The sequence below is a fragment of the Cibotium barometz genome, chromosome 3, assembly GCF_041138505.1.
Source record: "Cibotium barometz isolate CiBa-2024 chromosome 3, ASM4113850v1, whole genome shotgun sequence".
NCBI classification, from domain to species: domain Eukaryota; kingdom Viridiplantae; phylum Streptophyta; class Polypodiopsida; order Cyatheales; family Cibotiaceae; genus Cibotium; species Cibotium barometz.
Window position 1 is genome coordinate 42,856,649 of NC_141048.1, and position 144,179 is coordinate 43,000,827.

Below are 144,179 nucleotides of genomic sequence, written 5' to 3' on the forward strand. Positions count from 1 at the left end.
GAGAGTGAAATAGTGGGATGTTTCTTGCTCCTCCAAGAAATGCATCCCAAACAACGAGGAGAAAAATAATACCCTATTAACTGACCACTAGGTGTTCAAATCACCCACACACCAATCTGAGTCAACAAAGCCACCTAAGGTTCTTACATGCAAATAAGAATAGGTGATGTCATACTCTTGAGTACCTTGGATGTATCACAACACTTGCATACCTAATTTCTCATGATTCTATCGAGGTTTCTTGTGCGAACCTTATCAAAACACCAACAAACACCATATTAGATAATTTGGGAAAAATCCCATTCCCATTTGAAAAATGGGAGCATGGTGAAATTGTCCAAAAGTTTGTCAAAACCCCCTCATGTGACATATCATCGGAAAGATCTTGAAGAGTAGCATCTAAATCTATGATCTCCGACAAATTTGGAGTTAGTATGTTTAATATATGTCCAAAACTATATGGAGTATTTGATTCCCAAAATGTGAAATTTTTCCCAAATTACCTAATATTGACTTAACAGTAAAATTGATGTCTAGTCTAGTATTACATAAGAGGATAAGGCTATAACCAGTTTCTTGTATAAGTTCTCATGCACAACGTCTTAGGCGTCTTCAATGTATAGCTTTAGATTAGCCTCCATTAGGGTACCAGTTTCCTTGCATTTTGTCATGCCAAATGTCTCATGCACAAGTTCTTAGGTATCTTTGATGGATAGCTTCATATTAGCCTCCATTAGGGTAACAACTGCCTTGCATTTGGTCATGCCAAATGTCTTGAGTATCTCACCTGCATATTTCTACTGAGAGATGAAAAAGTTATGTGGCTTTTGACAGACCTCAATCCCCAAATAATAATGTATGAGCCCAAGATCTTTCATCTCAAACTCTCCAAACCGTTGTGTTTGTGAGATCTTTTTCTGGTGATTCCTTGGTCAAGAGATGAGGTTATCTACATAGAGAAAAATGACCATATACTTCCCTTGCTCATAAAAGACATATAAATTTACATTTAAATGGCTACATCAAAGACCAATATTCATGAAGTAAGCATCAATCATTTGGTATCGACTACATCATAGACCAATACTCTCATGAAGTAAGCATCAATCACACAGCTATGTTAACTGCCTCAGCACAAAAGGATTTAAGTAGATTCCTTCCATTAAGCATACTCCTCTTTCCATCTCAACAATAGCATGATTCTTGTGCTCTACAATACCATTTTACCATAGAGTGTGAGGGGTAATGAGTTGTCACTTTTATGCCTCAAACCTAAGAATTCTTAGACATGAATTCTCCTCATTAGTTTATTCTAAACTACTTTAATTTTGCTCTCGTCTCAGTTCTCCCAATGGGAGCCAAGTTCTTCCTCTTCTTACATTTAGGAAAACTCTTTTATCATGCACAAACTCATCATGTGGATATAATGTTTATGTGGCTTTACTAGCTCTTTACTCTCTGCTCAAATTTCTCATGAGCATCTTGGACTAAGGCTTTTGCTTCTTCATTTTTTCAATCTCCTTCTAAGCATTAGGTTATTCACCCACCCCTCTTGGCATTGCCGAATTTACATGGGTCTTTTGTGTCTTGCTAAAGAGTTGTCCTCACACAGGATCGAGTTGGGTCTATATCTGTGGTTCTATCATTTGTGATCCATCTTGGATAAGAACTACTGAGTCACCCTTACTCACTTTTCGCTTTCTTAACCTGCCTTCTTCAGCTATCTTATCTTGTTGCACTTGTTGGCTTTAGGCTCGAGCTAATACACTTAGTGTGGGGCAGCAACAATGTATCCCGATCATACAAACAAGTAAAGGCATGTCGCTAGGTTGGTAGAAGTTGTTGCTTTTCCCCTTCATTAAAATAATCCACTCCACATTTAGTACATGTGAGTGCTAGAGCTATTTTTTGCTCATTGTTGAGCCTATTTTGTTGTGTTGCTAGCACTTATGCTAGTGGTTGTGGACCATATCTACACATAGGAGTGTCATTGATTATTCCCTAAGCATTTACAATTTGTGTAACACAATATTAACCAGGATCTTAGATGAGGGCATTATATGTGCTCATATTATTTTGTATGCATATTGAACACCAAATAAGATCTCTTCTTGGATATAACATTGCTCGGATATCTAGCTGCACTAAGTGAAAATCCCACGATAAATGTGTGTCTCAAGACCTTAGCTAGCCTTTTCAAGTGAGTTTAATGCCCTATACTACTAGCCTACTTTACCATTTTAAGACCTTATAGCCTTTTCATGTGGCGAGTTTAATGCCCTACACCACTAGCTTGCTTTACCTTGTAGGTAAAGTCCAAAACGATCGGATTTTGGTGGGATCATCAAACCTTTCCATGGCTTTAAAAATTTGATCAAAATTCTCTAGATATTAAATGTGATATCTAGTTCCATCAACTTTGGTCATTACCTTGAGATGTGGATTGGCTCCATTTTCCCCAATACTGAGCCTCTAGGTGCTATGTTTATGGAAACCCCCCTTCCCATTTTAAATGCCATTGTAAGCATGTGTTTTGCATATTCAAGTGGTTGTGGAACATAAGGGAGTGGTTGTGCTTGGTGTTTCTTCCCCCATAGGGTTAGGGTGTGTAGTTTCTAATAAGGGCACTTATGGCTACACATCATGTGATTGCTCTTATGGAACTTGTGAGTTTAAGGTAGTCCCTATCATTAGATTTTTACCCTTCCCTGGCTCCCTATTCCTCATTCAAAATGAAGAGAAATTAATACTTAGTTCCGTGGTAAAGAAGCTTCTATAATGGCTCTTGTGGGAAAAAGGGACTCCTACTTACACTGTGTGCACTTACTGTTGGATGTTTTGTGGAATACTCATCCCTAATAGTACATCAAAAGAAACATGTCTCGATTATCATAACTATCGTGGTCATTGGGATACTTGGACATGGTCGGCTTGTTGGGACAAACCCAGCTCAAGATCGATAAAACATTGTGGTGTCTGAGAGACTGACATGGTTTGCCACTTCCTAAGGGAGCAAACCTTGAGGTTCATGTTCTTTCTCCTGCTCTTGCTTATACTCTTTCAGTGGAGATTTGCCCAAAGGGTGGTTTAATGCCCTTTTCAAAAAGTTTATAATGCTATTTAAACAGTTGATGGGTGAATCTAGGGCTTGGAGGATTGTGGGGGACTCCTATTTCTAGGGGGTTTTTTTATTCCTCCACTTACATCTACACTTAAACGGCTCATCTCATCTCAAATCTCTTCGTTTTAGATCCAAAGGAGTCTTACCTTCTTAAACAGGGAAGCACTTTGTTGAGTACTGGTCATTTATAGGGATTGAAGGCTAGGTGAGTTTGATGCATTATAATCGATTGTATTATTATCATTTCTAACAATTATTCTAGTTCACGTTTGCATCAAAGGGTTTTACTTTGATGAAAACGAGTCTTTGAATGTATTTGGCTATGTGTGTTTTATCCAAGTTGTAGAAAATATGTTTACTTATTAGTTTAATTTTTTTGGTTTTTAAACTATTTAATTTTATGGGTTGACTCACGTCATGCCTAGTTAACTCCTCACATCTCTCATGCCTCACAGCTCCGTGTGAATTTAGAGCAACTTAGCTCATGCAAAGTTATGACTCACTTCTCATGGTTGGCTAGCTCACATCACAAATTTTGTATAAAATGACTCACATCTTACATCTCACATATGTTGATCTATGCTTACCACTATCCTATCTCACATGATTAGTGAGCTATGCTCATGACTCACGTCTCATGTCTCACATTTCACAACTAGCTAAGCTCCTGACTCACATCTCATGGATTTTAATGAAATGGCTCATGATGCTGGTTTGGCGAGCTAGACTTATGGCCCATGCCTCACATCTCATGATTGGTGGACTTAGGTCTCATGTCTCACACTTTTAGTGGACTTATGTCTCATATCTTGCATTTTCTGTGGACTCGTGTCTCACCTCTCATGTTTCACATCTCATGTTTGTTGGACTCATAGATTGTTTTATGAAATAGGTCCACCAAATGGTTTTCTTTTATAAATTAAGCATTGCTTGGGCACATATTCCAACTAGTGTGTGGAGCCCCTCTACTATGATTAGGGTTAGTGAGTAATTATTAAGAGCAACAAGTGTTAATGCTCCAATAATTATAAAGGACAAGAATTTTTCAATTGATGTTGGTACAAACTATATGGCAAGAAAATTTATACCTACTAGTACAGATTTTATAGCAATAAAATCTTGTTAAAAAATGGATAAGTATGTCCTTATACGAGTTTTTAAGGAAACTTAATTGGCTGGTATAATATTAGGTTCACCTTCACTCCCTTTGACTCATGCTCACGTCCTAGTTGACTCACCTCTGCTATAGCTCACACCCACATTTGTTCTCCCGCTCACATTCATGTTTCCTCTCCAAGAGGTGGATTTACTTGGTTTTTAGAGCTTAACTTGATGGAGAGTGAATACGATTCCTAATTCTAGGCTAAGACGTTGATATAAGTGATGAATGTGTATTATTTAATGTAAAAAATAATTTAAGATTCCTAATTCTAGGCTAAGACGTTTATATAAGTGATGAATGTGTATTATTACATTTTTATTCTATTATTTAATTCTAGGCTAAGACCTCACATTAAGTATTATATTGCAAATAGAAATGAATGTGTATTACTTAATGTAAAAAATAACTTATATACAAAAGAATAGCTTTCACATAGGTCAAACAAAACTTGAAAATGGCAACAACTAGTTCTTATTTTTTTTAAAAGCATGTACACAAATTTAGTGACTTCCCTATTTGCCATTAAGCTCATGTGGTAAGACTGCTTTATAAAGTCCAGCACCACCTTACAAAAAAAGATGCTTATTCAAGCAGGTAAGATGGTAAAGTGCCACCTTATAGTAGGCCTTATAATAGGTCAGGCGAGTAAAAATATATTAACTTGTAAAGTGGTTAACATTAGCCAAGTTATAATTGATTCTTCTTGGAAACAAATGTGAAGAGGGGGGGGGGGGGGCAAGAAGGAATACATTTGCAGCCAAAGTAATCCCAAACCTTAGCATTCCCTAGTTTTAATAACTCCTTGTCTATGTAAACCTTTAAATTTTGCCATTGATCATATATTTTTGATATTTTTTATCTCTACAAAAGTCCCTTAAAAACCATCTAGCAAGAGGGTTGTAGAATGCACTCTTGTAAACCTCTAGATTAGAGGAGAAATTAAAAAAATATCAACATCCTTTGGTTTAACCATTCCTTATTGTATCATGCATAATGTGAATAAGGTCTTCCGAAGAATCCATAATTCTTTTCTTCAAATGGAGGATGAAAGATGAAATGGAAGTGTTTTCCAAACATGAAGAGAGGAGGACTCAAAATCATTAAAAAAGGCACATCATTAGGAAAAAAAATGCAAGAAGCTTCTCTAACTTCAATGCCACGTAAAGTATGAAAAGATAAAGAGGTCTACAACCAAAGTTCCAAAACACTTCATGTTTGGAAAACACTTCATGTTTGGAAGTGTTTTCCAAACATGAAGAGAGGAGGACTCAAAATCATTAAAAAAGGCTCATCATTAGGAAAAAAAATGCAAGAAGCTTCTCTAACTTCAATGCCACGTAAAGTATAAAAAGATAAAGAGGTCTACAATCAAAGTTCCAAAACTCCTAGTATATAACTTATTTAAAAAAGAAAAGGTTTTCAAGCAAAGCTCCAAAACTTCTAACCTATAAAAAAGGCTCGTCTCAATAGGAAAAAATGCAAGAAGCTTCTCTAATTTCCATGCCACATAAAGTATGAAAAGAAGAAGAGGTCTATGACCAAAGTTCCAAAACTCCTAATATATAACACTTATTTAGAAAACTCTTACTACATAAAGTATGAAAAGAAGAAGAGGTCTACAACCAAAGTTCACCTTTCACACAATTGCATTCTTATCTTTCCACAACTTACAAGATAATATCTTGTAGCTCACGCACTCAACTAAATAACCCGAGCTTATATATTTCAACACAATAGTGTGCGGTCTTACCCAAGTGCTTGCTAGACTGGGTGTCCTAAATTATTCCATTCTCATGGAAAACCTAACGTCACTCACACCCGCCTTACTAACCAACCTTGTTACACATCAATAACCAATTCCCTATCTCAAAACATGTGGAAGATTCAAAGAAAGCAGAATGAAAAGTGTCAAATAAAGCAAAGTATTAGAGTTTTCACCAAAAGAAGCTTCTACACAGCCCCACTTTTTACCCAATGCCCATGCACATGGTGGTCATGTGCTCACAAAATGAGGATCACTTCTACCAACCACCTCATGATGAAGAGTCCATGCCACTTCCACAACTAACATAGACCTTACATGATGAACCTCTACATCTCCCACTTTCCATGCCACCTCAACAAAGTGCTTGCCACATCAAGGCTACCCAAATCTTCCCACCACTTTGCCCTGCATTTGGTTAGGTCCTAAACTATAAAACTTAACCTCGGTCATCTCGCCAGCTTCATGGCATATCGTCTTGGACCATCCATACCTTCACCATTATAAAGAGGTGTATGCTAACTTTGTTGTTGGTTAATATGGTTTTACCTACCCAACCTATTGCTGCTGTAAGGCATTTTGCCATCTTACACACACGAACAAGTGCTTAACTTTTGTAAGACAGTATTAGAATATATAAAGCAGCCTTACCATGAGCTTAATGTCAAATAGAAAAAATCTACAGACTTAGTGTACATAGTTGCTTAAGACTAATAATAGATGCCGGACCATTTTTTAAGTTTGGCAGGCTTAGTGTGAAAACTAGTCATTTGTATAAGTCATTTTTTACAAGAAGCACGACACAATCATTTTTAAGTTTGGTAGGCTTAGTGTGAAAACTAGTCATTTGTATATGTTATTTTTTACAAGAAGCACGACACAATCATACCCTTGTAATAGTTTTCTTGTGAGCTCTCCTTCTTCCCTCTTCTTGGTTGCTTGCATGTTATTAGATTCTTACATCTAATATTTACTCCCTATCATCAAAGATGGGTGGAGTCTTGTAACACTCTCTACACCAAGATCTAAAGTTTAAGACTATAGGATGCATTATATAAGTAAACATGGCTGTATAATTAATAAGATATAAGTCATCATGAAAGATGGCTATTCTAATAGTTGGGTCAGCATCCCTATCTATGTTTAAATGTATTAGTGCTGCTAGATCTCCCCTTGTTATATCCACACTAGCATCAACACCATATTATATCAAAGAGAGATCCAAAAGTTTAAGGAAGGACCTAGGAGTTACCAGCACAGAAGCCAATTACGAAGAGTTACTTCATTTTGTCATCACATTTTTCGACTTGTGGCTTCACTCTTTGTGCAAGTTGCATCTCCAACTCCTAAATCCAAGAATCTCTTTTACATATAGTATAATAGTGATTGCTCTTCTTGAGTGTCCTTTATGGTTTATAGCTTTGCATATTTTCCATTTGAATTATTTGCTTCTTGGGTAGCCTATTCTAATATCACAACTGTTTGTACAAGCTCTACTTTAACTAAAAGTGGCTTCCTCCTTGGACTACCTTCATGTCTTAGGTTAGATGAGAGACCACTTGTTGGCATGTTTAAAGTGTTAGCTCCAACTCCTCTTTGTTCACTTGGATTTCATTGTGGACTGCACAAATGGCTTGGGCATGCACCTTGTTTACTACTTCCATGTCAGCTTTTAAACTTTTTCCTTAAGAATAGATTCTTGGAGTCAAAATTCCTAGATCTATTTTGCCTTAATCTCTTTGAACGATTGCAAATCCTCTTTGTCTTTCATAAGGTCCATCTATCCTTGTTCAAGATATAGTTGTTACTTGTACTGTGTCTAAGATTTTTTTTAATCTATAGGTTTTGCTTACATATCTTTGTTTGCAAAACAACTGTCTAACCTCATCCTTATATGTTTCTATATCCTCCTCTCGGGAAGCAAAGTTTGAGCTTATTAGTTCCAAGTCATTTTCCAACTCTTTGATTTTGATTTCTTTCTCTTTCATTAAATCTTTGTGGCTATGTATTATTATGTCTTGTACCTCATGTGCTTCCAACACTTATTGAAACACTTTTTGAAGCTCTAGGACCAAGGCTTTTTGGCGAACCTGATGAAGGTATTAATTGCCATCTAATATGTAGTTGGTAAACATATGGCAATGGGTAATATCCTATTTTGTTTCTTTATCCTCCACCTCTAGATTCTTGGCATAATCTTATGTGTTAATGTAGGAGTTGGAGAAATAGTGCTCTATGACTTTTTGGTAATGCTTCATCACAATCTTATGTGTTAATGTAGCACTTGGAGCGATAGTTCTCTATGACTTTTTGGTAATGCTTCATCATGACATCAATTTTGAACATTTTTATTACGGGTAAGTCTTTGAGGTAGATTGAGCATGGTATGCGAAAGAGGTATTGCCACTTATGGAGGCTAAACTTTGTAGTTTTACTATTCTTTTTACATCCTCTTCATCTCCGTCCCTATCATGTTTTTTGGAAGAGCTAAATTTGGCTCCTAAGGTAGATGGCATTATGGGGGTAGGCACTTGAAATGGCTCTGCCTCCTAACCTACTCTATAGTGCCTTCTACTACTCTAACTTTTTCCACTCTTCCTTCTTGTTCTTCTAAAGCTAGTTTTGTTATTGTGTGCATTACTTTTCTTATGCCTTGGCTTCCTCTTGCATGGCTTCAGCTTTTCAAAATTTTGGCTCCTCATTATGTGGTTATTCTTATGTTGTTACCTCCCCCTTTGCCTCTTTATCTTTAGCTATTGAGCTTCTAGCTCTCTGTCACATGAAAAGGTCATTAAGGCTCAATTTCATTGATGAACCCTATTGCAAGGATCGGTAAGGGGTAGTGGTCCCCTTGCACATGGTTGCATTGACATTCTTTAATTAAGTCTACACACACCCTTAGCTTCCCATTCTTCTTAGGTACAATAATGATGGGTGATACCCAGTTAGTATGCTCAATTTCATAGATAAACACCCTGTCATAATGAGTTTGTCAATTTCCTCCTTCATAATTGTTAAATATTTAGGGTTAATTTGGTAAGATCTTTGCCTTGTTTGGTCTTGAACCTTCTATGTATGAATAGTACGTTGCACTACTACTGATGGTACTCCCTTCACATCGGTGTATTTCCATGTGAAACAATCCTTAAACTCTTTAAGGAGTTCCACCACCAATACTCTTTAAGAGTCAAGACACTAGCAACATGAACATTGGTTTGGGATCCTCCCCAAGTTCAACTAGGTCTACTTATTTCACTTCTGCAGGCCATCATAAGATGTGCCTTCATTTCCTTCCTTAGACTACTGGGCTTTAAGGCAAAGGATGATTGTGTTACCAATGCTATAGGATTTAAAATGCTTAGGGACTAGTCACAGGAGGTCTGACCTATCATCACCATCTTTTTCTTCTTGGACCACGACCCTCTTTTCTTCTCTTTCTACTTCAGCCAAGGCTCAATTTCTTCTATGCCTCTCAGTCTTGAAGAGATGTGCTTCAAATGTTTCTTTTAGTGAGGCTACTTCTTAGGTCTTTCCCTTGGTAATGAATTTGTTAAGCTCTTCTCCCAAGTTATCAATAAATTCCTTATGAACCTTAGTGGCTTAGACACATTGAGCAGCGTGAAGTTTCCTACATAACACTTTATTACGCTTAGCATGATAATAGTTATACCTCAATATTGGGATTTCAATGTTTGTTGGTGTGTGAACACCCACTAAAGGTGTGAACAACTCTTATTAAGGTCTACGTCAAAAGATGAGGCTTGATGCCTATAAAAGCTTTAATGGTGGAAGTATAATTTGTTTATCATTGTGTTATGCAATCACTCTCTCTCCATTGTGCTCCCATCATCTCTCTCTCTCTCTCTCTCTCTCTCTCTCTCTCTCATATCAGAGCAAGGTGCAATCATCATGGCTGCATTCTTTGATGCTATTGCTGCTATCATCATCATTACAATCATCATGGTTGTGTCTTTGATGATGATCGCCATCATCACCAACATCATAGCTACATTTTTTATGAGCCTCAACCTCAATCTTTGTCAGCTTAGTGGATGCCCAATGCTACTAACATATTACCTATACTATCCCACATAAATAGCTGCCTCTTCTACCCATCATGTAGCACCAAATATCCTACACCACTAAGCATCTAATGCCTCCATGTGTAGCCACCAAAAGATCATACATAAACTGCATTTTTCTTTACTACATGAGTTATGTTTTGCCTACCTCAACTCTACACATGAAGCTACATCAATCCTCTCAATAATGGAGACACATAGGAGCAACATGGCCACCAATAAGTTTAAAGGGGAAAACTTTCCTAAATGGCATATTATGATTGGACTCCTTTTGATATGCGAGAAGACGTGTGGAACATCGTTTAAAGGAACACAGAAAAAGCTTGTAATAGATATCAAGAAAACCCTAAATATTAGAGGCCAATAATGTTAAAGCAATGGCAGTGATTAGCTTAGAGGGCTTGCCAATAACCTCATCCACCATGTGGATTTCAACAAAACATCCCAAGAGAGGTATGGGAGAAGCTAGAAATCTTGCTTAATAAAAAAATCAACAACTCAAATGTATTCCTTAAGCAAAAGTTTTTTAATTCAAGGATGAACAAGAATCCAACTTTTGGTGAAAAACATTTGAGCAACTTAGGCTCCATCGTTCAAAAACTTGCCAACAAAGCACAAGTTGATGAAGATGATATGAAAGCAGCCCTATATTGACCAACATAGAAGGGATTTTAAAGTACAATGAGATCCTTTCAGTACTTAGGACATCTCGTGAGATGGAATATGATAAGTTGGGAGCAATTCTTATTAATGAAGAACATCATCTTAAAGAGATAGTTGAAGTATCAATTAAGTCATAGAAAGTCATCCTCTCCAAGAGGATGAAAGGCATAGAAGAAAGAAGGATTATCAATTGCACCTATTACAAAAGGCTTGGAGATATAGAAGACATGTTTTTAAGAAGATAGCCAAAGAGAAATCAAAGAACCATGCTAATCTAGTGCAGGAATTAGCAGATGACAAAGATGAAGCTGAAGCATCTATATCAACTAAATAAAAAGCCCTCACTATCATAGCTAATCTTTCTCTTAATGAGGAAGATTTTGATTTGGTTTTCTAGTCTTCTTTTATTTGTGTCAAGGAGGGTTCTTTGCCTAGGAAGTCTCCCAAAATTTGAATATTTTGTAGTCATGGGTTCTCTACCTAAGAATTCTAGTCCTTTTTTTTTTTTGTCAATTGTTCTCTATCCAAGAAGTCTCACAAAATTTGAATATTTTGTAGTCATGGGTTCTCCAAGAAGTCCCCCAAAATTTGAATATTTTGTTTCCTTTTATTTGTCACGCTTCTTCTTTCCCTTGTTACCCTGCTTAGAGCAAGGGGTGTTGTCTTGATATGCTGATGTAGGTTGCCTTTATCTCCTGAGGTAGGAATTAGCCTTTGAGTCTTTTGCAAAGACCATGCTTGTTAAGCCTCCAGGCCATGCTTGTTGAGCCTTTTTGAGCCATGCTTACGTGCCTCTGATCCATGCTTACTAGCCTCTAAGTTTGAAGCGAGGAGAACATGTCTTGTTTCTTTACTAGTAATGGATTATTGAGACTATTAAAGGCATGCCATGCATCATCTCCATCACTCCAAAGGGAGATATTGGGATTTCAGAATTAGTTGGTGTGAACAACCCTTATTAAGGTCTAGGTCAAAAGATGAGGCTTAATGCCTATAAAAGCATAATATATGGTGGAAGTATTATCATAATTCATTCATCATTGTGTTGTGCAATCTCTCTCTCTCTCTCTCTCTCTCTCTCTCTCTCTCTCTCTCTCTAAAGCACCATGTAGTGCATGCATCCAATTTTCACTAAAATCTATGGGAGGTAGGGGTGCATAGGAGGCATACATCTTGCCCCTTAACCTCTTATGTGTTTGAGGTTTTTGGTATCTCACACACTTGTATTGAAGGAGTTTTCTCCATCACGATAGATTCATTCTTGAAGAGATCGTGGATAGGTTTTCCATGTTTTCCATGTTTGTAGGTCAACCTTAAGAACTTGAGCTTTTTTCATAGAAAGATTTAGTCCAAAGTCCAATCGTATACCAACTTAGGCTCCCTCTAGTGGATCATTCGGATATGATTGTATTCTCGTTGGAGGATGATCTGACCATCTTGACTTTCTTGATGCAGTTACTAAGATCCTGTTTGGCATGGTTTTATGGTGAAGATCTTTCACCATGTGCTTCATCGACTTATTCTTTTAGTGGTATGCCTTTCTTAGCATGTGTCTCACTGCTGGAGGATCGACATTGTTAAATGTACCAGTTGTTGGAGGTTCTTCATCAACATATCTTTATGGCCTATGATAGGAGATAGGCTATTTCTAGCCTATGATGCAAATGCTGGTGCTTCATGTAGATTTTTATGGTCCACTCCATGCTCTTGGAGTGTGGATATCATCATTGATTCATGGTTCCATATATTCATATTGTATAATATAGCATGGTATTACATATACCTCATAGTATTTCATTTCTGGTATACATCTATCATTTATGTGGGTTTGATCTTCAAATTGGGAATCCGACCCACAAGGTGTGCCAAGTGTTGATGGTGTGTACACACTCTTATTTCTTTAGGGCTTATTCACATATACGATGATATGAAGAGGGACTATGAGGAGTTATATACATATTGATGTATGAGAGGAAGATTGTGGATTATTCAATTATGCAGACCTCTTTTGCTCATGTATTGTGAGTTTTGTATAAAGCATTTTCCTACCATATACAACGTGGCCAATTTTTCTCATAAAGATTATAATGTTTATAGTGCCTTTTCATGATATGTATTGCTAACTCTCTTAGTGGTGGAGAGAGTTTTGTATAAAGCATTTTCCTACCATATACAACGTGGCTAATTTTTCTCATAAAGATTATAATGTTTATAGTGCCTTTTCATGATATGTATTGCTAACTCTCTTAGTGGTGGAGAGAGTTTTGTTAATCCCAAAATGGGGTTAAAGTCCTCCCAAGTGATGGTTGCTAGCACGATAGTCCTTGATAGAGCTCAGTGTGGCTGATTCTTGGGGTTGGGGAGACCAAGCTTGGTCTCAACATTTATGCCCGCAATGAGGCACTTCCTTTTGGATTCAGGTGAGGTAAGCGAGCACTTGGTGTATGGGGGATGCCTTTAACACATGTGTGAGGACTTGGAGGACCTTAATGTGGAGGTACTGAAATCCCACAATTTCATGCCCAAGAGGAGTTCCACCTAGGGCCAGGATGCTCAGCACCTTTTGGAGTTTTCCACACCCTCACCTTATGCTGCTCTAATTGATGAGATGTTAGCCCCATCCTTTATTTCTTAGACTACTTCAATGTTGAGCTACGATAGGGGTGACATGGTTGGCATTCTTGCTAGTACTACCTTCTCTAACCATGCACCTGTGGTGCTTCACCTTTTAGACCCCTGGTGGTAAGACCACCATCAAACTAGGAGGACACCTGACCGCCTCCTATAGGACCCCGACATTTCCCATAGTATTGAGAAGATTTAGACTTCTTTCTCTTTTCCTCTCTAGGAAACTGTCGATGCCTTGGACAGGAACCTCCTCAAGATTAGCCACTTTCTTCAATCCAGAGCTGAGGGGTGACACCAGGCCTTTTAAGAGCAGAAGCATAACATTTGTGATAGCTTGGCCTTGCTTCAATGGGTGACTACAAGATAAAACTCTTGCCATCCCTTGGATAGGAGCATAGATGGAGGCCTACTTGGACTACCCTCAAGGCATTGGTGTGGGAGCAGAGGGTGGAGTATAGGTATCATGCTACAGCTTCCTTATGGTCCCAGATGGGAGACATAGTTTTTAGTGAGTTTTTGTTGCTTCGAAGCCCCATTTCTAGTGTGAGGAGATTTAAACAGGTTAAGGCATCAGAGACTCCCTAGGTTCATGCTGTGGCTTCGAAGTATTACACACTCCCTAGAAGATGGCCTACTGGTTTCGTTCTTCTTGCAATAATGGGAGCTCATGAAGTCTAGATTTTGGGTCATTTTCAATGAGGTTATGAGGAAGAGGGCTCTATCCCCAAGAATTGGTGAAGGATCTTATTTTCCTCATCTTAAAAGACGGCAATGAGACATGCCAAAGATTCAACAATGGTGGTAGCCCATCACCCTTTTTGGGATAGCTTATAAGATTCTTGTTAAAGGCGAGACATGCCAAAGATTCAACAATGGTGGTAGCCCATCACCCTTTTTGGGATAGCTTATAAGATTCTTGTTAAAGGCGATTAGCCTTCACTGGTAGCCATACCTCCTGGAACTATATAGGTTTCTTGTTATTAGCCTTTACTTGCAATCATAGCTCCCAAACTAGATCCATATAACCCAAATAGGTTTCATCTGGTATAGGAGGATCCTCGATAACATCTTCACTTTTTCTAGGAGGATCCTCGATAACATCTAGGATAGGAGGATCCTTGATAACATCTTCACTTTTTCTAGGAGGATCCTTGATAACATCTTCACTTTTTCTAGGAGGATCCTCGATAACATCTAAGATAGGAGGATCCTTGATAACATCTGGGAGGTGACAATGACAACCACAATTTGAGGTGAGTTGTTCTTCTTTTTTAGACTTTAAGAGAATACCTATGACTGTGGGTTAGGCCTTCTTGGGTGGGACCATGTTACACCTTAGCTTCTCTGCCACCTGGGTGTGTGGGGTCTCTACCCCCTACACTTGTGCTCAAAGTCAAGTGTGTGGGATCTCTACCCCCTACACTTGTGCTCAAGTGTTTCTTGAGGGGGCATGAGTTGACCATTTTGCTATCTCCCACTCTATTCAGTAAGGGTACTCCCCGGGGGGTCCACTAGGGTTTACCGTATGGTACCACGTGAGTGTAAGGTGTTGAAATATACAAGTGAATAGGGTGTGTGCGGGAACAAGCCCTTGGTTAGAGGTTGTAAAAGAGGATGTGTAAATGTGAGAGAACCTGTGAAAAGGTGAGAAGAATCTACTGGGAGAGAATAAAGGGTAGCATGAGAAGATTTAGGAAGTGTGGAGATATTCTGGGAGATATTCTGGGAAAAGTGAAGAGGTGGAGAGAATCAAGCAAAAGAGGTGGAGTGAATCAAGGAGAAATCAGTGGGATTTGATGCTTGGATGTAAACTCTATAAATTGAGGCATTGGCCTAATGAGAATTTGCTGGTTATGGATTATCCATGCCTACATTAAGCTATTTGTTAATTGCTCACTAATCACATCTTAATTATTTGCTAATCACTTTGTTAATAATGTTGATTCTAAATCACTTTGTTAATAATGTTGATTCTAGTATTTGATCCACTATAGCTTATCACATTGCTGTAATTTCAACATGGTATTAGAGCCATGCCTAGAATCCATCAGGTTTATGAGCCCATTATCTAATTACTTAGGATTGGTAGATAATTCGAAATTAATCAATTTTTTAGTTATTTTTCAACTCACCTCTGCACCCCTAGCCAGTGGTGGAGGAGCTCCCTCTCCTTGCACACATCAAATTAGCCCAAACCCTTCTAGCACCACATAGCTATCTCATTGCTCTTCAAGCTCATCAAATCAGCGCAGCAAACCACCGACGGGTTCAGGAGAAATCACGAATTTACCAGGTGCCTGTTTCTGGGAGAAAAATTGAGATCTTCACTTCCACAAATCAAATGGGTCTAATTCCTCTTAGCCCCAGGTGTTTTCAAGCATGCTCTACAAGCTGGTGAAGTCAGAATTCAATTTCATCAAGTCTACAGTGAGATCCAAGCTCTTCATCAAATCTACAGGTGACTTTGGTAAAACAGAGATTAAGCATTCAATATTTGGTCAAATCTTGTGTTTATTGGCTTAATCCTCTACTAGACTCATTGCTATTGATGGCCTTGAAAGCATTTGAGCTCATTTGAAGTCTAAGGCGCCAAATCTGGATTCCCCGCATACTCTATTTTTTGCACAAAAAATAGAGGATTAATTTGCTAATCAGTGATTAATCAATGCTAATCACTATATTTTGGTACAATTGAGGGTTCAAATTAACCATTAGGTATCTGATACAGATCTTTATAACTTCATATTGCAATTCGGAGTTGGTTTGATACTCCAACCATTCCGTACAAATTGGTTCCTTGATTTAATGTAATTTGTGATAATCATCATTTTGCATTTAACCCTTGGTTAATGCTTGTAAATCTCACTCAAATTCAAGATTATTCATAGCCAGAGTTGCATTTGGGAATGTGCATAAGAATGAATGCTATACGCATTATGTATTGGGCACATTGCATCAGTGTAAAAATGGGATCAGACACTGCCCTTGTCCAGGAAAAGGCAAGAGTTAAGACCTCCCGCATAGATTTGGGTTTACATTGCATAATGATACAAGATAAACATCAAAAGTCCAAAGGAACTGTCAGCAAAACATTTAAACATGTTGCTCACATGAAGCAAGAAGACCTGAGGGACAAGCTCATGGCCCCAGCAATGAAAGAAGAAGAACATCTCTTTCCACCAAGAGGAAGATCCACACCAAGAAGATCTAGAGGAAACATTGAAGGAAGACATGGACACGAGAAGAGAAGCTGCCACAAGAAGACTGAAAGAAGAGGAAGACATGGACGCATGAAGAGAAGCCGACGACAAGAAGACTGAAAACAAGAGAAGATGTGAGGCTCCAAAGAGTGAGGAACCATGTGAAAATCTCAGAGAGAGAGAGAGAGAGAGAGAGAGAGAGAGAGAGAGAGAGACCCCACAACCCAATGTAACCTGCCCCAACAAAGTAAAACCACCTCTGAGCCACCGATGATATAGGCCACGTGGTAGATGTATGTGTGACCACTTTAGTCAAGGTCGCGGGCATTTGTAGTATGCCTTGGACACATAGAGAGAGAGAGAGAGTCAAGGACTATGAGTTTAGGGACTTGAGGCACTAGTCGCGGGCTATCAAGTAAGAGAGAAACTTGGTATAGGGTCCAGGTGTGCTAAGTTAACTTGAGGGGAGGTGTGCTAGACACTAGTCTCACGGACTATCAAGTAAGAGGGAAACTTGGTATAGGGTCCAGGTGTGCTAGAGAGTATTCACTTGAGGGGAGGTGTTGAAATATACAAGTGAGTAGGGTGTGTGCGGGAACAAGCCCTTGGTTAGAGGCTGTAAAAGAGGATGTGTAAATATGAGAGAACCTATGAAAAGGTGAGAAGAATCTACTGGGAGAGAATAAAGGGTAGCATGAGAAGATTTAGGAAGTGTGGAGATATTCTGGGAAAAGTGAAGAGGTGGAGAGAATCAAGCAAAAGAGGTGGAGTGAATCAAGGAGAAGTCAGTGGGATTTGATGCTTGGATGTAAACTCTATAAATTGAGGCATTGGCCTAATGAGAATTTGCTGGTTATTGATTATCCATGCCTACATTAAGCTATTTGTTAATTGCTCACTAATTACTTATCCATGTCTACATCTTAATTATTTGCTAATCACTTTGTTAATAATGTTGATTCTAGTATTTGATCCACCATAGCTCATCACATTGCTGTAATTTCAACATAAGGGAGGGGGCTTATATAAGGGAAGGAAGGTACATTTTATAAGGTAAGGTCCCGTAAATAGGGGGTAGATAAGGGGTATTTTTATATATTTCTTGCACGCAGGTGACGTCTCCTTATTACTACTAGTGAATCCCCTGTGGGGTACTCATTGGTGTCGTTCCTATTCCTCTTCATAGTAGCAAAGCTATTTCCTATGGTCCATTGTGCACCTGTGCAAGTTGTCGATGACACGACAACTTACTTGGCAGACACTAAGGGCAACCTCTAGTGTTTGTGGCTACGATTGAGGACTTTTTCTTGGATTTTGAGGCTCGGATCAACTGGCACGCCAACTTAGCTTGGGAGACTGGGTGGCCCTAACTATCGCTGCTACCATGTGACACACATCTTCTCTCACTAGGCTTTCTGTTGTTCTTCTTATATTAACCATGTAGAGTGGCTTATACTAAACTTTATTTTCTTTGCTGCGGAGGAGATGGTAGACGCGCACAAGCCAAGGTTGCATGGTGGGTATTTGTTTAGTCTCTTCATTAGGGGGGGTATTTGTTTAGTCTCTTCATTAGGGGGGTGTGGGGGATTGTTAATAGGTTACGTGGCTACCCATAAAGATAAATAGAGGAAGAACTGCTAATGATGCAAAAAATTATTGTTGGACGAGAGTGGTAGTGATTTTTATTCCATCATTATGAAAAAATGATAACCTACTTGGGCGGTTTTCTAAAATTTTAAACCAAAGGTGCCACACAATCAACACCACAAAAAAGAAAAAGCTTTGCACACATTCTTTAATATCTTGGATAAAATAGGTATTTATAATACTTATTCTTTTAGCCATACATAAGTCTAATGTTATGAATGCCTATAAATCTAAAAGTCTAATGTTATGAATGCCTGTAAATCTAAAAGGGATATATTTTTATATGTCAAAAAACAAGGTCTGGCAATTTGATATTATATTACAGTAGTGACTCTAGGCAACCAAGGATTATTTGGGAGGAATTTTTTGGGATATTATTATAACTACTTTAGGTTTCATGCCTTTTTATAGACAAATTTTATAGATTCTACCCAATAAAATCATTGGAGAGTGGTTCTAATCTCTCTCTCTCTCTCTCTCTCTCTCTACTTTTCTTTGTAATCTCCAGTGTTACCTAATGATAATTGATAAGATGCAAGGGAGAAGAGAGCTTGAGATCTTGCAAGCACACACACACACACTCACACAAACCCTAGAAGAGAACACACAAGGTGAGAGGCTGAAAATTATTCTTCTTCTTCACACAACAAAAGAGGTCTACAAAGGAGATAAAGTGAATGACACACATAATATAGTATATACAAGCAGTCTATAATGTGAACACGCTAATTGGAGTGGGTAGGTATGGACTAGTCGGTGTAGTCTAGCTGTAGAATCTCTGGCAAAGATATGTCGATGCCAGCTACCAAACCCGCCAATGATATAAATGTGAAACGGTCATTCAGGTGCCTCGTGAGTGTCAGCTTGACATCTCAACACTACCCCTCAAGCTCAACTCGAGCTCATGTTAAGCTTGACATCTCAACACTACCCCTCAAGCTCAACTCCAGCTCATGAACTCCAAGCATATCTCGAAATCTGTGGAGCTTCTTAGCTCCCAAGGTCTTCGTGAAGATGTCAGCAACCTGATCTTATGTGCTGCCGTAGGCCAAATCGATGTCACCTACCAAGACTCTCTCCCTGATGAAGTGGTAAACTGGGTTCCTGGCCAACTATATACTGCTAAGATTGTCACAATATATGACAATCTTTCTCTCCACATGTAACCCCAAATCAGCAAGTAGCTTGCGTAACCAAGCTACCTCACACACTGACACCGTAGCTCCTCTGTTCTCTGCCTTTATACTCGACAAGGCAACTGTGGGCTGCTTCTTGTTGCTCCATGTCACAGCAGCACTCCCCAATGAAAACATAAATCCACTGGTAGATCTCTTGTCTGAGATGCTACCTGCCCAATCTGTATCTTTGTACCCATATAGCTCCAATAGTACATATGCTGCATAAAACAATGCATAGTCAACAGTGACCCTCAAATACCAAAGTGTGCATCACACACTATCAAGATGTGGTTTACGCGGAACCTGCATAAACTTGCTCTATCTCTAAGCCAACAGTGTAACTCAAATCTAGCCTGCTGATTGTGACATAGATCAAACTCCCCACAATCTTCTTGTACATAGTGGGATCCTCCAACACATGACCTACATCCGCACTAAGCTTGCCATTTTGATCTAATGGCACAATCAGCCATCTCATACTTGGACAACATGTCCAATACATACTGTCTCTGTGAGACAACCAAATACCATCAAGTGTGCAAATGACCTCAATTCCCACCAAAAAGTAGCATAGATCTCCTAAATCCTTCATCTCAAACTTCCTTTTGAGAAGACTTTTCACATGCTCAATCTCATCCAAGTTGTCACCTCCAACAATAAGATCATCTACATAGATGGTGATGATAATAATACCCTTATCACTCTTGTGCACATACAAAGAGTGATCTGCATCTGCCATACGAAAACCAATAGCGACAAGATACTCAGCAATCTTGTCATGCCATGCTCATGGAGCTTGCTTCAGCCCATACAGATCCTTACAAAGCTTACATACATACTCCAAGTGACCTGTATCCTCAAAACCAGGTGCCTAATCCATATACACTTCTTCTTGCAAGCCACCATGTAAGAACACATTTTTTACATCCATCTGATGTAAAAACCAGCCTTTTGCTACAGCCACCACCAATCACACCTCTCACAGTTGGCATCTTTGTAACCGTGAGACAAATGTCTCCTCATAATCAATCCCATGTGTTTGCGCATATCCTTTAGCTACCAATCTAGCCTTGTACCTACTTATGCTACCATCACTGTTATGTTTCACCTTATACACCCACTTACAACCAATAGCTTTCTTGCTTCAAGCAATGACACCAGATCCCAAGTCTCATTTTCATACAATGCATCCATCTCCTCATCCATAGCTTTTTCCCAACACACATTTCCAATAGCCTCATCAAAACATGTGGCTTCTATAACCTGTACAACTTTTGCCATATAAGCATAATGATGTGCCACATAACCATCATAAGTCAACCTTGGCACCACAGGGTTTTTGACTCTTCTAGATCTTCGTAACTTTGCATTCATGGCTTCCATAGCCCTCTTCACACCAGGTGTTCTCATTGCTAGAATCCCAAGATCCTCATCAAGGCTCATCTCGGAGCCACTAGACTCTCCATCAACAAGAGAATGCCCTGCAAAAATACTAGGCATACCAAGGGGCTCAACCACTTTCTCTTTGCCTTTATGTGATGTGCCAACTACATTTCCGGGACTGGTATTATGATGCAACCTGCCACTCCATGGTCTATCAAGCATTGGAATCACCTTCCGGAGCTAGAAATCTTTTGAAAGATGATGGTGCTGGCTTCAGCGGGACCTTGACATCAAAGGCCTTGGCAAAATCCTTTGCCATCTTCACTGCTTCAGCCATGGAAACTGGCTTGGCATTCTTCACTAGGATATTCAAAGGTTCGTTCAGTCCCCGAATGAACCTGGCCATCAGCTGTTCTTCATCCAGCAATGGCGAGTACTTGAGGAGAAGAGCGAATGCTTGGTGATACACTTCAATAGTTCTACTCCCCTGGGTTAACTCTAAGAATTCATTCATCTTGGTTTCCATAAAGCCGGGAGGATAGAATCTCTTCCTTATGTAAATTTTGAGATCATTCCATATCTGGGTGTTTCGATCCAGACGGTTTGTCTCGCAGTAATCTCTCCATGCCACTCTAGCTGTTTCTACTATCTTCAGCCTTGTAAGAGCCATTTTACTTTTCTCGTTGTACCTGGTGACATCGAAGTATTCTTCCATGGCTTCGATCCACTTCTCCACAGCCTCGCCCAAGTTTTTCCCTTCACCCTTGAAAGGTCCAGGCTGCGATCTATGAAGAGTTTTACGAACATCCAAGTCGAGCTCTTCCTCATCGAGTTAGGGGTTAACATTCCTACCACGACGACCTCGATCCATGATCCTATCAATACGAAAATTCTTGTTAAGTCCCTTTATCTATAATTTAAATCCGACTTTAGATCCAACTGATTCTGGGGTTCTTTAGATCCAACTGATTCTGGGGCTCTTTAGATTGGTCAGCCCCCCACAAAATCATGGGATAAAGATCCTACAGAACTCATTATTAGAGAATAATTCATTCATATTCTTAACACAGTAATGGTCCATCGAACCGAAAATTCCATGTGATCATTTCTCCACGGGAATTTCAGTTATGCAAGTTTGCAATTTGTCATCCCTTAATTAGATCCACTGGGTCAAGGGTTAACAGCAGCAATCTGTTAGCACATTCCACTATTCTCATAGTGATTTGCTGAAGTCATAATCGTCATTCTAGTTACCAATATCATCTCACTGGGATTTGTCCCATTCATCCTCATTGTGGCTTTGTTCAACTTATCTTCTTTCAACCAGAATTCAAGAATCATTATCTTTCAATCAGAATCCAGATCAACTAATAAATTCTCAACCAGAATTCTAAAATCATATCAACCAGCATTCGAATCCATCATCTAGATAGCATTTTTGCTTATAATTTCAAGGTCTTAGATTTACTCGTATATATTGTCAGTATAAAGAGCTGCAGATATACCCACAGTATATACGGGTTGAGGAGCATTTGGTACAGGTGGTAGGGCTAGGGACTACTTTGGCACCTAGAGCATAGGTTGTGATGTGGGAATCCCTAGTACCAATAATAAGTTGTTTCCTACGGTGCTGCTGGTAGTGAGAAAAATAATGTTGTTGTCTAGATTTCAACATTGGAAACTCCGTGCTTGTCTGGTTTTGATGGTGGTAGATTGCACACCAAACCATATCTCTTTGTGGGAATAGGTGTGGGTGTCCAACTTGTTGTGTTGGCTTGCCTTCAGGTTTTGCTTGGGGTTGTCCATGCAACTATTGGGCCTAGACGGTTAGCAAATTCTTTGCAAACTTGTCCATGCCCATGTCCTTAACTAGGACTCTATCCGATACCCTGGGCCGATGATGAGGCTTTTTATGATGCACCCCCTATCTATTAGTTTAAATGGGTGAATTCTGCATCCTTGTCTTGTAGATTATTGTCTCACGTGCACATCGAAAAGATGTATGCCTAGACTTGTAGATGGCCATGAAGCCCCTTGCTCTTATCGACCGATCAATCGTCGATAAGCGATAGATCATCCAGTCTTTCACAGGAAGTGCACCTCATATGGAGATACTTAGATCTAGCAATGTAATTCCACCCGTATCGTTTCTCCCTCCTCTTGTTTGAGGTTGTATATATGTATGATAGGGCTCCATCTCGCTAAATTGGGCAAGAACCCCATGATAAAAGTGTCTCAAGACCTTGTAAGCTGGCCTTTTCAAGTGGGTTTAGTGACCTAAACCATTGGCCTACTTTGCCTTCAAGGTAAAGTCCGAATGAGCAGATCTTGGTGGGATCTCAATCCATCCCATGGCCTCATAAATTTGATCGAACTTCTCTAGGTACTGATGGATCTCTAGGTACTGATGGATCTCTAGTTTCATCAAATTTGGTCATCATCCTTGAGATGTGGATTGTGTTAGTTCTTCCCAACTCTAAGCCTCTAGGTGCTATGTTGGTCACTCCCTTCCCTTTTCCCATTTCAAACACCATTCTCGACGTACCTTCTATATATTCATGTGGTGAGGGAACATAAGGAGATGGTTGCATGAAACCCTCTATTTCAAGGTTTGGGTTTTCTTGCCACATGGGGTTGGGCTGTGCGGTTTCTAATGGCACTTGTCCTCTACTAGCCTAGCCTTGAGGATGCTGGCTCATGGTAGGGGCTGAGGACATGTTTCATTCCCTTTGAAATGAGGTAGTCTCTCACACTAGTTCCTTATCCCTTTGCGACAAGATAGATCTCACACTAGTTTATCCCAAGCTAGGTTTATCCTCATCCAAATGGAGAAGAATCAGAACTTCGTTTTGTTGTAAAGGCACTTCTATAATGCGCAGGGAGCGAGATTCCTACTTGCATTGTGTGCATTTGATGTTGGGTGTACTAAGGAACACTTGTCCCTCATGGTATAGCAAAAGAGACATGTTCTTTGCAGTTGTTGGCCTACTTGTTAATCATGGTCTACTTGGGATAAACCTAGCTCAAAATCGACACAAAATATTTGGAACATTTTGGTGTTGGACATGGTTTGAGTGCTTCTTATGGGAGTGAACCTTGAGGTTCCTGGTCCTATTCTCTCTCCTTCACTCGAGCCATGCCTAAAAATAGGGTGGTTGAATACTTTCTTCATTAAATTTAAGGCATTATTAACAAATCGAGTTGGTGGATGATGCACAGCTCGGAGGGTCGTGTGTAGTAGATTCTGTTTCTAGGTGTTACGTTGTTCCTCCACTCACGTTTGGGTTTTGTTGACTCACCCAAAGCTTCTCGCTTGAGGTGGATCCAAAGGAGCCTATCCTTCTTAATCAGGAAACACTTTGTTCTCACTGGTAGTTTTTTGCTCTAGGATCGAAGGCTTGGTGGGTTTGAGGAAGTGTGGTTCGATGCATTACAACAACTGACTATATTATTGTTTCCAATAATTAGCTCATGTCGGGTTTACATCAAAGGTCCCTGGCGTCTCTAGTGCAGACCTGAAAATGATTTCAAACAAGTTTTTTTAAGTTATTTTTATAGGCTCATGTGTCCAGGTTTACACCTCTAGACTCACATGTACAGGTTCACGTGTGCAGGAGGTCACGTCTACAGACACATCTCTACGCTCACATGTATAGGTTCCACGTATGCACGTTCATGCCTCTAGACTCACTTCTATTGGCTCACGCCTCTAGACTGATGTCTACAAGCTCACACCTTTTTTTATATAAACTCAGCTCATGTACTTTCCTTGTATGAAATGAGCCTACTTTAGGACTACACAAAAATCTAGGAATTGGATCTATGTGACAAGATTGGTGTGCAAATATTAAGTAATAAGTGTACTTAATTTTTAAATAATTATAAAGAAAAGGAATTTTCCTTGGAATTCATAGTGATTATAGATTCTATGATAAGAAAATATTACAAGGACATGGGTAGGTGTGTCTGTATGAGTCTTTATAGCCATCATAATTGGTCCCTACTATATTAGGTATATGTACCTCTAGACTCATGTATGTAGGCTCACGTCTGTAAGTTCACGTATGTAGACTCATGTCTAGACTCACGGTTCACATGTCCAGACCATAACAACCAAACTCACGGCTCACATGTCCGGACTCATGTCTCTAGACTCACGTGTCTAGCATAGAATTATGGGTTCACATCCCCTACTCAAGAGTAGGTTCGACTTGGATTTTAGTAATTTTATGATTTTTTAGACTTGATGGGATGTGATTTATGGTCTTAATTCTAATTAATGGTTGTAATACAACTAATTAAGTGTTTTTTTATTATTTTTTGATGGTTTAGCATGCTTATAAGCTACTAATTCCAATAATGCATGAACAAATTGTGAAAAAATATATGAAATGCGTGAACAAAAATTGACAATCCCACTATAGTTCAACCTAATGGAACTTAATACTTATTTTTTCGAAGTAGATTTCACTCCTAATCACAATTTTTAAGCTAATCCTAGCTCAAATAAGCCTCTTGGACTTCAATTTCATGCAAATCACTAAAGAACAAGGGTTTTACCCTACCAATAGATGGAAATAAATTTTTCCAATGTAAAATAAACTTCAAATCAAATTAAAAAATAAACAAACACATCTAATGGCTCCAAACTGTATGCTTTTCAAAGTGTGACCTCCTAATCAAGACCAAAAAATATTGGGTGATCCCAATGGCTTGAAATGGATATGGAAAAACAAAGCTAAGCCCTACGATAGTCCTCGACAACGACACCAAATATATTCAAGTAAAATGAGACCAAATTATATTTTAGAATAAGAAACTTGAGAAGAGTAGTCTAGATTAGAAATCATGAAAAAGGATAAAAAATTATCTTCATAATCAAGGAGTCAAGACATCTTAATGAGCCTCAGGGAGAGCCGTTCGATGTGACCTACTTGTGAGAATTATGAAGGAAAATACATGGTGGAATCATTCACCTGACCAAGGAGAGCGGATGGAATAGCGAAGCATTGCTATATTGTGATATGAGACCTCAAATGAGTCACTCTACCCCCTTAGTGTGATTTTCGGTGCCAAATTGATATATAAATAGAGAGTTAGGGATCTCACAATTGATATTAGAGCTGAATGAGGTTGATATTCGAGCGTACAATCTTAGGATATGATTTTATCGCATAATTCGTAGCCTGAAATTGAAACTCACAAAATTCATTGAGGTTTCTCTTTTTCAGATGAAGCAAGTAGATGATGAGGCCTTACTTATCAAGAGTCCTTAGTCTTTCAATTGAGAACAACATGATAGCATGCAACTAACCAACACTTCCTCATGCAACTAGACCTTAGACCAAGTTGACTCCCTCTCATGCATGGTTTGAGCTTACAATTAGTTCCAAAACTTTTCCCGTACTTGGGCTTTGCACCCTTACCCACTCAACCTTACACTAATTAATCTCCTCTCCCATTCACAAGTGTCAAGGCTAAATGCTCACACTTCAACACATGCTTAATTTTAATTTGTAAGGGGATTGTTTTTATTTATATTATGTTTCTTGAATTTACTTATTTATTTATTTCACAATATTTGCAAATGAATTTTTCCTCTTCCACAACCAAATATGTGTTGGAGAGTACACACGTGCACATGGGATGACCCCATTAAAATTGTGCACTCACTGGCTTGGCACAACTTGCATAAAATTAACCTAAATTATGTATCTGGTTTTATTTTCTCAAGCTCTCGAGTTTTTCTCATTAAATGCACCTCTCTTTGAATTTGTATTTTCTCACTAGAATGTGCACTATAGAAAACTTATTGCATAGAAAGAGGGATCTTACAAAGCCTACCTTTCAACAAGCATAGTTGGACTCCACGCATCTTCCTCTCTATATATGTGTGTGTACACGCGCGCGCGCGCACACACACAGAGCTTTGGGACAAGTGTGGAACTTGTTTGAAATATAGATGGTGTACGGCATTGCATTCCGAGATTTGGTGTTTATACATGATACGTGGATGAAGAATGGGAGCTTTGAAGAGATTAGCACACAGAAAGAAGAATTTTATTACTCCAAGCTTTTCAAGATTCTTGACCGTTCACAATTTCAATGCTTGTCTAGCAATTGAGATTAAACATGTTCAACACTAACTCTTGTGAAATGACTAGGTAAAATTACAGACGGTCAACTCACCTGTTTGTCAATGAGATATTGCTGGACATGGAAAACTCGTGTGGTATCGTGTTTCATATTCTTTCGATCTTATCAGTGTCACCATGGCACAACACCCCTGCTGCATCATCTCAATGGAACCACTTTTGGTTTTTAAATTTGTACTTACCAAATTAAGCTGTGAAATTACCAACACATGCAAGCTCTACAACTTGCCTGCTGCCAGCCAATCTTTGGCTGTGCTACGCAGTTGTGCTTCAACGTCCAAGCTTTAGTTCAATCGCAAGGTTTGATGAGTAGACTGACAAACCACCTTCCACTCATGGAGAGCACTCAAAAACCCTGAAACAAGAGCCACTCTATTCATGGAAAACTCACGACCCAGGCTTTGATTCTTCGTCCGAAGGAGAAATGCCTACCCCCAAGATTGGAACTTTGTGCAGAGGGAGGAGCAAAAGTTCTCCCAAAAGAGGCAACAAGACCTTTAAAAAGGACAAAGGTGCTATTTTCACATCTGACAGAACGGCAACATACAGATTCACTATCATATAAGAGGAAGAGGACTTTGCAATCCCACATTGCAACACCTCAGTATATCCTATGGTGGAGTAACTCCCATTGAAATACCTCCAATTAGTGACAATAACCTGTCTAGCAAGGTGAGAAGCTCAAGTCCAAGGACCTAAACCCCTGGTGGCACAAAGGCTCATCATACGTCCAAAAGCTGTCCTTGGACACTACTCAACATCAAGATCTCAAGCTAGAAAAGATGGAGCAGGATGACCCTATTTAACCTTATCCACCTTCTCTCTCAATAAAAACACCCCCTCTTTGGTACATGGAATACTGTATATCAAGAGCCACTAAGTGTATGGATAGCCAGCCTGAAACTAGAGATCTGGGCACTACAAATAATTAATATTGCAACCACATTTTCTCCGCAGAGGAGCATCTTTATCTTGATATCCAACGGACGATAAAGGCTCCTCTGGACTCTAAACAAGATGATTCAGAAGCATCTGAGTGGACGTTATTGAATTGCTGCCCAAGCCAAGGTATAATTCCCTGTGGAAGAACCCTGTTTGGAAAGAGAGGATATTTTCCTTGAAGGATGTCATTTTCCTTGAAGGATGTCACTCCTTACAGCGTTATTTCTGGCCATTTTTAATATGGTTCTCTGCCCCTCAGTCAAGAATTTCGTTAGAAAGCACACCACTTCCCACAAGAAGGTAGCCATCCTGAAGGACCCCATTTGGAAAGAGCGGTCATTTTCCTTGAAAGATGTCACCCCTTGCAACATTATTTTTGGCCATTTTTAATATGGTTCTCTGCCCCATTCAAGAATTTGGGTAGAAAGCACACCACTCCCCACAACAACGTAGCCATCTTCATCAACCTGCTTCATCCACAGGACTTTGGGAATCCTTTAAGCACACCACTCCCCACAACAACGTAGCCATCTTTATCAACCTGCTTCATCCACAGGACCTTGGGAATCCTTTAAGCTTGCTCCTGATTACATGCCTTTGACAGCAGAAGAATCAGCTTTGACCTTGTGGGGTGCTCATTTGAACAGATTTTGCATCTCCAATCACGTGCCTCATTAGCCCTCTACTAACCTCCACTATCAAGCCGATCATAGACTTCTTGAAGGTCAACTCCAAGCTCCTCAAAACAGATGGTTTTGTTCAGCAATCCCCTTAAGCTTGCAACACTTACACCATATCCTCAACCAAGCTCTGATGGTGAAATGACTTCATAAAAGGTGCTGCCTATTAAGACCCTAGAGAAGGAAATCCAAGCACCATGATTAAAAAACTAGAGATCAGTTTGACGCACATATCAAGATGACTAAAGAACAAATGGAGGATAACCCCTTTGATCTTGATTACCCTCCCCTTCATTTTCATCATTAGCAACGGTAGGAGGACAGGATGCTTGCTGTGGATGAATGGTGTTGATGTGAGCAATTGTAACCAAGAAACCTGACGACAAACACACATGTTCTTTGAACTGTCACGAAGGAAAACCCAGAATTAAAAATGAAAAAAAAAAAAGTTTAAAACAAGCTGCCTTAAACATATATTGCATAATATTATACAAAATTATGATCATGTTACAGCAGAACCACGCACGTAAGAAACTCTTCTACGTGCTATTTAAGATTTACAAAAAAGACTCCCTTGCAATAATAAAAGGATGAGACAGACAGTGTGGCCTGCGGGTGACAAAAACCTTGCATTGGAGACCCTCACAGGGCAACCATTAATACAGAAGAGCTGCTCATACACGTAAACTTGAAAAAATATCAAGTCTGCTTTGCCTGCTCAAAACCCTTCACCTTGTAAAGCCTGCTCTAGGGAAGCTCTCACCTTAAAAGTATCACCTGGCTCGGATACATATCAAACTGCCTGTATTTTTGTGAAGTTGCAAGACAGCTAGCGGAAAAGAGGAAAGATACCGATTTGATGCAGAATTCCCTGTCCAGTGCTAACCTCCAGCAACAGCAACGCAAGAACAGCCAACATTGCTGCTCTCCCATTCCATGTCTCTGCACTCTTTGTCCAACCCCACTCCCAAACAGAAACAAGAGGTGGGAGCTCTCTTCGCTGGGCATCATATGTGGCAAGCAATTCCTCCACACTACCTAGTGGTATCAATGACTGCAAGAATAGAAGCAAGAATTTACAACACATTAAAACCTAGTATTAACAATAGGCAAAGAAAACACTTTTAAAGAGAAAAGGAAGGAGGAGGAGGGAAGAGGGGGGGACGGGACGTATGGGGTGCATAGGAGAAGGCATGGCTCTGGCTGCAAGTTGTCTAGTGTGGTCGTACCATGTGCATATGCATGAATATGTGTGTATACTAACATAGGCTAGTGTATTCCACGGGAAATGATCTAAAGCTAGGCACCAAATTCTATAGAGATAGTTTACTGACTGACTGGGAGACTGCACTGGCCTGAAGGGCTGAAGCTCCAACCTCAATGACAAGGATATTTGTGTTGAACTGAGTGCTCTCTCTTCATAAGCCTAGACTACATTACAAATTACAACCTCTCAATCTGTAGTGCTAATACATATTAAGATAGCTGAAAGCTTTCCTTCCTCTTAATGATGCATCTCATCTGATGTCTCCCAGAAGTTGGGAGGTGTCCAGCTAATAGCGGTCATTGCGTAAAACAATGTGGAGCGCTTTTCAAAAGTCCACAGAGCAGTAGACTTGCTCAGAATCCGCACGTGCATAATCAAGTACTGTCCTCATGGTGCAAAAGTTAAACGTAATTACAAGTGAAACCATTTTCGGCTTACAACTCTCTGCCAGCTCACCATGGGAGAGAGAGAGAAAGAGAAAGAGAGGAATACATCTTGGCCACTGTACAGAGAAAGAAAGAAAGATTGTATTAATGTCTTCAAAAGGCCCAATGGGTCTATGAGACCAAAAACTGTTACATCTGTTCCATGTGTAAACTGAAAACCACAAGCATGGAAACCAAAAAGTGCCATAACGAAAAGGCCTGCTAAAGGCCGGAGCCCTACATGTACAATGAAAGGTGTGGCAAGTGAAAACACTAGGACTGATCATGTGTCCCACCGAGCCACGAGCTGAGCTAGGTTGACGTACCGACCAATCTCCTCCTCATGACATCCCATACCGCCACGAAGCTACCCTCACGGGCCTCGAGATTGCTGCCGGCCTCGGCTGCGTAAAGCAAGTGCACGTCTGCACTAGATCCAGGCTCCAAGACCATAGAGCTCTCACAAACTTGCGAGACTCTCTATATCTCAATAACTAACCTTGGCCACCCTTTTATAAGCTCTTGGCCGGTCATCGGGCATCCGCACTTGGACACCCGCCCGTCCATACTTGCGTGCCCGTCTGTTAGTTTATCCCTAACTCAGCTCGTCAATCAGCCTGCCTAGCTCCAAGCTTCCCCAAACCTCGAAGCTAGTCTTGTGTGCGTGTAGCACACGGTAGATACACACTGTGCACATGACATACTCCCCTTCCTCTAAGAGCTCACTCCTAAGCTCACTATAAAGCTAGGGTAATCTCTCTGAAGAGTAGTCAATGTCTCTTATGTAGCGTCCTCCTACTTGATCTTGTATTCCGTGATAAGCGTATTACGCAATCTTCTTTCACGAAATCCAAGAATCCTTTCAGGTTCGTGCGGAACAAATGTCATATCCTCGACATCTATAATTTCTTGAGTAACTAACTGATCTGTTCCACCCAGCACCTCCTTAAGTCTACTGACATGAAATACAGAATGAACTTTCACATGAGAAGGCAAATCCAATTCATATGCAACAGAACCACTTCGTTGTGTAATACGAAATGCTCCACAGTATCTAGGGGATAATTTCGGAGATCGACTTGTCCGTAAAGTCTCAGAATCTTTCGGAACTCGCAAATACACCATCGTTCCTTCAGAGAACTCTCTGGGTAAACGATGTCTATTAGAATAAAATCTGTCTCGGTCTTGAGCACTTCTAATAGATTCCTCCGCAACTTGTAACATTTCTTGCATATCTTGCAAAAAATTACGTGCTGCATCATGCTGAAGTCCTGAGAATCCTACTGTAACAGGTAATCTAGGTTGAAAACCATACATAAGCATGAAAGGACTAAACCATGTACTCGTATGCTTAGTACTGTTATATGCAAATTCTAACATAGAAAGATAATCCTCCCATGAACTCTATTCTTTTGGATTCATATGCTCGAAGCATATCCTCCAAAATCTGATTCACTCTTTCAGTCTGGCCATTAGATTGAGGATAATCAGAGCAATCAAATTCAAAGTTGTTTCCAACTTCTCAAAAACAAGTTTCCAAAAATCACTCCTAAACTTAGAGTCCCTATCACTGAATATGTCCTGCGGTAACTCGTACAGTCTAAACAATTGCTCGATAAACTGTCGTGCTAATTGCGTAGCTGTAATAGTCTTCCGGATTGGTAAAACTCTAGCCATTTTTGTTAAGCGATCTACCACAACCCAAATAGAATCGTGGCCTTGATGTGTTCTTGGCAATCCGGTAATAAAATCCATTGAAATACTTTCCCATTTATTACTTGGGATTTACAAAGGATGCAACAACCCAGCCTGTCTAAAGCGTTCAGCTTTATTTGCCTGGCAAATTTGACACTTGAGAACATAATCTTCTACATACTCTTTCATCTTTGGTCAATAAAAAGTGTATTTCACTAACGATAGTGTCCTGTGTACCCCAGGGTGTCCAGCAGAAGGGGCGTCATGACACTCCTTAAGAATCTTGGACCTAAAGTCCGGGATCTGTGATACAGAAATTTTGTCATTACGGAATAGTAAACCATTCCGAATCATCCACTGGCCTCCTGCAGCCTGAATGGTAGACTGCTCAGTCATTGAGTCTTGGTCAATCAATGAGCTCCCGTCCTGGGTCTTCTGCCAAAATGGACCAAAATAACTATCAGTCTTACAAAGCCCTCTCAATGACTGCAATTAGTCCGTAGAAATCTCGGTAAACGACAAAGAATTCACCTCTCTAATTCGACTAAGCGCATCTGCCACACTATTCATGGACCCTTTCCGATAACGGATCTCAAAATCAAAATCTTGCATTAACTCAATCCAACGAGCTTTCCTTTCTCTCAAATCATCCACATCACACACATACTTGATTGACTGATGATCAATCAATACCACAAACTTGGAGCCATATAAATAATGTCTCCAAACCTTGAGAGCATGAATCACAGCATAAAGCTCCTTCTCAAGGGTTGGCCAACGAGATTGAGTGTCGTCTAGCTTTTTACTTTCAAAAACAACCGGTCTACCGTCTTGAAATAGAGCAACCCCGATAGCATAGTCATTGGCATCAGTTTCAAGAACATAAGGTCGACTACGATCAGGTAATGCTAAAATAGGTGCTTCCTTGACTTTATCTTTCAAAAGTCTGAAGGCCATATCCAAATCGTTATTCCAAGTGATAGGCTGATTTGACTTACGTCCACGACCTTTCAATAAGTCGGTAGTGTGAGCTGAGAGTACTCCCGCACAGATTTCCGAAGAAAAACAACAAAACCGAGAAAAGAACGAAGTTGTTTCGCTGTTTGCGGTATAGCCCAATCCAGAACCTTCTGAACTCGTTCACAGTCAATGCTCAATCCATCTCGAGTGATCTTGTGTCCCAAGTAAATGATGTCGGTCATAAAGAACTCACATTTACTTAACTTAGCATATAGTCGATTCTGTCTTAAAATAGATAAGACAATCGTGAGGTGTCTGACATGATCCTCCTCCGATTCTTGGGTCGACATCGTGAAGAGGGAAAGTGGAGAGAAAATTAGATCTTTGCATAATAAAAGAGCGAGGGAACTTGAGAGCTTGAGAGCTTGAAAACTTGAGAGATGTGTGGCAAGAAGCCCACTTAAGGGGTTTATATAGTCTGCCCCAGAAGCTACTTGAGCTTTTACTTTTGTGTTTTATATATATATATATATATATAGAAGTTCCGTTTTCTTTTTAAAAAAATAAAACACCTTTAAACCTTGGAGGGGCTTTTAAACTTTTTTTTTAAGTTTAAATTTAAAAAAATCAAAAGCACCTAAGGCTTTTGTGTTTTTTTTCCTCCTTCCCTCTCGGATTAGCGCCATCGATTGGTGCTGTCGTCGCCATCTTCTCTGCCGGTGCTTGCTTTCCAGCGTCTACGCCAGCCTCGCGTAGGCCTGGCCACAAGGCGGCGTGAGCCTAGGCGCCTACCTCGCTGCGCGTGCCTCGCCTGGGTGCCTACGCTAGGCTGCGTAGGCCTAGCTACGTAGGCCTAGACGCCCGCAAGCCTGCTGGCTGCCAAGTTAGGCCTGGCCACTTGGTTGCGTAGCCTGTCTACGTAGGCCTATGCGCCCGCCAGCAGGGCCACCTACAAAGGCCTGGCCGCCTGCATAAGCCTGGCCGCCCAACGTCTGCCCACCCGCATCGCCCAGTACGACCAGCACTACAACTCTGGTCCCATGGTTCTTCATCTATCTCATCGTCGAAGCTCGCCATAGCAGGAAAATGCAATTCCTTTCCGGAACGCAATCTGACCATCCACTATCTATGTGGGAGACGTCCGGAGGCTTCCGGAGGCTAAAAACCAACCGTCCTTCGAGGGACAGGAGTCACTCCGAAAGGGGTAGTCCACCGGTGTCTAAAAACCAACCACACGAGCGAGGAAAAATTCTGGTTTCTTTGCTGAATCTTTGTACTTGAAGTAGGCTCTGATACCACTGTAATATGCGGAAGCTTCGGAGAAGAATTGGTAACTTCAATACTCAGAATTCAGCACTCTTTTCGCGACGGAAATTAACGCACAAACTCAAAGGAGAAGTGCAGAAAATAGAGAGAGAGAGAGAGAGAGAGAGAGGCAGAGAGAGAGAGAGAGAGAGAGAGAGAGAGAGGGGGGGGGAGAGGGGGAGAGGACACAGTATTGGGTCCCAATTACCCTCTGTAGGGCCCCCACCACGGATGGTGTATTTGCTTTATTAGAATGATGAGAAATCTGAAAGAAAATACAGCAATCTTGGACCTTTTCTTGGCTAGGAATACCCTGCCCTTGACCTGAATCCTTCACCCCTTTGCTTAGCACCCTCTTGGCTTTGTCTAGCCACTTATGCTTGAGCTCTTGGTGGAGAATGAGATGAATGAATGGGATTATGTACACTTCTATTTATACTACCCACACAGGAGCAATTGGCTAGCATAGAATCAGGCGGCCAGCATTTAATGTCCCACGACTGTGAATATTCAGCAATAAATGCTGAATAAAATCCCATAAAATGCTGCGTTTTTCCCTACAGGCTGAGAAGGTGAAGCGCCTGAATTCCAATGGCTGGGCAAGACCTTTGTCCACAATCCAAGGGCTAGGCAGCCTGTATGGGCTGCCCCAACAACCATGTAAAGGCTGTAATCTCCTGGAATCTGCCTTATTCTTGCCCTAGGGCTGTCCTACAGCCCCTCCATGGCTGGTGGTTTTAGCCTGGGCCTTCCTAGCCCTCATGGGGGTGGTTCTACACCATTCCCAGGCCCACACTGATCCGGGGTAGCCCTATGGGCTGGCCCCTTGTCCTAACCACTATCTACTCAGTGATCTGGCATGCGGTACCATACCAGATACACAGAACCACTGACATTGTTCTAGAGGGAGACTCACGGCACGGATTGGCACTGTTTCTTCTGCAGGACAGTGCACACCTGACCTTGGACTCATGTGCAAGACAATGCACACCGGGACGACTGAGATGGATCCCTAGCTGACTCGTCCCGAACTAGGCTCACATGGGACCAGTTCACCATCCCAAGTCCTGCACCTTCTGTACAGAAATATCTACGTGGCATCCAAGTGCAGGATGCACGTGACAATGCAAGTGTCTTTTCAGATGAGGACTATGCCGTCTACATATAAAAGAATAGGTACCATACTCTAGGCCAATCGTTAGCCTGCCCCTCCCAAACTATCAATATACAACCTAAATAAAGTTAAGGAGAGCGGGCATCCCCTGTTTGACTCCAATGGTGCTATTGATGTCATCTGAAAGGTTTCCATATATCCGAACCTAGCCCATTACTCAGCATTTGTCCTAGCCATACAATGAACAAAATACATAGTGAGACCTATTTATAAGTAGTGGCCTTATAAGTAACCCTATTTAAACCCTAAGAATTTATTGGCAACCATTGATGGTCCAATAGTTACTAGGGTCCACAAGATCTCTTACCTTAATGATGTTAGTGGTCCAAGAAGGGGGCAAGCCTTCACACAAAGCCCTTGAGAGGAGGGGCCACAATGCCGTGTCCATGTGCGAAATGCTCCACGTGGATGTCCTCTACTCTTCCATCATGCAACTTCAAGAGCGCTTTGGTGGCATTGGCTATGGTGAAAAAGCTTGCAGACGCAGGTCGTGGAGAGTGGGATGCGTCAGGTGGAGGTTGTTGGAATTTATGCATCTTAGTGTTTTGGGGTTGTACTTATTTTTCTCCTATTTATTTGTCTTGTGAGCAGTCGGCCAGCCCTAGAGGCAGTTGGCCAGCTCACTCATGTGCTATATAAGGAGTTCCCCCATTATTCACTATTTCATCCACTTCCCTTGCACAAGTTCAACATCTCTTGCTGGCCTATTGCCATTGTAAAGCTTCAAGCTAATATAAAAGGTGATCCTGTCCACAAGCTCTCTCTACTCTCTCTCTCATCTTGTTTATGCTTCCGCATGTGCATTCTCCAACATGGTATCACTCGCTTAGGTTCAGGCTGCTCCATCTTCTGCAAATCTGCCCGCCTTCTCATATGTACCTTGTGTTTTCTGCCCTAGCTCCTCTTGGCTGCAGATCAGTCCCAAACAGTGGCTGCGTTTTCTTGCCTTGCTGCGTTTTCTGGTCCAGCCAGCCCTTCCCTTGCTGCCGGCCAGTTTGGTGGCTGCGTTTTCTCCTACAGAGGCAAGCCGGACAGGTTCTTGGCTGCATTTTCTTCTACAGAGGCAAGCGTTGGAGTTTTGGCTGCAAATTCTGCTCCAGCATCAGTTGTTGGTAAGTTTCTTGCATGTGGTGTTGCCAGACAAGTGGTGGTACATCTCCTTCTTCCTCCACGAGTCCCTACCCTTCCAGTAGGAGATTCCCGGTGGTTTCTTGGACTGTTTTGCTGCTGTCCAGCCTCCTCCTCCTCTCTCAGGTTTGAGAGGGGGCTGATTGGTTCTAGAGCCTCGCTTCGTTGGAAAGCACTTGAGAGAAGTGTTTGAGAGCTGAGATCTGTGTTTCTTGTTGCTGTGGATATGGCTCCTCCCTTACGAACAAGGATGACAAGTTGAAAGGACCCAACTATGCCCATTGGAAGCTTCAAATGCGGATATGGTTCATCCACAAGGGTTTGTGGGATATTGTTTAGGGCACTGAGAGGAAGCAAAAGCGTCCTCTGAACTCTAGGAGGTGGACTCAGGATCAAGAGGATGAATTTGTTGCAGAATTACAAGACTGGGAGAATCGGGACTCAAAGGCGCATTCTATGCTTGTGCGGACCATCACAAAGGAGGTCTCCGCGGCAGTGCAAAATCTCACTAGTGCTTATCAGGTATGGTCTAAATTGGAGGATCTGTTTGCTCGAGATTCATCGATAAGGGCAATTACCTTGCAAGGGCAGCTCTACGGTTTGTTATTTCCTGAAAGCAGTTCCATGCAGTCATTCCTCATGAAGGCCAAGGTTATACATGACCACTTACTGGCTATGGGTGCTGCTTTGTCCTCTTCTCAGCTGGCTGCACTTATCCTCACCAAGCTTCCTCCGAACTATGATGTGATTTCTCGATCTTTGCGGTGCCAGGTCACATCCATTCAATCGGATTTTGATGATCTTATCTCCCTACTTTTGGAGGGGTCCGTTCTCGTTTCACAAGGTAAGTTGAAGATGTCAGTCAACAATTCTAACCAAGCACTTTCCTCAGTTCAAAAGAAAGGTCAGAGTCGCTGCTTCTCTTACAGAAAAAGAGGACATCTGTCCAAGGATTGTTTGTCCAAGAAGAAGAAAAAGACCAAGGGCAAGGCTTCATCTCAGAGAAAAGGCAAAGACACGACACAGGATAGTAATACAGATTCTAGTACCACTTCTACGGCTCCCAAGGCGCTTCCGGCTCAGGAGTGTAGGGTTGAGGTGTTAGGGTTAGGGTTTTGGAAGGCACACTAACAAGAAACGTGAGAGTGAGAGTGAGAGAGAGGAGCATGTTTTCTCATGTATTGATAATGATAAAATGAAGTATAATAGCCTAAAAGATGTGACCTAATAGTGTGTTCACATGTTCCGGTCATAAATAGTGCCAGGTGGACCAAATCACTTATAAACCTTTATAAGTGAAACTAAGCTAAACTGGGGAAAAAACCTCCACTAACTGAAGTAAAAAGTGCCCCAGTAACCTACTGATGATCACTAGCACTCCCCTCGGTGCATACACAGCATAAAACCCAACAAACCCCCTGGAGTGATATGTGATCACTGTATATCATCACCAAAAGGAAACAAATTCAAAGCAGTGCGAAATGCTTCGAATTTCGGACGTGGTAATGCCTTGGTGAAGATGTCTGCCACATTCTGATCTGTAGGGCAATAAATCAGACTGATATCACCTACCTGGAGTCTCTCCCGAACAAAGTGATAGTGAATCTCAATGTGTTTCATGCGAGCATGAAACACATGATTCCTGGCCACGGCAATGGCACTCTGACTATCAGTATAGATAGGTGTAGGCTCCTCCAATGAAATATCCATATCAGTCATAAGACGACGCAGCCAGACACACTCAACGGTAGTAGTGTAGACTACTCTGTACTCTGCCTCACAAGACGAAGTGGCCACTGTGGTCTGTTTCTTGCTTAGCCAAGAAATACATGAAGAGCCAAGGAAGAAACAATTTCCACTAGTGGAATGTCTGGTATCAAAATCACCAGCCCAATCTGAATCGCTGTAAGCATATAGCTGCATGTCACCCCCCTCAGGATAAAGCAATCCAAGAGACAAGGTACCCTGCAAATATCGAAATACACGCTTCACAGCTTGCCAATGTGACAATCGTGGACTGTGCATGAATCTGCTCAACTGACATACGGCATACTGAATATCTGGCCGTGTAGTACACAAGTAAATAAGGCACCCAACAGCCTGAGCATATGTAGTGGCATCAAATAAAGTACTGTCATCTTGTAGTGACAGTCTCATCCCAGGCTCCATAAGAGTGCTGATAGGCTTGCAATCCTGAAATTTGAACTTCTCCAGAAGTTTAGCAACATACCGAGATTGCAACAACCCAATGCCTCTGTTATCCTGCACAAACTGTATGCCCAAATAGTAGTGTACGAGCCCCAAATCAGACATGGCAAATGTCTGTTGTAGTATCTCTTTAAAAGCTGCAATTTTGTCATCATTTGATCCCATGAGCAAAAGATCATCTACATAAAGACTGATGACCAGCAAATCTTTCTCTTCTTTCTTTACATACAAAGTGGCTTCGGATGGACTGTTCACAAAGCCTTGAGTGAGCAGGAAAGCATCTATCTTTGCATACCAAGCTCGTGGAGCTTGTTTCAAATCATACAAGGCCTTTTTCAACCTGCATACTTTCCCTTCATGACCATGTTCTGCAAAACCTAAGGGCTGACGTACATAATCCTCCTCGAGGTCCCCATGTAGGAAAGCAGTCTGGATGTCCAACTGATGAACAACCCAACCACGATGTGCAACCAATGCAATGACACTCCTAAGTGTCGACATACGGGATGTAGGAGCAAATGTCTCCTCATAATCAATGCCCTTCTTCTGTGCATAGCCCTTTGCAACTAGACGGGCTTTGTACCTATCAACGGATCCATCTGCATGTATTTTCAACTTATAGACCCACTTAGTACCAATGGCTTTCTTGCCTTTGGGCAGATCAACCAAATCCCATGTTTGATTCTTTTTAATAGAATCAAGTTCATCCTGCATGGCTTTGTTCCAATGTACATTGTCTCGTGCATCCACAAATGAATCAGGCTCATCAACATCCTGTAAACTAGCTGCCATAACCATATTTAAATCCATGATGTATGCATGCTCATTGGTCCGTGTCTCCCTACGAGTACGGCCAGCAAGAGGAGTCTCTAGATGGCTGTCCTGTAATGTCCTCAAATACCATCTAGGTATATGTCTGACCTGTGGAGCCTGTTGCCCCATATTTGGCTCAACTTCTGCCTCAATCTCCTGTTGAATTTATGCACCACCTTCATGATTAGCTGGCTGCCCTGCACCCTCATGGGTTGGTTCACCAACTGTGGAATGAAACTCCATAGGTAGCAGGCCTTCAAACACATCATTTTCAGCCTGATTTGCATCATAACTAGCCATGGATAATTCTGATTTTTCATTAAAAATCACATTCCGACTAGTGAATATCTTTCATATAACCGGTAGCCCTTGCTCTCATGGCTATACCCAACAAAAATACATTTTGTGGCTTTATCATCCAACTTCATCCTCAACTCTTTGGGTATGTGTGCATATGCAAGACACCCAAAAGTATGAAAGTGTGATACCGAAGGCTTGCGGCCATGCCAAGCCTCAAAAGGAGTAATGGAAACCAATGCCTTTGTGGGACATCGATTCAAAATATGACAAGCACACAACACCTTCCACCCAAAAGACATGTGGTAGCTTCTTTGCCTTTAACATACATCTGGCCATCTCAATGAGTGACCGATTCTTCCTTTCTGCAACCCCATTTTGTTGTGGAGTATAAGGAGTAGTATACTGATGCTTGATACCTCTACTCTCAAGAAAGGAATTCAAAATGTGTGACACATATTCCCCCCGGTCAGAATGGAGAGTCTTAACCTTGCATCCTGACTCTGTTTCAGCAAGTGCTACAAAGGCCAAAAATGCATCATATACCTGTGATTTCCGTGTCAACGGATAGACCCAGCATATACGAGAGAAGTCATCAATAAATGTAGCAAAATAGAAGCAACCTCCTAATGACTTCGTCTACATGGGACCACAAAGATCACTGTGTATAAGCTGCAACTTTGCAGTTGCTCGTAGAGCTTGATCACGTGGAAAGGAAAACCGATGCATTTTTCCCAAAATACATCCTTCACATATGTGATCTGGAGGCTTCTCCATAAGAGGAAGGTCTGTCAACATGTTATGTCGCTGCATAAGCATAAGACTACCAAAATTTACATGCCCCATGCGAGCATGCCATAACTCCGCATCAACCATAGCTGGAGTAAGAGTGAATGCATGATAAGCAGACTAATCCACTGGCTGAAATGCATCCAACTGATAGAGTCCATGACATAATGTACCAGTAAGCATCAAGGTCAAAGCATTAGCTTTGTCTCTGACCATGCATTTGTCATCATCAAAGTTGACCTGCATACCACACTGTGCTCTTCCTGATTTGCTCTTCCTGTAACAAGAGAGCAACAAGTTCATGATACTTTAGGGGCTCAATAGCATTCCTCATGCTAAGGTTCAAAGAGGTATGAAAAGCCAAGTAGGATCTTGGCAAAGAGTTTAAGATGGTGGATACAAGCTGTGTCTCAGGAATAATCTCATCCACATTGATGAGTTGCTCTCTCAAATCCTGCAGCTTGTTCAAGTGGCTAGACATATCATCTCCTTCATGCATCTTCTAATTTTACAGCTCTCTTTTCAAAAATGAGATCCGTGCCTCATTACGAGCAGCATACATTTGCTCCAAAGTCACCCATGCATTCCGTGAAGAGCCAGCTGAACGAATATGAGGTATAATAGACCTCTGTACTGACAATGCAATAAGTGATAAGGCTTGTGCATCTTTGGCATCCCATGTCTTCTGAGCATTTGTTCTTTGAACAAGCAGTGGCTGACCTGGTGCCTGTGCCTGTGTCCTCTTCCACGAGCACCCCCTTGAGGAGGAGTCTCTGGAGCCAATGGACCTGGACGTGGTTCATCACCACTAACAAAATCCCAAAGACCTTTTGCCACGAGCACATTTCTCAGCATAAAACTCCACAAGGAGTAATTCATGCCATCCAGCTTGTCTTCCTTAGACAAGTACGTGAACACATCACTCTGCTGTTGATTTGCCATTATGCCAGTGCACAATGTTGTACCTGTGTATCAAAAAACCCAAAATCAACAACCCTGAAAGCAACTGTACTCCACTGAGTCCAACTGTCCCAAATATGCTTGCACTCTCAATCCTCTGAATGTGCAAAACAATGCACCACTCACTGAGTAGAGCAACAAAAGTGGCTCACACTGTGCCAAAATGCCCAAAAAATTGCTCTGATACCAAAATGTAGGGTTGAGGTGTTAGGGTTAGGGTTTTGGAAGGCACGCTAACAGGAAACGTGAGAGTGAGAGAGAGGAACACGTTTTCTCATGTATTGATAATGATAAAATGAAGTACAATAGCCACATAAAAGATGTGACCTAATAGTGTGTTCACATGGTCTGGTCATAAATAGTGCCAGGTGGACCAAATCAAAACCTTTATAAGTGAAACTAAGCTAAACTGGGGAAAAAACCTCCACTAACTGAAGTAAAAAGTGCCCCAGTAACCTACTGATGATCACTAGCACTCCCCTGGGTGCATACACAGCATAAAACCCAACAAGGAGAACCTAGATGGTGTACTTCTCTAGTACACATGTAGTTCCTCCCCATGTGCTTCCAGCCAGAGGAGGCTTGTGGACGGGAGAGGAGACTAATTACAGCTCCACTTATTGATGCATGGAGACCATGATTCGGAGTTCCAAGTATTAGACATTTGGTAGGACATGGTTATCTTTTGTATAACAAAAATTATGAACTGGATCTGTTCCAAGTTCATTGTTCAAGGCTTTTGGGACGTGATGTGTTCACCCTCCACTGTTGGTGATTATGGACAAGGGGTGTCTAGCAGCTCATCATCTATTCTTGGAGTTCACTACACACTTACGTAGGAATTTGTGGCCAACCAAAGTTCCTTGCTGTTCGTGGTGGCATTTTGTTTCGAGGAAACAGGTTGGTGGATGCTCTCTCCGATCTTCATTGGCTTATCTTCTTCCGACTCTTGCACACTATGAGTTGCAGAGGGGGTGTTAGAATTTATGTATCTCAGTGTTTTGGGGCTGTACCTATTATTGGGTATTTTATGCATTTTCGCCTATTTATTAGTCATGTGAGCAGTCGGGTAGCCCTAGAGGCAATCGGCCAGCCCTAGAGGCAATTGGCCAGCTCACTCATGCACTATATAAGGAGTTTCCCCATTCTTCACTATTTCATCCACTTCCCTTGCACAAGCTCAACATCTCTTGCTGGCCTATTTGCCATTGTAAAGCTTCAAGCTAATATAAAAGGTGATCTTGTCCACAAGCTCTCTCTACTCTCTCTCGTCTTGTTTATGCTTCCGTATGTGCATTCTCCAATAGAGGATAATATGGGACATAGTATAGGACTCAAAAATAGACGGCATAACTCATCTTTGCATCTAGACAAAAAAGGTTGCTTCTTTTCGTGATTGAGGCACAGAAGGATCTCTAGGTTTCACATGCACATATGCATCTATACTCCCTTTCCCGGAGTAGATGAAGCCACATGGCTCGGCACACATCATCACACCATCCATTTTGATGGCTACGAACCCACATAGGTTTGGCGATGGAACAGCCAGTGTTAGAGAAGCTAGCTTGGGCAAACTCATGAGAATGATATAGGTAAGCTATGAAGTGATTGCCATGAGAGGTAACGAGAGGTCTAAGCTGGTTGTGTGGTGATAGAGATGACCAGCATCAACCGAGTCCAGATCGTGGTGAAAGTGGAAGCAGATGAAGGGAACAGGAGATGATGACAGTAAGATACGTGTGGTCTCCACTGATGGATAGGGGTAAGACAGTAAACTCCCAAGTGTAAGAGCAAGAAACCTTAATCGTACTCGAGCCACCACCATGTGGGAAGCAAGTCAGGCTGATTGCCAACACGAGATCCCATTGTATATCAACAGCTCATGCACGGCACCCATCTCTGCCATAGCTAGTGATATGCCCTCTGTCTGCTGAGGTCCGTGACTGTCAGATCCATCTCCAAGAGTATCATTGGGCCTGCATGAAAGCCATACATATTTACCTGCACCCCGCATGTCCGTGCACTGAAATTACCCAATAGGAGGATATCTCCTTGTTGGACCAACTCTACAATATCTGCGAAAAAAGGAGCATATGGTGATTGTCCATCTTGCAGTAACTCTTATGCAAAAGTTGATGTCTCCGGAGGAAAATACACACCACAATGTGTGAAATCTGAAAGCCCAGCCATGCTAGGCATATCCACATGAATCGAGCCTCTTCATCCCGTCTAACCACTGCAAGCATCTTTTGCAAACAAGACCTAAACAAAATTGACGCCCCTCTTAATCCCCTTACTTGCCAGAAGTCCAGGTTTGCCCCTATATGCAGACTCCCATATGTACCCCAACACCTCCAATAGACCTCTTTCACGGCTTTGATGTGTCTCGATATAAACACCGCATCTCTTCATCTGTACAATACCTCCTTGTGTTTTTGGTCCCATAGACCCTGCATCCCAAATTACGACGGTGATCTGTGATGATGACTGTCATTGTGATAGACAGCCCGTTTCCCTTCTTTGTGGGCCTCATGTACCTTCACCATGGCAAGCTTCCTTTACTCTACTTGCAAAGTGTAAGATCATCTCCAACATAAATCTTCCTGCCTCATAAGGCCACTCTTTTACCCCTGAAAGCCTGGCATGAGTGAGCATGTTTGAGCTTGAGATAAAGAAAGAAAGATATCATAACCTCTTCAAAAGACCCAAAGGGTCTATAAGACCAAACAGAAATACAATAACTCCATGAGAGCACCGATCCATTGGAAAACTAAAAACCGAGAAAGAAAACTACCTACCTACACTATGAACACGTGTCGAAGAGAGAAAAAGAGAGAGACAGGGAGAGAGAGATCCATCTTATGACACTTTCTAATTAGTTAATGGTTAAAGTTTGATCCATGACTTCAAAGTTGCAATGAGACAATAACAAGCTTGATGTCAACCTGAAAAAATTTCTCAAAATCTTTAGTTCAACTTGAATGTTCCACTGAGCATACCTGGCGTGCTTCGATATTGGATATAGCCATTGCTCCCACATATGGTAGAGCCTCAATTACTGCATCTGCAAGGTCCCTTATGAAAGTCTGTTCACAACCTAAAGCAGGCACGCGACCCCAATTTTTTATTCCAGACTCGAATGCAAGCTCACGATACTCAACATCAATTTCCTCTAGTGTCTCTATGTGCTCACTGACAAAGCTGCAAACATAACCAAAGGACAAAGTCTTTTACTCGATTCTCTCGGCCCCTCCACAAGTATGTAAGCATGTGCCCACACACATAGGAAATAGTGACATTTAAAGAAGAGATCACACACACATACAAGAAAATAGTGACTAGAAATATGACCTGATAGGAACAGCTAGAAGACTTTTTACACCTCTTCTACCCAACTCTTTGATCGTGTCATCAGTGTAGGGTTTCAACCACTCGACAGGTCCAACTCTACTCTGTCAAAAAGAAAAAACAGAACTTTTCAATAAGACTGTGTTGAACAGCTCTTCATGGGCGTGGGTGTATGCATGTGAGGTGTATGTGCATTTATGTGCGCGTGGGTGGGTGGGTAGTTGTGACTGAGGCCTACACCTCATTGTTAAACAGCTCTTCAAAGTTCATGGGTGTACGTGTATGCATGTGAGGTGTATGTGCATTTATGTGTGCGTGGGTGGGTGGGTAGACTAAGCAAGCTGTGACCAAGGCTTACACCTCGTTCACTTTCTACTATATTCATACCTAATAGGCAAGAGTGTTATCTGTACGGATGGGTGGGGTGTGTGTGTGCGTGTGTGGACACGGGTAGACTTAGCAAGCTGTGAACGAGGCCTAGACCTCATTCACTTTCTACTATATTCGTACCTGATAGGCAAGAGTGTGATCATTTGGTATGCCTCTCAGCCTTAGCTCAGTCATTATGAGCCGTACACAATGTTCCATTTCATCTTTGTAAGGGTCACCAGCCTCTTCAACATACGTACGAGGTACTCCATGTGCAGAGAAAAAAATCATAACCTGACAGATGGAAGTCAAAGAATTGACTAGATATTAGAAATTAATTGCATTTCCGGACTATCCGTAAGCAAAGTATCGCGTAAATATAGCCAGACACTAGAGTTCATTGTAGTCGACAAACAGGGCTAAACATTATGAACTTCCCCCCTCCCCCAACCCCCCATATTGTCTCTTGCCCCTACTCCTGAGGTCATGTGCTTGTTGCCTCATGAAGGTACATTCCTTCTTTGGTGTGCAACCCATATGAAAGTACCAACTTACTGTTCATTCCATAGCCATCTTTCCTCCCCAATTAAATTATATAAACTCAGCCTATATAGCCCTAGCCCATAGTCATGTCCACATGCATTCAAAGCAGTCATGCATATGACAGATTCAAACTTCAAACTAATGAAAAGGGTGTAAAATATAATGTAACGTGCGGTTAAGAGCCGAAGCAAGTAATACAGCATGTTCTAACATTTCCCATGTGATTGTTATTTTTGGGAAGAAAATTTACTGATAAAATCCTTGCCTTTTGGAGTTTCTTTCAAAAAGAACAGCTTCCCATTATTGAAGGCAAAAGAAGAACATGATAATATTAACAAAAAACAACAACTCACAAGGCTTTGACCACCCCCCCCCCAATACACACACACATCCACGAGATTAGCTAAATGTATACCTTCTTGTAAAATTTTGCAGCTAGCATATTGCATGCCTGGGAAAGACCTTGTCACAGCAGCTAGCATATTGCATGCCTGGGAAAGACCTTGTCACATGCATCCCACACTAGATGCCACGTTGCCATAACTGTACAGGAGCAGTTGCAAGTCTTATGGTAACTCACCCTTTGTGAGCCCTTGTCTTGGGACAAGTCAGCAAGGGCTCCACTTTAGAGCATCATGGTCACTTGTGCATGTCCCACACATGAGGTCAATGCTTGTCTCACACATATGTAACCCTCTAGAATGATGTAGAGGTTTACCGGGCATTTATTAGGCTTCTAACCGGACGTACGAGCACCAGTCTCAGTTAGGAAATGGGCTCTGCAGGAATCTGTCTCATGGACAGCCATGGAAGGCTTGTCCAAGAGCCAACAAGGCCAAGACAAGGCCTTGGGCCAGCCCTTAGCACATGGGACATGTCAAACCCCCAGGGTCACCCCGTAGGACAAACGAGTAGTAACAAGACCCAAAACCTACAATACAAAACCATAAACTGTGAAGGGGGTGCAGGCCTGACTCACCACCCAACCATGACAGCCGTGGGTAATGCCCACAAGACCTCGTTGTCCCCACCGAGCCACGAGCTGAGCAAACTAGCTAGACATACCGACCAGTCTCTACTCCATGACGTCCCATACCGCCATCGAGCTACCCTCGCGGGCCTCCAGACTGTTGTCAGCCTCGACTGCATGAGGCGGGTGCACGTCTGCACTAGATCCATGCTCCTGACAACAGAGCTCTCCCATAACCTCGCGAGTTGGCCACCCTTTTATAACCTCGCAAGTTGGCCACCCTTTTATAGGCTCTTGGGCCGGTCACCGAGCGTCCACACATGGACGCCCGCCCGTCAGTCCATCCCTAGCCCAACTCGCCAATCGGCTTGCCTAGCTCTAAGCTACCCCAAGCCTCGAAGCTAGTCTTGTGTGTGTGCTGCACATGGTAGATACACTCTGTGCACATGACATACTCCCCTTCCTCTAAGAGCTCACTCTTAAGTTCAGTAAAAACTCAAGATAATCCCTCTGAAGGATGTCTTGCAAAAAAGTACGCGCTGCATCATGCTGAAGTCATGAAAATCCCACAATAATAGGTGATCTAGGTTGAAATCTGTACATAAGCATAAAAGGACTAAAATGGATACTCGTATGCTTAGTACTGTTGTATGCAAATTCTAACATAAGAAGATAATCCTCCCATGAACCCTATCTTTTGGAGACATATACAAGAAGCATGTCCTCCAAAGATTGATTCACCCATCGGATTGAGGATGATATGAGGAACTCAAATTCAAAGTTGTTTCCAACTTGTCAAAAACAAGCCTCCAAAAGTCACTTGTAAACTTAGAGTCCCTATCACTGACTTTGTCCTGCGGTAAACCGTATAGTCTAAACAATTGCTCGATAAAAAACTCCCTTGCTAATTGCGTAGCTGTAACATGTAACAATCTTCCGTGTAGGTAAAAATCTAGCCATCTTTGCCAAGTGGTCTACCACAAGCCGAATAGAAGCGTGGCCTTGACATGTTCTTGGCAATCCGATAATAAAATCCATGGAAATACTTTTCCACTTATAACTTGGGATTTGCAAAGGATGCAACATCCTAGCCTCTCTAAAGCATTCAGCTTTATTCGCTTGATAAATCTGAAACTTGAGGACAATCTTCTACATACCCTTTCATCTTTGGCCAATAGAAAGTGTCTCACTAAAGCTAATGTCCTGTGTACCTTGGGGTGTCCAATAGAAAGGGCATCGTGAAACTCCTTAAGAATCTTGGACCTAATGTCCGGGACCTATGGTACACAAATTTTGTCATTACGGAATAGTACACCATTCTGAATCATCCACAGGCTCTTCCAGCTTGAATCGTAGGCTACTCAATCACCGAGTCTTGGTCAATCAATGAGCTCTCGTCTTGGATTCTCTGCCAATATGGACCAAAATAACGATCATTCCTGCAAAGCTCTCTCAATGATTGAAATAAGTCAGTGGAAATCTCAATGAACCACAAAGTACTCACCTCTCGGATCCAATTAAGCACGCATCTACTACATATACTCTTCATGGACCCCTTGCAATAGCGTATCTCAAAATCAAAATCTTGCATTAACTCTGCCCATTTAGCTTTTCGTCCTCTCAAATCATCCGCATCACACACATACTTGATTGACTGATGATCAGTCAATACCACAAACTTGGAGCCATATAAATAATGCCTCGAAACCTTGAGAGCGTAAATGACAGCGTAAAGCTCCTTCTCAAGGGTTGGCCAACGAGATTGAGTGTCGTTCAACTTTCGACTCTCGAAAGCAATAGGTCTACCATTTTCGAATAGAGCAGCCCTAATCGCACAGTCACTCGCGTCGGTCTCAAGAACATAAGGCCGACTAGGATCAGGCAGTATGCCTCCTTGACTTTTATCTTTCAAAAGTCTGAAGGCCGTATCCAAATCGTTATTCCAAGGGATAGACTGATTTGACTTACGTCCACGACCTTTCAACAAGTCGGTCATCAGTAGTGTGAGCTTGTTGGGGTTGGGGAAGCTTGCCTACACACAAACACACACACACACGCAGAGAGCTTGAACAAGGAAACGTGAGAGTAGGAGCTGTTGGAAACGAAAGGGACTCTGTAAACCCATCTGCTATATTGGCATATGTAGGCTCATAAGCCAAGTCAATCTCTCCTGCATGGAGCCTTTCCTTGACATAATGATAGTGACCCTCAATATGCTTTGTGCGGGCATGAAAAATAGGGTTTCGTGCAACTGCCAAAGCACTCTGACTATCAGTGTAAATGGTGGTAAGAGACTGCTATCCAACACCAAGATCGGCTAATAGGCGTCGTAGCCAAACACATTCCAGAGTAGCTGTAAAAGCTGCCCTGTATTCAGCTTCAGGACTAGACGTGGCCACTGTAGGCTGCTTCTTACTGAGCCATGAGATGCATGAGTCACCAAGAAGAAAACAGTTCCCACTGGTTGACACTCGCGTGTCATAGCAACCTACCCAATCACTGTCTGTAAATGCAAGCAAGCATTATGTAGAAAAAATGCCATAGAACAAGGCAAAGTTTGTTGTGCCTTTAAGATAGCGAAAGACACACTTACACGCTTGCCAATGCATAGTGGACAATGCATGAATCTGTTCAACTAAGAAACAACATACTGTATCTCCAAACGAGTAGAGCATAAATAGATAAGGCATCCCACAGCCTGTTGATAGGTGGCAACATCAAAAGGCTCACCAACATGCTCAAGTGACGGCTTTAGACCTGGTTCAATAGGAGTAGAAACAAGTTTACAATTTGTCATGTGAAAGCGCTCAAGGAGCTGCTCAACGTATCTGCACAAAGATAACATGATACCCCCTCAAAAGGTATAAACTGTATGCCCAAATAGTAATGTAAATGCCCCATGTTTGTGACATCAAATGCATGCTGCAAATCAGCTTTAAAAGCTGAAATATCACCCTCTTAAGGGCCAGTGACGAGTATGTCATCCACATAAAGAATAAGGATGAGAACATTGTTCCCAGTAAAGTATGCATGGATCTTGTGGTACCAAGCACGAGGAGCCTATTTAAGACCATATAGTGCTTTATGTAAAAGGCATACTTTTCTTTCTGCACCTTTTTGAACAAAGCCAGGAGGCTGAGAAACATAAGCTTCCTCTTGCAAATCGCCATTCAAGAAGGCAATTTTGACATCAAACTGATGTACATGCCATTGTTTGTGTGCAACCAATGCAATAACAGTACGTATGGTAGTCATACGTGAAGTGGGAGCAAAGGTCTCCTCATAGTCAATGTCCTCACGTTGGACATACCCTTTGGCGACCACGCGAGCCTTATGGCGATCAACTGAACCATCAGGCTTATGCTTTAGCTGTGTCACCAATTGGCCCACCATTTGGTCCATCTCCAGTTTTTGTGTCTCGTTCACTCGAGGCCAAGCCGGTGTCTCATGTGAAGAGGCCAGTATTTTGCTGACATGGACGGGAGCCAGACTGGTGCCACCCGTGTGTTAGCAGGATGGTGTCGTATGGACGGGAGCCAGACTGGTGCCACCCGTGTATGACTTGGACTGTGTTCGACCCATGGGATTGTCACGCCATGGAAGAGCCAGTATTCGTGCCGTGTTTTGCCTATGGGACTGTCACACCATAGGGAGGCTCGTGCCTGGAACTGTGTCTTACCTATGGGACTGTCACTCCATAGGAAGACCAGGTTTTTATGTTTTACGTCGTGCCATTTTCTCCTCTGCAGGCGACTGGCTGCTACTCCATACAGGCTGCGCATGCTGCCTCTCCCACTGTGCATGCTGCCTCTCCCATACAGACGGCGCATGTTTTACCTCTCTCTCCCAGGCGACTGCTTCTCCACAGGCTGCTCTACCTTCCGTACAGACAACTGTACTTGCAGCAGGTGGCTGCACCTGTTTCTTTGCAAGCTACGTGAATCCCCTGCAGGCTGCGCATGTTAACTCAGGCGGCTGTACATCTACAGGCGGCTGCTGTACCAGTTGCACTCGCTGCTGGCGGCTGCCCACTATCTACAGGCGGCTGCCCCCACCCACCTGAAGCAGCCAGGCGGTTGCTGCTGTCCATCTCCTGCAGACGCCACTGTCTTCTCCATCCTCCTACACGGCCTACCAAAGCAGCCGGCTGTGTGCCCAACACCAGCAGGCTGCGTATACATCACCAACAAGTAGTGCTTTTGCATCCAGATCGTTGTCCACCACCAGCAGGTTGTGCTCCAGCAGGCGGCTATCCACAATTGCACTTCCTTTCCATAGGCGGCGTCTTCCGTCTTCAAGTGGCTACAACTGGTGTTTCTCTTAAGTAACTGCACACATGGGTATTGGATTTCCTTCTGCCATCCACAAGGAAGTGAATTTTCAGATTTAAATAAACTGCTATGTGTTAAATCTGATAAGGGATTCACCCCCACGGTAACACCCGTTCGGTGTCCGGGTAGTCCAAGCTCTACTGGAGAACCTCGGTCCAAAGGTGCTGAGATCGGGAGAGCCAGGCGTTAGTACGAGAGCGCCTGTTTGTGCGTGGTCTCGGAACACCAGTGAGGTGCTCTCCGCGGAGTCCAGTGAAAGCACACGACCGTAGAGAATGGACCATGCTAGTGGTCGTTCTGCTTCGAGCATCTTACTTCGAACGTCGACTTCGAGCCTATTAGTTTGGTACTGTTTTCATATGTACATGGATATCATCTGGTTCTTGGAACCCATGGAGCATTGTATTTGTTAAATACTCCCAATAAATATATCATATATTGAGGGGAGGGTCGGCCCGTTCCGGCCCCAGTGCTGGTGTCCATCTTTCTATTTCATTTCATTTCAATTTCAAGTTGTATTAAGTTGTCCGTTTCAAATTGTAGTTTTAAAGTTGTGCGATTACGCGTGTGGGTGTCCAACGGAGTCTTCCCACTTGGCGGGATCGGTTTCATTCTTATGAGAGCACGGTTGTTTCCCTCTTCCTAGTGGGGAAACGAACCTGTGTACTGGACACCCCGCTTTTAGCACACTTAAACACAATGGACAGCCAAGGCAACCCTTTGAAAGTGCCAAATTCGAGGGGTCCATCTAGTGCTTCTCGTGGGTCTGATGCTCTGCGAGGAAGGCACAAGCCCCTTGAAAGGGTTAATGATAGTGAATCAAAGGGTCAACTGTCTCCAAGAAAGACAGTCATGCTTGAACAAGAGCCTGATGCTATGAGGGCTGAAATGGAACATATGAGAAAACTTTTGCAGGCACAAGAGCAAGTTTTTGCATGAAGATCCCCATGTGCAGAGTGCTATTGAAGCTAGGAAGGCTGATGCAATGGTAGATGTCACTTTTGAGTCTATGGCACGAGAAGTGGGCAAGAAGCCAAGGGAGTTGGCACTTGCCTACCTCCTCCGCAAAGGTGATATCAAAGAGGAGGAGGACGGAGAGCTGAAATTCAGAAATCCACCTCGTTTGAAGCATGGAGATCCCACATCTCAAAGGCTGAAATCTTTTATGCAAAAGGAAGAGGTGACAGTCACCTCTCAACATGCATCTTCTCCACAAGGCACTAAGCCTAACAGATATATGTATGCCAGTGCTCATGGAGAGCATAAAAGTCACATGCATGCAAGACATGTATCCCATGGTAAGGGTGACAGGTCTGCTACTAGAAAAATTTTGCCTTTTGAGTTGTCTCATGGAGAGACACTGCCTTATGCAGGTAAGTCACATGCATCTGAGTTTCAAGTTCGTGGAGCACATGCCACTATGCCTCATGAAACTTCTATGACGGCCCATGGAGCCCATGCAAATAGGGCTACCCCGTTGGATAAGGGGAAAAGAAAAAGAGAAGACCATGAGCCTCATGCCAGAAAGCTCAAGGAATTCAAAGCAGGTAACAAATCTGTTAAATTTGATGTCTTTCATGGAGAACATGATGCTTCTAAAGTGTTAGCATTTGTGGCACAGTTCGACATTGCTTTTAGCCAGAAGGACTTTACTGAAAAGTCAAAAGTACGCCATGCTAGCATGTTTTTGAAAGGCACTGCTGCTCGTTGGTGGATAACTGAAAAGATCACCAAGGATCCCATTTGCACCTAGAAGGAATTTAGCGATAGATTCTATGCTCAGTTCTTGCCACCAAATGCGGAGGAAACTCTCACTCAAAAGTGGGACAAGCTGGAGCAAAGAGATAATGAAAGCGTGCAACAGTATGTTAACAAGTTCTGGAAAGTGTTGCTGGAAGTAACTCCCTTTATGCAAATCACTGAGGATGAAAGAAAGAGGAAGTTTCGCTCTGGACTGCAACTAGCATATCGTTCGGGCATTGAATTGCACCCGAAACATACTTTGCAACAGCTCACAGCTTCTGCTCTTGCTACGGAGCAATTGGTGCTCAAGATTAAACAAGATCAAGGTGGTTCAAAGAGGAAAGACAAGGCTGTCCCAAATCTACAAAAGGGTGGACAGCCACCTAAAAAGAACTTCCGAGAGACCCACAAGGGTGGTAAAGCTGAAAATAACACATCTAAAGATCAGGGCCCAAGGAAGAACAAATTCGGCTTAACCCCGGAACAAAGAGAGCAATATGCCAAGGATGGAAAATGCTTTTCTTGTGGTAGCAAAGACCACATGTTTCGACAATGCCCAGATCGCAAACCAAAGCACGAGGACAAGCAGACCAAGGCTAATGTACATGCAGTTCCTGATGTGCAAGGAAATACAAGTCATGATGCAAAAGAGCGAATGGTTTGCAAGGCTTGGGGACAAATCAAGGATCAGCCCGCCTTATTCATGTTTGATGACTGTAGTCTGTGCAACCGATAACTTCATCTCTATGCAAATGGCAGCTGCATTGGGTATTGAGGTTGAGAACATGGGACCTCAGATTGAAGCCGAAGCTGCATTTATTGGTAAAGAGGTGCAGGTTACCCCATTGATAGGGAAGTTGCGCATCCATATCCAGGGCTACCTTGATAATGAACATTTCCTAGTTGCTCCACTAAATGGATGTGATGTATTGTTGGGCAAGCCATGGCATCATAGGCTTGAGCTCCGCAAAGACTACAAGTCCAATATGATTTCTTTTATGCATAAAGGCCGCATGCATTTTATTGATGCTGGCAAAGAAGGGGATCCCACTTGTATCACACATCCAAATTAATAAAGCAATGAAAAAGAGTCTTTCTGCGTACTTGGTTTTTGTTCGTGATAGCCTTGTGCCAAATCATCAAAATGTGGATGCTATGTCTAATGATAGGCAGAATTTTCTTCATGCATTCAACGACTGTTTTGCTGACTCATTGCCAGGTGAATTACCTCCCTAGAGGCCCGAAGATCATCGCATAGATCTTGTGCCAGGTAGTTCTCCACCTAACAAACCCGCATACCGAGTGAGTGATGCACAACAAGAAGAGATCATGAAGCAGGTAAACGAGCTTTTAGAGAAAGGTTTGGTTCAGCCCAGTTCCTCACCTTACTGCTCTCCTGTGCTTCTTGTTCAAAAGAAGGACGGATCATTCCGAATGTGTGTGGACTATAGAGCTTTGAACAAGCTTACCCCATCAAGAACAGATTCAATTCTGCGAATTGATGATATTTTGGATAACCCTGATGCTTGTTTCAGCCGACTTGACCTGAAGAGTGGTTATCACCAGATAAGAGTGGCACCACAAGATGTCCATAAAACTGCATTTAAGACAGCCTTCGGATTATATGAATTTTTGGTAATGCCTTTTGGTCTCACCAATGCTTCTGCTACATTTAATCATATGATGGATAGGATATTCCGATCCCATCGCAAATTTACAGGAGTATTCTTTGATGATATCTTGGTTTTCTCCAAGAATGAGCAGGAACACAGAACTCATTTGGTCACAGTGTTCGAAGAGTTGCGGAAGCATAAACTTTTCATTAATGCCAAGAAAAGTGAGTTTTTCCTTTCAGAGATTCATTATCTGGGTCATATTGTATCCAAGGATGGAGTTAAAATGGATCCTGCAAAGATAGAGACCATTCGAAATTGGCCCGAATTACAAAACGTACATCAAGTACGTAGTTTTTTGGGATTATGTTCGTATTACAGGCGTTTCACAAGGCATTTCGCCATGATTGCCACTCCTCTACATGATCTCACAAAGAAGAAAATCACTTTCAAATGGACTTCAAAGGAACAGGATGCTTTCTTGCAGCTCAAGCATGCTATTATATGTGGTCCAGTATTGATTGTTCCTGACTTGCACAAGTCTTTCGTAGTTGAATGTGATGCTTGTGGTAATTGCATAGGAGCTGTCCTAAATCAAGAAGGGCATGCAGTTGCATACGAGAGCCGTCGTTTGCATGATGCTGAGCTTCATATGGATATCTATGAGAAAGAGCTCTTGGCTGTAATTCACGCCTTAAAGATATGGAAACATTATCTTATTGGGGCTGAATTTGTAGTCAAGACAGATCATCAAAGCTTGAGATATTTTTTATCTCAAACAAAGCTTTCAGAGAAGCAAATGAGAATGGCAAACTTTCTTTCCATGTTTCATTTTCAGATTGTGCATACTCCAGGAAAGAAAAATGTGGTGGCCGATGCACTATCCAGGAGGCCTTATGTAGCTGCAGTCTCAATGGCCTCTCATGGAGACTTATCTGCTATGCGAGATTTGTATCATTTGGATGCTAATTTTTGCCATATATGGACTCATTTGATGGCTGGTCATTCACATGCCTCTTATGTTATCAACGAGGGTTATCTTATGAAGGATAATTGCCTATGTGTGGTGAAGGATTTGCGTCCAAAGGTTCTGGACGAATGTCACGCTCCACCTTATGCTGGTCATAGAGGTATCATGCCTACTACACGCATGATTCAGAGACATTTCTTTTGGCCGAGCATGCGTAAAGACATTGAGGCTTATGTATGTGCACGTATCACTTGCCAAAAAGTGAAATTTGATAGGCAAAAACCTCCAGGTTTGCTTCAGCCAACCTTGGGAAAGTATTACTATGGATTTGCCTAGATCCCAGCATGGAAATGATGCTATTTGGACCATTGTGGACAAGTTTAGCAAGCAAGCTCATTTCTTGCCCATCAAGAAAACCATCGAAGCTGATCATATGGTAAAGCTTTTTCTTGCTAATATTTTCAAGCATCATGGTATGCCTAAATCCATTGTTGGGGATAGAGATCCCAGGACTACAAGCCTCTTTTGGAGGGCTTTATTTGATAATATGGATACTAAGCTTGAGTTTTCATCAGCTTATCATCCCTAAACGGATGGCCAAAGTGAAGCTGCAAATTCAGCCGTGTTGCATTTATTGAAGTGTTATGTGGCAGATCAAAAGATTGCATGGGAGAAGTATCTTCCACTTGTTGAGTTTGCCTACAACAATACCATCCATGCCTCCACGGGAAAGGCTCCGTTTGAGATTATCTATGGCGGCAGAGTGGTATTGCCACCCATCCTTCGTACAAAGGATGAGATTTTTGCCGCTGATGAATATGTTTGTGACTTGGATGTATCCTTTGCTCAGGTGCGGACAGCCATTGCAAGGTCACAACATAAGCATAAAATGGCTGCTGACAAGCATAGAAGGGATATGGAAGTCAAAGAAGGTGATTGGCTTTTGCTGAAATTTGAGAAAGCTACGCTTCGGAAGAGGCCAAGACGAGAAGGATCATATCCTAAGCTTTCTCCTCGCTATTATGGACCCTTCAAGGTGATTCAGAAGATCAATGAAGTGTCATACAGGCTTGCTTTACCTAGTCACTGGAAGATTCACAATGCTTTTCATGTGAGTCTATTTCGGAAATATGTGGGGCCAGATCCTGATGAGCCTGTCATCACAGAAGATCCGCCAGAGATTGAAGAGCTTGAGGAGATCCTCCAACCAGAACAGATTGTTTTTCACAAGGAACGAAAGCTACCTGCAGGAAAGCTTTCCAAAAGATACCTTGTGAAGTTTAAGAATTATTTGCCTATTGATGCAAAATGGGTAAATGAGGACTATTTTGTTGACTACCCACAGTTGTTGCAGGCATATCTTGAGGCTTTTCAGTTGAGGTCAACTCTTTAGAAGCCGAGGGGGATGTCACCAATTGGCCCACCATTTGGTCCATCTCCAGTTTTTGTCTCTCGTTCACTTGAGGCCAGGCCGGTGTCTCATGTGAAGAGGCCAGTATTTTGCTGACATGGACGGGAGCCAGACTGGTGCCACCCGTGTGTTAGCAGGATGGTCATATGGACGGGAGCCAGACTAGTGCCACCCGTGTATGACCTGGACTGTGTTCGACCCATGGGATTGTCACGCCATGGAAGAGCCAGTATTTGTGTCGTGTTTTGCCTATGGGACTGTCACACCATAGGGAGGCTCGTGCCTGGAACTGTGTCTTACCTATGGGGCTGTCACTCCATAGGAAGACCAGGTTTTTATGTTTTACGTCATGCCATTTTTGTGCCGACGGATATTTTGTACTTGTTCCATGAACGGGAGATATGTCCATGCTACTATTTGCACATGCACACATGATTTGCATGCTTGAAACTGTTTTCGCATGACATGTATTTTTGTGTTTGCCTGCTTGACGTGTTACTTACTAAGCGGGGACGCCAGTGAGTCGTGAAGTCTGCTCTGTCTTCTGATGAGTTTTGGTGCATGTGAACAGGTGGTAAGTATATTGAACATGTTAGTTTAATACTTTTATTTTTAACCTTTTGATTTATAAGGTTACATGTTCACACCCACTTAAAAGTGGGCACCCCCTTTGGGCTCCCACTTAGGGGCCAAGGTGGGGAGCGATGTCACCAATTGGCCCACCATTTGGTCCATCTCCAGTTTTTGTGTCTCGTTCACTCGAGGCCAGGCCGGTGTCTCATGTGAAGAGGCCAGTATTTTGCTGACATGGACGAGAGCCAGACTGGTGCCACCCGTGTGTTAGCAGGATGGTGTCGTATGGACGGGAGCCAGACTGGTGCCACCCGTGTATGACTTGGACTGTGTTCGAACCATGGGATTGTCACGCCATGGAAGAGCCAGTATTCGTGCCGTGTTTTGCCTATGGGACTGTCACACCATAGGGAGGCTCGTGCCTGGAACTGTGTCTTACCTATGGGACTGTCACTCCATAGGAAGACCAGGTTTTTATGTTTTACGTCGTGCCATTTTTGTGCCGACGGATATTTTGTACTTGTTCCATGAACGGGAGATATGTCCATGCTACTATTTGCACATGCACACATGATTTGCATGCTTGAAACTGTTTTCGCATGACATGTATTTTTGTGTTTGCCTGCTTGACGTGTTACTTATTACTGAGCGGGGACGCCTGCCAGTGTGTCGTGAAGTCTGCTCTGTCTTCTGACGAGTTTTGGTGCATGTGAACAGGTGGTAAGTATATTGAACATGTTAGTTTAATACTTTTATTTCTAACCTTTTGATTTATAAGGTTACATGTTCACACCCACTTAAAAGTGGGCACCCCCTTTGGGCACCCACTTAGGAGCCAAGGTGGGGAGCCCCACTTAAAGTGTGTGTGTGTGTGGGTGGGCCACCTACCCAACCCACCTTGGAACTGGCCACCCACATGCAAACCTGGGGAGCCAGCCAACACTAAGGTTGAACTCCACTTCAATATTCATAAAAAAAAGCAACCACCCTTCGTAGGAAAAAACCACCGGCGATCGTTTCTTCAAGCAGCACGTTTTCCCAGCAGGCGAGGTGATCCTCTGCAGGCGACCAAAACCGGATGCAACCAGGCGTGCTCCTCTGCAGCAGGCGACTGGCTGCTACTCCATACAGGCTGCGCATGCTGCCTCTCCCACTGTGCATGCTGCCTCTCCCATACAGACAGCGCATGTTTTACCTCTCTCTCCCAGGCGACTGCTTCTCCACAGGCTGCTCTACCTTCCGTACAGACAACTGTACTTGCAGCACGCGGCTGCCCCCACCCACCGGAAGCAGCCAGGCGGTTGCTGCTGTCCATCTCCTGCAGACGCCACTGTCTTCTCCATCCTCCTACACGGCCTACCAAAGCAGCCGGCTGTGTGCCCAACACCAGCAGGCTGCGTATACATCACCAACAAGTGGTGCTTTTGCATCCAGATCGTTGTCTACCACCAGCAGGTTGTGCTCCAGCAGGCGGCTATCCACAATTGCACTTCCTTTCCATAGGCGGCGTCTTCCGTCTTCAAGTGGCTACAACTGGTGTTTCTCTTAAGTAACTGCACACATGGGTATTGGATTTCCTTCTGCCATCCACAAGGAAGTGAATTTTCAGATTTAAATAAACTGCTATGTGTTAAATCTGATAAGGGATTCACCCCCACGGTAACACCCGTTCGGTGCCGGGTAGTCCAAGCTCTATTGGAGAACCTCGGTCCAAAGGTACTGAGATCGGGAGAGCCAGGCGTTAGTACGAGAGCGCCTGTTTGTGCGTCGTCTCGGAACACCAGTGAGGTGCTCTCCGCGGAGTCCACTGAAAGCACAAGACCGTAGAGACTGGACCACGCTAGTGGTCGTTCTGCTTCGAGCATCTACTTCGAATGTCGACTTCGAGCCTATTTGTTTGGTACTGTTTTCATATGTACATGGACATCATTTGGTTCTTGGAACCCATGGAGCGTTGTATTTGTTAAATACTCCCAATAAATATATCATATATTGAGGGGGGGGTCGGCCCGTTCCGGCCCCAGTGCTGGTGTCCATCTTTCCATTCCATTTCATTTCAATTTCAAGTTGTATTAAGTTGTCCATTTCAAATTGTGGTTTTAAAGTTGTGCTATTACGCGTGTGGGTGTCCAACGAAGTCATCCCACTTGACGGGATCGGTTTCAAGCTGGAAAACCCATTTTGTGCCAATAGCACGCTTGCCAAGTTACCGTTTTTGTTAATGGAGTTCAACTCCAAACGCATGGCTGCCACCCAATGCATCAACATGAGAAATAGGATCCTCATTACAATCGGTGGCAACAAAAGCTGTATCCACATAATGTGAAGATGCATGGCGAGAAGCAACACGTGTACGACCTCGCATAAATGGTTTCACCCTCTTTAGACAAGATAGAATCTGAATGGGCAGGTGGTTTGCCCTTAGGCTTACCACTAGATGAAGCCCCAAATTTACCTTTGTTTCGATCAGACACCAAATGCCTGATCAGCAGAGAGCATAGTAATCCTGTTAGAACGAGACTGCTCTTCTTGCAATAAGAGAGTCACCAACTCATCAAAGGTATACAAGTTTGGATTACCCTTCATGAGTAGACAAAGAGTAGTAGCATAACCCTGATAGGATTCTAGCAAACCCTGAAGCACTGTAGATACAAGTGAACCATCTGGAATGACCTCATTAATGTTGATAAGCTGCTCTCGCAAATCCTTGATGCGAGTAAGGAACTTGTCCATTGAATCACCCTCATCCATATGCTCAGACTCAAACTTCTTGCGGAGATGGAAAACACGAGCCTCATTGCGAACCTGATACAAAGAACAAGTACATCCCATGCACCCTTAGCAGGAGTGCATGAATGAATGTGCGGTATAACCTGCCTTTTGCATGAAAGGGCAATCAAAGCATATGCCTGAGCATCCTTGGCATCCCATCTTAGCTTTTCTAGAGTGGGTGGCAAAGGTGCAAAAGATGTAGCACCACCTAAAGATACATCATCACCTGCATCAATAGTGCTTGAAGTACTTGCTGCTCGTGCAGGAACAATAGGCCTGACATCATCCCCTGGGCCCTGATACATAGACCCACAAATTCTTTGCAACTAGTACATGTGTCATCATATATGAACACATAGGATAGTTGGTGCCATCCAACTTATCTTCATCGATGGAGAGCATACCAAACAAATCACTAGTATTCCCAAACATGGCTGTCACAAATGCGTACAAACAGGCAGTGTGTGACTGAATCAAGGCGTCAACTGCAATATGATTCAAGTGTACCACTGTGTTTGCTGAGTCCACAGGTATAAACCACATCAATTGGAGCAAAAAATTCTGCAAAACAATCCAATGCTGAGACACTTGAAAATTGGGGGAATTGCCCCAATGCCAAGGGAATGTACCTGTAATACCAAAAATGCCTGCAAATGTCTATAATAGACCTGCAAATAGTGTCAATTTCCGCAAAATCCCCAAATTTCTAGTGCAATTACACACCAAATCTCATGAAATCAATGCCAATGTTGCAATTTCAAGCTCAATGGTGAAAAGCCCAAAATTAATGCAGCCAATTTGCTAATTTTTTAGCAATTTTTGAAAGAATTTAGAAATGATAAAATACTAGTTACAATTGGCATAGATTTTGAGGCAGAACACGACAGCTTCAGTCAACACACAACAAATGTTGGCGGCGCATAGCTTCAATCAATTGTGAAGGAGAGGAGGTGTAGGTCGTTGGCGGCTCACAGCAACGGCAACAATGTTCAGCAGCTCTGTACAGCGGCACAACAGAGAGGCACGAGTGCAGGACAGGTACAATTGGGCAAAGCAAGTTGACAGCAGGTATAGGCGGCGACGCGGAGTATGGGAGCAGGTACAGGCAGCATAGGGCATCAACAGCAGGCAGTAGCAGGGTGGCGCACAGCAAGCGGCGTAGAGCAGTGCACGGCAGGTCGAGTCGGGCAGAGCAAGTGGGCGAAACCGAAAGCCTAACCCTAATCCTCATCGTACTCTGATACCAATTTTGGTGTTGGGGGAGCTTGCCTATACACAAACACACACACACGCAGAGAGCTTGAACAAGGAAACGTGAGAGAGGGAGCTTCTAGAAACGTACTCAATTATAATGATAAGGTACGAGTACATGAAAGCCTAGGGCAAGGTGCCCAACACACATAGATGTGTTCACACGGGGAAAAAACTTGTGTCCAACCACAGGGAAAAAGTGCCCGTGATGAGTAAGCTGGGTTCACACCTGAACTAGCCGAGAGTGGCCGAACGGACATGACCATTAACGCTGAGAGTACTCCCGCACAAATTTCCGAAGAAAAACAGCAAAACCCAGAAAAGAACAAAGTTGTCTCACCGTCTGCGATATCAGGCAAGCCAAAACCTTCTGCACTCGATCATAGTCAATGCTCAATCCATCTCATGTGATCTTGTGTCCCAAGTAAATGATTTCTATCATAAAAAACTCACATTTACTAATTTAGCATACAGTCAATTCTGTCTAAAAATGGTGAGGTGTCTGAAATGATCCTCAAGAGTACGACCATATACTAAAATATCATCCAAGAACACCACCACGAACTTCCCCAAATATTCACCAAAAAAATCATTCATCATTTGCTGGAAAGTGACTAGAGCATTGGTCAACCTAAAAGGTAATACGAGAAACTCATAATGGCCATATCTAGTCCGGAAGGCGGTTCTTTCGACGTGCCTTTCATGAATACGTATCTGGTGAAAGCCAGTACATAAATCTATTTTCGTGAAATACTTTGCTCCTACTAAACACTCCATCTGGTCATCTGACTAGGGAGAGGATAGCGGTTCTTGATTGTCACTTTATTCAGTCTCTTGTAATCTACACACATTCGCCAGGTGTTATCCTTCTTTCTCCTAGGTAACACAAGCGCACCCGAAGGTGATTTACTTGGATGCATCTAGCCCATCCTCAAATAATCTGTGAGTTCTTTGGCCAACTCATCTTCCTCAGCTGGCTCATCCTGTAAGGCGGAATGCTAACACGTTGAGCACTAGGGACTAGATCAATACAATGATCCACTACCCTTTCAGGTGGTAAACTCGATGACAGATATGGTTGTATACAATCGTACTCTAGAGGAGCTCGTCAAACAACTCCGATGCATCTTGAAGCGTTTGAGGCAGGAGATGTTGTATACTGAATATGCAAAGTGAGAAGAGTTACGTATGAAGCACGGCTATCAGACTGATGATACGATGGTCTCTTCCAAAACCAAGAACGTAACCGAGGAGAAGAGTTACGTATGGAGCACGGCTATCAGACTGATGATACGATGGTCTCTTCCAAAACCAAGAACGTAACCGAGGAGGGAAACAAGTACCAAAGGAAGTTCTCCGCACCAATGACTAGCATGATAGAAGGGAAGTCTACGGACCAACCTTCGAAGACTTTAAATTCGACTCCAGCGAAGAAAAGCCGTCTCCTCAAGGCATTGCAGCTCAAGGAGGGACGTTGCTTCATCTACAAAGAAAAAGGACACATGCGTAACGAGTGCCCGAAGAAGGGTGCTAAGACAAACGCAGAACCCAAGACAAAGATAGCCAACCAGTTGTCTTTGACAGGTACTTCAGTCAATGTACTTTCTCGACCTAGTTCATGTTCTGATTGTCTGTTCAACTCTATGGTTTTCGGCTTGCACGATCTTCTTTGAGTTTATGGAGAAGTGAACAGCCATAGAATACACATTCTTCTGGACCCCGGAAGCTCATACAACTTTGTCAATTACAAACTTAAGCAGAAATTAGGTTTGGACACGACGCCTAGCGATCATACCTATGAGGTACACGTACCTAAGAGTCGACAAGTGTGGGATCGAAAGATGGAGAAGCTACCAATCCGGATTCAGGACTACATCGATATTCTGGAGCGCTATGTTATGCACCTAGAGCATGTAGCCTTGCTCTTGGGGATTGTGTAGTTTAAGACCCTTATGGTCCAGATAGATTGGTTGTCTCATTCTTTTTCTTTTGAACATAGGAACACCCAATTTTACATTCAAGGTGATTGTATACATCCCTCTCAGGAACCTCTTGTAAATACAGTTGATTTTGAAAATAAAATGGATTCGTCTTTGTATACTGCTTTCCAGTGTGTCTTGATTCCACTTTCTTCATTTCTCCCACCTGCTATGGATGTTAATGAATTAAGTGTGTTTGAAAGCAAAGAATTAAAGAAGTTATTTGACTAGTTTCAAGATGTATTATGGTCTACGTGACGAGGTCATCGACCGTCACCCCATCACCCTAATGATCGTCACCATGTTGAACGATCTCGTCTAACTAACGATCGTCGTGGTTTGTACCGGCCATGATCAAACCCGAGAAAGCCGTGGCTGCCCAGGGAAATCTCGCATGTAAGGGTGGAGTACCGCGGTATCCTATCCGTCCACACAGAAGTAAAGACCTCCAATATCTTTAGAAAACTCTTAAGCTCTGCCTGTGGAGAACTAAATATATATACCTAGATGAATCCAAGAACATGCCCAAATTCACCTTTTAGAAACGTGCATGTTATATACTCATGGTAGTCAACCCACAAGACTATATAACTATCAACTCCATTATGCATGGACTAGATACTGTAGGAAATATGAAAGCAAGAGCAAACTAGAAATGAAACAAGAACATAAATGAAAGACAAAGAGTTACCTTGAGATGAGTGTAGACAAGACACAAGATTGATACTTTCATTGATGTGACACCCACAATATATAGGTGAGAAGTACAAGATAGAGTAGAGTGACTTATGGGACAATTATAGAGGTGCCACGTGGCATACACTGAGATGACCAAGACTAAAAGTACTCCTAGTGAGCACTTATTTCCAACACCCTCCTTACGTGGACACTAGGAGGAAGACAAAAAGACAAGACTAGAAGACAGACATAAAGACCTATAGACTGAGAGACAAGACAGAAGACATGACAGACAAAGATCCTGAGACACCCCTCCTCAAGTGATATCCTCATATGGGTCCACAAGGATAGGGACAAGATGGATCTAAAACAAGACACAGTCAGATTGATAGACAGATAGACAGACAACAGATAGACAGACAGACAAGACTAGATAGACAGAAGACTGACTGTAGACAAACAGATGGACCTTGAAGACATCCCCTCCTCAAGGGCAATCTCTGCCTCTTGGGTAGGGACAAGAGAGAGGTCAAAAAGCATAATGAGTAAGACACTAGAATCCCTTGACCTACATCATCGGTGGTCAAAGTGGTAGACAAGAAAGGTGAAGTAATCAGAAAGCCCACTCCTCATCATGTGAGGAATGAACAGCAAGATCTGCTGCTGTAGATGCTGCAGCAACATGGGCTGAGGCAGATGCAGGGACTGATGTAGAGGTTTTAGAATAGCAGTCCTTCTCCCAGTGATTATCACGGCCACAAATGGTGCATGGATGGGCCTTGAAGCAGTCCTTCTCCATATGATTAGTTTTTCCACAATGGGTGCAAGGCTTTCTTACCATAGAACCTCCTTTCTTTGCTAAAAATGCAGTGTCAGTTACCTTTTGTTGTTTTGTTCTTTCCTCTTCTTGGAGAGCATTGATGATACCTTCAAGAGTAGGATTATTGTGATACTTGAAGGTAGTGACAAGAGTAGCATAGGTGTCAAGTAAGCTTTTGAGAAGCACAGCAATAGCAATATCTTCGGAGATGGGGGACTTCACTGATGCAAGCTGAACCATAAGACTGCGAAAATAATTGACATGAGAGGCTATAGTAGCTCCTTCCTGCATATATAGATCAAAGAATGAGATCATAAGTGCAATCTTAGAGTTTTTAGAGCGGGGTCCAAAAAGGGTATCCAAAGTGATCCATGCTCGAGAAGCAGACTGTATGTCGGAGATGTGATGAATGTAATCATCTCCAAGACCGAGCAAGATGATAGCATAGGCTTTGTCATTCTTGGCAGTGGGAGCATAAGTGATAACTTGCTCAATGTCGGAATCTTCGGGAGCAGCATGGTGAACAACATCCCAAAGACTTTCTTTCATAAGATGGCACTTGATTTTGATTTGCCAAGTATGAAAGTTGGACCCATTGAATTTGTCAATAGACATGAGAGAATGAGTAGAAGAGGCCATGTGGGAAGGTCTTACCTCTTGCTAAAATGCAAGGGCAGTGTCTATTCCCTTACAAGATTGCAAAAATGAATGAAAGAGGAGATCCAAACTGTTTTTAGAAGCCGGCTCTCTCACCACTTGTCAAGGCCATAGCATGTGACAGCCCATCGAAGCATGAGGAACTAGCAGTTTGCAGATATGAGGATAAGAAAAGGACTGACCAGCAAACTGAAGGAGACAATGCACAGTACCTTGTAGACTCTTCAAGAGGAAGCGATGGCAGAACTGAATGCAGCAAATAGCTCGTTAGGAGGAAAGTCGATCTGCAGCTGCTTCTAGATGATGCGCACCCTAGAGTTGATGAAGAAGGCAACCAAAGCAGCAAAAGTACAGTGGGCTCCAATATGATGGGCAGCAGCTCCAAGAGAGAGAACAGTAGAGCTGTATGAGCCTGAACAGGGCGGACAGCAAGTTCAGGCCGGCGGGTTGCTACAGCAGCAGGTCGACTACCAAGAGCAGGGGGGGGCAGCACCCAGCTAAGCGGCGGCTTGAAGATATGGCGGGCAACACAGGGCTGCGCTGAATTGAGTAGGACAGCTTGGAGAGAATGGCGAAAGCTCAGAGGAAAAACAGGGAAACCCTAAAACCATGGCTCTGATACCATGTAGGAAATATGAAAGCAAGAGCAAACTAGAAATGAAACAAGAACATAAATGAAAGACAAAGAGTTACCTTGAGATGAGTGTAGACAAGACACAAGATTGATACTTTCATTGATGTGACACCCACAATATATAGGGGAGAAGTACAAGATAGAGTAGAGTGACTTATGGGACAATTATAGAGGTGCCACGTGGCATACACTGAGATGACCAAGACTAAAAGTACTCCTAGTGAGCACTTATTTCCAACAGATACTACAACATCCCCACTAACGTCATCAGTGCCCAATAGTGCGTGTAGAACTCTGTATCACAATATGCTCTCGCACACCCACTCCACACACACACACACACACACACACACATAAGAGCATATATTCACACACAGCCCTTCGTACTGAGTTTCTGTCAAACCTCCGGAGATGCAAAGCAGACTCAACCATAATGAAGCCTAGCACTAAGGAAAGTGGCAAATAGAAAGAAATAGTATAGCAAGTAATTGATAGGGAAAATGCACCGCTAAAGATAGAAAGAATTAGCACAATATCAACTAGCCGCAAGTTGCAACTCGGACGAAAACTTCAAAATGTGAAATCTGAATGTCTGCTAATACGGTTGAATTATATACCTAGATGAATCCAGGAACATGCCCAAATTCACCTTTTAGGAACATGCATGTTATATACTCATGGTAGTCGACCCACAAGACTATATAACTATCAACTCCATTATGCATAGTATGGACTACATACTACGACATCCCCACTAACGTCATCAATGCCCAATAGTAGGTGTAGAACACTCTGTATCAAGATATGCTCTCACACACACACTCCACACACACGCACACACACATAAGAGAATATATTCACACAAAGCCCTTCGTACTGAGTTTCTGTCAAACCTCCGGAGATGCAAGGCAAACTCAACCATAATGAAGCCTAGCACTAAGGGAAGTAGCAAATAGAAAGAATTAGTACAGCAAATAAGTAGTTGATAGGGCAAATGCACTGCTAAAGATAGAAAGAATTAGCCTAAGACCCCTTTTTATACTTAAAAAGGCATGTTGTCGAGTTCTTAAAAAAAAACCAATTACTTTCAGTTTTACTCGTGCTTTTTTTTTCTAATGTGTGTAAATATATGAGTCCCCTTTTTGTTTAAAAAGGCTGTCCCATGCCTTTTTTTAAAAAAAACAATGTCCAGCTTTGTTCAAAAAATCATGCCATGCTTTTTATATGAAAAACATCATGCTTTTTTTTTGTGAGAAACCAACGCTCAGTTTCTTTTTATAAAACATTCTGTTTTTCCTTTTAAAAACTGATATACGCTGTTTTTGGACTACTGCCAGCAGCTTTTCCCTCTTGCGCACAGCTATCCGTACACTATACGGTCTGTTCAGAGGCTGTCGTGTAGGTCTGACGTTGCTTTTACTGCGCTCCAGTCCGTACATATGTACAGCTGCGCATGTTGTGCTCGTACGGCCCCTATACCACAAGTACAGCCGGTGACCCTGTCCAGGCCTCTACCAGACTCCCACATGCGTGGCTGCTATACCTGTGCACAGGCCCATACAGCCTTGTACGGCCGCGATGTGGCTTGAACGGCCTGCTGCGACCTCTGTACAGCCACCTACCCCTAGGGTAGCCAGCATGGCCAAGCATGAAACTCTTCAAAAGAGGGGTCACTCCACACACAAACCACCGCGATCTCTTCTCCCCTATCTCACACGACTAGACATGCTTTTTTTCCCTACGCCAACCACAATCTCCATGCAACATAGAGCAACGCCTTGATAGCAACAACAACGATTCATAGGAAGAGAACAATGAGAAACATACCCGGGTCTCTTGTCAGATTTGAAGCATAACCACGAATACCTTTCAGCTTCTTGCGTTTGGGTTGGCTCTGATACCACTGTCAAACCCCTAGTGTCACCCCGTAGGACAAACCTGTAACAAGACCCAAAACCTGCAAAACAAAACCATAAACTGTGAAGGGGGTGTTGGCTTGACTCACCACCCAACCATGACAACCATAGCTGAAGCCCACAAGACCTGGCTGTCCCCACCAAGCCACAAGCTAAGCTAACTAGCTAGACGTACTGACCAGTCTCTACTCCATGACATCCCATACCGCCACCGAGCTACCCTCACGGGGCTCAAGACTGCTGCCGGCCTCAATTGCATGAAGCAGGTGCACGTCTGCACTAGATCCAAGCTCCTGACCGCAGAGCTCTCGCATAACCTCGCAAGACTCTGACTAACTGACTAACCTTGGCCATCCTTTTATAGACACTTGGCCAGTCACCGAGCATCCACACATGGGCGCCCGCCCGTCAGTCCATCCCTAGCACAGCTCGCCAATCTGCCTGCCGAGCTCCAAGCTACCCCAAGCCTCGAAGCTAGTCTTGTGTGCATGCTGCACACGGTAGATGCACTCTGTGCACATGAGAGGACAGCCCGATGAGGCACCAAGAAGTCCTATTGAACAGCCTAGAACCTATCAGGTAGCTTAATACCAGCAAATTCTCAGACGTATGAAAAGCGATGAAATAAATGCTGATTTACAAAGTCACGAGCAGGCCGACATCAGTATGAGCAAACCGACTAGCATACTTGGGTCATATATAAGCGAAGGGCAGCACAGAGCATAAATCATCTTATTCTCTCCCCAAGTGCTTAAGTCCAGGGGCTAGAAGCAGCCAAGAACGGGGCCAAGTAAGGTGGAAGTGTAGATCAAGGGAGCTACTTCAGGTTGAATGCTATCTCAACCAAGGGTAGGTATCCAAGTGAATTTAGTCTTGGTTATTTACAGCCAACAGTCTGTCAGCCTACTCATTCAATAAAGCAAATACACCATACTTGGTGGGGGGCCTTTTGGAACCCAATCCTGTGTATTTCTCTCTCTCTCTCTCTCTCTCTCTCTCTCTCTCTCTCTCTCTCTATTATCTTCTCTACATTGTGCTATTCATTGTCTAGAACAAAGGGCTGGAAGTATTTATCAAAGTATAATCATTTATTATAAGCTCCCGCATGTTATAGACCTAAGCCAGCTCTCTTCGCCCACACAGAGAGAAGAAGATAATGAAGGAAGGAGTAGAGGTGAAAGAAGTCGCAGAAGATGGAAAAGGAAAGGAGGGAGGCAAGATAAGAAGAGGGAAGGAAGGTGATGAGGATGATATGGAAGAAAAACAAAAATAGAAAGATCAAGGGAGCTACTTCAGGTTGAATGCTATCTCTGCCAAGGGTAGGTATCCAAGTGAATTTAGTCTTGGTTATTTACAGCCAATAGTCTGTCAGTCTACTCATTCAATAAAGCAAATACACCATACTTGGTGGGGGGCCTTTTGGAACCCAATCCTCTCTCTCTCTCTCTCTCTCTCTCTCTCTCTCTCTCTCTCTCTCTCTCTCTCTACATTGTGCTATTCATTGTCTAGAACAAAGGGCTGGAAGTATTTATCAAAGTATAATCATTTGTTGTAAGCTCCCGCATGTTATAGACCTAAGCCAGCTCTCTTCGCCCACACGGAGAGAAGAAGATAATGAAGGAAGGAGCAGAGCTGAAAGAAGTCGCAGAAGATGGAAAAGGGAAGGAGGGAGGCAAGATAAGAAGAGGGAAGGAAGGTGATGAGGATGATATGGAAGAAAAACAAAAATAGAAAGATCCCAGAAAAATCGGCCACCCCACCGGGGGAGGGGGGAGGGGACAATCATCGAAAACGGCCATTTCAGCCCCTAGAAACCCGTTTCTCCGTTTCAAGACCCCCTCTGTTTCCATGGCTGTTTCTCGTTTCCCAAGTGATGTTGTCACAGGAAACGATCGTTTCCACCCCTAAAAACTCGTTCCCCCGTTTCCATTCCTCGAACGTTTCCGTTCCCGTTTCTCGTTTTTGGTGACTATGGGGGGAGGGGACAAAACCTAAAATTTGGGCGAAACTATCATACTGAAGAGGTTTTGAGGTTTTTTAAAAACGTTCTCAAGTTTCAAGTTTTTGAAAGATAGAAACAGGTTTTTTTGTTACTATGAACAGGGCATGACAATATCCAAAGTTGATTTCTGGGGAGTAGCTTGTTAGAAATTGTGCATCTCAGCGTTTTGAGGTCATGAATATTTATTGGTTATTTATGTCCTTTTCTTCCGATAGTAGGTCGTGAGAGGCTGTTGGCCAGCTCTACAGTAGTCAGCCACCTTCCTTTGCATCACTATAAAAGGGGCCTCCCATTTTCACTTGTTTATCATCTAGCCTTTTCACAGGCACATGTTCTACACCATCTGCTGGCTAGTATTGCCATTGTAAAAACCTCTTGCTACATAACATGATGTTCATTGTCTAATGTCTCTCTCTCTCCTTTGTCTAATGTCTAATGTCTCTCTCCTTTGCTCTCCCTCTGTCCTATGTTTTGCTTCCGCATTGTGCAACCTTATTATGGTATCAGTCGCTTAGGTGACTAGCACTACAAGGCGGTGGTGAGTTTCCTTCCTGCAACAAGAAGTTTGGCATTTTTTTGGTAGCAAAAGAAGGCTTGTGTTTTTTGCCTACATATGAAGCAGAAGGCTGTGTTGTGCAATCTTCTAGGTGGTTGCATTTTCTTGATCACTTCGTGGCTACATTTTCCTCTGGCTGCTGCATTTTCATCCTGAAGGCTGCGTTTTTCACATTGGTGGTTGCATTTTCTTTTGGGTTGTTGTGCTTCCTTCAGCTTTGGTGGCTGCGTTTTTGTGGTGGCAGCAGCACTCTCTCTCCTATGCTATCTTTCCATCATCCAGTGTTGGTGGTGCGCAAAGAAGCTTCGTAGGTTTAGAAGCTTACTTGGAGCGCAGGGTATGGAGTTGAGCTTGAGGGGAAATTGTTGAAACCAATCACCAAAAACGAGAAACGGGAACGGAAACGTTCGAGGAATGGAAACGGGGAAACGAGTTTTTAGGGGTGGAAACGGTCGTTTCCTGTGTCAACATCACTTGGGAAACGAGAAACAACCATGGAAACGGATGGGGTCCTAAAACGGCCGTCTCCTGGGACTATGGTTGAAACTCCTAGTGGATAGGATCAGGCACTTGCTACAGTGCAACAGACAGGACGGTGTCATTGCTACTCTTCTAGAAAGCAGGTTCATTTGGCCAAGGATTGCAAGACCAAAGGTACAGCCCAGGCCAGGACCAAGTTTTCAAAGATGGGCAATGATCATATTCAGGATGATGACTCTGATACTTCTAGTGTACTGTTAGGGGATAATGAGCGTGGTGTGTCCAGCAACTCATCATTATATACTTGGAGTTCACTGCACACTAGTGGGGGAATTCGGAGCCAAGCAAATTTCTTTGTTGTTCGTGGTGGCATTGTGTTTCGAGGAAACACGTTGGTAGGTGCTCTTTCCGAGGTGTATCCGGTGTTGCGCAAATACTGGAATGGAGTGTCCATGGTTGCATCTTCATCAGCTTATCTTCTTTAGACTCTTTTGCACACTATGAGCTGCAGAGGGGGTGTTAGAAATTGTGCATCTCAGTGTTGTGGAGTCATGACTATTTATTGGTTATTTATGTCCTTTTCTTCTGATAGTAGGTCGTGAGAGGTTGTTGACCAGCTCTACAGCAGTCAGCCAGCTTCCTTTGCATCACTTGTTTATCATCTAACCTATTCACAAGCACATGTTCTACACCATCTGCTGGCTGGTATTGCCATTGTAAAAGCCTCTTGCTATATAACCTGATGTTCATTGTCTCATGTGTCTCTCTCTCTCTCGCTCCTTTGCTCTCCCTCTCTCCTATGTTTTGCTTCCACATTGTGCAACTTTATCATAGCTTTCGTCCCTGCAGGATCTCCTACTTACTTTGGCTAATTGTCTTTACAAGCATAGCAGTGGGGTTATGGCTCTCCACTAACAGACTGCCGTCGATAAAGTGCACTATGGGGGTTCCCAACAGCATTATCTATGGGATTGCCCAGCAACTCAGCAGGTTTCGCAAAGGCTCCTGCGCCTTTTTAACCCAAGACCTTCACAAAGACCATTTCAGCGCAGTGGCCTGAGCAATGGAAACCAGCCCTCTGTTCAATACCAGCAGGAGGCCGGCACTCCATTTCAGTTGATTGTCACAGCGGCTCACTGGGTGCCAACCACTCCATAGTGTTGACAGCGCCTCCCTGAACCTCGCTGCTGGGAGTTGATCAGAAGACTAATGGCAGGGCCAATTTGGCAGGCCCCTGCTGTGAGACCATCGCGGGCTCCGTAACCCCTTCCTCCAAGTTCATCTGCTTTGTAAGGGATGGCCTCATCTACACTCTCTGTGACCACTGAGTGGAGTGAGAAAGGGATTGGGGCTCCAGATGCACAAAAAAACTGTCAATCTCTCCTGCAAAGCCCTGCAACTGGTGTCAGGCCTTCCCAATGTGCATCTTCCCTCTTCCCCCCATATATGGTCTCCCTCCAAAGGGGCCAGCTATGCAAAATGGCTCCATGTCTATTTGCTTTCTACCTCTTTTAAAAATTGGTAGCTGTATTCATTCAGATATACTCACTAATGAAATCTTGTTTGCCAAAAAAATTATGGAAATTTTGAGGCCATATTACCAGATGGACGTAAAAATACCTTCTTAGTAACTACATCAAGGTGGATGTCTACTTATACCTGTCACTATATATAATCAAAGGTGAGAAACCTTTTGTTTATGCATACATTATAACGCGATTGGACATGGCAGATTTCATGGTGATGGAAAAAGAAGCAACACCAAAACAAAGAGCAAAAAGAGCTTTGAATATCAAGCAAAAACAATGAGTGTACCTCTCGAGGCTTTTCAAAAGCCTGCAGCTCTTTCTGTATTAGGGTCGCCATGGATTTCACGTAACCCTCCCTCTGATACCAAGAAGGAATTACAGTGTGCTGCATGTTCACAAGATACTCATCCTCCCTGCATAATCCAGTAGTACCCTCATTCTCTTGAGTCTGAACAGATGCAGGCTGGCTATTACATGTTAGAAATCCTGTCAATATGAGGGCATGTGTAACTACCTGAAAATTTCTTCCAGGAGTCGAAAACTTGAGCCACTAGTGGAGATGGAAAATTGTGGATAAAGGGGTAGAACAACAAGCTTTGAAATCTGATCCTTTTTTATCTGTCAAAGAGAAGAAAATTTAAGCTTTGCTTAGCAGAGCTCAACTTGAGCTACAAATCAAATTTTACATAGGCACAAGACATAATGCTAGGCAGAACTGTTGAACACTGTTGGGGCTCAAGTCGAACACTGTTGGGTTTGAGGACACCCCAATGGCATCCCAATGCTTGAGGGCTCAGATCAAACACTGTTTAGTTTCAGGCTGGATGAGTATGTATGCACTTTCAAACAAATAAATATTGCTGAGGATTCATGTGTGCAATTTCAATTGGCTCAGGATGAGTATGTAAGCACCTTTTGATTGACTCTGAAGGCGTGCTGGCCACTGTGAACCCTATTTAGTATAGGCATACCTCCACAAAGGCTCTTGATAGAAAGAGCATCTATAACTAATCCGCATCCAGTGAGGAGTGTTAGAAATCAATAATCCACATTCTAATGTCCCAACTCATTCCCCTATTCATAACGAGAAGCCAGTTCATGATCTGCACCCCGAGGACCAAACCGAGTTTTCTATGCACATGTATGTTGTGCGAGGGCCCAGGGGGTTTTAGTGAAGATTGGCATCAGGGAGGGTTTGTTGTGTTGCATGCAACCAAAACCAAGGGCTACCTGCAATCAGCCCCTAGCTACAACTAGCTGTGACCTCATTCTTAATTACTCCTCACTCCATTGTGTGCTTGTGCTCTTACTCTTTGGCTTCGCACCAAATCTTTCATCCATTGTCAATCTTAATCTCACTGTCCAAGCTCCCCTGCTCAAGAGGGCACAGCCACTGAAGAGATTCCAGCAAAGCACGTTTTATTCTATACATCTCTTTGTATTGAAACTTGTGCATCAGTCTTTCATATGTAAAGATCTTGTGTTTGCACGTGTGAAGAGTGTCAACCCATACACATTATGTTTTACCCAAATATATTATATTTGCAGTTATGAAGGATGTCAACATCTTGGGAAGGGTTGGTCATGAAGTAATTACTCCAGTAAGAACTTGTCGATACTTCCAGAAAACATTCAAGTTACAATCATTTATAATACAGGTTGGCATATGTTTAAGCCTCCATAATGAAATCCCACTCACTCAAAAAAGGAGGCATTGCAACTCTCATACCTTTCGGATCGCTTCCTCAGTAAAAGGATGCCAATATCTCATGCCAACATAAACCTTTGCTGGCAAATTCTTTTCTTCTAAAGCCACCCTCAACGCATTGGCCTGCAGACCACTTGCAAAAAAAATTATATCAAAAGGTTAGGTCAAAACGAGAGAACCATAAAAGCCTTGCACAACCATGAAAAGAATAAAAACAACCCCTCAACAATCACACTGAACCACTTTGTGCTAAATAAGAATATTCCTATGGAAAGATACGCCTCCCATCAACTGTTGGAAAGGTCTATGTGCACAGCTTTAACTAAAGTATGGCTATCTTACAGCAAGGCCACATGCAAAAATAGGATCCACCAGTGGTCCCTGTTTTTGTGCCCTCAAAATTGTCATTTCCATTTCTCTCATCCTTTTTGATTGCCCAGTTACACTCTGGCCTCTTCATAAAATGAAAATTCATTGAAAAGTATGAAAGAGCCTATAAAAGGGTGGCCAAGGTTAGTTATTGAGACATAGAGAGTCTCGCGAGTTTGTGAGAGCTCTATGGTCTTGGAGCCTGGATCTAGTGCAGACGTGCACCTGCTTTATGCAGCCGAGGCCGGCAGCAATCTTGAGGCCCACGAGGGTAGCTTCGTGGCGGTATGGGACGTCGCGAGGAGGAGATTGGTCGGTACGTCATCCTAGTTAGCTCAGCTCGTGGCTCGGTGGGGACAGCCAAGACTGTGGGGTTGCCCACGGCTGTCATGGTTGGGAGGTGAGTCAGGCCTGCACCCCCTTGTTTGTTTGTTTGTTTATTCGTTTGTTTGCAGGATTCGAGTCTCGTACCAGGAACGATCACGAGGAGATCCTTGGGGATTTGACAGTGGTATCAGAGCATGCCTCGTGAACGAGCAAGTCGGTAGGTAGAGAAGATGAGGTCGAAGAAAGGTATGTGTTAGAAAAGCTTGCTGTTTTTTTCTGTGCATACTGCTGTTTTCAGATTCAGTATGTGTTTTTCTTCATCAAAGAAACCCATGTTGATGGGAGGTGGTAGTCTAAGTAGGGTCATTTGCTTTGCAAAGAAGAGGCATGATTCGTTTGTGCACTCACATGAACGTAGAGAGAGAAAACAAAAAAAAGCATCTTCGTTGCTTTTGGTTGAATGCGAACGAGAGAGAGAGGAGGACACTGCCTGCTATTGTATGCGCAGGGTACTGCTGGCCGGGACATGCACGCTGGCTAGGACTTGTGCGCAGGCAAGCTCTGTACACAGGCAGCGAGCCACGTAGCCAGGCGGCCAGCAAGCTTACGCAACGCCTAGGCCAGGCGGGCTGGCGCCCAGGACAGGCCAGGCTAGGCCAGGCAAGCGCCCAGGACAGGCCAGGCGGGCTGGCGCCCAGGACAGGCCAGGCGGGCTGGCGCCCAGGACAGGCCAGGCTAGGCCAGGCAAGCGCCCAGGACAGGCCAGGCCAGGCAGGCACCCAAGCCAGGCCGGCAGGCGCCCAGGCCCACGCTACCATGATGCCCAGGCTCACGCCGCCTAGGCACGCGGACAGACGCCCAGGCCTACGCCGCCATGTGGCCAGGCTAGCGCAAGCGCAGCCTGCCGTGAAGGCATCGGCAGAAGCAAAGGTGAAGCCGGCGGCATTTTTTCCGATGGGACAGAGAAAAACAAAAAAAAAAAAAGCAAAACAACAAACGCATGCGCCAGCCCGATTCGACGCTTTGTTTTTTTTTGTTTTTTATTAAACTTTCTTTTACAAAAAGTTAAGGGTCCCTAAGGTTCAACGTGTGTTTTTTTTTTTAAGAAAATTGAATATATATATCTATATATATAAATAAATATATATATATATATATAACACAAAAGCAAAAGCCAAAGATAGCTTTTGGGGGCTTTAGTTTTTGTGGAAACCTTTATAAACCCCCTTAAGTGGGCTTCTTGCCACACATCTCTCAAGTTTTCAAGCTCTCGAGCTCTCAAGTTCCCTTGCACTTTCATTGTGCAAAGATCGAATTTTCTCTCCACTTACCCTCTTCACGATGTCGACCCAAGAATCGGAGTTGGAGCCCCTTGTGAAACGCGAAGGCTTGCCGGCTACGGAAGGTACCGATGCCGATCTTTTTGACGATTTTGTGTCAAAATCAGATTTCCAAGAGTTCAAAGTAGCTCTTGAAGCTTCTTCGACGGAACGTCAAGCACAAATCGCAGCCCAGATGCAAGCTTGCAGAACTCCATCACTCTATTGACTGCTACCCTCTCTACTCTATCGGGTATGGATACCTTGGCTTCTGCTTTAGACCCCAACATTACTCCGGAACCGTTTGGGGGCGAGCAAAAGCAACGCACCAAGGAGATCGTGGACACTTGGCTACATAAGTGGCAAGTTCACTTTCAGTTTCATCCATATGATGATGGAAAGAAGATCCAGTTAGCAGCAGGTTTCCTGTCCGGCAAAGCTTTGCTTTGGTGGAAGGAACTCAACCCTAAGCCAACGACTTGGGCACAATTCGAAGACGTCTTCAAGAAAGAATTCCTCAAGAAAGAGGATGATTATGATGTTGTTGCCCGGTTTTTAGCTTTGACCATGACCTCGCAGCACCTCACTTATGAGGTCTACCTCCAGAAGTTTAGGGACTTGCAGATGAAAGCTACAAAGATGGATCCCACTACTCTTTTGGGGTTCTTCGTAGCTGGTTTATCAGACTCGTACCGTTTACAGGTTAAAAATAACAAATGTAAAACATTGGACGAGACCATTCATTCAGGTCGTATCTATGATGATACAATGGTCTCTTCCAAGTCGAAACCTGTTACCGAGCAGGGGAACAAGCATAAAAGAAAGTTCTCCGCACCTATGGCTAACACGACTGAAGGCAAGTCTTTGGACCAACCTTCGAAGAATTCAAGTTCGACACCAGCGAAGAAGAAACGACTCCTTAGGGCTTTAAAGCTCAAGAAGGAAGGACGTTGTTTTATCTGCGAAGAAAAAGGACACATGCGTAATGAGTGCCCAAAGCAAAAGGGTACCAAGACAAACACAGGACCCAAGCCAAAGGCAGCTATACAGTTGTCTTTGACAGGTACGTCAATTACTGTACTTTCTCGCCCTAGTACTTGTTCTGATTGTCTGTTCAATTCTAAAGTATTTGGCTTGCATGATCTTCTCCGAGTTAATGGAGAAGTGAATGGCATAAGATTCACACTCTTCTAGACCCTGGCAGCTCACACAATTTTATTAGCTACAAACTTGTGCAGAAATTGAGTCTTGATACGACACCCAGCGATCATACCTATGAGGTACGCCTACCTACGGGAAGGCAAGTTTGGGATCGAAAGGTGGAGATGCTTCCAATCCAGATTCAGGACTACAAAGATACTCTGGAATGCTATGTAATGCACCTAGAGAACGTAGACTTGTTATTAGGGATTGAGTGGTTTAAGACTCTTCAAGTCTAGATAGATTGGTCTAGTCATATTTTTTCTTTTCAGCATAGGGACACCAAGTATGGTATTTTAGGTGATTGTAATCATCCCTCTCAGGGACCTCTTGTAAATACAAGTGATTTTGGAAATATAATGGATTCTTCTTTGTATACCGCTTTCCATTGTGTATTGATTCCACTTTCTTCCTTTCTCATCCCTTCCTTGGATGTAAATGAATTAAGTGTGTTTGAAAGCAAAGAATTACAGAAGATACTTGATTCGTTTCAAGATGTATTTTCTAAGGAACTGCCATCGGGGTTACCACCTGAACGGGCAGTAGATCATCGTATTGACTTGATCCTTGGTGTTCATCCTGTCAGTATTCCACCTTACATGATGAGCCAAATTGAGAAAGATGAGTTGGCTAAACAACTCGAAGATTACTTGAGGATGGGCCAGATCCGTCCAAGTAAATCACCTTGGGGTGCACCTGTGTTGCTTAGGAGAAAGAAGGACAACACCTGGAGAATGTGTATAGATTACAAGAGATTGAACAAGCTGACCATTAAGAACCGTTATTCTCTCCCTAGATCAGATGACCTGATTAACCGGTTAGCAAGAGCGAAATATTTCACGAGGATAGATTTACGTACTGGCTACCACCAGATACATATTTATGAAAGGCATGTCGAAAGAACCGCCTTTCAGACTAAGTATGGCCATTACGAGTTTCTCGTATTACCTTTTGGGTTAGCCAATGCTCCAGCCACTTTCCAGCAAATGATGAACGATCTCGTGAACATTTGGAAAAATTTGTGGTGTTCTTGGATGATATTTTGATATATAGTCGTACTTTTGAGAATCATGTCAGACACCTCACGATTGTCTTCTCTATTTTAAGACAGAATCGACTATATGCTAAGTTAAGTAAATGTGAGTTCTTTATGACCGACATCATTTACTTGGGACACAAGATCACTCGAGATGGATTGAGCATTGGCTATGACCGAGTTCAGAAGGTTCTGGACTGGCCTATACCGCGAACAGTGAAACAACTTCGTTCTTTTCTCGGTTTTGTTGTTTTTCTTCGGAAATCTGTACGGGAGTACTCTCAGCTCACACTACCGATGACCAACTTATTGAAAGGTCGTGGACGTAAGTCAAATCAGCCTATCACTTGGAATAACGATGTGGATATGGCCTTCAGACTTTTGAAAGATAAAGTCAAGGAAGCACCTATCTTAGCATTACCCGATCCTAGTCGGCCTTATGTTCTTGAAACTGATGCCAGTGACTATGCTATCGGGGCTGCTCTATTTCAAGATGGTAGACCGGTTGCTTTTGAAAGTAAAAAGCTAGACGACACTCAATCTCGTTGGCCAACCCTTGAGAAGGAGCTTTATGCTGTGATTCATGCTCTCAAGGTTTGGAGACATTATTTATATGGCTCCAAGTTTGTGGTATTGACTGATCATCAGTCAATCAAGTATGTGTGTGATGCGGATGATTTGAGAGAAAGGAAAGCTCGTTGACCGGAGTTAATGCAAGATTTTGATTTTGAGATCCGTTATCGAAAAGGGTCCATGAATAGTGTTGCAGATGCGCTTGGTCGAATTAGAGAGGTGAATTCTTTGTCATTCACCGAGATTTCTACTGACTTATTTCAGTCATTAAGAGGGCTTTGCAGGACTGATAGTTATTTTGGTCCATTTTGGCAAAAGATCCAGGACAGGAGCTCATTGATTGACCAAGACTCGATGACTGAGCAGTCTACCATTCAGGCTGCAGGAGGCCAGTGGATGATTCGGAATGGTTTACTATTCCGTAATGACAAAATTTGTGTACCACAGATCCCGGCCATTAGGTCCAAGATTCTTAAGGAGTGTCACGACGCCCCTTCTGCTGGACACCCTCGGGTACACAGGACACTATCGTTAGTGAAACACACTTTTTATTGGCCAAAGATGAAAGGGTATGTAGAAGATTATGTTCTCAAGTGTCAAATTTGCCAGGCAAATAAAGTTGAACGCTTTAGACATGCTAGGTTGTTGCATCCTTTGCAAATCCCAAGTAATAAATGGGAAAGTATTTCCATGGATTTTATTACCGGATTGCCAAGAACACATCAAGGCCACGATTCTATTTGGGTTGTGGTAGATCGCTTGACAAAAATGGCTAGATTTTTACCGACCCAGAAGACTATTACGGCTATGCAATTAGCACGGCAGTTTATCGAGCAATTGTTGAGATTGTTCGGCTTACCGCAGGACATAGTTAGTGATAGGGACTCTAAGTTTACGAGTGATTTTTGAAAACTTGTTTTTGAGAAGTTGGAAACAACTTTGAATTTGAGTTCCTCTGATCATCCTCAATCTGATGGCCAGACTGAAAGAGTGAATCAGATTTTGGAGGATATGCTTCAAGCATATGTATCCAAAAGACAGAGTTCATGGAAGGATTATCTTCCTATGTTAGAATTTGCATATAACAGTACTAAGCATACGAGTGCAGGGTTTAGTCCTTTCATGCTTATGTATGGTTTTTAACCTAGATTACCTGTTACAGTAGGATTCTTAGGACTTCAGCATGATGCAGCATGTAATTTTTTGCAAGATATGCAAACAAAAAATGGGCTTTTAAGCTCCCCATTTTTGTGAAACTTTTTACTTATAATCTTAAACATTCCTAGTTTGCAAAAACCCTAATTCAATTGAAACCCTAATTTCAACGGGAGTGCTATGGAGTATTCTGTTATCATTACTTTGACCTAAAGTTGAAAGGTGTTTATAAATGGCAAACTGAGTCTCAGAGTTTCTTATGTTCTCTAAACCTACTCTACATCCACATTCTTGGCCGTTCAAATCTCTCGTGTCTTGGCCTGGCACACACTTGCATGTGTATGAATGCCACTGGAGCATAGCTACTTGTGGCAAGATACTGGGGATTGAGAAGCGAGGTCGATCAGGACTGAAGTTGTGAAATCAACCTCTACTACGACACGTGTTTGAAATCATTTCATATGCATGAATGTCATTGGAAATCTAGCAAGCATTGCCCATGAAGCTTGTATGTAAAGTTTCTTGATAATACAATCATATTACGAAGGGGGTCGCCCTCTTCCGGTTCAAGTGTGTCAAGATTTTGCTCAACCCCAACCGGGGAAATTACAAGGGGTGGGGAGTTGGGATGCTTCCACAACAAGCATAATGCAATGCAATGGCATTTCATAAAATTGTATTACCATAAAACCATGAAAACATAAACGAATAAAAAATGGATAAAAGCTCCATGTAAGCATACAAGTTTGAAAAGAGGACGAGAGAGATGGAAGGGAATAAATAAGCCCTAGGTAGTTTGGTGAATTGCAATGATAGTGGCTCACATTCCTTGCAAGTGTAGCACAAAACAACATGCTAAAGAAAATTTTATGCTTTGAATCGAGGCATTTCCTAGCCTTCGTACTTCATTTGATATATCTTTTTACTCAAATCTCGTGGCTAATTCTCAAGGATGAAAAGGGCTTGCCATCAGACGATTGTAAACATTCGGGCAGTTTTATTGCCATTTTGATTGAGTATGCCAAAAACATCATTGCCGTGCACCTATAAGAAGAGAGAGCCTGAAAACAAGCAAAGAGAAAAGGAAGCGCAAGAGGAGAGGAAACCAGCAAGGAGGGAATATAGAAGCTTAGAAACAAGTATTTGACCTAAATTGAACTTAAAATCTAGGGTAAAGGTTTTACATCCCAAACAATGTTAACCAAGGGTTGATGAGCTAGGGTTAACGGGATGTGTTAAACCAAGGTCGGCTAAGGCTGAGACTTACGGCTAAAAGCTAACCCAGAGTTAGGGCTTAGCCAAGCTTGGGGGCTAATAGGACCCACCTCAAAGGCTAAGGGCTATCAAGGATGAGGTTTGGACTGGCCGTGGGTCATGTTCGAGGTATACTAGTGGTTAAAAACAGCAAAAAGCCTTCTCTCCTTTCTATCCATCACCAATGGCGTCACAATCACAGCTACGAACCATCCATTTCTAGGCAGTGATAAGATTGGTTAAGAAGAGTAGGGAGTCGGAACAAAGGAAAAGGAGAGAGAAAAGGGGGGAAGAGGGGGGAGAGAGAGAGAGAGAGAGAGAGAGAGAGAGAGAGAGAGAGAGAGTTGTTACATGGTGGCATATGAAACACTGGCCAAGGTGGCTTATGAGCTCTGCCCTCAAAGGCAGATAGAACCATCCAATTAAAAGATGTGATGAGGACGTGTCTTAGGGTTCAGGACATTCAGCCTGAGCAATAGAATCTCTCTTCTGCATTCCCTGGTTGATGCAGCAGTCCCAGCCTATTCAACCAGCCGAAAGGTGCCACCCAATCACCGAAGAAGATCGTGATAGTCCAAGAATCAGGTGGAGATCAGGCAGGCAATTCCGAACAGCTGCACATCAAAGTTCATTGAGAAAGCAAGCTGCCATGGGGCTGGATATGTTATGAAATACGGTAGAGTAGGGCAATGGGGCTACGCTGCTGCATGATTGTCAGATGTCTCTTAGAAATCAAGGTCCACAGCCCGGCTAGATGTAAATGATGTACCCTGCTCACTGTAAGATAGCCACAGCCAAGACTACTTGGCAGGACATTGCCAAAATAAGAGTAACAGATTCCAACTAAACTACCAGGTTCAAAGGGAGTTGAAGTTCACCCATCAAAAGTTTGAATTCAAGGATGGTCTTGGTTGGGGGGGATTCCATGGAACCCTCCTAATTTTTAGGGGGGGTGTGCGGGGATGTAAGACAAAAATCTTGGCAGGGATATAACATGATCTGGAAACATGAACAAACCCCAGGATATCTCTTGCAACCGTCATGATCTGAAATTGTGAAGAGAACACTGCCTCATAAACCTACAAATTGGGTTGGAGTTTCACCTGCTCTTCAGTTATCTTGCGCAAGGGTGAACCCCCACCAATTGAGGCATAGCCTTCTCTGCTTTTCGGGGCTCTCATCATTGATATAAACTTCGCCAAAGGTTGCTGAAGGAACTTTAGAAGCCGTGGCAGCCGAATTATATCCTGCATTCAAAACACAATACATACAGTAAGAATGTCATAAAAATGATTATTTGGGTGTACGATAATCAAACCATGAGTAGTAAGCCAAACTTCTCGATATACCATCATCGTACTTACTGGGTCTGCAAAAAGGTTATACAGGAACGGTTGCACATCTTCAAGTGTCTCGGGTCCCCCCAAGTTAAGTAGAAGGACACCCACATTCTCTTTCTTGTAGTTTGAAAGCTCCAATACCCCCTCAGCCTCTTTTGCAAGTGCCCAACTCAGAAACAACTGAACCTTGGGTGACCATCCGGGTGTTGTTCTGCCACTTGTTGGATGCAATCTTGAGACCTTGCCAATCTGAAAATGGCTGCCAATGCTATTATGAACTTTCTTCCGGCACACAATGCCCTCAAACGACAGCTTACATACATATTTAGATCTGTGACAAAGAAAGCATCATGTCAAATTTCAGCTTTTGAACCATAACCATTGTATGACAAATTACAAAAATATGGATACTAAAAACGCTCTCAAATGTATAAACATTTCGAATTGTGGTGGTGTATAACATATGTATACATGCATCAAAGGGTTGTCCATGAAAATGGGCAGCTGTTTGATTTCCAAACAAACACTTTTAGATGAACAAGAACATTACGCATTGAGGGTAATGTAGGGCATACTGGTGCACAGAGTGTGCTCTTTGAGCAAGGTTTGCCCCTTGAACTGAGCTTGTCAAATAGCGCACCCGGCCTGTGTCTATTTGCATTATGGGCAAAAACTGAAGCATTGACTTTCACAAAATGGGGACCCTCTGCAAAATCTCTGAAAAAGAAAAAACAAAATCAGAATTCTATTGGAAATTTTTTAAAAAATGTAAAAAAATCGGTTCTAAAATTAAAACTAAGGACACATTTGAAATCAAACCCTTGTTTTAATCAAAGAGAACTATTCACATTTCTGGTTGGAGCATACCTTACCAGTAAACCGAAACAAAAAATATATATAAAAAATCCATTTCATAAAGGTGAAATCAACATGAAGGACCCATTTGAAATCAACATAAAGGACCCATTCAAAACCAATGATAAGAATGCATTTCATTAAAAAGATAAAATCCAGCTACTCAAGTCTCTAGTTGATACATACACCCTCAAAAAACTGCGAATAAACAAATTTAAATTTAAAAAAAACAGTAACCCTTTCTCTAAACAGTGAAATTAAATAAAAAGATATTCAAAACACAGGATTTTGGGGGAAAAAACTTACCAATTGTGATGTAGAGAGCTGCCAGACCGAGCAAAACGAGCAGGAAAAATGAGCTGATCGATGCGTAATGAGAACATTCGCGCACACAGATAATGAATTATAGTAATGATATAATGTAATTTATACACTGTAAAGCGCGAGGGGAAGAGAGAGAGGCTTTTATCGTGATAGCCTACCGCTCCATCAAAGAGCATGGAAGTACGTACCAAGGGTAAGGAAACGGAGGAGAGAGAGTAGCCCTACAATTTTGCTTGGTCCGTGTTAAATGAAAACTTATGTAGTGTTTGGAAAAAAGAAAAAAGGTTTGAAAACCTCATCGCACATAAGTGTTGACTCAAACGTTGTGCATGTGGTTCGGGGGAGGGGAAATATATATATATAATTTATTTTTTTGACTATATATATATATATATATAGAGAGAGAGAGAGAGAGAGAGAGAGAGAGCATGTGGTGGTTTCTAAGGTATTATGAGAGAGAGGCAAATATTTAAGAGCACATTAATGTGTTTATTACAAATGCACAATGTGGTGGTTTCTAAGGTAGTACGAGAGAGAGGCAAATAAATATTTGAGAGTACATAATAAAGAGAATGTGGTCAAGAGGGTCCTAGCAAGCAAACACACACACACAAGAGAGAGCAAGACACAAGAGAGAGATGGATAGCTGAATTTTCTCCTATCTTCTTCTTCTTTACTCAACCAATATAACATAAAGATAAGAGTACACACTATATGGGTTAGTACTCAACTACTATAACATACAAGGGTCGGTCCATAATGTGAACCTGACTAAAAGAGCTGACTCTATAACTATGCCAGTCCATAATGTGAGCCTGACAAAGAACCTGACGCTATAACTATGCCAGTCTCTAATAATCCAAAATGGCTGTCACATAGCCTGTCATCCCACTGGCCGAATATCACCCATAATCTCATCAACCATGTCAGTGGTGTAGATGCGGAAGCTATCACCCAGGTGGGTCATCAATGTCCGCCGTAACACTAGTTGAGCTCGAGGGGGGTCATCAATGTCCGCCGTAACACTAGTTGAGCTCGATATCTCAACACTCCCCCTCGAGCTCAACTCCACACACTGCACTCCAAGTAAGCTCCTAAACCTGTGGAGCTTCTCTGTGCCCAATGCCTTCGTGAAGATGTCAGCCACCTGATCCTCTGTGCTGACATATACCAGATCTACATCTCATGCTAGAACCTTCTCCCTCACAAAGTGATAATGCACCTCAATGTGCTTCGTTCTAGCATGATATACTAGGTTACTATCCAAATGTATGCTGCTCATGTTGTCACAATATATGACACTTATCCTATCCACGGGCTCTCCCATGTCACCAAGTAGCTTCTGAAACCAAGCTACCTCACAAGCTGCCCATAGCAGCACCCCTATACTTTGCCTCTGTACTCGCCAAGGCAACTGTTGGCTACTTCTTACTGCTCCAACTCACAACAGCACTCTCAAATGAGAGCATAAAACCACTGGTAGATCTCATGTCTGCAATACTACCAACCCAATCAGCATCTGTGTACCCATGCAGCTGTATATCTGTACCAGCCTCACAGAAAAGTCCATAATCAATTGTGGACTTTATGTACCTGAGGATCCGTCTAGCCGCATCCAAGTGTGGCTTCCTAGGGGCCTGCATAAACCAACTCACAAGTCCAACAGCATAGATCAAACTCTGGCCTTGTAATGGTCATGTAGATCAAACTACCCACTATGCACCTGTATGTAGTGGGGTCCTCCAAAAGTTGTACCCATGCAACTGTATATCTATACCAGTCTCATAGAAAAGTCCATAATCAACTGTGGACTTTATGTACCTGAGGATCCGTCTAGCCGCATCCAAGTGTGGCTTCCTAGGGGCCTGCATAAACCGACTCACAAGTCCAACAGCATAGCTCAAGTCTAGCCTTGTAATGGTCATGTAGATCAAACTACCCACTATGCACCTGTATGTAGTGGGGTCCTCCAAAAGCTCACTTGTATCTATGGAAAGCTTTGTGTTCTACTCCAATGGCACTAAAATAGTCTTGCAACCTGTCATACCATACTTGGACAACATGTCTAAGCCATACTGCCTCTGCAATAGCAAAATGCCATGAGGTGATCTCACCACCTTTATGTCCAAGAAATACCACAGCTCACCCAAATCCTTCATCTCAAACTTCTGCTTCAAAAGCATCCTGACATCATGTACGTCTGCATCACTATCACCAGTGATAATCAAGTCATCCACATAGATAACTAATAGCATGATCCCTCTATCTGTCTTTTTCACATATAGTGAAAAATCTGCATTGGATATCTAAAATCCAATGGTAACAAGCTACTCCCCGATCTTGTTTGACCATGCTCTAGGTGCCTACTTCAAGCCATACAAGGCTTTGCGTAACCTGCACACAAAATCTGGATGTACATCACTCTCATAACCTAGTGGCCGCATCATGTACACTTCTTGCAAATCACCATGCAAGAAAGCATTCTTTACATCCATTTGATATAAAGACCAACCCTTCGCTGCAACCATAGCAATGACAGCTCTCACGGTTGCCATTCTTGCAATTGGGCTGAATGTCTCCTCATAGTCTATGCCATAAGTCTGCGCATAGCCCTTGGCAACCAATCTTGCCTTGTACATGCTCACTGAACCATCAACATTGTGCTTGACTTTATCCAATTGCCCTCTTTTCCTTACGCAAAGACACTAACTCCCATGTTGCATTTGCATCCAATGCTGCCATCTCCTCATCCATGGCATCTTCCCATTTCTTATTTCCAATTGCCTCCTCAAAGCAAGTGGGCTCAACCTTCTGTATTGCTTTTACCATGTAAGCATAATGATGGGCTGTATATCTATCATATCTCAAGCTATCAACAGGGTATCTAACCCTCATAGACATGCGTATGCCTGGATCACTACCAAGTGTCCTCAAAATAGCCCTAGTTCTTCTTACACCAGGAGTAACCCACAAACAGAATGCCAAGCTCCTGATCAAGGCTCTGCTCATAGCCACTAGAGTCACCATCCACATATGAGTGACCTGCTGACAGATCAGGCACAAAAGGTTGATCTACCTTTTCCTTCCCTTTTTATGATACATGTGTACCTGCATCATTCCTGAACCTGCCTAACCATGGGCTAACATTGGATCCACTGCTCGAGGAATCCCCAATTCCACTCAACACCTGTGATTGCTTCTCTACACGTGGTGCAACATCAGCACTTCTTACATCTGTATCTTTTGTTACCTTCACTACTCTCGTGCATACCAGCTACTCATCTCATCAAAGACCACATCTCTGCTTACTCGCATCTCACAAGTGGTAGGGTTATAGCATCTATAACCTTTTTGCTCCATAGCATAACCAATAAAGATGCATTTCTCTGCCTTTGGATCCAGCTTTGTTCTCACTTCATCAAGAACATGTACATATGCAATACACCTGAACACTTTCAAGTTAGACATATGCAATACACCTGAACATGTACATATGCAATACACCTGAACACTTTCAAGTTAGACACATCTGGTCTGTAAACTTCTATTCAGGATTCATACCACCATGAACAGCTCTGCAGAGCGAGTGTCCTATTCATAATGTACACAGCAGTTGTTGCTACTGCTTCTGCCCAAAAGTAATGTGGCATATTCTGTTCAGCCATCAAGGCACGTGCCACTTCTACAATGTGCCTGTTTTTCCTTTCAGCAAAGCAACACCATTCTGTTGTTTTGCGGAGTGTACCTGCACTTAAACTGCCTCTTGATTCCCTACTTTCTCACGAAATCACTAAACTCATTGGAGAAATATTCTCTCCCACCATCTGATCTTAGGCATTTTATTTGCATGCCTTTTTCCTTCTCGACCAAGGCTTTAAATCTTTGAAAATGAGCAATCACCTCACTTTTCTCCTTCATGAAATAAACCCACACTTTCCTAGTGTGGTCATCAATGAATGTAACATAGTACTTGCAACCTGCAATTGTTGCAGTCTTGGTCAGTCCCCATACTTCTGAATGTATGACATCCAATGGCCTTGCAGCACTGACATGCTTTTCATGTGGGAAAGCATGTTTGGCTTGCTTACCAAGTTGGCATGCTTCACATGCTCTCCCACATGCTTTTCATGTGGGAAAGCATGTTTGGCCTGCTTATTACCAAGTTGGCATGCTTCACATGCCTTATGCATATCGTCAACCTTAAACTTTAGCAAACTTGCAACAATATTTTGGGCTGCATAGAGTTCAGTCGCTTTACATTCACATGACCAATGCGCTTGTGCCATATGTCAATATTTGCAATGACACACGTTCCATGCGCAAACATGGCTACATTTATCTCAGGCATCTTCACATCCAAAGTAAACATCCTGCCATTTCTCTTACCCTTTGCAACCAAGCGATGCTTATTTTTGAAGTCTTCCACCAAACATCCTTGAGGATTAAACCTCACTTGTAGACCCTTCTCAACCATCTGTCCAACAGAAACCAGGTTCTTTGTAATATTCAGAACATGAAGTACATCAGCCAAGTACTTCATTTTGTCATCCTGCATAGACAATGGCACTTTACCAACATGTGTAATGGGATGTGCAGTATCATCACCTGTTTCTACATAACCTGGTTTTTTCATTTTCTGCATATCTTTAAACCACTCAGCATGGCTGGTAATGTGGTTAGAGGTGCCAAAATCCACATATCATATATCTTGAGATCCTGACATATCCCCTGTTATGAAACTAAGCATGTGCTGCATCACAAACAGCTACTCACTTGTGTCATCACCTCCATGCTTACTAGATGATGCATAGTTGCCTTGTGCTGCAACTTCCCACTTTTAATGTCATTCTGCTTTTTGTAGCAGTCCTTTGCCATGTGTCCTGGTTTGCCACAGTAATAGCACTCTATGCTATTTGCATTTTGATTTCTTTGCCAACCACCTTGGCCTCTTTGGTTCCCCCTGCCTCTAGACTAGCCTCTTCCACCTATGTATGATTACTGTTGTGAATCATTGGACTGATGTTGTCAAGAATTCTGATTTCCTTGTCGACCACCACCTTGGCCTCGACCACGCCCTCTACCTGAATTAGAGTAGAAGGCCTGTTTCGATGTGTTCTTGCTTTGTGAAGAAGAATACTCACCTAAAGCCTTTTCTTCTACGATCAACATAGATATCAAGTCCCAAAAGTTGGGAATATTCTCCCTAGCTGCAATGGAGGTCTTGAATGGCTTGTACTCTTTGCCAAGCCCATTCATAGACAAACACTCACCAAATCATCATCCTCCACTGATACATTGATAGACCCAAGGGATTCAATATTGCCCTTGATCTTTAAGGCATATTCATTGATGGACATGCTTTTCTTAGCCAGATATTTGAGAGTACATTAGTGTGTTTATTGATGCACGATGAGGCTAGCCTTGGTTAATCAACCCACACTCATACAACAATCAATATTATTTCTGAATTGTTGTGTTAAGATGGAAGTTAACCTGGCATGATCCTCTCCTGAGCATCTACCACAATTGGTTTATGATATCTACCCAAGTACTCAAGCTTCTATGAGGACAATTTTCCCAAGTGTGGATGATTGGTCTTGAATTTGGGACATATCAACAGATATTGAGTCACTGCATCTTGAGCACATCTCAAACATTGAGAAGATGGACTTGCATTAACAAACTCATTTGGGACATATCAACAGATATTGAGTCATTGCATCTTGAGCACACCTCAAACATTGAGAAGATGGACTTGCATCCTCAAACATTGAGAAGATGGACTTGCATTAACAAACTCATTGTTTGTACAACTCAGTCTCACCGAAGTGATGACCATGATAATATATATATATATATATATATATATATATATATATATATATATAGAGAGAGAGAGAGAGAGAGAGAGAGAGAGAGAGAGTGCGTGGTGGTTTCTAAGGCAGTACAAGAGAGAGGCAAATATTTGAGAGTACATTAATGTGTTTATACTGATACATGTTGTGGCTAGCATTTGAGTGTGCATGTGGTTTCTTAAGTAGTACGAGAGAGGCAGATATTTGAGACTACATTAACGATGCACGATGTGGCCCCCTCCCTTCGCACCACATTAATGCATAAAATAAGATTTAATTTAGTCAAATTATTAACTTTGTCAACTGCTGTTGATTAACATGATGTGCAGGAATTATGTGAGAGGCTTCTTCTATACTTTGTCAAATGTTGATTATCATGATGTTGTGCAATAATTATGTGAGAGGCTTCTTTTATACTCAATGATGTGATTGGAGCATCCACCTTGATCCTCTAACTATTACCCCTAAAATTTGGGCATGTGCACTTCTAATAGCATCCTTGTTTTTGTGCTAATAAGCAATCAAAATCAATGTTTCTTACTGTAGTCATATGTTGTTCCATAAAGTCTTCTATGTTTCTTTATAGCAACATTGAGAATGAACCTAGCTCATTGACTTTGTGAATGCTATACATGCTTTGGTTTGTAATAATCTAATGTCATTTCAGAATGTCAATTATCTTTCTTTGTAGCAATAACAAGAACTAATCATTGACCAATTAGTGCTCTGTATGCTTAGTTAGCATCAATGCCACCATTGAGCAAGCTTGTGCATCGTCTCTTTGTTTCTTGAAAGCAACAATGATAATGAATCATGCACCAATCAGTGCATCACATCGTCTCTTTGTTTCTTGAAAGCAACAATGATAATGAATCATGCACCAATCAGTGCATCACATCCTTAGGTTTGTATCAATCCAATTTCGTTGTGTTTATTTGTGCAAATAAAACCATTGACAAAATGAACGATTTAAAAAAAATATTGCTCCGCATGCTTAGTCTTGCATCAATGCCACCATTTAACAAGGTGACTCTTCCCTAGGGAGAAGAGCTAGAGTAAAACAAAGAGCTCAATTAATCAAGAAATTGTCACTTAAACCTTCATCTTCATCATGGACACTTTGGTGAGACTGAGTTGTACAAACAATGAGTTTGTTAATGCAAGTCCATCTTCTCAATGTTTGAGATGTGCTCAAGATGCAATGACCAAATTCCAGACCAATCATCCACACTTGGGAACATTGTCCTCATAGAAGCTTGTGAGCACTTGGGTAGATATCATAAACCAATTGTGGTAGATGCTCATGAGAGGATCATGCCATGTTCACTTCTATCTTAACACAATAATTAAAAAATAATATTGATTGTTGTATGAATGTGGGTTGATTAACCAAGGCTAGCCACATCGTGCATCAGTAAAAACACACTAATGTACTCTCAAATATCAAACTCTCTCTCGTACTACTTAAGAGACCACATACACTTTATATATATAGTGTGCATATACACACAAGGTATGGCAGGGAGGTGGCATAAGTCTCCTCTTAAATCTATAATCATAGCATGCCATTTACTACCTTATGCACCACTTCATGGTCTTAAATGTCAATAAGGCCATACACAATTACACATTAGTATAGTTATGCACCATGAGGGATTACTCACCAAGCACATTACTCGTGCATAATTGCTTATGCGTCTAATACTATGGCCCCCTTACTAGCCAATATGTTTAACATGGCCCTTTGTCAAGGCTTCCCACCTTCATCATCTAGTAACATCATCGCCCCCATCCATAAAGTCAGACCCAAGGTTGTTAAGGCTTCCCACCTTCATCATCTAATAACATCATCACCCCCATCCATAAGGCCGAGGACTCACTGGACCCCCAATGATCAAAGCTTGTTTTGAGTAAGTGGTAGAATGTAAAAAGGCAAAGTTGACGTGTAGCATTTATGAGTCACACGTTATACGCATGATGACACATGGGTAGAGTGTGCACACATGTATTGCCCTTGGGTGCATGGATTTCATGTGATCTAGAAGGCTCCAGAGATCCTATAAATTTAGTTATATCTTGGCACTTGAAGCAATGAGAAGGATTATGAGTGTTGTTTGCCTTAATTAGTGTGCCATTGTTAAGCTTCTCTTAATAAAGCTTTAGATATCATACTCTTGCAATTGTGAATTTCAACATTTGTATTAATCCACTATAGGTTAATGGAATGTTAAGATAAATATTAAGATGTCATTACAGTCACTAAGACTTAAATAAAGACAAATGAGGTTATTTAGTAGTTTTTAGTGTAGTATTAAGATTTGAACAAGGTCTTAATAAGGTTTGAGTGGGCATAAGGAAGCTCTTCTTCAACTTACTCTTTGATTCATTGTCATTAAGTGATTAACACTAGAGATTGTGAAGAAAAGGAGAGAGAGAGAGAGAGAGAGAGAGAGAGAGAGAGATTCATAGGCCCAAGGAAGCTCTTCTTTAACTTACCCTTTGATTCATTATTGTTGAGATGTCAAGCTTAACATGAGATGACTCTCACGAGGCGCTTGAATTAGCGTTCGACATTTACATCACTAGTGGGTTTGGTAGCTAACACCGACATATCTTTGCTCTAGAGATTCTACAGCTCGACTACACGGACTAGTCCACACCTACCCACTCTACTTAGCGTGTTCACACTATGGACCGCTTGTATATACTCTATTATGTTGTTAGTCACTTTCTCTCCTTTGTAGACCTCTTTTGTTATGTGAATAAGAAGAAGAATTTTCAACTTCTTACCTTGTGTGTTCTCTTCTAGGGTTTGTGCGAGTGTGTGTGTGCTTGCAAGAGCTCAAGCTCTCTTCTCCCTTGCACCTTATCATGGTATTAGAGCATTGCTCATGCTAAGGGTTGGGCGGTAAGCAAGAGAAGCATAGGAAGCGGTACGAGGGTAAGAGCTTCATCAACTCTTTCCCATTTATGTTGGTTACTACACCCTTGTCAAGAGCTCTTCAGGAAGCACCGGCAAACAAACTTTGATTGAGGAGCTTTCTTTGTGGGAGCAGAGCTATAGGGCAACTATATTGTTCGTTGAACTACATTTTTTGGTCCAAAAATGCATTTTGAGCGCGTCTAGACCTCCCTTTTTCAATTCGTAGACGTTCACGAGCACTGCGGGTAAGTTTTGATTCTCTATAGAACTCTATTTTTGGAACTGCAAGAAGGGAAATTGATTGTGCAAACACTGCGTGTAGTGCAAAGTGGTCTCAAGTTGCCATTGGGTGTATGTATGCAAATTGAGGTCACTAGTTGTGACAGTTTGGGTGCAGTATAGTATCGCTGCAGAGAATACAACAGTTTATGCAAGTTAAACAAGACTGTTGTTTTTGGTAAATTTATGTTGCAAACAAGATGTCGAATGATGGAATAAACCAGATTGTTGCAAAGAAGCTTGAGAAGAACAACTTCCATGCTTAGAGGTTTAGATTGACAAATTTCCTGATGGGAAAAGGTTACTAGGACTACATTGAAGGTGAACATGAGGAGGCACCAGAGATACCGAAGATTAATCCAACTGCTGTCAATGTAAAAGAATTCAAGGATTGGAATCAAAAAGCAAGGAAAGTCATGTATTGTCTTTCTATTAGTATACAAGACACCATGATTGGGGATATACAGGGGGATATACAGGATGCCAAGTTACCTAAGAAGGCATGGGACACCTTGGTGAAGCTATATGAAACTAACACCAAGGCATGAAAGATTTAGTTGAAGAATGAGCTTCATACTGTGGAGAAGAAAAATATGTATGTAAATGATTATGCCTTAAAGATCAAGGGAATTAAGGAACCCCTTCCATCAATTGGTGTTTCTGTTGTTGATGATGATAAGATGGAAGTGTGTCTCCGTGGTCTTGGGCCACAATACAAGGCATTCAAGATGTCTATTCAAACTCGGGAGAACATTCCCAACTTCACAGATTTGGTGTCAATGCTGGTCATTGAAGAGAAGAATTTGGGTGAAGATCAATAGTCTTCACAAAACAAAAACACTTTAGTGTAGCAGGACTTCTACACAAGTTCACGTAAAGGAAGAAGTAAAGGTGTAAGAATCTCCCCTTCTGTTCTTGTAATTATTTTCCTCTGTGAAATAGAAGAAAGATCTTATTTTACCCTAGAGAGAAAATGTCTAGAGAGAGGTAATCCAAAATTAAGATATCTTTGTATATAAAAATCCTCCTAGTGTCTAAAATAGTTTTCCCTAAAACAAAATGTCAAAATGAACTTTCCAATGTGCATTAGGAATCAATTAAAAATGATATAAGGGACCTTAGTCTAAGTGTTAAAAATGATATAAGGGACCTTAGCCTAAGTGTTAAAACCCTAAGATCTCTCTAGATAATTGTTATGCATAAACATGCATAAATCAGGCATAAACTCATCCACCTCACCACCCCCGAGCCCAAGGGATGCACACATGAATTATAAATAAAATACATCATACCTCTACTTGATGTCCCATACCATCAAGAGGTATAACTCCAATCTAATAGCATGTAGCTATAGTGTGAAATGGTAGGTGAGTAGATATGGACCTCTACACAAGAGACCATAACCTAAGCCTCCAAGCCCCCAAGCCTCCAAGCGTGTATTATATAGGAGGGCCCTCAAGCGACTCTTGACTCTCCATTTCCCATATGTGACCTTTGGATGCCTGACCCTAGCCTTAACCCTTAAGGTTAGTCCTAACCCATGCTCCACTAGAGCTTGTTCCCATGCTCCCATGCTCACAAGCCTAATGTGGGTTAGCCTCCTAGTATATGCACACATTATGTGCATATAACATACTTCCCCTCTCTCAAAACATTGCACTCTTGTAAACAATGAAAAGAAGAAGAACTGCACTAAACAATATCAACCGACTCCCAAGTCGAATCCTCCATTTCTCTATCTTTCCACCTAATTTTAACCTCAGGGATTAGTCAACTACAAAGTTTCCTTTCCCTAAATTCAAGTACCTTATCAAGTTCATGTGGAACGACGTCCCGAGTTATCCATACCAACATAGAGAGTCATCAACATCTTGATGAGTCACATATGTTCATCCATAAACCTATCAGGTTGATTTGTATAAATCACCTAAAGTACGAAACTAGAGAAAGAAATGCCAACAAAGGAAAAATCCAAATTTCCTTAATCCAAACACAACAAGATAAACTTGTTTGAACTCTAAAAAAAGAGATTTCAACAAGTGAAAATGCCGACGAGATTACCCTTATCAAAACATGTAGGTTATAGATAAAAGAAGTTTATCTAGAGAATGCCCACAATATAACTTCTAGTGAATTTAGAAAATGAGATTGTCTTTGAATGTTGAGGTCAACATGTTAAGTGATGTAAGCAAAGCAACAATCTTGAGCCCAAATTATCCCATAAGATAATATATGTGAGGGATCACTAGCGTCCCATACCACCATGATACCACCCACACATACCTTAACAATTTGAAACTCCCTAGTATGCCGTCTAGGAAAATATGAATAAAATCCTGTATAAAAGGAATAAGATAGCCTTATCCCAGACTTTCACATACTAAATCTGTCTCTATATACCTGAGACTACATCAAGGAATAACCCTTATTGAGTACATCATTAGAAAAGATTTTGAATTATTGGCGCCTTTCTAATGATAACTACCCAAAACATAATAAAGTTAGGGTAGAAAAATAACTCACCTAGATACATAAACAACTAGGTATCCGAGTTGGAATATGTACAAGAGTACAAGAAAAATATTCCAAATTTAAGTGCAAAAAACAAAGGCAAATGCTACCATCAAAGCACATGAAATTATCCCAAAAGATCATTATCCCAAAAGATCAAAAGATCCTTATAAACCATGAATAAAAGCATATAAGCTCCTCAAATCCATAAAAACTATAGTTGATCATAAAAATCAATGCATACCATCTAATGGACATAAATCATGCCAAAAGAAGTATTAAAATTGGGGGCCAACTCATCAATCCGGAGTATATGAATGTGGTGTTGTTCAAGCAAAACTCCAAAGTAAGCAAGTGAAACACATGTTTAATACTCATTAAAAAACCCCTAGACACAAGTGAACTAGGCAGAACCTGATGAGTCCATATAAAACTTGGAAAACATCCAATAAAATCCACCAAAACAAACCGATCAATTGACCCATGATAGAATTTGTCTTAGGCTTAAGAAATTAAGCACAAACGACACTTAAATAAGTGCAAAATAAATTATCATGGAAAAGTGTCAAAGGTGAAACACACTTTGAACGCAATTTATAGCCAAAAAGAAATTAAGGAACATGTCCAAAAAGAATGGCTAAACGATGGTAAAAAATCATGAAAACATCGTTTAGAATTAATCCAAACAGAAATAACTATTAATATGAGGTATAATCGTATTAATAATATGCAAATAGCCCGCATCTATCTAATGTCAGCGCACGAGAAAACGTACTTTAACATTAAATAACCCTTGAAAATATTAAATTCTCGAGAAAAAGAATTATCATGATTTTTTTCTAATTTTCCTAATTTTCTTGGGCCTCAAAATTTGATAATTTTGAATTCCACCAAACCTATCTTATGGCATTCCAAACCTATATTTTTTCAGAAAATTTTTAGCAATTTAATTTACTAAAACACCATTGATATTTTAAAAATATAAAAATTTAAGATTTTTTAAAATAATTTCTAGAATATTCCTAATAATTCTTGCGAATCCCATCGTTCACAAAATTTTCAATTCTGCCCGACAATTCCCAAATCCAATGAAAATTTATAATTTTAATGGATTTTTAAAATTTTTGGGTCAAAAAAATATTTTAAAGGAATTTGAATGGTCACACGGGTGCCTGAATGGACACACCACATGCCAAACACCAACCCCACATTTTCTCGAAATTTAAAATAACCTTTGTCTAATTTTTCACTAATTTCTATTTTTTTAAAATTTTAATTTATCCAAAAGCGCATTTAGAATACGAACGGTCAAAAAGTTTCGGAATCCCAATAGTTTTTCCAGAATACGGAAAGCCAAAAGTTTCGAGAAAATGAAAAGACAAAAAAAATTGGAATGTGAAAGGTCAAAAGTTTTCGGAATACAGAAGGTCAAAAGTTTTTTCGGAATTCGGAAAGCCAAAAGATTTCGGGAAAACGGAAAGCCAAAGGTTTTCCGGAAGATGAAAAGCCAAAAATTTTAAAGAGAAAAAAAAAATTAGAAATTTCCAGAGATTTTTTCCTCAAATCCCATAATTTCTCATAATTTTCAGGCTTTTTTCAAGCTTTTTTTTGAAACATTTTCAAAAGTTTTTTTAAAAATAAAAAACTCATTTAAAAAATAAATAAAAAATAAAAACAATAATAATAAGCTTTAATATAAAGCTTATATAAAAATTTTATGGGGGGTGGCGATTTTTTTGCTGCAGCGAAACCCTCCCCCCCCCCCGTCTGTGGCGCAAAGAATGAGAGAGGGAGGAGAGAGTGAGAAACTCCCTCTCTCTTCTCCCCTCTTTCCTCTCCTTCTCCCTTCCATTCTCTCTCCTCCCATCTCTTCTCTCTCTGTTAACAGAGAGGTTAACATTAATATTTTGATTAAGGTTTTTAATTAAATCCTTAATCATAATTAACATTGATTATGATTAATGTTTAATTTAAAAAATCCCCCTTTAAGAGAAATTCACACGGAAAAATCCGAATTGAGAGGTGGAGAGTATCCCACGCACACGGGAGAGCATTTCATGCATCAACATGCTGTCCCCTACTGCATTTCAGCAGAAAATAGACAGAAATTTGATCGCATACCCGCGGAAAAATCCGCAAAAATGTGTAAAAAATACATTTTAATCATAAAAATGCTCAAAAAAATTCTAAAAAATTAAGAAAAAACTCCTAAAAATTCTAGAAATTTAGGAAATCCATTCTACCAAAAATATCCACATTAAAATTTTTATAAAAATTTCCATCAATGCTTATTTTAAACCACAAAATAGAGAATAATAGCATTAAACTCATGGAATTCTCCCGCAACGTCGATTCATCCATTGAATAGTAGTAACACATGTTCCAATCGCCATATCGACGATCCACGTGCAAATCATCAACACAAATCAAAAAAATAATATTTTTATTAGTAAATATTAAAATTTATTTCAAAAAAAAACCAAAAATTATAAAAAAATTCAATAACAATTAACTAGAGATTGCTCTGATACCACTGTTAAAACCCTAAGATCTCTCTAGATAATTGTTATGCATAAACATGCATAAATCAGGCATAAACTCATCCACTTGACCACCCCCGAGCACAAGGGATGCACACATGAATTATAAATGAAATACATCATACCTCTACTTGATGTCACATGAAATACATCATACCTCTACTTGATGTCCCATACCATCAAGAGGTATAACTCCAATCCAATAGGATGTAGCTATAGTGTAAAATGGTAGGTGAGTAGATATGGACCTCTACACAAGAGACCATAACCTAAGCCTCCAAGCCCCCAAGCCTCTATTATATAGGAGGGCCCTCAAGTGACTCTTGACTCTCCATTTCCCATGTGTGACCTTTGGATGCCTGACCCTAATCTTAACCCTTAAGGTTAGTCCTAACCCATGCTCCACTAGAGCTTGTTCCCATGCTCCCATGCTCACAAGCCTAATGTGGGTTAGCCTCCTAGTATATGCACACATTATGTGCATACAATATTAAGGGTCTAGATTTTCAGAAATTTCTGGATTATGGTCCAATTAAGGTTCCTATAGACCAATAGGATTAATCCAAGTGTTGGGATGAGATAAACCCAAAGAATTAAAAAAAACCCTAAAATGAGTAAACGCTGACATAAGATGAAGAGTTGACTGAGTACAAGATTTATTAGTTAAAAATTAAGAGTTATTACTAAAAAAATGAGATATTTTAGAGAAATGATGAATTTTTGACACCTTCGTAAGGAGGGGGAGACCTTTGAGGTAGACACCTATTTCACACATGTGGATGAGTTTTTAATTCAAAAAAATTGTGATATTTTTATCTCTCCTCTCTCTTGGATCAAACCAAATAAAAAAAAGGAGGCAAACTGATCCAAATCTTGTCCAAATTCAGCCAAACTAAAGTTGAAAAATTCTAGAACTTAGTTGGACTCAGTTAGTGGCCCCCCTCACCTATAAATAGACCCTCGTTCTTTTGTATTCTCATCTTTGAGCTATACCATGCTAGTATTACATTGAAATAATGATATTTTCTATTATCCCTTAAAAATCCTCTACTTTTGGAGAGATTGGAGCTTCTCTCTCTCTTCAACAATCCTTGGAGCTTTCTTCTCAACATACTAAACCAATTGATTGGTTAGGGGCTTCCTTCTAAGATAAAGAAGCAAGCCAAATCAAGAGGTAAGAAGTAATTTCATGGTTTTCATTAATATTCTCAATGATATCACTTCTCAACCTCTCTCAAGCTTTAGAAGTTTTTATTTAGTTATTTTTAATGCAAAGCAAGCTTTCTCTAAGAGTTTTAATGATTAATCATCATAAAAAGTTAATCTTTATGCTTAATTAGGATGCTTTTTATGTATATATCTCTCTCTCCCAAAAGAATAGTCATTCCTATGACTAATTCTTTAGCAAATGAATGGTTCTCATTGTTAAATTCTTAATTCAAAATCAATATCTAAGCTTGTTAAGCTAGAGGTTAAGAAAATGACTTTTTTTTGACTTCCACCTTACAAAGTCTTATTCTTTCTAGAAATATTAAAAATTATCAGTAATACTATGGTAAAATTTTTAGAAATTAATACATAACTCATTTTTATGCATAATGTGAAAAGAGAACTTCCTACCATATTCTAGGATTGGTCATCCTATGCTAAAAGAATGATTTTCATCACATTCATTGAAAACTAAATTTTAGTATTTATGTATAAATAATTAATTAAAGAAAAGAAAATTTTTTGGTATTTTTTATTTTTATGCAAAAGAGGAATTCCCGTGATAATGGAGATTAGAAAATTTTGGTATATTAAAATAATTAATATGTAATTTAAAGAGAAATTTTAGATAAATTTATTTTATACATGAGAAAATTTAAATGATAAACGAAGAATTCCCATGACAATTGGAATTCAATCATTTAAATGGTAAAAGTGAAATTCTTGGCATATTTGAATTAATGGATATTTTTATTTGAATTTAAAGAGAAATTTTAGATAAATTTATTTTATGCATGAGAAATTTTCAAATGATAAAAGAGAAATTCCCATGACATTTGGAATTCAATCACTTAAATGGTAAAAGTGGAATTCTTGATATATTTGAAATAATGGATATTTTTATTAAAGAAAAGAGAAATTTTAGATAAATTTATTTCATGATAAAAGAGGAATTCCCATGACATTTGGAATTCAATCAATTAAATGCAAAAAGAGGAATTTCCATGATATTTGAGATCCAAGAAATTAAATGAAAAAAGAGAAATTTTTAGCATAATTCAAATTATGAGTATTTATCAAAAGTGAAATTTTGAGCATTATTAATTTTATTGTTAAATATGGGTAGAATTGATTTTGTAAATCCCATGAATCTTTTACTCAAAAGAAGAATATTGAATATATTTCACTTGAGAAATTTGAGAAAGAATATGAAAATATCCGTCGAGAAAAAGTACCTTTAACTAGGCCAAGCAATTGGCAAAAATTTAGAAAAAGTCCCATCATCGGTATCAAAGTAGAAAAAGCTACTAAATGTGATTACAATGTGAATAAGATGTGAATGTGATGTGATAGGATGTGAGTGGATGTGATAAGATGTGAATAGATACGATAAGATGTGAGTGGATGTGATAAGATGTGAATGGATGTTATAAGATGTGAGTGGATGTGATAAGATGTGAATGTAATGTAAATGGATGTGGATGCAAAGAGATGTGGATGGGATGTGATGTGATGTAAATGGATATGGATGTGAATGTGATGAGATGAGATTGAGATGTGATGATATGTGAAAGGAAGTGATGTGATGTAAATGGATGAGAATGAGATGTGATGTAAATGGATGAGAATGAGATGTGATGTGAATCGGGATAGATGTGAATGGATGTGATGTGAATCGAGATAGATGTGAATGAATGAGATGTGATGTGATGTGAATCGGGATAGATGTGAATGGATGAGATGTAAATAGATGTGAAATGGATGTGATGTGAATCGGGATAGATGTGAATGAATGAGATGTGATGTGATGTGAATTGGGATAGATGTGATGTGAATGGATGTGATGTGATGTGATGTGGATCGGGGTAGATGTGAATGGATGAGATGTGATGTGAATAGATGTGATGTGGATATGGGTAGATGAGAATGGATGAGATGTGATGAGGATAGATGTGATGGGATGTAATATAATGTGATTAGATGAGAATGGATGAAGGACGATGGGAATACATATGATTGGATGTGGATTAAGCAATGTGAATTGATGTAGAAGAACATGGAATAACGAGAAACTATGTGGAACAATGTGGAAAGATGAGAGTTCATTAGAAACTGTATTTATGACCTATTTTTAATGATTGTTTTATGTCAAGAATTTTGGGGAAGCATTTTGACCATCTTGTGAATGAGGTCATGGAGACCTAAGTGATAAAGTTGCAATAGCTGACGTAGAGTCAACGGAGGACGTCTCGCGTAGCAAGGTTGGCCGAGGTCTTGACCAGCATTGGTTCGATTCAAATGGTGCGCTTCTGGTACGGTGGATGAGGGACCAAGGAAGCGGCCTATGAGTGAAGTGCTAGGTGACTTGCTGCGAAGGAGCCTAGAGGGTGCTGACCATACGGTGCTTGGGCTCTGGGTCGCCGAAGATACCCACGCGTGCGTCGAGGAAGAAAATGGAACAAGGAGTTAGAGTTGTTTTCTGAACTCGGGCATGGATCTGGTTGATTGTCCTTGTTGGCTGGTCCTCAACGAATGAGTCCATGGCTCTTTTATATGGATGTGTTGGTTGATCTTACTGATGTTCAATGGAGAGTCCATCTGGATTTTTATAAGTGAATATATTTCTAGGTACTATGAGCTAGGAACTATTGAAAAGGCCCTTGAATGAACAGGTGGTGAGTGTTCTAGTTGCCAATGATGCCATAGGTACACCGATGAAGGAATGATTGAGCGTTCTAGTTGCCAATGATGCCAATGATGCCAATGGTACACTGATGAAGGAATGATTAAAATTTAGAATTCAACCAGATATTTTGGAGGATTATGATCAGTGATACTATGGTTTCATTAAAAGATTGTTTTAAAGATAGCTGAATCTATGAAATAAGCAATTTCATATTGGGTGTGTAAGTGGTGTGACTATCTTGAAGTTTGCTTAAAGCGCCGGATAGGGGGCCTGGGAACTCTTTTCCCTGGTACCCGGGGCAAAACACAACCAAATTCCTAAATGGATCCTATCACTACAGTAGTTGGGCGGTTGGCTAACCCATGGGACTGATGGATCCCTAAAATGAGACTCAATTCTGTTAAGTTACGATAGTTTAAGTAAATCCCGGGTAACCCTTGTCCTATGTAAAAGAATCAATGGTTATGCCTCTTGATGTGGAAAAAAGCGTTGGACTCTATGATCCAAGTGCAAGTCTTTTCCTTGATCTGACCATGTGACTTACGAGTTCAGTCGGATCAGTTTGGTTAGTTAAGGCTCTTGACTACGTTAGAATAAAAATATCCTGGAGGAATCGCCCGTGTCTGCTGGGTGATCTTGCTGATTTTCAATGGAGAGTCCATTTGGATTTTTCTTATGTGATTATATTTCTGGGTACTATGATCTAGGAACTATTGAAAAGGCCCCTGAGTGAGTAGGTGGTGAGCGTTCTGGTTGCCAATGACGCCATAGGTACACCGATGAAGGAATGATTAGAATTTAGAATTCAAGCTGGATATTTTGGAGGATTATGATCAGTGATACTATGGTTTCATTAAAAGATTGTTTTAAAGACAGCTGAATCTGTGAAATAGGCAATTTCATTTTGGGTGTGTAAGTGGTGTGACTATCTTGAAGTTTGCTTGAAGTGCCGGCTAGGGGGCCTGGGAACTCTTTTCCCTGGTACCCGGGGCAAAACATAACCAAATTTCTAAATGGATCCTATCACTACAGTGGTTGGGCGGTTGGTTAACCCATGGGATTGGATGGGGTTATAGGCTGGACTAATGGATCCCTAAAATGAGACTCAATTCTGTTATGTTACGATAGATGAAGTAAATCTCGGATAGTCCTTGTTCTATGGAAAAGAATCAACAACGGCTGTGCCTCTTGAGACGAGGGAAAAAGCGTTGGTCTCTATGATCCAAGTGCAAGTCTCTTCCTTGATCTGACCATGAGACTTGCGGGTTCGGTTGGATCAGTTTGGTTAGTGAAGACCTTGATTACATTAGAATAAAATATCATGGAGGAATTGCCTATGTCTGCTGGGAGCGAGGGAAGTTTTTCCGGGTTCAATTTTGGAAGAACCGAGGGATTAGCCTCCTGTCCGGATATCCGTGGGGCGAGGCCCCGAGTGAGAGGTTCTGCCCTGCGTAAGAAGTGCTACTTCCGCTACTAGCACCCCCGGTTTCGTTGCACGAAGGGGGCAGGGATCTTTCAGCTGGTATCAGAGTGAATTGGCTAAAGTGGATCAACCAAGAAGCAAGAAATGTCAAGAATTTATGAAGTACCAGTAAAAGATTGTAATTGTGTGATGAAATTCATGCAAATTGATATTCAAAATAAAAATTCATAAATTGGTAATTGGGTCTTTAGATGGAAGTACCGCAATTGTATGGAATCCCTGACTTGCTTGAGGCCTAGATATGATGGTATTTACCTTATAACTCCAAGGACCGTGACTACCTGTATATACTATGGGTATATAACTCCAAGGACCGTGACTACCAGCACACAATCCAATGCCCACTTATTAAAATGCTTCACCGAGAGGTGTGTAGAGACCACCACCAATGCTATACTCACATCTGGTATTACCACACCAACTAGAACCACATGAGTATATAACAATACTCGGTGATATTACTAATAGACTAGAGAGTCCATAATAGGAGAGTTATGAGTCATATGAGAAATATGATTCATATGGATATCCTGAGCAACCTCCAGCTATAGACTATACCTCTATGTTTAAAGCCACGATGTAACAAAGAGCGAGAGACCTCAACAATATGGCATGCATGCCACCTCTTCAATGTTTCTATTCTATAGGCCCACACCATGTTTTTGAGTGTTGTTACATAGAGCCTCCGTCGCACCAAAGTACCCCAACTTCATCCTTAAATCTAGCACCAAAACCCAACTGCATCCTTAAATCCAACATCAAATCCCAACTCCATCCCCAAATCTAGTGTCGAACCCCTGTGTCATTCCATATGGAGGCACATGTTACAAGCGCGGATTCTAACATGCCATAGAAGAAGACCTTGAAGAGCACACAGAAACACAATGCATGATTAGTTGTCAAAGGCAGCAACTTCGTGACAATTAAAAGTGGTTTGAATGATAAGCACATAGAAACACAATGCATGATTAGTTGTCAAAGGCAGCAACTTCGTGACAATTAAAAGTGGTTTGAATGATAGCTCCGAAGCTACCTCCCTCGTGAAACAATGAATGATCTCCCGTTCAAACCAGCTCTTCCCAAAAAGAAGAAACCCATTGAATACAAAAGCCTTTTGAAGAAACTCAGAGAGTATCCCAACCCTGTGTTGGAAAAAGGGCCAATGAAACAAGCCCAAGAGCTTATACACAAGGTGCAAGCTGAAAGACTTGAGCAAGTGGCCAAGTATAAATCATTGATCCCACCTGAGTAGATCAGAACCTTATTCCAGAGCCAACCTTAAAACCAATAAGGGGACCTGAGTGGCCGTCAATCATAACCGTGACCTTTATTAAGAGGTTGTAAAAAGAGTTAATTATGGAGCCTTTTCGTTTCAAAACAATCTGACCACATTCCACATTACTAGAGTTATGAGTCATATGAGAAATATGAGCAACCTCTAGCTATATACTATACCTCTCTATTTGAAGCCACGGTGTAACAAAGAGCGAGAGACCAGACCTCAACAATATGGCATGCATGCCGCCTCTTCAATGTTTCTATTATACGGGCCCACACCATATTGCTGAGTATTGTTACAAAGAGCCTCCGTCGCACCAAAGTACCCCAACTTCATCCTTAAATCTAATGCCAAAACCCAAATGCATCCTTTAATCCAATGCTAAACCCCAACTCCATCCCCAAATCCAGTGCCAAACCCCAGTGTCATTCCATATTGAGGCACATGTTACAAGTGCGGATTCTAACATGTTAAATAAGAAGACCTTGAAGAGCACACATAAACACAATGCACAATTAATTGTCAAAGGCAACAACTTCATGACATTTAAAAGTGGTTCGAATGATAGCTCTGAAGCTACCTCCCTCGTGAAACAATGAATGATCTCCCGTTCAAACCAGCTCTTCCCAAAAAGAAGAAACCCATTGACTACAAAAACCTTTTGAAGAAACTTAGAGAGTATCCCAACCCTGTGGAAAAAGAGTGAATGAAACAAGCCCAAGAGCTTATACACAAGGTCTTATACACAAGGTGCAGGTTAAAGCTAGAGCCAATAGTTGAGCAAGTGGCCAAGTATAAATCATTGACCCCACTTGAGTAGATCCCTAACCCTATTCTAGAGCCAACCTTTAAAACCAATAAGGGGACCTGAGTGGCCGTCAAAGGCCTCAATAAGAACCGTAACCTTTATTAAGAGGCCGTAAAAAGAGCCAATTTTGGAGCCTCTTCCTTTGAAAACAATCTGACCACATTCCACATTACTAGATGCAGTGATGAAGGAGCTCTCCTTCCTTACCCAAAACAAAAGGGTAGCCAAAAGCACCCATGAAGTGCCCATGAAAAAGCTAGGGCACCATTTCAAAAGTGATGAAATGAGATCCATGTTACTTATCATTTATAAAGGAATGACGCTCTCCACAATCTTAGATTGTGGTTAGCATAATCACCAAGGATTACTAAGAGGCATGGGGAAGCAACCCACACCACTTGTAGGCATAAGCCTCATGGTGGAGCTTGCCAAAGGGAACACATCTGAACATTTGGGCATCCTTTAGGTGGAGCTTGCCAAAGGGAACACATCTGAACATTTGGGCATCCTTTAGGTGTAAAGGTTAAAACCTTTGGACTAAGCTTCCACCACATGCTTGTGGTGATGGATTTTCAAAAGAAGGGGGTCATACACCATGATCCATTTATTTTGAAGCGGAGGTTCTTATTAGATCTAAATCTACATCATGCAAGTTTTATGTGAGTCTTGTTATAGGTACCATGAGAGAGAGCATCATCCTCAGATGGATTAGAGTCACAGATTACATTGTCAAGCATTACAACAGCAAACAATTCCCAATCTATGACCATCACAATTATTTTGAAGCGGAGGTTCTTATTAGATCTAAATCTACATCATGCAAGTTTTATGTGAGTCTTGTTATAGGTACCATGAGAGAGAGCATCATCCTCAGATGGACCTCATTAGCTCACCCACTCCTTGCATCATCCACAATAACCATTACAACAGCAAACAATTCCCAATCTATGACCATCACAATTATTTTGAAGCGGAGGTTCTTATTAGATCTAAATCTACATCATGCAAGTTTTATGTGTGTCTTGTTATGGGTACCATGAGAGAGAGCATCATCCTCAGATGGATCAGAGTCACGGATTACATTGTTAAGCATGAAGAAAGACCCTAATGCTCACTTCTCTTTGGTATGGTTATCGTACCCCTAGTGGATGAGGGCACCTTGAACTTATCAACATCCCAAGCCTCATCCTCCACTTGGCCACACCACCTTAAGTAACCTTTAACACTGTACAACACTCTTGTCTCTTTACATATCAACCACCAATTCCCTATCTCAAACCATGTGTAAGAGTCAAAGAAAGAAAATAGATAAGTGTTAAAGAAAGTAGAGTGTTGGCATTTTCATCGGAAAAAGCTTCTACATGGGCCCAATTTAACCCAATGCCCATGCATGATGCCACCTACAATATTATATACACGGGCTCTGCATGTAATAGACACATAGCCGCTATTGTTTCACAAACTTGTGTTAGCCTTATCACCGACAACCCTCTAGCTACATTTTTGGATGGGGTGACCATGGCAGGCGCAAACCTAGCCCATGGTACAACCCATTGCCTAGACCTTCCCACCAATTAACAAGACTAGTGCATGGGGCCTTGTCTTCAACCACACCACCTAGTGATGCACTCTAATCCAAGTGCTCAACAATGACAAATTCCTTGAGACATAGAGGTTGCCCGGGTCCTTTATAGTTGTGGGTGCACAACCATGTGTAAAGTTTGTTACCATGCCTAAAACAATCTAATTATCTTGACTCAAGGATGTCAAGTAAATGTCAAAGAAAGAAATCCAAGAGAGTCAAAGAAAACAATTGAGTTGGATAAGTCTTGGTTTGGAGAAGTGTACACACACACACACACACACACACACGGACATACCTTTTGCCCTCATTGCCCATGGACATCACCATCATATTTCACTATGGGCATCACATTTTCACTTCTTGCATATCATGACACACACAAACACATGCACCTATAAAACTAACCTTGTTAATGCTAACCCTCTTGTTAAATTTATAGATGGAGGGACCATGGCGGGCACAAGCCTAGCTCACGGTAGGCAAAAGATTGGCCCATGGAGAATTCTTGACCTTGTAGGTATGATCTAGTGCTTGGAGAATCCTTGACCTTACACCAAGTACCTCTAATGAGCTTCTGTGCATGTCCTCTACTTTGACTCCACTTCAACACCAACATAACCTTGCCCTGGCCGACGTTTTCTCGCCATATGAACAAGCCTCATCTCTTTGCATCATGTGGTGAGATCATGACATACTCTCATCTTGTGCCATGTAGATCACCTCATGTTAAAGAATTCACACCACTTTAACAATTATGTGATGAAGCTCTAGTTCTTACACCTATCACTTTCCATACTGCCCAAAAAACACTTTACCCTACAGCCGGTTGTGGATCAGCCTCCTTGAACTCTACCACTTAACCTTAGCCTCCAACTTCATGTCGTATCCTAGACCATGTTTAACTTTTTACCTTGGCAGCAACTTCACCATTGACTTGGGTGACGCGAGGACTTAGGAAGGGGGGCACATAACCACTCCATATGTTAACATGGTTTTGCTTGCCTGACCTCCTATCATAAGGCACTTCGCCATCTTACCCACTTGAATGGGCACTTAACTTTTGTAAGATGGTGCTGGAACATAGAAAGTAGTCTTAAACTGTGCTGAATGTTAAATAGGGAAAGTCTATTGACTTTAATGTACATAGTTGCTAGAGACTAGTAATAGAAGCCGAACCATTTTAAGTTTGGCCAGCGTAATGTGAAAACTAGTCGTTTGTATATGTAAACAGTTTTTGACAACAATAAGCAAGACACAATCATTCCCTTGCAAAATAGTTTACTTGTGAGCTCTCCTCTTCCCTCTTCTTTTGCTACTGAAAGAGACAAGGTTAGGTCGAATGCCTATGTTTATAAGATGTGCTAAAAGCTCTCGATCACAACCAGGTTAGGTTGAATGCTTGTGTTTATAAGATTTGCTAAAAGCTATTGATCACAACCAGCTGATGAAAGGGGGAGAAAGAGTTGATAGCATATGTTTTTGCACACAATGAGGAGGAGAGAATCAGGTTGTACATGCAGAGAGAGGGACTGTAGCCTTTTTGCACAGAGAGATGAGTAAGAGTAGCAGTAAGGTTGCTTCACGCATTGAAGAGATGGTGGCATGGTGGCTTATGTGGGTGAGATGGTGTCATGGGGGCTTACTTGCAGTAATAAGGCCACGCAAGAGACATGTCCTTGTCCACCTTTTGTCCATAAATTTTTATTATAAATTGTCCACTGTCCACTATCAGGTTTTCAATGAAGTGTGAATGTGAACACCCAAACTTAATATCAAGTGTGGGCAGCCATAGTTTATTGAAGACCTACAAAAAAATAGAATTAGCACCAAAAAACACATAGTTGAATAATATAAAAGTGCTCGGGCTGAACTTAACACCTACTGGCATGTGCACAACCTTGTGGGAATGGTTTTGGGCATCTTTGACCTTGCAAGGTGACCACAAAAAAATCAAGCAAGCATGAAAAAAGCCTCACTCCATATCTTTCTTCAAGCAAACATAGATGTAATACACGTACACATTTCACCATTCTTAATAGCTTGTACATGCATTGTTCCTAGGATTTAGGTGTGGATGAGAGGGTCCCTAGGCCAATCTCATAAGCCCGAAGCATGGAATTTCATCATATACCTTTGAGTGAAAAATTCTAAACTTATACTTAATCAAGTTTCCATCTAGAGAGAACCGAATCATGTCCGTCTCATGGCATGTGAAAAGAATCTTCCCACTAGCTAGTTCCACTCGCATTGGTTTACCTTGATTCTAGTCAATTATTAATTTGCACAAGCATCCAGGGGAAATGAATGAATGAGTGCATCTTCAATCAACCTAAAACTTAAAATTCTTACCATGGCAATTAGTTGGGTTTTGAATTACAAAAAAGTTATTAATTTGACCCTGATGCTCAATAGCTGCATAAATCCTGTCTCTTTCTTCTTCCTCCTAGTCATAATGGCATTAGATGCAGTTGATTTAGCTGAAAATTATCTTCTCTAGTTTCCCCAATTTTGAGGTGGGGATCCTTGATTATCATGCATTGAAGCTATAGCTCTCTGGTATTAGGATCGTGGGGTACTTTGAGTTGGAAAAGTAACAATAACATGAGAGTTTTGGGCAATCACTCATCATGTGTCTTGGTTGCTAACATCCGAAGCATCTACGCTTTCTCGTGATTTTGATGGCAAATTGGAGTAAGAATCTTGTCTTTCGGGTCCTCTAGCCTCAGAGGCTTAACTTTGATCCCACACTCGACTTTGATTTCAGCTTGGGTAAACATAATTTTTTTGCCGGGGTCAAAGCTCTTGTTGGGGAAGGGGGTGGCAAGGGTCTTTGCTGAGTTGTTTCCTTTGGAAAGGCTTAGGAAAAATCCTTAGCCTTTTTTCTATAAATGAGGGTTTTGCATTCTTCACCAACCCATTTGTTAATCCCATTTAGATTAACAACATGATCCTCAATTGAGGACATTAATAAGTGTCATGAAAAGGCACTATAAAGGTTCTACATTATGAGATATTGGAGAGCTCTTCCCTTGTGACTTGAGAGAGAGTGAGGAGTGAGAGCATTCTAGCATTGTGCCTCTTTCATGCTTGTGTGCTTGTGCTTGTATGAGAGAGTAAGAGAGAGTGTGATTGATCTATGTGATGGTGTGAGCAACTCCCCATGATGATAGTGTGGAGGTGGAGCTTGGAGTTTGGAGCTTTGTATATAAGGCATTTTCTCATAATGAAAAGGACACAATCCCCTTTGTGTTATGGAGAGCTCTTCCCTTGTGACTTGAGAGAGAGTGAGGAGTGAGAGCATTCTAGCATTGTGCCTCTTTCATGCTTGTGTGCTTGTGCTTGTATGAGAGAGTAAGAGAGAGTGTGATTGATCTATGTGATGGTGTGAGCAACTCCCCATGATGATAGTGTGGAGGTGGAGCTTGGAGTTTGGAGCTTGACAAGCGAGCTTGGAGGCCTCAAGGGACTCGAGATCAAAGCATTGGTAAGCACCCCATGACGGTTGTGATCTATTGCTCATCCATTAGGTGAATGTGTAGAGTTCCCTCTTGGAGGTGTGGTAGCCCATAATTTTTTTGGCGCTGCTGCTGCCGGGGAAACACCTTTGTTTTTTCTATCCTCTTTGAGTTTCATCTCCCATTGCATAGTATTCATTATTGCCTTTGCATTCTGGTAGCGCATTGTGTTGGATAGGTTTCACATGTGGATTCAAAAATCTCTACATGTTGGATAGGATCCCCGTCCCCAGAAAACTTTTGAATAAGTTTTGAAATGATATGTGGTTTCACATGTGGATAGGTTTCACAAGTGGATTCAAAAATCTCTACATGTTGGACAGGATCCCCATCCCTAGAGAACTTTTGAACAAGTTTTGAAATGATATGGGGTTTCATATGGGAAGGTCGGGGTTCTAGAGTAGAGCCTCTGAGCAATTCCTCAGAGGCCTAGAAACGATCCAGCCATGGACCTTAATGTGGCCACAAGGGTAGACATGTTAAATATGGCAGCAGAGATGGCTAGGGGATGGTCAAGGAAGTGGGATCTACTCTAGAACCCCAACCTTCCCAGATGAAACTCCATATCATTTCAAAACTTGTTCAAAAGTTCTATGGGGACAGGGATCCTATCCAACATGTAGAGAATGCTACCATCCTGATTCATCATAATGGATACCAAGCATTGGCTATCCTGGATGGTGGGGTAGGGGTTAGCATAATTACCGAATGTTGCTAGGAAAACTGGGGGAAACCTGATCTAAAAAAATTAGATTTAATCATTAAAATGGCTGAGGAGCATCTTTGAGACCCATTGGGCTCTTGGAGAATGTTAAATTCAAACTTTTTTACGTTTCGCTATCGTCCTCATACATTTGTGGTCATGGACTTCCTACGCCAACCTGATACATATGACATAATATTGGGATGACCTTTCATGAGGGAATCCAAATTGGTGCATGATTGGGCCTTGGATCATGTTTATGTATGTAGGGATTCACAAATCTTGAAGATTGATCTAAGAGCATGGAAAGCACACCCCATGGAAGGGCAATTGTATGGTAATGATTCGGTCACAACAACGGAGCAAACCACATCCATACAGATATACCAACCTATGGAGGGGGAAACCAAGGAGGAGGAGGAAACGAGAATGTATGCGTCACTACCTCCTCTGGACTTCAGTGGAAATTGGTTGCATGTGTTGACTACCATTGATGTAATACAGCCCAGGGGAACCCAGCATTTGGAATCTGGAACCGTCCCCAACCGTCCCCAACCACGACTTCTATCTACATGGTTAATTGGTAGACACTAGATGAGGAATCATCAGGGGAGATATCAAGTACAGAAATTATTGTGGCAAAACGAAGCAGACCTATGGATGCCCAATGGTTGAGATACCTTGAGGCTATGAAAGTACATGATGAATTCTCAAAGGACTGGGGCGAGGAGTTGAGTAAAATATCAGAGGGAGACACAAAGAGAAAATTGCCCTTCAAGAAACTGATGCACCCAAGCTTACAAAAGCAAGGCACCGAAAACACAACAAGGCCTTAGCAGAGGTAGGGCATGAGGCCAAGAAGATCATGGCAAAAGCCAAAAGTGACAATGAGGACAAACCTTTCAGTACCCGACCATTTCAAGAACTATACGCGGCAAGCTGACAGCTTCTAGGGTAAAAGAGGAGGGGATGTCGGCATCATATGATGGCTCGACAGAAGTCAAGGAGGTTGATATTGCGGGACCAGGGAAAGAAGCACGGCCCATATACATTGTTAAGGATTTGACTCCTGCGCAGAGGAAGAAGAGCTCAGTGTTCTCCTCAAGGAATATAAGGATTGTTTCACATGGAATCACAAGGAACTGAAAGGGGTACCGTCGGAGGTGGTACAACATACGATTCCAATCATGGAAGATTCGAGACTAGCCAGGCAGAAATAGAATCAGATGAATCCGAAGTATGTAGCAATTGTAAAGGAGAAAATCGATAAGGTCATTTTGCTGTGGACTTTATCTATGAGATCGAACATATGGATTGGTTGTCACCAATTATCATAGTGCCTAAAAAGAATGGGAAACTGAGAGTACGTGTCGATGTTAAAAAAGTAAATACAGCCACTCAGAAGGACCATTACCCATTACCCTATACTGAACATGTTTTGGAAAGAGTGGCTGGGAGGGAAGTGTATAGCTTCTTGGATGGGTTTTTCGGATACAATCAGGTGTTCATAGCACCAGAAGACCAACATAAGACAGCCTTCAACACAATGTGGGGGACATTTTCTTACAAGGTTATGCCGTTCGGTCTCACAAATGCCCCTGCAATCTTTCAACGGTTGATGTGCACAACTTTTAAGGACTACTTACAAAAGTGGTTGGAGGTATTCTTTGATGATCTATGTGCACATTCTCGATGGGAAGATCACTAAACACCACATTCTCAGAGTACGAGTCGATGTTAAAAAAGTAAATGCAGCCACTCGGAAGGACCATTACCCATTACCCTATACTGAACATGTTTTGGAAAGAGTGGCTGGGAGGGAAGTGTATAGCTTCTTGGATGGGTTTTTCGGATACAATCAAGTGTTCATAGCACCAGAAGACCAACATAAGACAGCCTTCAACACAATGTGGGGGACATTTTCTTACAAGGTTATGCCGTTCGGTCTCACAAATGCCCCTGCAACCTTTCAACGGTTGATGTGCACAACTTTTAAGGACTACTTACAAAAGTGGTTGGAGGTATTCTTTGATGATCTATGTGCACATGGCTTGCTTGAGGAAAGTGTTTAAATGTCGCCGCGATTATATCGTATATCACTAAACCCTTTGAGGTGCCAGTTTTGGGTCAAGCATGGTGTGATATTGGGACATGTGAGGTCCCTCTGCCCCCTCCGCATACTAGACTCCCGGTAGCTGACAGTAGAAGTAGCCCCCTCATGTGCGGGGCAGGGTTTCTTACTTGTTGGGGCCTCGCCTACGCATGTCTGGGCACGAGACTAGGATGGTGGTCACTCCAAAAACCGAAACCGGGAAAATTTCCCATGCCCGGAAAGCGGGGACGATTCCACCAGTTTTTCTAACGAGATCAAAATCTAAACTATCCTCCACCTGAATAAACCAGATAAAAGGAAACTATCACTGATATAATTTAATCATCTGAGCAATTCAACGCTTTTTTCCTAATCAAGATCAGGCACAGCCGTTGATCCACTCAATTGAGAAATTTATTAGGGAATTAACTAACTACTCGAATCCTAGCGTAATCCTAAGATTTTTCAATTTGATTATTAAAACTCCACTGATTCCAGCCTAACCCCATCCGGCCCATGGGTTAGCCACCACCCTACCACTAGAATCGGTAGAACCAAACAAGTACTCACCCACCCATAATTGAATGCCTTTCTTAACTTTAGCTTTAGAAAACAGATACGCACACACTCCTCTTTAAAACTGTAATATAAAAATAATCCATTGATAAAACAGATATGGTCACAGATTTCATAACTCAAACTTTCCATTTAATCCCTAGTTTCACAAAACAGTACCACTCTGGACTCTCCGTTGGGACCAGCTTGTCAGCAACAACGAGATCCAGTATAACAGATTACAATAATCATTCCGTCAACATATATATATATATATATCTTCCACGACATATGCATGGGTGTCCTAAGCACCGCGAGCCCGTGCATCGCCTGGTCATAACCCTCCAGGATCCTCCTTAGGTGTTGTGGCACCAGGCTGGTCAAGACTTGGGCAGGTTTTTGCCGCGTGAGCTGTCCCTTGAACACTCCCCACCAGTTGTTGCAACCGAATTTCCCTTAGATAAACACGTATGCCAAATGCTCCCTCCAGCATTCTGGCGTAAGACATTCCTTTAAGAAAACAGGGTTTCTATGCAAGTTTTCAGTTTTGATTTTTTTTTGAATACAATGGTTATATCTTAATTCCGTATCCCAATACTTCTAGATTACAGGTCTGGATTCCCAAGCAAAATTCCTCGAATTCTATAATCTTGATCCTCAAATCAAAATCAAAGGTCTCAACTTAGTTTTAGATTCGGTGGGTGATTTGAGTGCATTTTTCCTGAACTGGGCACATCGTCATTGATCAAAACTGATGAAGGAATTAAGCCTTGGTCAAAAGTCTGAATCAGAGTTTGAGTCTGGAAAGGTTCTTCCTAAACTATCTTTCTCGAAAGGTAATATTACAATTTCTCTTTTTCTAAATTTCGTTCATTGAATATTTGCTTACAGATTTCTAAAGCAAACATGAATTCCTAGGAGAAATAAAATAATCATTTATCTCGATCTCCGACTTCGATAGTTTATTTGAATTTTTTCATTCCCATCTTAGTGAATATGAAACGGTAGAATTTCCTCTCACATATTATCTACTTATTCATTTTTTTAATTTTTGCAAAAATTAACAGAGGATTAAAGAGAACCCTTATTTAATTATAAAAATTCTATATGCATCTAATTATGCATAAAATCCAATTCTGATGAAAGTCACACTTTTATTATCATAAAAATAATTTATGATGAAAATCACTCTTTTAATATAAAAGAATTTCTTTTATGCATCCATTTATGTATAAAAATCATTTATGATGAAAATCACACTTTTAATTAAAAAAATCTTTTATGCATATATTTATGCATACAAATCATTTATGATGAAAATCACTCTTTTAATATAAAAGAATTTCTTTTATGCATCCATTTATGCATAAAAATCATTTATGATGAAAATCATGCTTTTAATATAAAAAAAATCTTTTATGCATACAAATCATTTATGATGAAAATCACTCTTTTAATATAAAAGAATTTCTTTTATGCATCCATTTATGCATAAAAATCATTTATGATGAAAATCACACTTTTAATATAAAAAAATCTTTTATGCATATAATTATGCATATAAATCATTTATAATGAAACTCACTCTTTTAATATAAAAGAATTTCTTTTATGCATCCATTTATGCATAAAAATCATTTATGATGAAAATCACACTTTTAATATAAAAAAAATCTTTTATGCATATATTTATGCATACAGATCATTTATGATGAAAATCACTCTTTTAATATAAAAGAATTTCTTTTATGCATCCATTTATGCATATAAATAATTTATGATGAAAATAACACTTCTATAATCAAAATGAAAAATTTCAATATGTTTCCCTCTATGCATAGAATTTAATTCTAAGAAAGTAACACTTTTTTTTAATAAAATATTTTTAGTATGCATTTTTCTATACCTAGGATGAAAAATAACACTTTAAGAATACATATACGAAGGGAATTACTCTTTTTGAATTAAAAGAAAAGTAAAACTTATTTTACACAATTTTAGAAAATTTCACCATAACCTCCTTTGTATGGCTGACCATTTTTTAATTTTTAACTCTCTAAAATTAATTCGAATTTCACCAAGAGTATTTAAATCAATTTAATGTAAACATTTTCTACTTATTCAAGAGAAACATTATGAAAAAAAACTTGATTTTATCCATTAATCATTCATCTAGGATAAAGAATGGTTGGATTTACTAAAGAAGAGAGGGAAATGCCTTTTTTTAATGAGGCATAACATCATATTCATATTAGAGAAGACAAAAATCATAAAAAACTATAAAATGAAATAGAAAAGAGAAGAATCTCCAACTTACAAGGAGAATTTGAGAGCTTTCCTTTGGCTTGATGGTTTGAGGGATCTACTCTTGTTTGAAACAAGAGTGGCCCCACCAATCTTTAGAAGAGGGAAGGTCAAAAACTAATGAATTATGAGTAAATTCATAGTTTTTGGCTCTTGGGAGAAGTAGGGTAACAGTGCAAAAACACTATTGAGATTTAACAAAGGGGAAGCTTCTATTTATAGGAAAAAGTGAGCTTCTAACCAAGCCAACTGATTCTAAAATTTTCCAGATCAGTTTGGTCAATTTTTGACCATTTTTAGGTCAGTTTAGTCCACTTTTTGGATCTAGTTGAAATAGGAGAGAGGAGAGATAAAAATATCTCATTGTTTGGGAGTTTAAAACTCTCCCACACATGTGAAATAGATGCCTCCTTCATGAGGGGATTTCCCCCATACTGAGGTGTCAAAAATGCATCATTTCTTCTAAATATCTCTCTTTTTTAACTATTAATCTTGTCCTTAGTCAACTCTTCATCTTATGCGAGTATTTACTCATTTTTGGGGGATTTTTCTTTTATTCTTCCATTTATCTCCTCCCTACATTTGGATGAATCTTATTGGTCCATAGGAACCTTAATTTAAAATTTTTCAAAAATCTGGAACCCTAGGATAAGGCCTCTTGGATAGATTATACTTGATCTCTAATGCACCTTCTGAAAATCTTTTTGAACTTCTATTTTGGGGGAACTTATTTTAATAAGAAGAGATATTTTTTCATCCAAAAATATTTAAAAACTAAATTACCACTCTCTAGAAGATTTTCTCTCTCTAGGCCAAAACTGGTAGAAACAAGATCTTTTATATATTTTGAAGAGGGATTTGATTACAGGGGAAGATGCTGGACATCATGAGAGGCTGGGGAGGAATCTTACAGGACACATAGTCTTAAAGAGTGGTATATCCACCACTGATGATAGCAAGGTCAGACTGATCTTGGAGCTACCACCACCTACCACCTACAAAGGAGTGCAAAGGTTTATGGGTCATGTGGGGTATTATCGACGCTTCATCATTTTTTATGCTGAGATAGCCAGACCTTTGTACAAACTTCTCACTGTCTTTGAGTGGACTGAGGAGTGTCACGAAGCTTATGATCATCTGAAGCAAGCCTTGGCAAGCGTGCCTATTTTGCAACCCCCCAATTGGGATCTCATATTTCACGTACACCGATGCATCAAATTTTGCTATTGGTTGCGTGCTAGCCCAACCTGTTGAGTTCAAATTGGACTATCTAGTTTGCTTCACTAGTCGTCAGTTGAATAATGCAGAGGTGAACTACACCACTACAGAGAGAGAAGGATTGGCCATGGTCTACGCCGTCAAGAAATATTGACATTATCTCTTGGCCAATAAATTTGTATTTTTTGTAGACCATCAAGCCTTACTATACCTAGTGAATAAACCTTGCACCATGGGAAGAATCACCTGGTGGCTACTATTGTTGTTGGAATTCGACTTTACTATCACAGTAAGAAAGGGAACACAGCATGTGTTGACTAACCACTAGTCCAGAATTCCAAATGGAGAACCAACACAACTGGTGTTGATGATGACCTTCCTGATGCTTGTTTATTTAAGTTGGACATGGTAGTTGAGTGGAGCGAAGAGATCTTAGAGTATCTAGCTTATGGTTTATACCCTTGAACAAAGATAAGATGCGGCAGCTTATCAAGCTTGCAGCACTAGATTTGTGGGAGAACTATATAGGCTAGGCAAGGACGATGTGCTCAGACGGTGCATAAGAGAGGATGAATTCGTAATCATATTGGAAGAGTCTCATTCAGGGATAGTAGGCGGGCATTTTGCTGGAGAAATTTCAGCTTAAAAAGTGCTTCAAGCTGGACTCTGGTGGCCTACATTATTCGAAGATGCCATAGAGTTTGTCAAAAGATGCGAGGAATGTCAACGTTTCACTATTCCACAATAGAAGGACAAGATGATGCTAACCCCCATCATCGTAAGGCAACCATTTGAGAAATGGGGGATAGATGTTGTGGGGCCGATTAGTCCAGCGGCACATCCATCCCAAGCCTGGTACATAATCGTGGCCACGAACTATTTCACGAAGTGGGCGGAAGCCAGAGCTTCAAAGAAAGCTGATGTGCGAACAACTGCAAAATTTGTATATGAGCAAATCATATCAAGGTTTGGCTGCTCATTAGAATTAGTGAGTAATCGCGGTTCACATTTTATCAATGAGGTGATTAATCATTCACTTGCAAGATTCTTAGCAAAAAGTACCAACAAGATTTTGTGTACTATCTTGACAAAAACGTTGGAAGTAAATCGAGCAGTCTGGGAGCATAAGCTGACAGCAGCTCTCTGGGCCTACCGCACATCATATAAGGTAGCGACGGGATATACTCCTTTCCGTCTAGCTTATGGTGTTGAAGCGGTTATGCCCATGGAATACCTAGTCCCGAGCTTAAGGATTGCTGTACAGGAGCATCTAACTAAGAATGCATTAGCTGAAAGGCTAATTGACTTAGAAAAACTGGATGAGACCTGGTTGATAGCATCACATGGGCTCATGGTCGAAAAGTTACACAGGAAACACTGGTTTGATAAAAACCTTAAGCAAAAAGAATTAAAAACGGGGGACCTTGTCCTCATGTATGGTGTGGGAAACGCCAGGAAAAAGAAACTTAAATACCGAGGCGGCTTGGGACCATTCCGAGTATCGAAAATCACACCTCAGGGGTTTGTCCGAATAGAAACAATTGACGGCATCCAAATGGAGGGCTATGTTAATGGGAGTAAACTAAAAAAATATTTTGGACCATTGACCCAAGAGATGCTCTTGCAGGAACACCTCTTAAAAAAACAAAAACAGCTTATAAAAGAAAAAATCGAGCAAGCGAAAGAGGAAGCTAAGGCTAGGCAAGTCAAAGCTAAAATGCATCAAGGCCTAATACATGTCAACATGGCGTCCGTAACCCTTGTGGACGAAGGGGATCTAAACATTGGGCCAGCACGACTCAAGTTGGGACTCACAATAGCTAAGGGCGCAATAGGTATTGCATTAATAGATATAGGGTCTAGGCATAACCTGATCTCATATGATACTTGGGTAGCCTTAGGAAAACCACACCTTGAACCCATGGATGTGCAAGTTCGTAGTGTGAACCTAACAACCACAAAGGCCGAGGGGTATTTAAATGTTAATATTTCCATCAGTAATAATTCCTTGGTCGGGAAGGTGTTTGTGATGCTTGCAGGTACAATGGAGGAAGAGATGATCCTAGGACGATCCTGGATCTGTGCCAACAAGTGTAATATCCAATGGGAAGAAAAAACAGCATCGTTGAGCATCGGTGAGAAGGTCATGTCCATACCATTATAGAACTCGAAAAATCAAGAGAATCAAAGCACTATAGAGGCAACACCTCAGAAAACAGAACGTGCACCCATTATGCTGAGTTTGCCTCCACAATACCCAAAAGGAGGGCCCTCAAGTGACTCTTGACTCTCCATTTCCCATGTGTGACCCTTGGATGCCTGACCCTAACCTTAACCCTTAAGGTTAGTCCTAACCCATGCACGTGATGTCATTCAAGCAAAACTCCAAAGTAAGCAAGTGAAACACATGTGTGTAACACTTATTAAAAAACCCGTAGACACAAGTGATCTAGGAAAAACGTGATAAGTCCATATAAAACTTGAAAAACATCCAATAAAATCCACCAAAATAAACAGATCAACTGACCCATGATAGAATTTCTCTTAGGCTTAAGACATTAAGCACAAACGACACTTAAACAACTGCAAAATAAATTATCATGGAAAAGTGTCAAAGGTGAAATAACACTTTGAACGCAAATTATAGCCATCAAAAGAAATTAAGGAACATGTCCAAAAAGAATGGCTAAACAATGGCAAAAAATAATGAAAACATCGTTTAGAATTAATCCAAACAAAAATAACTACTAATACGAGGTACTAATAATGAAAACATCGTTTAGAATTAATCCAAACAAAAATAACTACTAATACGAGGTACAATCATATTAATAGTATGCGAATAACTCGTATCTATCTAATGTTAGCACGAGAAAATGTACTTCAATATTAAATAATCCTAAAAAATATTAAATTATCGAGAAAAAGAATTATCATGGTTTTTCTTAAATTTTTTCTAATTTTATAGGGCCTCAAAATATGATAATTTTGAATTCCACCAAACCTATCTTATGGCATTCCAAACCTATATTTTTCCAGAAAATTTTTAACAATTAATTTTGCCAAAATACCTTTGATATTTTAAAAATACTAATTTTTAGAATTTCTAAAAATAATTTCTAGAATATTCCTAATTTTTCTTGAGAATCCCATCGTTCACGAAATTTCCAATTCCGTCCGACAATTCTCAAATCCAATGAAAATTTATAATTTTAATGAATTTTCTAATTTTTTGGATCAAAAAATATATTTTTAAAGGAATTTGAATGGTCACGTGCGCCCCAAATGGACACACCACATGCCAAACACCAACCCCACATTTTTCCAAAATTTTAAAATAATTTTTTGTCTAATTTTCCACTAATTTGGAGGAATTATTTTTTTAAAATTAACCCCGAACGCATTTAGAATACGAACGGTCAAAAAATTTCGGAATCCCAATAGTTTTTCCGGAATACGGAAAGCCAAAAGTTTCGAGAAAATGAAAAGAAAAAAAAAATCGAAATGTGAAAGGTCAAAAGTTTTCGGAATACGAAAGGTCAAAAGTTTTTTTGGAATTCGGAAAGCCAAAAGGTTTCGGAAAAGCGAAAAGCCAAGAGATTTCCCGGAAGATGAAAAGCCAAAAGGCACCAAGAGAAAATTTCCAAAAATTTTCTGAGAATTGTTTTCCTTAGATTTCAAAATTTCTCTAATTTTTTCGAAATTTCTCTAATTTTTAGGCTTTTTCCAAGCTTTTTTGAAACAATTTCAAAAGTTTTTTTTGTTAATAAAAAACTCATTAAAAAAATAAAAAATAAATAAAAAAACAACTTTAATAAGCTTAATAAAAAGCTTATATAATTTTTTTTTAAAGGGGGGGATCGTTTTTCGTTGGTGGGCTGCAGCGTAGCCCCCCCCACCTGTGCGTAAAAAATTGGAGAGATATGAAATCTCTCCTCTCCATCTCAACTCCTTCTCTCCTCTCTATCTTCTCCACTCAATTCCCCCTCCTTCTCTCTCTGTTAACATAGAGCTTAAGTTTAATCTTTTGATTAAAGTTTTTTAACTAAACCTTTACTTAATCATGATTAATATTAATTATGATTAATGTTTAATTAAAAAAATCCCTTTAAAGAGAAATTCACACGAGGGAGAGGAAAAAAGAAGGAAAAATCAGAATTGAGACAGGCGGAGAGGATCCCATGCACACGAGAGAGCATTTCATGCATCAACATGCTATCCCCTATTGCATTTCAGCAGAAAATCGACAGAAATTTGATCGCATACTCACGGAAAAACCCGTAGAAATGTATAAAAAATATATTTTAACCATAAAAATGCTCAAAACATTTCTAAAAAATTAGAAAAAAATTCCTAAAAATTCTAAAAATTCTAAAAAATTAGGAAATCCATTGTACCAAAAATATCCACAGTAAAATATGTGGTATTTTTGTAAAAATTTCCATTAATGCTTATTTTAAACCATAAAAAATAGAAAAAAAAACATGAAACTCACGGAATTTTCCGGCAACGTCAATTCATCCATTGAATAGTAGTAACACGTGTTCCAATCGCCATATCGACGATCCACGTGCAAATCATCAACACAAATCAACAAAATAATATTTTTATTAGTAAATATTAAAATTTACGTTAAAAAAAAGACCAAAAATTGCAATAAGAAAAAATCAACAACAATTAACTAGAGATTGCTCTGATACCACTGTTAAAACCCTAAGATCTCTCTTCTCGGAAAAAAACCCTAAGATCTCTCACCTAGCACTTCACTCATAGGCCGCTTCCTTGGTCCCTCATCCACCGTACCGGAAGCTCACCATTTAAATTGAACCGAGGCTGGTCAAGACCTCGGTCGGACCTTGCTACGCGAGACGTCCTCCATTGACTCTATGTCAGTAGTTACAACTTTATTACTAGGTCTCCACGACCTTAATCAGAAGACGGTCAAAATGCTTTCCCAGCATTCTTGACATAAAACAGTCATTTACAAACAGGTCACAAATACAGTTTCTATATTGAACTCTCGTCTTTCCACATTATCCCTCATCAGTCCACATTACTTATTCCACATTCCATTCATATGTGTACTCATTCTCATCCAATCACATCATTTTCCATCTCATCACCTCAGATTCATTCACATCACATATCATATATTCACATCCCAATTCACATGTCATCACATCTCATCCATTCACTCATATCGACATCTCATCATTTCTTATACACATTCGCATTCATTATTCCCCATACATATCCACATTCGTCCATACACATCCATATATCCAATTCCACATCCGCATTCATACATACACATCCATATCCACATCCATACATCCACATCCACATCCACATCCATACATCCATTTCCACATACACATCCACATCCACATCCACATCCACATCCATACATCCATTTCCACATCCACATCCACATCCATATCCACATCCATACATCCATTTCCACATCCACATTCATACATCCATATCGACATCCACATTCATACATCTACATCCACATTCCATATTTACATCCATACATCCACATCCATACCCATATCCATACATCCACATCCACATCCATATCCATATCCATACATCCACATTCACATTCACATCCATACATCCATATCCACATTCCACATTCATACATCCATATCCACATTCCACATTCATACATCCACATCCACATCCACATCCACATCCACATCCACATCCACATCCTCATTTATATATTTACACATCCAATTCCACATCCATACATCCATTTTCACATCCATATTCGTACATCCACATCCACATCCACATCCACATTCATACATCCATACATCCACATCCACATCCACATTCATACATCCACATCCACATCCATATATCCACATCTATGTCCATACATCCATTTTCACATTCCACATTCATACATCCATATCCACATTCACATTCATACATCCACATCCACATCTACATTCATACATCCACATCCATACCCACATCCATTTACATCTATCTGATTCCTATCACATCTTATCACATCTATTTATAGAATGTAGGAGAATTCTAATTTTTTGATATAAAGATTCTTTATGCATCTAATTAGGCATAAAGAAACCTTTAGTAGGAATAACACTTTTATAAAAATCCTTTTATGCATCTATTTAGGCATAAGTTCAATTTTAAGGAAAATAACACTTTGGAATTAAAAATAAACCTTTTATGCATTTTACTATGCATAAATTTTATTTTAATGAGAATAATACTTTCAAAATAAAAATAAATCTTTTATGCATTTTACTATGTATATTTTTAATTTCAATGAAAATAATACTTTCAAAATAAAAATAAATCTTTTATGCATCTTTCTATGCATAAAATCAATATTGATAAGAATAACTCTTTTGAATTAAAAATAAAATTCTTTATGCATCTTTCTATGCATAAAATCAAAATTGATGAAAATAACTCTTTTGAATTAAAAATAAAACTCTTTATGCATCTTTCTATGCATAAAATCAAAGTTGATAAGAATAACTCTTTTGGAATAAAAATAAAATTCTTTATGCATCTATTTATGCATAAAATCAAAATTGATGAAAATAACTCTTTTGAATTAAAAATAAAATTCTTTATGCATCTTTCTATGCATAAAATCAAAATTGATAAGAATAAATCTTTTGGAATAAAAATAAAATTCTTTATGCATCTATTTATGCATAAAATCAAAATTGATGAAAATAACTCTTTTGAATTAAAAATAAAATTCTTTATGCATCTATTTATGCATAAAATCAAAATTGATGAGAATAACACTTTTGGATTAAAATAAATTCTTTATGCATCTTTCCATGCATAAATCCAATTTAGTAGGAATTACACTTTCAGAATAAAAGAATTTCTCTTATGCATCTAATTTATGCATAAAATCCATTTATGATGAAAATCACACTTTTAATATAAAAATATCTTTTATGCATATGTTTATGCATACAAATCATTTATGATGAAAATCACTCTTTTAATATAAAAGAATTTCTTTTATACATCTATTTATGCATAAAAATGATTTATGATAAAAATCACACTTTTAATATTAAAAAATATCTTTTATGCATATGTTTATGCATACAAATCATTTATGATAAAAATCACTCTTTTAATATAAAAGAATTTCTTTTATGCACTTATTTATGCATAAAAATCATTTACGAAAATCACACTTTTATAATCAAAATAACAATTTCAATATACTTCCTTCTATGCATGGAATTTAATTCTAAAGAAAGTAATACTTTTTTAATAAAATATTTTTTAGTATGCATTTTCTTATACCTAGGATGAAAATTAACACTTTAAGAATACATATACAATGGGAATTACTCTTTTTGAATAAAAAAAAGTAAAACTTATTTTTCACAATTTTAGAAAATTTTACCATAACCTCCTTTGTATGGCTGACCATTTTTCAATTTTTAATTCTCTAAAATTAATTGGAAGTTCACCAAGAGTATTTAAATCATTCTAATGTAAACATTTTCTACTTATCAAAGCGAAACATTATGAAAGACTTGATTTTATCCATTAATCATTCATCTAGGATAAAGAATGGTTTGATTTACTAAAGAAGAGAGGGGAATGCCTTTTTTCAATGAGGCATAACATCATAATCATTTTAGAGAAGACAAAAATCATAAAAACCATAAAATGAAATAGAAAAGAGAAGAATCTCCAACTTACAAGGAGAATTTGAGAGCTTTCCTTTGGCTTGATGGTTTGAGGGATCTAGTCTTGTTTCAAACAAGAGTGGCCACCAATCTTTAGAAGAGGGAAGGTCAAAAACTAATGAATTATGAGTAAATTCACAGTTTTTGGCTCTTGGGAGAAGCAGGGTAACAATGCAAAAAACACTATTAAGCTTCAACAAAGGGGAGGCTTCTATCTATAGGAAAAAGTGAGCCTCTAACCAAGCAAACTGATTCTAGAATTTTCCAGATCAGTTTGGTCAAATTTTGACCATTTTTAGGTCAATTTAGCTCACTTTTTGGATCTAGTTGAAACAGGAGAGAGGAGAGATAAAAATATCTCATTATTTGGGAGTTTAAAGCTCTCCCCTACATGTGAAATAGGCGCCTCCTTCATTAGGGGAATTCCCCCATACTAAGGTGTCAAAAACGCGTCATTTCTTCTAAATATCTCTCTTTTTTAACTAATAACCTTGTCCTTAGTCAACTCTTCATCTTATGTGAGTATTTACTCATTTTTGGGGGAATTTTCTTTATTTCTTCCATTTATCTCCTCCACACATTTGGATGAATCTTATTGGCCCATAGGAACCTTAATTTAAAATTTTGAAAAAATCTTGACTCTCACAATAAGGCCTCTTGAACAGATTATACTTGATTTCTAATACACCTTCTGAAAACCTTTTTGAACTTCTATTTCGGGGGAACTTATTTTAATAAGAAGAGATATTTTTTCATCCAAAAATATTTAAAAACTGAATTACCACTCTCTAGAAGATTTTCTCTCTCTAGGCCAAAACTGGTAGAAATCTCACTCCACATGATAATACTGTGCCTTTCACTAAAAATAATGTCTTGGATTCTTTGACAGCTGCAGAGTATGAGGAATTTATTTGAGCAGGCAATCTGCTTTCAAAGCCAAAACTCATGTTCAAAGTTCTCATGCAGATTGCTCCATTCAACCCTACCTGCCAAATTATGCTAGAAGCATACTCTGCAATCACACCAAAACAAGGCAACATCATGTACCATACCCTCTCTGTGCCCAATGTCCTGACTTAGAAGAATTACTCCCTTTGGTTGGAGAGCGTACATTGTGGGCAAATGTCGCAAAACACAAGGCTTGCCCACCCTCATTTAGCTGACTTGTTGGAAATTCGCATTGTCACATTCATGATCAGCTACTGTTATAGAAGATGGAGAAAGATACATCCTGTGCACACGAGAGGTGGTTACACCACCATCATCACTAATGAAGAACAGCCACAACTCACAGATTTTGGAATTCAGTCTACATGGAGGAAGGAGTTTCTGTGTCACTTCCAGAATACAGCAAAGTATACATGAGCGCACCACCAACAATGAGAGTAGATCCATTGTACATGCCTATCAAGAGGGGTGGATGCCGCTGGGATTCCAAGAGGCTAAAAAAAGGGACTCCAATGTTTGTTATAACTTCCCTATCTTCACACCAGCAACATTTGGCCATATTCAAGAACAAAGATAGCAAATGCTGACATGGATCAGAGCATGGCGAAGGATACTCGATCCTGCCATTGTGGCAAGTGTCAAGTTTATGAAATTGTTGGTGGTACTAATAGACCAACCAAAAGAAACCTATGATGGCTTTGAAGCACAGCACCTGAAGTTTGATATAAATCAAGGGCCTTCAGATAGAGGAATGATGCTGTAATACCACCGATTATGATGTCTTCCAGTCTATATGCACGTTACAATTGAAGACATGGTAGACACTGGATTTTGGAAGTCACACCCAGCATTCTGTCGCACTCTTTGGAAGCTCCAGTGTTGTCCAGAAAAAATTTCTATCGACATGAGTTCGGTGACCAGGTCTTCCAACCTCGGTAACGGTTATTATTATGAGGATAGAACCTACATGAGGAAGGGGGGAATGTTAATCCCATTTAGATTAACAACATGATCCTCAATTGAGGACATTAAAAAGTGTCATGAAAAGGCACTATAAAGGTTGTGCATTATGAGATATTGGCCACCCAAGGCCTAGTAAGTAAGTTTTGGGTGCCCAAGTGTGAATAAGGGCCAATTGTATATAAGGCATATTCTCATAATGAAAAGGACACAATCCCCTTTGTGCTATGGAGAGCTCTCCCCTTGTGACTTGAGAGAGAGTGAGGATTGAGAGCATTGTAGCATTGTGCCTTTTTCATGCTTGTGTGCTAATGCTTGTATGAGAGAGTGAGAGAGAGTGTGATTGGTTTATGTGATGGTGTGAACGACTCCACGGTGACAGTGTGGAGGTGGAGCTTGGAGTTTGGAGCTTAACAAGTGAGCTTGGAGGCCTCAAGGGAATCGAGATCGAAGCATTGGTTATAATAAGCACCCCACGATGGTTGTGATTTATTGCTCATCCATTAGGTGAATGTGTAGAGTTCCCTCTTGGAGGTGTGGTAGCCTATAACACCATCTAGTGGAGGATCCAACTTTCTAATGAATCAATGAAGAAGCATTTCATCGTCCATTGGGGGCATAACGAACAAGACATGCATATGATAGATGATACTATTCAATAATTTTCCTTGCTCGAGACAACTGCAAGACTTTGTTCATATTTTCTTCTTAGAATCCTGGGGTACAAAATCTCTATTGAAGGTACGCTTTCATATCTTCCCACCTGAGCTGATCTTGATTTAGATGGTTTGATTCAATATGATTTCTCCAACTACTCTGGGAAACTCAAGCAAGGGACATCTTACTACAGTCGTTGTACACTACTATATCGAAGTAATCATCTATAGAATTAGTCCAATTTAAATTACTTTGCTAAGGTTATTTCCTTCTCTAGTTGTGACCTATGGAGCACTTGTTTAACACCATTATCCAATGCTTTTATTTTAGGTGCAACATTCCAAGCTTGCATGTCTCATGATTTTTTTCTAAAAGAAAAAACTCTTTTTGCATAAAAAATTTTCAAGATAAACAAAATCCTTTTGAAGATAAGAAAAAATTCTTTTTGTTTCTTCGAATTTTATTATATTATTTGGGGCCCCCTTCATCTAAAAAGTTAAAAAATGTCGATATTTGACTATTAGTATAAATTTTCTATGTGAAAGATACAGACTAAGTTAGTTAAGTTTGGCTTGGTATTCATCTAAGGTAACAAAGGTTCTACCACAAATCCTACATTCCTTTACAAAATTCAGGCTTTCCATAATCATGGCTAGACTTAAGCTCAAAGCATAATATGGAAGATAGCCTACATCTATCTCCATAATAAATTTCTCTTCATTTGAAACTCTATCTCAAGCTGAGCAAGTTCCATGGGTGTTTCTATTTTGGCCACATCATGAAGCTCAGTTGCATGGGGCTCCACTACCTCTTCCGGTTTTCTTTTGTTGGGTAACTGATCTCGAGGCGTGCCCTCCGTTTTTGTTGTGAGCCTCTCATTTTTTTATCTTTTTTATTGTGGATTTGGAAGAGCATGTCCTAGGTGAGAGCTCCATAGTAGTTGAAGTAGCCTTCCATCTCAATCCCATCGAGGGTCTTGATCTTAACTGCACCTTGAAGAAAAATGTCTATCACTTAGTGGGGACCTTGGCCTCTGTATACTTAAGTTTCCATTTGTCTTGACATTGTATATCAGCACCACATCTCCTACCTCCATAAACTTATTCTTGACATTATAAATCAACATCATGTCTCCTAAGCCACCATAAGCGGATCGTAGTGTTTGCTCACCTAAGACCTCCATAAAATTATCCTTGACATTATACATCAGCACCATGTCTCCTACCTTCATACACTTATCCTTGAATTAAGCATCAGACCATTGCTGCACCATAGTTTTTTAACCATCAAGCTGCCACATAAGTGGACTGTAGTCTTTCTACTAACTCAATTACTCTAAGACCTCCCTGTGAGAGGGTTTTCCTTGAGCTTATGTATGGTTTCAATTCAAAGGCTTGGAATGAAGTGTTTTATTTGAGAAGAATGTGGGGAGAGGATGTGCTTGAGATCCTTGCAAGAAAACATACATGTTGAGATGTCAAGCTCAACATGAGTTGACACTAATGAGGCGCATGCATGACCGTTCGACATTTATATCACTGGCGGATTTGGTAGCTGGCACGGACATATCTCTGCCAAAGATTCGACAGCTAGACTACATCGATTAGTCCATGTCTACTCACTCCTCTTAGCATGTTCACATTATGGACCACTTATATATACTATATTATGTGTGTTAGTCACTTTATCTTCTTTGTAGACCTCTTTTATTGTGTGAAGAAGAATAATAATTTTTAACCTCTCACCTTGTGTGTTCTCTTCTAGGGTTTGTGTGAGTGTGTGTGTGCTTGCAAGAGCTCAAGCTCTCTTCTCCCCTCTGCATCTTTTCATGGTATTAGAGCTTAGTTCATGCTAAGGGCTGAGCGGCAAGCAAGAGAAGCATAGGAAGCGGTACAAGGGCAAGAGCTTCATCTACTCTTCCCCCTTTGTGTTAGCTACTACACCCTCGGGAGCTCTTCGGGAGGCACCAGCAAATGAACTCTAATTGAGGAGCTTTCTTTTTGCAGGAGGAGAGCTACAGGGAAACTATAATGTCTATTGGAAAAAGTTTTCTTGCCAAAAACACGTTTCGGGCACATTTGGACCTCCATTTTTCAGTTCGCAGTAGCAGCAGGCGTTCATGGGCACTGTGGGTGAGTTTTGATTCTCTGCAGAACTTTGTTTTTAGAACTGCAAGAAGGGTGATTGGTTGTGTAGACACTATGTGTACTGCAAACAGGTCTCAAAGTTGCCATTGGTGTATGTATGCAAATTGAGGTCACTTGTTGTGATAGTTTGGGTGTACTTTAGTATCGCTGCAGAGAATACAACAGTTTGTGCAGGTCAAGCAAGAGTGGTGTTGTTGGTAAATTTGTGTTGTAGAAAGATTGTCAAATGATGGAATAAACCAGATTGTTGCAGAGAATCTTGACAAGAACAACTTCCATGCTTGGAGGTTTAGATTGTAAAAATTTCCTGATGAGAAAAGGTTACTAGGACTATATTGAAGGTGAACATGAGGAGGCACCGGAGATATCGGAGATTAATCCAACTGCTGTAAATATAAAAGAGTTCAAGGATTGGAATCAAGGAGAAAGGAAAGTCATGTATTGGCACTCTATCAGCATACATGACATTATGATTGGGCATATACAGGATGCCAAGTCACCTAAGGAGGCATGGGACACCTTGGTGAAGCTGTGTGAAACCAACACCAAGGCACAAAAGATTCAGTTGAAGAGAGCTTCATAATGTGGAGAAGAAGAATATGTCTGTGAGTGATTATGCTTTTAAGATCAAGGGCATTGTGGAATCCCTTGCATCATTTGGTGTTTCTGTTGATGATGATGATAAGGTGGAAGTGTGTCTGCATGGTCTCACAATACAAGGCGTTTAAGATGTCTATTTTCAGACCCAGGAGAACATTCCCAACTTCACAGATTTGGTGTCAATGTTGATCATTGAAGAGAAGAACTTGTGTGAAGATCAACAGTCTTCACAAAACAAAAACAGTTTACAGCAACAGGCCTTCTACACAAGTTCAAGTAGAGGACGAGGTAGAGGTCGTGGATGTGGCCAAGGTGGTGGCCAAACACATAATTAGAATTATGGTTAGCAGTAGCAACATTCCCAGGATTCAAAACAATATCATACAGGTGGAAGAGGCTAGTTTAGAGGCAGGGGGAGTCAAAGAGGGCGTGGTAATTGCCAAAAGTAGCATAATGATACACGAGAGTGTTTTTATTGTGGTAAGCCTAGACATGTGCACATAGATTGCTATAAAAAACAGAGTGACATGCGAAATGGAAAAGTGCAGCAAAATAACTATGCATCCTCTAGTAGAAATAATAAGGATAATAAGAGGTTGTTTGTTATGCAACATATGGTTAATGTTGTGTCTGGAAATGATGTAGCAGCATGTAAGGATGATGTATGGTATGTTGATTTAGGTGCTTTGAACCACATGTAAGGATGATGTATGGTATGTTGATTTAGGTGCTTTGAACCACATGACAAGTCATGGTGAGTGGTTCAAGGAAATGAAGAGTCTTGAAAGACCAGGTTTTATCAAAACAAGGGATGACACTGCTCATTCGATTTCCCATGTTGGAGATGTGCCATTATCTTTACAGGATGGTAAGGTAAAGTATCTTGCAGATGTACTTCATGTTCTGAATATTACAAAGAATCTGGTTTTTGTTGGCCAGATGAATGATTGAGCAGGGTTTGCAGGTTTGGTTTAACCGTGATGGTTGCTATTATGTAGACGACTTTAAAGGGTGTAGGTTGGTTGTTGCAAAAGGCAACAGAGTGGGTAGAATGTTTACATTGAATGTAAATATGCCTGAAGTGAGTGCTGCAATGTTTTCAAATGGTTTAGGAGTTGTTGCAGATACAAACATTTGGCATAAGAGAATTGGGCGTGTAAATGTGCAAAGAATAAAGTCTATGCAGACTAAAGAAATTGTGACAGGGCTACCTAAGTTTAAAGTTGAAGGTATGCAGAAATTTTGTGAAGCATGTTAATTTGGAAAGCAAACAAAACATGTATTTCCACATGACAAAAATGTGAGCAGGAATGTGCTAGATTTTGTGCATTCAGATGTATGGGGTCTTGCGAAGACTATGTCTATGGGTGGTTGTAGGTACTACGTAACATTCATTGGTGACCATGCGAGGAAAGTATGGGTGTATTTCATGAAGGAGAAGAGTGACGTGTTCACTCATTTTCATAATTTCAAAAACAGACGGGAAAGCATGTGAAGTGCCTAAGGTCAGATGAAGGGGGGGAATACTTCTCCAATGAGTTCTTTGAATTCTTGCGAAAGAATGGCATTCAGAGGCAATTTACATGTAGATACACTCCATAACAAGATGGAGTTGCTGAGTGGAAAAACAGGCACATTGTAGAGATAGCACAAGCATTGATGGCAAAGAAGAATATGCCACATAGCTATTAGGCTAAGGTTGTGTCTACAATAGTTTATATCATGAACAGAACTCCTATTGCTAGCCATACATGATGTAATGCTAGAGTAGAAGTGTACTGGCAACAAGAAACCTTATTTGTCTCACTTGAAAGTTTTTGGATGTATTGCATATGTGCATATGTGCATGTGCTAGATGAGTTACGTACCAAGCTGGATCCAAAAGCAGAAAAATGTGTGTTTATTGGGTATTCCCTTGTGAAAAAGGGATATAGATGTTATAATCTTGCTACATGTGAATTAAGGGTAAGTAAGGATGTTGTATTTGATGAGATGAGTAGCTGGTACGGTGCTGAAAAGATGCTGTTGGGGCTGATGTAAGTGGAAATGTGGTTGCACAGAATGCAAGTCAGCAATCACAGTCATTGAGTGGATAGGAGAGTCCTCATCGAGCAGTTCTATTGATAGACCATGGAGTGGTAGGCTGTGTTATAATACCAGTCCTGAAAATGTAGTTGGTACATCACATAAAGGCAAAGAGAAAGTCGTTGAGCCTCTTGGTATGCCTGATATTTGTGCAGGGCATTCTCTTGTTGAAGGAGATTCTAGTGGCTCGGAGATGAGCCTTGATGAGAAGCTTGGGATTCCAGCAATGACGACACCTGGTGTGAAGAAGGCTATGGAAGCCATGAATGCAAAGTTACGAAGATCTAGAAGAGTCAAAAACCCTGTGTAGAGGTTGACTTATGATGGTTATGTGGCACATCACTATGCTTATATGGCAAAAGTTGTGCAGGTTGTAGAGCCCACATGTTTTTATGAGGCTATTGGAAATGTGTGTTGGGAGAAAGCTATGGATGAGGAGATGGATGCATTGTATGGTGTCCACATAACCCTTGGTCTAGTCTTGCCTTATACTTGTTCACAAATCCATTTGAGTTATGCTTGACCTTGTAAACCCACTGCCTTCTTATTATTTGGCAAAGATACTAATTCCCATGTCGCATTTATATCCAATGTTGCCATCTTCCTATATTTGATTTCCAAGAGCCTTCTCAAAACAAGTTGGCTCTATCTCCTACATTACTTTAACCATGTAAGCATAGGGATGGGATGTATATCCATCATATATCTAACATGAGTAGACATGTATATACCTGGATCACTATCGAGTGTCCTCAAAATAGCCCTGGTTGTTCGTACATTGTTTGTTTGTTCACCATAAGTAACCACTAACAAAATGCCAACTCCTCATCAAGGCTCTACTCGAAGCGACTAGTGTCACAATCCACGTAAGAGTGACTTGCTGATAGATCATGCACAAAAGGTTGATTTACTTTTTAAGACCATATTAGGGAGTTTGGAAAAATCCCAATCCCCATTTTGCAAGATTAAAAAAATGGGGGCACGGTGAACCCTTTTAAGCTTTTGTCAAAACCAACTCATATGACATATTGTTGGAAAGCTCTTGAAGAGTAGGATCTACATCCACATTCTATGACAACTTTGGATTTGGTATGCTAAAGATACACCAAAAAGTATATTGAAAAGAAAATTTTCAAAGTAATGGGATTTTCCCAAACTCCTTAATATGTTCTTTAAATTTCCTTTCCTTTGTATGGTACATGTGTACCGACATCTGTAGTACCATGAAATGATGCATCTACATTCCTTACATTTGTCCTTAACCTACCTGACCAGGCTGACCAGGGACTAACATTGGATCTACTATTAGGGGACCCTCTAGGTCCACTAAGCACATATGATTACTGCTTTATGTGTGCGACAATATCATTACTCCTTACATGCACATCTTCACTTGCCTTCACTGGTGTAAATCCACTACTTAATGCATCAAAGATAACATCGCTGCTTACTCGCATCTCAAGAGTGGTAAAGTTATAGAATCTATAATCTTTCTACTTCAAAAGCATAACCAATGAAGATGCATTTCATTGCCTTTGGATATAACTTGGTTCTCACTTCATTAGGAAAATGCACATCCAAACAATTTCAAGTGAGATACATCCAATTTTATGCCTATAAATTTCTATTCAAGCGTCATGCCATAAACAGCTGAGGTAGCCCCGTGAGGACACTAAGGATAGATCCAAGACCACGTAGGTCGAATAGTGTGAGAAATCTTGTTTAGAGATTAATTTATGATGGTTATGTAGCTCACCATTATGTATACATGGCAATGGTTATGTAGGATGTTGAACTCACGTGTTTTGAGGATGTTGTTGAGCATGCAAATAAGGATATAACCATGGATGAAGAAATGGTTGCATTGGATGCCGAAAAAGATATGGGAATTGGTGCATTTGCTTGAGGGTAAAAAGGCCATTAGATGTAAGTGGGTGTACAAAGCGAAGCACAACTCAGATGGAAACATTAGTAGGCACAAAGCTAGATTGGTTGCTAAAGGTTATGCTCAAACATATGGCATTGATTATGAGGAGACATTTAGTCCCATTGACAAGATGGCAACCGTGAGAGGTGTAGTTGTAGTGGTTGCATCAAAAGGTTGGGTCTTACATCATATGGATTTAAAGAATGCATTCTTACATGGTGAGTTGCAAGAAGAAGTGTATTTGGACCAGCCACCTGGTTATGAGGATTTGATTCACCTTGATTATGTGTGCAGGCTTCATAAAGCCTTGCATGGTCTGAAACATGCACCAAGAGCATGGCATGACAAAATCTTAGAGTATCTTATCACCATTGGGTTTCATATAGTAGATGTAAATCATTCACTCTATATGCAAAAGAGTGAAAAGGGATTATCGTCATTACCATTTACGTGGATGACTCGATTGTTGGAGGTGACAATGAGCAGGAAGTGGAGTATGTGAAGGGTATCCTCAAGAAGAAGTTTGACATGAAGGATTTGGGTGACTTAAGATACTTTCATGGCATTGAGGTCATCAGGATGCCTAAGAGCATATGGATATCACAGTGATATTATGCTTTGGAAATGTTGTCTAAATATGGTATTGCTAGCTGCAAGCCAATTTCTGTACCACTGGATCAGAATGACAAGCTGAGTGCGAATACATGTGAGATGTTAGAGAATCCCACTATGTACAGGAAGATATTGGGTAGTTTGATCTACATAATGATGATCACTAGGCTAGAATTGAACTACATAGTGAGGTTAGAGATCCATTTTATGCAGGTTCCTTGGAAACCACATAGCATGGTGTGAGGCACACACTATGCTACTTGAGGTCCATAGTGGATTATGGTCTCTTCTATGAGGCTATTATAGAGTTGCAGGTGTATGGGTGGATACATTGATGCAGATTGGGTTGGTAGCATAATGGACAAAATATCTATTAGTGGGTTTATGTTTTTCTTTGGAAGTGGTGCAAGTTACTTGGAGCAGCAACAAGAAGCAATCAATAGTTACCTTGTTGAGTATACAGAGGTAGATTACAAGGGTGTTGATGGCAGCATGTAAGGTAGCTTGGTTACGCAAGCTACTTGGAGATCTGGGGATGTATGTGGACAGGGAGGTTGTCATTTATTGTGACAACCTTAGTAGCATACAATTGGCCACAATACTAATAAGTCTACCCAAAGTTGAAAATTTCCTTATAAAAGAGAACTTAACGGCACTCGAACCTCCCAGAATAAGACGGTTGTGAGGCCTGCTATGTCGCATGGGAGTGATAATTGCACTCACTGGGTTCATTCTCACTATGAGTTGGGCTTGGACGACCTGCTAATGCGTAAGGTATGTGCACTAATCCTAACTCTAGTTTAGCCTAAACCTTCCTCACTAGCTCTTGGGCCTATTTTATTTTGTCTTTCTCCAACATAGGGTTAGGGTAATCCTTGAGTTTCTTTGGAAGGTTTTCATAGTTTATGGGTTTATTTTCCTTGGGAAGAGGGGGTTTGAGTGAGAGATCATTGGCTGTCTCTACAAGGGAGATAGATTTGGAGCTCTTGTCCAAACCACTTTTGTTATGATGTTTTTGCCTTTGATGACAATTGATCATGTATTATGTCTGCACGTGCTCTTCAAGGCCTTCTTTTTCTAAACCTTTGGTTTTTTGGTTCATTAGCCTCTTTAGGAGCTATTTCAAGCTCTGAAGGAGATGAGATAAAGAGATCACCTCGGAGAAAATGTAATGTTGGCCACAGTGACCCATGGAAGGCTAACTTTCACCTCCCTCCCTGCATCTAGCAATGTGGGCCTTGGATAGATTGGTTCCAAAGGCAGAGAGTACATAACATGTTCTTTTTGCTGCCTCTTAATAATGGATACATGTCTGTCTAAGGCCTTGGTCAAATTTTGAGGTTCCCTCATTAGTTTTATGATTGGCTCCAGGATAGGGTCTAGTATATGCTACTTCTCTAACACTAGCACTAGTTTAGTCTGTACCTTCCTCACTAGCTCTCTTGGGCCTATTTCATTTTCTCTTTCTCTAACACGGGGTTGGGGTACTCCTTGAGTTTCTTTAGAAGGTTTCCATGGTCTATGGGTTTGTTTTCCATGGTGGAAAGAGCAGGTTAAGCAAGAGATTACTTGTTGCTGTCTCACAAGGGAGGCAGCTTTATAGCTCTCATCTGAACCACTTTCAATTGTTATGATGTCATTTGCTTTTGAAAATTTGTCATGTATTGCATTTGTACGTGATCTTTGAGGTCTTTTGTAAGAGAATACAATGTGTGATGTATATAAGAGAACACTCATAATAAGTAGTATCTTTCACATCACAAAACTTTAAAACTCAAATTACATAATAACAGAGATAGAGAAGAATGTCGTATTACCGAAGTGATGCAATAGATGACAAATCTTCACATCCATGTGCTCCTGTGAAAGGAGCTTTGATGGATGATCTAAAACTGCTAAGATAGAGGTTGTATGCTAGTAGAAGCTAGGGAGTAAACTCATAGATGGCTGTGGAACTGCTAAAGACAGAGGCTTTATGCTAGTAGAAGTTAGGGAGTAAACTTATAGTGATAGTTGTGGAACTCCTAAGATAGAGGAGTTATGCTAGTAGAAGCTAGGGAGTAAACTCACAGTGATGACTATCTGGGGAACGTGCTAGCCATGTCTCTATATAGGCTTATACATTGAATAAAATTAGAGTGACCCTGACATAACTACATAAGTTTGGGGTCATAGTTAGTGCCAACATCTATGGTGCATACTCAACCCATAAAGATGTACTAAAAAATGCATACAGCAGTCCCCCACCTCCTACGGCCATCTCGGCTCATCTTGGGCCTCATTCGAGCCCCACAATGTCAAGATAGGATGTTCAAGAGTAAAGTCTACCTACTCCATGTGTGGACCGTTATGAGATAATGGTCTAATGTAGCATGTAGCATATTTGACACTGTGCCAAATGTAATCTAAGGTATCTCTTAACCATATCCCCTCATAGGCCACCTTCTCATGTGAATATATGGATGCCAGGCACTCGAGCTACTCAACCATGGCTACTCCTCACATTGTACAAACATAAGCTAGTTGATCCTTGTATTTTTGGTTTGTTAGAGCCTCTTTAGGGCTTGTGCCTCTAGCTCTTTGGCTACTTGCTTCGAAGTTAAAGCCTGTGCCTTCTTCTTATTGGCAACTTTGGATGTTCCTTTAGCTATCGCCCTCATCTTGCTTGGAGTCTTATAATTCCAATTAAAGGGGGATTGTGTGTGAATAAGCCCTCCTTGTACATTTAAAAAGTTAAGGCTCATTAAAGTGGTAGTAGATGCTGCTGTCAAGGGAGTGATTGTCACTCTTGTAGGTATCTCCAAAATGAGCTTCCATGCCTACATCCTCTGCTTTGACTCCAATTTAACACCAATAAAATCTCACCTTGGTTGATGTATTCATCAAGAAAATGCCACCCAATCTTTAGGCGTCACACTATGAGATATGGTTATAATACCGTGTCACATGTTAAGACGTCTCAGACCTCCATCTACCTATACCAATTATTCCATGAGGTCGTGGCTCAGTCTACCAATCATAAGGGTGCAAACTTCTTCTACCAAATATCTCATGTTAAAGGGTCCACACCGCTTCCACAACCAAATGGAGGTCTTGGCATGAAGCACCTCTACATCGTCTATCACTTTCCATGCCGCCTTGAGAAGCTATCTATAGGGTTATCCAAAGCTTACCATCACTTTCCCCTACATCTGGTTGCGGATTGGTCCCAAACTATATCTGGTTATAATACCGTGTCACATGTTAAGATGTCTTGGACCTCTATCTACCTATACCAATTATTCCATGAAGTCTTGGCTCATTCTACCAATCATAAGGGTGCAAACTTATTTTGCCAACTATCTTATGTTGAAGGCTCCACACCGCTTCCACAACCAAATGGAGGCTTGGCATCAAATGAAGCACCTCTACATCTTCTATCACTTTCCATGCCACCTCAAGACACTACCTATACAGGGTTATCCAAAGCTTTAGGAAAGGGAGAGTAAAGTGATCTAGCTCTTCCAGAGAGATTAGTTGTTCGGGATCAACAAGCTAGTATGAGTTCTCCTACCATGGATATGGAAATATTGAAGGATGCTAACCTTCGAAATGTGGATTCTCCTGAAGGGAAAAACTTTAATGAGATTATGCCCAAGTTTTTGGATCTGTTTTTCCGAGAGAACTACCACAAGGTTTACCTTCAAAGAGGGGTGTGAACTATGGTACAATAAGTGTTTAGGCAGTCTTACATATGTTGAGTCAATCTTAGGAGAATGAGGTTGCTAGATAACTCCAGGGGCATGTTTGGCTTAGAAAATCACTTTGGGGAGCACCAATACCAGTTCTTCTAGTGGATAAGAATGATAAAACCTACAAATCTTCCAACTAGACCTACGCTAGCAATGATAGAGGCCGACAGCAAGTTCTTCTTAATGTCAGGTGCAATCAAGACTTTTGAAGAGAACGTGTATGGATTATAAGGGTCTTAACAAGTTTACTATTAAGTACAAATATTAGTATGAATGACCGTATTGATTGGCTTTGTGGAGCATGATACTCCACAAAGCTAGATACGAGGACAATTTAACCATCGGATAGGATATATGAGAATAGCATCTAAAAAACATGTTTTAGAACTAAATATGGCCATTATGAGTTCTTAGTGTTACCATTTGGCCTCACTAATATGCTAGCAACTTTCTAGCAAATGATGTATAATATCTTTTGTCCATATTTGAGAAAATTTGTTATTTATCTTTTTGGATGATATTTTTAGTGTATAGCAAGGCCCTAAAGGATACTGAGCATCTGAGAATTGTCTTAAATATTCTATAAAAGAAGTCTTATTTGCAAAAGAAAGCAAATGCGATTTCTTTAAGCAAGAGCTTGGACACGTTATTAAAGTTAATGGAGTCTATATGAGAGATGATGTACCTTAGCCACATTATTATAGTTAACAAATTCTATATGAGAAAATTAAAAAGTGTGGAAATGGCATTGCTAACTTTAAGGACCATAACCTAAGTCAAATTCTTTTCAGGATTTGTGAATTTCTTTCAAACATTCAATGCAAAAATTTATTTACCTATTTTAAATATTTCTAAAGGGGTGAGGAAAGGAAAGTACTAATGTTTAAATAAGTTAAAGCATAAGACTACTTCATATCCTATGCTCTAAATTACTAAAGGGGTAAAGAAAGGAAAGTACTAATGTTTTAATAAGTCAAAGCATAAGACTAATTCATATCCCATGCTCTAAATTATGGATCGAAGTAAACCTTTTGTGGTTGAAATGGATGTGCCAAGGATTATGCTATTGGAGCAGCTTTGTTTCCAGGTTGGTAGGCTGGTTGGTTTTGAGAGTAACTATTTCAAATGGATTGTTAGCGAAAAGTTTATATAACCAATCATGAAAATATAAAAATTTTTGTATACTTGGCCAATCATGAAAATATAAAAAAGAAGATTCTTTCTAATGCTATGATATTTCTAGCACTGGTCATTTTGGTATACAAAAAAGATGTACTATCTAGTCAAAAGAGATTTCTATTTGCCAAGAATGAAAGCTTATGTTTAGGATTATGTATAACAATGTAGTCAATGCTAACTGAACAAGACAAACGCCTAAAGAAAGGGGGTATGCTACACCCTCTAGAGATTCATGAACATACATGGGGTTGGGTTATATTGCCTGTGAGAGCAAGAAAGGCACATGATCTACATCGGTGGTTATAGAAAGATTGACCAAGATGGTAGAGTCTATCCCTACTAAGAATAATGTAAAAGCTTATAAGTTGGCATAAGAGTTTGTAAATAAACTCTTTAGACACTATGGGCTACCCCAAAATAGCAACTGAGATTCAAAGTCTTTCTCTATCTTTCTCAAGACTGCTATTTGAAAAGTTGGGAAATACCCTAAACCTAAGCGTGTGTTGATCATCCCAACTAAGATGGTGCAGCTAATCCCAACTAAGAATAATGTAAAAACTTATGAGTTGGAACAAGAGATACGGGCTACCCCAAAATACCAATCGATATTCAAAGTTTTTCTCTAACTTCTCAAGATTGGTATTTGAAAAGTTGAGAAATACCAATAAACTCTTTAGACACTATGGGCTACCCCAAAATAGCAACAACTGCGATTCAAAATTTTTCTCTAACTTCTCAAGATTGGTATTTGAAAAGTTAGGAAATACCCTAAACACAATTCGTTGAGAAAACTAGATAGGTGAATCAAGTCATGGAAGGTATGATTTTGCATATGCTTCACACACACACACACACACACACACACACACACACACACACACAAACCCGAGAGGCATTTAGAACATTGAGCAGTCAAGGACCAATAAAGGTCCTAGATTGAGCATCAAAAGGCTCAGCAAGAGCGAGCTCTTCTTGAAGACCAAATATTAACTCAACAAATATCCATCAAAAAGCACTCGTTTTCATTTTTATGACCATTCTCTTCTTCATATGAGAAATGAGTCAATGGAAAATATATTCATTACAAACATAATGATATGATGATAGAGTATTTGAAAAATTCCTAACTTCTCATGTTGAGCATCGTACTGAATGCACAGAGCAATTGGGAGCCTAGAAGCTCCAAAATTATGCACGACTAGTTTTAAGCAAGTTAGAGCTAATTGACAAATGACATAAGAGAACTTGAGAATTGGTGGGGGTTGAAAATGGGGGTCAAAATGTACCAACATGCCATGGGATGAGAAAGAACAAGACCTTCGTTGTCCATTCCTAATCGTACCCCGCCCATGGCATGAAGTGTGGCTAGGCCAAAGGGTTGTCATTGTCCATTCCCATTTGTGGAATTGTACGCCGCCCATGGCATGAAGTGTGGCGAGGCCAAAGGGCTCGAGGGTTGTCATTTTCCATTCTCATTTGTGGAATTGTACGCCGCTTCCCATTTGTGGAATTGTACACCGCCCATGGCATGAAGTGTGGTGAGGCCAAAGGGCTCGAGGGTTGTCATTGTCCATTCCCATTTGTGGAATTGTATGCCGCCCATGGCATGAAGTGTGGTGAGGCCAAAGGGCTCGAGGGTTGTCATTGTCCATTCTCATTTGTGGAATTGTACGCCGCCCATGGCATGAAGTGTGGCGAGGCCACAGGGCTCGAGGGTTGTCATTGTCCATTCTCATTTGTGGAATTGTACGCCGCCCATGGCATGAAGTGTGGCTAGGCCAAAGGGCTCGAGGGTTGTCATTGTCCATTCATTCGCCCATGGCATCAAGTCCAAAGGGTTTGAGAGTTGCCCATCCTATGTATGGAAGCAAAATGTGAAGTGTGCTCTTTGGGCATTGCAAAATCGGACTCTACAGTTTTTACCTTAACTGTGTGTGTGTGTGTGTGTGTGTGTTTTTTTGTTGTGTGGAGAGAGAGAGAGAGAGAGAGAGAGAGAGAGTATACAAATGGAAGTTCGCTCGCATGTTTTGAAATTAGGTAGTGACGCTTGTTCACCCTTTCCAATGCAGCCCAGCAACGGCAATAGCAGCAGGTACGGGCTTGAAAACGTTGTGATTAATTCAAAGTATTTACCACGCTAGATTGGATTATAATTGGGCCTTTTTTAACAGAAGCAGCAGCAGCAGCAGCACCTGCCAGCAAATCAAAGCTTCTAAGGATGAACCTAAGAAGGACATTGATGCAGAAGGCGACGATGGAGAAGAAGAAGGCATGGTGTCGGAGACCGAGTTTGTAATTGCAGAAGTGCTGGCTGCCATGAAGAACTGCAGCCTCTCGGACCCCAACGACCCATTAAAACTGAAAAATTCCTGTAGTGGGCGGACTTGTAAGGAGACATTGGCTGCCCGCTCCATAACGGCTATGAAATCCGGGCATCAATTTGAAAGCAAAGAGAACAGATGGCCCCTCAAACCTCCCAGCAACCTGGACTTGGAAGATGAAAGGGCCAAGCCAAAATTCAAAAGCTTGGCAGATCTCTACACAACAGGAGCTTCTGTTAAGTGATATATGGAACCTACTCTTGTGATTTCTTCATGTGGGTCTCATCACACTTTGCCTAGAGATGCCGCTTAAGAGCTCCGTTTATGTGATTTTAAATTTCCTTTTTAGTGGTGGTTGAGCTGTTTGATACAGAGCACAGCATCTAAACTTTTATTCTAGTGGCTATTATGAGCCCTCTAATTTATGGCTTTGCTTGTGTGCGTGTGTGTGTGTGTGTGTGAGAGAGAGAGAGAGAGAGAGAGCCCAAGATGATGTGTGTGTGTGTGTGTGAGAGAGAGAGAGAGAGAGAGAGAGAGAGAGAGAGAGAGCCCAAGATGATGTGCCCTATGCCCTCTAATTTATGGCTTTGCTTGTGTGTGCGTGTGTGTGTGAGAGAGAGAGAGAGAGAGAGAGAGAGAGAGAGAGAGCCCAAGATGATGTGCCCTATGCACACTCTTAATCGCTCTCCACACATGCTTATCCATTGCTACATCGTATTTAATATATTTGGCAAGGATTGGCCTTAGAGCTTTTGCTAGTAGGGTAGAGGAGCCATCACAAGGACTTGAAGGGGAAAAAAATGAGAGCAGCATCTAATGTGCTGCCTTAGATCATATGTTAAATTTTTGATGTTAGGCTGTTTTTTTTGCTGCATGTGCTGGCTTAGATCATAGGTAAAAATGTTGATGTTAGGCTGTTTTCAGCATCTAATGTGCTGGCTTATATCATATGTAAAAATGTTGATGTTAGGCTGTTTTCAGATGTTCTACCTATATGGAGTTAAACATATAGAGAATTGAGATTGCTTACATGTAATTCCTTTAATTATGCATGGGTAGGGGTTTGGATGAGGGACATCCCATCCAAGAGCAAAGGGCGGCCAAGGTTGCCCCCCTTTTTGTGTGGTCGTCATTTGTAAGGCCGCATTGTTTAGGGGCTAGTTTGTGGTAGTGGGGATTTGACACATCTTTTCTTGCACAGAGAGGCTTGGGGTATGCTAATATTACCACACATGCATAATGAGTGGGTCTTCACTTGCATATAAGACTTATTAGCTACACATTAGGATCAATGAGAGGAAAAGTAGTGCTCCTTGTTGTAAAAGTGTTGGTGTGTTTTTACTGACAGTAAGTGGCAATATAAGATGCCAGAGGAGCATCATGATCCCATGCCAAGCAAACATTATTAGTTTAAATACACACTTGACTATTTCCATGACAAATTGTCTCACAAAAGATGGGTCTTAATTTTCAGTGGGTTTTCACATGCATATAAGACTTATAATAGGACATTGACTACACAT

At 40.9% G+C, this 144,179-nt stretch overlaps 2 protein-coding genes across 4 annotated transcripts; one reads left to right on the forward strand and one right to left on the reverse strand.

Annotated features, from left to right (window-relative positions):
• Window positions 1–29,052: 29,052 nt before the first annotated feature.
• LOC147640090 (ferrochelatase-2, chloroplastic-like) lies at window positions 29,053–84,512 on the reverse strand. 2 transcript variants are annotated; one of them, XM_086776990.1, is made up of 11 exons: window positions 84,212–84,512; window positions 83,626–83,767; window positions 83,075–83,381; window positions 82,814–82,957; window positions 74,499–74,600; window positions 73,284–73,387; window positions 73,056–73,182; window positions 45,483–45,635; window positions 44,976–45,076; window positions 44,624–44,825; window positions 29,053–29,657 (listed from the first exon to the last, which is right to left on the reverse strand). In XM_086776990.1, exons 2-11 carry the CDS (start codon window positions 83,730–83,732, stop codon window positions 29,433–29,435), a joined length of 1,572 nt encoding a protein of 523 aa, XP_086633116.1. In that variant the 5' UTR covers window positions 83,733–83,767; window positions 84,212–84,512; the 3' UTR covers window positions 29,053–29,432. The 2 variants fall into 2 exon arrangements, with proteins under 2 accessions (XP_086633116.1, XP_086633125.1); XM_086776999.1 differs by having other exon boundaries at window positions 83,601–83,767; window positions 84,212–84,492.
• A 57,767-nt stretch (window positions 84,513–142,279) lies between these two features.
• Window positions 142,280–142,986, forward strand: LOC147640091 (uncharacterized). Of its 2 annotated transcripts, none has more exons than XM_086823049.1 (2): window positions 142,280–142,427; window positions 142,507–142,986. In XM_086823049.1, the coding sequence occupies exons 1-2, from the start codon at window positions 142,342–142,344 to the stop codon at window positions 142,898–142,900; spliced, it is 480 nt and encodes a 159-aa protein (XP_086679175.1). In that variant the 5' UTR covers window positions 142,280–142,341; the 3' UTR covers window positions 142,901–142,986. The 2 variants fall into 2 exon arrangements, with proteins under 2 accessions (XP_086679175.1, XP_086679185.1); XM_086823059.1 differs by having other exon boundaries at window positions 142,285–142,427; window positions 142,513–142,986.
• The last annotated feature ends 1,193 nt before the right edge of the window (window positions 142,987–144,179 follow it).

What these genes read in the sequence shown, in the direction of transcription:
- LOC147640090 (XM_086776990.1), bottom strand. Translation starts at nt 83,732, where the DNA reads ATGCTTCAGTTTTTGCCCATAATGCAAATAGACACAGGCCGGGTGCGC. An exon ending in GCAAGATAACTGAAGAGCAG is followed by an intron (nt 74,601 to 82,813) that starts GTGAAACTCCAA and finishes AGTGGTCTGCAG; the next exon opens with GCCAATGCGTTGAGGGTGGC. An exon ending in CTCCTGGAAGAAATTTTCAG is followed by an intron (nt 73,183 to 73,283) that starts GTAGTTACACAT and finishes TGGATTATGCAG; the next exon opens with GGAGGATGAGTATCTTGTGA.
- LOC147640091 (XM_086823049.1), top strand. Translation starts at nt 142,342, where the DNA reads ATGGAAGTTCGCTCGCATGTTTTGAAATTAGGTAGTGACGCTTGTTCA. An exon ending in AGCAACGGCAATAGCAGCAG is followed by an intron (nt 142,428 to 142,506) that starts GTACGGGCTTGA and finishes CTTTTTTAACAG; the next exon opens with AAGCAGCAGCAGCAGCAGCA.